The sequence below is a fragment of the Moschus berezovskii genome, chromosome 25, assembly GCF_049115385.1.
Source record: "Moschus berezovskii isolate FMDL1 chromosome 25, NW_MosBer_1.0, whole genome shotgun sequence".
In the NCBI taxonomy this organism is placed as follows: domain Eukaryota; kingdom Metazoa; phylum Chordata; class Mammalia; order Artiodactyla; family Moschidae; genus Moschus; species Moschus berezovskii.
In genome coordinates this window covers 9641830-9775758 of record NC_142484.1, presented here as the reverse complement: position 1 = coordinate 9775758, position 133929 = coordinate 9641830, and the positions used below count along the sequence as shown (strand labels likewise).

Genomic DNA, 133929 nt, shown 5'->3' with positions numbered 1-133929 from the left:
GTTTTTATAGTTACTGAGTCGCTTCTGACTCTTTGCAACCCCATGAAGTATAGTCCGCCAGACTCCTCAGTCCTTGGGATTTTCCAAGCAAGAATACTGGAATGGGTTGTCGTTTCCTTCTCCAAGGTATCTTCCTGACTCAGGAATCCAGCATGTATTTCCTGTTTTGGCAGGCAGATTATTTACCGCTGAGCCACGAGGGAAGCCGGCCACCGACACTGGTAACTCCACAGTGCCCTTCATCCACTGTTCACCCCTTAACCTGCCACACCTAGCATCTCCACTTTATTCTGCAGCCAAGCACACGAATCAGATCTAAGTAGAATTAGGGACAGTTCATCTTTCTACTTTCCATCATTATACTAGAGATATATGCAGGCGACACTGCCCTCAGCTTGAGAGCTCACTTCTTCCACATATTCTTCCAAGCTATACAATATTTATTGTTCAGTTCAGTCACTCAGTCGTGTCCAACTCTTTGCAACCCCAGCACTCCAGGCCTCCCTGTACATCACCAACTCCTGGAGTTTACCCAAACTCATGTTCATGGAGTCGGTGATGTCACCCAACCATCTCATTCTCTGTTGTCCCCATCTCCTCCTACTTTCAACCTTTTCCAGCATCAGGGTCTTTTCAAATGAGTCAGTTCGCATCAGGTGGTCAAAGTACTGGAGTTTCAGCTTCAACATCAGTCCTTCCAATGAATAGTCAGATCTGATCTCTTTTAGGATGGACTGGTTGGATCTCCTTGTAGTCCGAGGAACTCTCAAGAGTCTTCTCCAACACCACAGTTCAAAAGCATCAATTCTTTGGCGCTCAGATTTCTTTATAGTCCAACCCTCAAATCCATAGATGACTATTGAAAAAAACCATAGCTTTGACTAGATGGACCTTTGTTGGCAAAGTAATGTCTCTGCTTTTTAATATGCTGTCTATTGCTGCTGCTGCTAAGTTGCTTCAGTCATGTTCGACTCTGTGCGACCCCATAGACGGAAGACCACCAGGCTCCCCTGTCCCTGGGATTCTCCATGAAAGAACGATGGAGTGGGTTGTCATTTCCTTCTCCAATGCATGAAAGTGAAAAGTGAAAGTAAAGTTGCTTACTCATGTCTGACTCTTAGCGACCCCATGGATTGCAGCCTACCAGGCTCCTCCATCCATGGGATTTTCCAGGCAAGAGTAATGGAGTGGGGTGCCATTGCCTTCTCCAAATATGCTGTCTAGGTTGATCATAACTTTCCTTCCAAGGAGTAAACTTCTTTTAAATTCATGGCTGCAGTCACCATCTGCAGTGATTTTGGAGCACCCCAAAAATAAAGTCACCCACTGTTTCCCCGTCTATTTGCCATGAAGTGATGGAACCAGATGTCATAATCTTAGTTTTCTGAATGTTGACTTTTAAGCCAAATTTTTTCACTCTTCTCTTTCACTTTCATCAAGAGGCTCTTTAGTTCTTCACTTTCTGACATAAGTGTGGTGTCATCTGCACATCTGAGGTTATTGATATTTCTCCCAATAATCTTGATTCCAACTTGTGCTTCATTCAGCCCAGCATTTCTTATGATATATTCTGCATGTAAGTTAAATAAGCAGGGTTACAATATACAGCCTTCAGTTCAGTTCAGTTCAGTCGCTCAGTCATGTCCAACTCCTTGCGACCCCATGAGTCACAGCATGCCAGGCCTCCCTGTCCATCACCAACTCCCGGAGTTCACTCAAACTCATGTCCACCGAGTCAGTGATACCATCCAGCCATCTCATTCTCTGTCGTCCCCTTCTCTTCCCACCCCCAATCCCTCCCAGCATCAGAGTCTTTTCCAGTGAGTCAACTCTTCGCATGAGGTGGCCAAAGTATTGGAGTTGCAGGTTTAGCATCAGTCCTTCCAATGAACACCCAGGATTGATCTCCTTTAGAATGGACTGCTTGGATCTCCTTGCAGTCCAAGGGACTCTCAAGAGTCTTCTCCAGCACCACAGTTCAAAAGCATCCATTGTTCGGTGATCAGCTTTCTTCACAGTCCAACTCTCACATCCATACATGACCACTGGAAAAACCATAGCCTTGACTAGATGGACCTTGGTTGGCAAAGTAATGTCTCTGCTTTTTAAATATGCTATCTAGGTTGGTCATAACTTTCCTTCCAAGGAGTAAGCGTCTTTTAATTTCATGGCTGCAATCAGCATCCGCAGTGATTTTGGAGCCCCCAAAAATAAAGTCTGACACTGTTTCCACTGTTTCCCCATCTATTTCCCATGAAGTGATGGGACCAGATGCCATGATCTTAGTTTTCTGAATGTTGAGCTTTAAGCCAACCTTTTCACTAGCCTCTTTCACTTTCATCAAGAGGCTTTTTAGTTCCTCTTCACTTTCTGCCATAAGGATGGTGTCATCTGCATATCTGAGGTCATTGATATTTCTCCTGTCAATCTTGATTCCAGCTTATGCTTCTTCCAGCCCAGCGTTCCTCATGATGTACTCTGCATATAAGTTAAATAAGCAGGGTGACAGTATACAGCCTTGATGTACCCTTTTCCTGTTTGGAACCAGTCTGTTGTTCCATGTCCAGTTCTAACTGTTGCTTCCTGACCTGCATACAGATTTCTCAAGAGGCAGGTCAGGTGGTCTGGTATTCCCATCTCTTTCAGAATTTTCCACAGTTTGTTGTGATCCACACAGTCAAAGGCTTTGGCATAGTCAATAAAGCAGAAATAGATGTTTTTCTGGAATTGCTTTTTCAATGATCCAACAGATGTTGGCAATTTGATCTTTGGTTCCTCTGCCTTATCTAAAACCAGCTTGAACATCTGGAAGTTCACAGTTCACGTATTGCTGAAGCCTGGCTTGGAGAATTTTGAGCATTACTTTGCTGGCGTGTGAGATGCGTGCAGTTGCCCAGTAGTTTGAGCATTTTTTGGCATTGCCTTTCTTTGGGATTTGAATGAAAACTGACTTTTTCCAGTCCCATGGCCACTGCTGAGTTTTCCAAATTTGCTGGCATATTGAGTGCAGCACTTTCACAGCATCATCTTTTAGGATTTGAAATAGCTCAACTGGAATTCCATCACCTCTGCTAGCTTTGTTCGTTGTGATGCTTTCTAAGGCCCACTTGACTTCACATTCCAGGATGTCTGGCTCTAGGTGAGTGATCACACCATCGTGATTATCTGGGTTGTGAAGATCTTTTTTATACAGTTCTTCTGTGTATTCTTGCCATCTCTTCTTAATATCTTCTGCTTCTGTTAGGTCCATACCATTCCTGTCCTTTATCGAGCCCATCTTTGCATGAAATGTTCCCTTGCTGTCTCTAATTTTCTTGAAGAGGTCTCTAGTCTTTCCCATTCTATTATTTTCCTCTATTTCTCTATTTTCTTCTATTTCTTTGCACTGCTCCCCGAGGAAGGCTTTCTTATCTCTCCTTACTATTCTTTGGAACTCTGCATTCAAATGGTTATATCTTTCCTTTCCTCCTTTGCTTTTCGCTGCTCTTTTCACAGCTATTTATAAGGCCTCCTCAGACAGCCATTTTGCTTTCTTACATTTCTTTTTCTTGGGGATGGTCTTTATCACTGCCTCCTGTACAATGTCACGAACCTCTTAGTTCATCAGGCACTCTGTCTATCAGATCTAATCCCTTGAATCTATTTCTCACTTCCACTGTATAATCGTAAGGGATTTGATTTAGGTCATATCTGAATGGTCTAGTGGTTTTCCCTACTTTCTTCAATTTAAGTCTGAATATGGCAATAAGGAGTTCATGATCTGAGCCTCAGTCAGCTCCCAGTCTTGTTTTGCCTGACTCTATAGAGCTTCTCCAACTTTGGCTGCAAAGAATATAATCAATCTGATTTTGGTATTGACCATCTGGTGATGTCCATGTGTAGAGTCTTCTCTTGTGTTGTTGGAAGAGGGTGTTTGCTATGACCAGTGCATTCTCTTGACAAAACTCGGTTAGCCTTTGCCCTGCTTCATTCTGTACTCCAAGGCCAAATTTGCCTGTTACTCCAGGTATTTCTTGACTTCCTACTTTTGCATTCCAGTCCCCTATAATGAAAAGGACATCTTTTCTGGGTGTTAGTTCTAGAAGGTCTTATCGGTCTGTATAGAACCTTTCAACTTCAGCATCTTCAGCATTACTGGCCAGGGCATAGACTTGGATTACCATGATATTGAATGGTTTGCCTTGGAAATGAACAGAGATCATTCTGTCATTTTTGAGATCGCATCCAAGTACTGCATTTCGGACTCTTTGGTTAACTATGATGGTTACTCCATTTCTTCTAAGTGATTCTTGCCCACAGTAGTAGATATAATGGTCATCTGAGTTAAATTCACCCATTCCAGTCCATTTTAGTTCGCTGATTCCTAAAATGTCCATGTTCACTCTTGCCATCTCCTGTTTGACCACCTCCAATTTGCCTTGATTCATGGACCTAACATTCCAGGTTCCTATGCAATATTGCTCTTTACAGCATTGGACTTTACTTCCATCACGAGTCACATCCAGAACTGGGAGTTGTTTTTGCTTTGGCTCCATCTCTTCATTCTTTCTGGAGTTAGTTCTCCACTGATCTCCGGTAGCATATTAGGCACCTACCGACCTGGGGAATTCATCTTCAGTGTCCTTTCTTTTTGCCTTTTCATACTGTTCTTGGGGTTCTCAAGGCAAGAATACTGAAGTGGTTTGCCATTCCTTTCTCCAGTGAACTATGTTTTGTCAGAACTCTCGACCATGACCTGTCTGTCTTGGTTTGCCCTACACAGCCTGGCTCATAGTTTCACTGATTTAGACAAGGCCGTGGTCCATGTGATCAGATTGGTTAGTTTTCTGTGATTGTGGTTTTCAGTCTGTCTGCCCTCTGCTGGAGAAGGATAAGAGGCTTATGGAAGCTTCCTGATGGGAGAGACTGACTGAGGGGGAAACTGGGTCTTGTTCTGATGGGCGGGGCCGTGCTCAGTAAAGCTTTAATCCAATTTTCTGTTCAAGGGTGGGGTTGTGTCTCCTCCCTGTTGTTTGCCCTGAGGCCAAACTATGGTGGAGGTGATGAAGGCAATGGCGACCTCCTTCAAAAGGTCCCATGATGCACTGCTACACTCAGTGCCCCCAACCCTGCAGCAGGGCACCATCGACCCACACCTCTGCCAGAGACTCAGGGGCAAGTCTGGGTCAGTCTCTTGTGGGGTCGCTGCTCCTTTCTCCTGGGTCCTGGTGCACAAGGTCCCGAATGTGCCCTCCCAGAGTCTGTTTCCCCAGTCCTGTGTAAGTTCTGGAGGCTCCATGGTGGGTTAATGGCGACCTCCTCCAAGAGGGCTTAGGCCTCACCCAGGTCTGCTGCACCCAAGCTCCGCCCTGGCGGCGGGCTGCTGCTGCCCGCAGCTGCACAGGAGATGCCCTCGCAGCCTGGCTCGGGCTCGGGGGCTCCCAGTCCTGGTGTGCACAGGGTGTGTCTGAGCCTCTGAGCATCTCCAGAGGGTAAGGGGTTGGATTCCAAATGCAAACTCACCTCTCCTACCATCTTGCTGGGGCTTCTCCTTTGCCCTTGAATGTGGGGTATCTCCTCGCAGCCGCGGCCCCAGCGCCACGCAGCCACCGCTCCCACAAGCTGTGAAAGTGCTGCACTCAATATGCCAGCAAATTTGGAAAACTTGGCAGTGGCCACAGGACTGGAAAAGGTCAGTTTTCATTCCAATCCCAAAGAAAGGCAATGCCAAAGAATGCTCAAGCTACCGGGCAACTGCACTCATCTCACATGCTAGTAAAGAGAAGTCACTCAGTCATGTCCAACTCTTTGCGAGCCTATGGACTGTAGCCTACCAGGCTCCTCTGTCCATGGGATTTTCCAGGCAAGAGTACTGGAGTGGGTTGCCATTTCCTTCTCCAGGGGATCTTCCCGACCCAGGGATCGAACTCGTGTCTCCTGCATTGTTGGCAGACGCTTTACTGTCTGAGCCACCAGGGAAGTGACAGTGTAATGCTCAAAATTCTCCAAACCAGGCTTCAACAGTACATGAACCATGAACATCCAGATGTTCAAGCTGGATTTAAAAAAGGCAGAAGAACCAAAAATCAAATTGCCAACATCCGTTGGATCATTGAAAAAGCAATCAGTTCAGTTCAGTCGCTCAGTCATGTCCAACTCTTTGCAACCCCATGAAACACAGCACGCCAGGCCTCCCTGTCCATCACCAACTCCTGGAGTTCACTCAAACTCATCTCCATCGAGTCAGTGATGCCATCCAACCATTTCATTCTCTGTCGTCCCCTTCTCCTCCTGCCCCCAATCCTTCCCAGCATCAGAGTCTTTTCCAGTGAGTCAACTCTTCGCATGAGGTGGCCAAAGTATTGGAGTTTCAGCTTTAGCATCAGTCCTTCCAATGAACACCCAGGACTGATCTCCTTTAGAATGGACTGGTTGGATCTCCTTGCAGTCCAAGGGACTCTCAAACGTCTTCTCCAACACCACAGTTCAAAAGCATCAATTCTTCGGCGATCAGCTTTCTTCACAGTCCAACTCTCATATCCATACAGGACCACTGGAAAAACCATAGCCTTGACTAGACGGACCTTGGTTGGCAAAGTAATGTCTCTGCTTTTTAAATATGCTATCTAGGTTGGTCGTAACTTTCCTTCCAAGGAGTAAGTGTCTTTTAATTTCATGGCTGCAATCAGCATCCGCATCTATTTCTGTTTTATTGACTATACCAAAGACTTTGACTGTGTGGATCACAACAAACTGTGGAAAATTCTGAAAGAGATGGGAATACCAGACCACCTGACCTGCTTTTTGAGAAATCTTCACTCAGGTCAGGAAGCAACAGTTAGAACTGGACATGGAACAACACTGGTTCCAAATCGGGAAAGGAGTACGTCAAGGCTGTATATTGTCACCCTGCTTATTTAACTTACATGCAGAGTACATCATGAGAAATGCTGGGCTGGAAGAAGCACAAGCTGGAATCAAGATTGTTGGGAGAAATATCAATAACCTCAGATATGCTGGTAACACCACACTTATGGCAGAAAGTGAAGAACTAAAGAGCCTCTTGATGAAAGTGAAAGAGAAGAGTGGAAAAGTTGGCTTAAAAGTCAACATTCAGAAAACTAAGATCATGGCATCTGGTCCCATCACTTCACGGCAAATAGATGGGGAAACAGTGGGTGACTTTATTTTTGGGGTGCTCCAAAATCACTGCAGATGGTGACTGCAGCCATGAAATTAAAAGACTCTTGCTCCTTGGAGGAGCAGTTATGACCAAGCTAGACAGCATATTAAAAAGCAGAGACATTACTTTGCCATCAAAGGTCTATCTAGTCAAAGCTATGGTTTTTCCAGTAGTTATGTATATATGTGAGAGTTGGACTATAAAGAAAGCTGAGTGCCAAGGAATTGATGCTTTTGAACTGTGGTGTTGGAGAAGACTCTTGAGAGTCCCTTGGACTGCAAGGAGACCCAATCAGTCCACACCAAAGGAAATCAGTCCTGAGTATTCATTGGAAGGACTGATGTTAAAGCTGAAACTCCAATACTTTGGCCCTCTGATGGGAGAAACTGACTCATTTGAAATAAGACCCTGATGTGGGGAAAGACTGAAGGCAGGAGGAGAAGGGGATGACAGAAGATGAGCTGGTTGGATGGCATCCCAGACTCAATGGACATGAATTTGAGTAAACTCCAGGAGTTGGTGATGGACAGGTAGGCCTGATGTGCTGCAGTCCATGGGGTCGCAAAGAGTTGGACATGACTGAGCAACTGAACTGAATACTGATGTTCTCTAATTCTATAACAGCCTTTCTTATCTCTGCCACTACTTTCTTATCCTCAGACTGGAGACTGAGGTTCTTCTGAGATTTGCACAAGTAAATATGGGAATATCCCTTGGAGAAGGGAAAGGCTACCCACTCCAGTATTCTAGCCTGGAGAATTCCATAGACTGTATAGTCCATGGCGTCGCAAAGAGTCGGATATGACTGATCGACTTTCACTTTCACTTATGTAGCTCCTGCTGCTGCTGCTGCTAAGTTGCTTCAGTCGTGTCCGACTCAGTGCAACCCCATAGACAGCAGCCCACCAGGCTTCCCCGTCCCTGGGTTGCCATTTCCTTCTCCAGTGCATGAAAGTGGAAAGTGAAAGTGAAATCACTCAGTCATGTCTGACTCTTAGCGACCCCATGGACTGCAGCCCACCAGGCTCCTCGCAGTATGCTAATTAGAGAAAGGAAATGTCTCAAAACTCAGACTGACACCAGGCCCCTCACTCATATCATGCATTTTGAGATAACATTGGCACAAGGGAAGTTGTCCCGGGCCGTAAAATGATTGACATGAATCTTGAAGAAAGTCAGGTTTCCAAGCAAATACAGTTTCATGAACATAATTTAAGAGAATATTTGGATGGTTTGTCGAGAGTCAGCTGTGTCTTAGGCAGAACCGACTTGAAGGCAGAGTCTAGGGTAAATTCATAGTTCATTAACATAGCTTAAGACAAACATTTCCATAAGAAAAATGCATTGGTTAGCTCAAGGTTGGGGAAAAGTTAAGTTCAGGTGCAGCCAGGTGTCATGGCAACGCAGAATTTTAAGAGAAACCTTTTTTAAAATTTGTATAGAGAAAGGGAAAGAATCTTAACACTTGTAGTTAGTTTCCTCCTGCCACTTTGCTGCTGCTAAGTCACTTTAGTCGTGTCCGACTCTGTGTGACCACATAGACGGAAGCCCACCGGGCTCCCCTGTCCCTGGGATTCTCCAGGCAAGAACACTGGAGTGGGTTGCCATTTCCTTCTCCAATGTGTAAAAGTGGAAAGTGAAAAGTGAAAGTGAAGTCGCTCAGTCGTGTCCGACCCTCAGCGATCCCACGGACTGCAGCCTACCAGGCTCCTCCATCCATGGGATTTTCTAGGCAAGAGTACTGGAGTGGCTCGCCATTGCCTTCTCCGCCTGCCACTTTAGAGAGAGATAAAAAACGTCTGACACTTGCAGCCTATTTCCTCCATTTGGAGACCCCTGGTCTTCCTGCCTGTTACCCTCTCATTTCCCCCTTTTATTTTAGGAGAATTATGTTGCCAAGGGAAAGAGGCATTTTTCTTGTTCTGTTACTGCTTCCAAGCTGATAAGGCATGTTGTCCCTAAATTGGTGAGGCAACATATTTTCCTAACCCTCATATTGAGTATCTCTTGATCCAGGGGCCCCAGGTAGTAGTTGGGGGAAGCTGCTGTAGTCGCAGGAGTTTGAACAACCATTTGGAACTTAAAAACCTTCATGCAACTAGAAACAAATCTAGCTATACAGTTACAGATGTAGGGAGCAAACAGCAAAAACAGAACAATCAGCAAAGTTAAAAGTCCCATTATGTCCATATTTAAGGTACAGAGTGTTGCACCAGGCCATTTTAGGATTGTTAAATGTCATCAGATTAAGAAGAGGCATCAGTGTGATGGCTGTTGTCGAAAGTAGTCACAAACTTGGAGAAAGTCCTTTCCTCGAAGTGGAGATGTCCACCAAGGGAAGCCTTCTATTGATGAAGAGGGGAGTGCTCTTCAGACCCAGCAGTTAGACTGATAGTGGAATGCAGTGTAGGAGCGAGCTCAGGACAGGAAGGCATTGTCTTGAGGATCAAATGGCAGACTCAGGATTTTTAAGAGTCAGCAGAAGCAGGCTCACGTAGATTATCAGGCCCAGCTGAAAAGTACAAAGTCAGAGTATAGAAAGTAAAGACATAAAATGACGTCACTTAGTTCTGGTCAGGGTACCACCTCTTAACTTGAGTGTGGTGCACCCAGAATCAATTCCTGGCACCTTGACAGTTGTGGGAGAAGGCCCTTATTCTTGTAAGGGCCTTCCCAGAGGGGCTCGAGGGATTGGCCCCCAGATCCTTATGTTTTTATCAGGACCTTGGTTCCTAGCTGAAATAGATGCTTGCTTGACTCAATGGCTGGGTCAGGAGTCACCTCCCCGAGTTCCATTCATGCCTGTTGAAAAGCTGAGAGTTAAGTTAGATAATTAGCTAATTCCAAGGCTTTAGGAAAACTTTTCCGTTGAGCATTTTCGGGAATTATTAATCGTCCATCCTCGAACTGTAACCAACCTTTATCAGTAATCCTTGCTCCTCTTTTCTAGTATCTTTCTAATTCTTCCTCAGTACACTGTGGTTTTTCCTGTTCCACAGGACCTGTCCAGATCAAAGGCATCTGCAGTGAAGGGGTTTCCTAAAGTGCTGCTTTTCTGGCTTGACAGTCAACCAGGTGATTACCTTCAGCTACTTAGCTCTGTCCCTGCTGTGCCCTTTGTAATGCACAACAGCTACTTTTTTAGGACAATATATAGCAGTTAAAAGTCTCTTGATCTCTCTGAAATGCTTACTAGGTTCTCCTGTTGCCATTTTAAACTGTCTTTCTTTCCACATTGCAGCATGAGCTTGTTAAGTCAAATAAGCATACTTAGAATCAGTATAGATATTTACTTGCTGTCTTTTGCTTAACTCTAAGAGCTCCGGTCAGCTAACAGCACTCGTTCCCTGGGGGAGAGATTTTGCTTCTAAAATCTGTTCAACCGTCACCAGGGTGTAACTTGCTTTATGCTTCCCATCACAAACTGAAGTACTGCCATCTGTAAATATTTCCACGTCAGGATTGTCTAATGGGGTATCCATCAGATCTTCCTGAGCTGCACAGTTTAAAGTTAGAAATTGGGAGCAATCATGATCAGGTGTTTCATCTTCCTTTTCAGGAATAAAGTGGCAGGATTTAAGTTTCCACCAACTTTAAGCTTAGTTATTGGTCCTTCTAACAACAATGACTGGTATTTAAGAAGCCTACTATCTATCATCCAAATATTAACCTTAGAGTTTAAGATTCCACTCCTATAGGCTGCTGGTGAGGCCCTCTGGCTTGTGTCAAAACTCCCAAGGCCGTACCTTTTCTTTCAGTGACAAATTAAATTCTGACCCTGTTGGTAAACTCAAAGTGGGAGCTTGCGGGAGAGCAGTCTGAAGAGTCTTAAAAGCCTTTGAGAATCTGGAGACCAAACCAGTTTGTTGGTTTTGGGATGCAAATGCAGCAGTAGCCTGTGATTCCTAAAAATCCTCTCAATTGTCTTAAAGTCACAGGTAGGGGATGATTTGGTATAGGTTTAATTCTCTCAGGGCCTATGGCCCTAGTCCCTTCTGCTATGATTAGGCTGCGTTATTTAACAGATTGTTGACAAAGCTGAGCCTTTTCACTTGAAGCCTTATAAGCACAGCCTGCTAGAAAGTTTAAGAAATCTTCTGAGGCTTGTGAGAAAGCTTCCTCTGTCTCAGCACAGAGCAGAATATTGTCTACATATTGTAGCACCACTGCTTCAGAGCTATTAAAGTTTTGTAGATCCCGTGACAAACTTTGCCCATATAGGCGGGGGCTGTCATGAAATCCCTGGGGCAAAACTGTCCAGGTTAACTGAGAAGCTGGCTGTGTAGGGTCTTCAAAGGCAATTAAAAATTGACTTTCCTCTGCCAAAGGCACAGAATAGGAGGTATCTTTTAAATCAATTACTGAGAAATATTTGGCTTGTTCAGGAATTTCAGACAAGAGCGTATAAGGATTAGGCACCAGGGGTCTAAAGGAACTACAGCCTCATTTATTATTCGTAAATCTTGAACTAGTCTCATTTATCATTTGATTTCTTTATATCCAAAATAGAAGTGTTGCATGGACTGTTACAGGGAATTACTAGCCCTCACTCCTTTAAATTCTCAATGATGGGTTTTAACCTTCCTCAACCTCAGGTTTCAGTGGATACTGCTTTTTATGTGGAAATAAATTCAGGTCTTTGAGCTTGACAACTATAGGAAAGCATTTTGTGCTTGACCCATAGATTTTCCATCAGCCCACCCTATAGGATTTACATTTTGTTCAATTAATGGGAGAGAAAGGGAGGGCTCCATATTCTTGAAAATAGAGGCATGGACCTTGCTCAGTATATCCCTCACCAAAAGGGGTGAGGGGGACTGGCAAGATCAGAAACTTGTGTGAAAATAGCGCAGAGTCCCAGTTGCAGCTTAAACACAACTGAAATAATACCGTTTTGCTAGTCCAGACAGTCCCATTATGGAAGTGGATGGGGAAGAAAGTGGGCCAGCGGCTTAAGTAAGCAGTGTATAAAAGGAAATCGAGGGATTAGCCCCCTCACAGTTATTAATACCCAGGGTTCCTCAGGTGTAATTAGGACGGGAGTTTGTGTGGGCACCCCTGGGCACCTTCAGCCCTGATTGTCTTGAGAGTCCAACCCCTGAAACCTATGCCTCTGGGGGCAGTCTCTCCTCTAGTGTGGTCCCTTGCAGACTGGACATGGAGCCGGGGGCGGCTTAGATGCTTGAGGGCAATCCTGCTTGAGGTGCCCTCCTTTCCACAGTAATAGCAAGCCCATCCCTTTGCACCTGGGTCCCTCTGGGCATTTTTCTCAGGCTGTTTAAGAATGGTTCTGACAGCCATTACAATGGCTCCCACCTGTTCCTTTGTCTTTCTCTGCCTTTCTTTCTTTCCCTCATATTCCCTGCTGTAATAGACGGTCTGAGCCAGTTGTAACAGATTATCTAAAGACTGATTTGCTCCATATGCCTGTTTTAATAGCTTACGATGGATATCTGGAGTGGACCGAGTGAGAAATCTATCTTTTAAGATCACTGTTCCTTCTTCACTTTTGGGATCAATCTCAGTGAATCTGCAAAGGGCTTCTCTCAGTCTATCGAGGAATTTACCAGGAGCTTCCTTCTCTTCCTCTTCTATGTTTGCCAATTTGGCATAGTTTAAAATCTTAGCACCCGCTTGCCTGAGTCCTTCAAGAACACATCTGACAAAATGACTCTGATCCCACCTTCCTTTAGCGGTGTTATAGTCCCAGTCTGGTTCTATAGTTGGGACTGCCTGATTCCCAGTGGGCAGCTGTCTTGTCCTCCCTCTTCCCTACTGATTCGTTAGCAAGCCATTCATCTCCAAAGGCAACCGCTTTCCCCAAAATTCGAGTTTTTGAGTCGGCACTTAGTGTTGTCCCAGGATTTACATCCCATCTTTCCAAGTAAGGTCATAAAGCAGAGTCACACCTTTAAAAGTTCTAATATATTTTTCTGGGTCCTCTAAGTAGTCTCCCAGATCCTCCTTGATTCTTTGTATTTCTTGATAAGAGAATGGCATATTAACTCTCATAGACTGATTATTTCTCCTGGTGGGTGCTTCATGAAGGGGCAACAGCTTGTGTGGCTGTTTCTGTCTCTCTGGCTGCTCTGCGCACATGGTCCCAGGGATAGATTGGAGAAACCTGCTCTCTTTATCTCTTCGCCTCCTGTGCTCCATCTCATCCTGTATTTCACCCTTAGTTTTTGCTGTCTGAGCTTCTCTTACTTCGATTGTCTGAGTTTCTATTGAAACCAGAGTAGTCTGAGGTCGTACTGAGATGAGTTGTTTGGACCTCTACTTGGGCAGTTTGAATCTCAGTTTAGGTTTTTACTGAGACCAAGGCAACCCTTCCTGTGGGTGTTCTCTGACTTTCAGTTTGCTCAGGTTGGAGCCCTGGGTACAGAGGCAAAGTAGGAGGACAAGAGGGGGCTGAAGGTTTCACACCCAAATCTATACCCTTAGGACATAAGTCTAGCATGTCTCTCAGAGAGAAAAAGGGCAACACATATGCTACTTCTACCCATTTCCCTTGTTTTCTACAGAACCTGTCTAATTGTAAAACAGTATTATAATTAAGAGACCCTCCAACCGGCCACCATTCACCATCCTCCAATGGATACCATGGCCATGCAGTATCACATAGGAAGACCAGGCATGTCTTCTTTAAGCTCTGAGGATCAAATCTATCCCAGTTTTTCAGGATACAGTTCAAAGGAGTGAGGCTGGAATTGTTAGCTCCAATCTGTAAGAGAGAAAAAAGTGACCAGCACCACCTTTCTACCAGAGGCATCCCTCCCTGTTTTAGATGGGGGTGTAGACAGACTTTTCACCAAAGCTTTCCTTCCCTGGCATCATACTCATCCCTCCTGGCTCTACCACCGAGGCAGGGTAGAGATGCCCCGGGGTAGACCTGATGGCATCCCAGACTAGTGACCAGTTCCTCATCATTAGAACCTTGCTTGCCTCTCATGCCACTCGGGGTGCAATCGGAGTAACCTTCTGGAATGCCTCCCCAGCTAAGACCACTAAGGGAAACATTCGTCACCTGAGTGCCTGTGTACAACCCTCAGTATACTCCTGACCACAATAAGACCGGTACAAATATAAAATTGATATGTTCCTTCCCAGTGTCACCACACCAGTATAAGCGATACCCAAAGAGATGGTTAAGGGCTGGCCAGTGAGGAAAAAGTGATTTTTGTCCTTGAGTTATTAGGCCAGTCCTTCCAGTTCATTCCCACAATTTCACAGAAAGAATATCTAAAGAGTTGGGACAAAAGCCACTGCAGAGCCTCCTCTGGTCCACTAAGAGCTAGTGTTACCAAAGGAAGAAGCCTGCTGTACTTCCTGTCTAAGTGACCTTTAACCTGAGAGATGCTCTTGGAGCTAGAGCTCCATCCAGCTTCCGAACTTTCAACTCCTAGTGAGATTAGGTGCTTCCTGAATATCAACCTAAGTTTGGGACCTAAGTAACAGTACACAGTAACGACACAGATCACAAGTCCCTTGAAAGGCTATGATCCGACAGATTAGGTTAGTAGTTCTAATTCCCAAGAAGTTATGAAATGCTCAAAGAGACCAGAAAGTCTGACCGAGAAAGGAGAGTTTGGTCTATCTGCTTTGCCCATTTCTGGCCCATCCCTAAAGGAGTATTGTGTGCCTCTTGGCATTGTCAGGTCTGTAGAAAACCAGAGAGGGTTTCTGCCATAAGCCCTATGAAGTCACTGCAGAACCGCAGAGCAGGGCTCCTCACTTGCTTTGTGCAGGGTATGTCATTCATTCACACAAACACACCGTAAAGTTAGTAAAGTACAGCAGAAAACGTGTTTACTAGGAGAACAAAGAACTTGAGCTCCAAGCATCCTTACCTTATCCTTAAGAATCCTGGATGAGCCCCCAAGATGAAAGGTTGTTGCTGAACCATGAAAGATGCGGGGATTCATGGCATCCAGAGGAGAAGAATTCAATCCGTGGCTGGAGACAAGGCTTGATCACTCAAAGTTTTTGTGTAACAAAGGTTTATTAAAGTATAAAAGAGAGAAAGCTTCTGACATGGACATCATTCACAAAAGGGCAGAAAGAGTGCTCCCTGCTAGTTTTTAGCCGGATTTTATATAGCTCCTAGCAGTCTAATTAGAGAAAGGAAATGTCTCAAACTCAGAGAATGGCACCAGGCCCCTCGTCCACATCATGCATTTTGAGATAACATTGGCACAGGGGGAGTTGTCCTGGGCCATGAAATGACTGACATGAATCTTGAAGAAAGGCAGGTTTTCAAGCAAATACAGTCTCATGAACATAGCTTAAGAGCACATTTGCATGAGTGAAACATACTGGTTTGTTAAGTCACTTTTGAGTCTTAAGCGGAACTGATTTGAAGATAGTTCAGTTCAGTTGCTCAGTTGTATCCAACTCTGTGACCCCATGGACTGCAGCACTCCAGGCTTCCCTATCCATCACCAACTCCTGGAGCTTACTCAAGGTCACGTCCATTGAGTTGGTGATGCCATCCAACCATCTCATCCTCTGTCATCCCCTTCTCCTCCCACCTGCAATCTTTCCCAGCATCAGGGGCTTTTCAAATGAGTCAGTTCTTCCTATCAGGGGCCAAAGTATTGGAGTTTCAGCTTCAGCATCAGTCCTTCCAATGAATATTCGGGACTGATTTCCTTTAGGATGGACTGGTTGGATCTCCTTGCTGTCCAAGGGATTCTCAAGAGTTTTCTCTAGCACCACAGTTCAAAAGCATCAATTCTTTGGCCCTCAGCTTTCCTTATAGTCCAACTCTCACATCCATACATGACTACTGGAAAAAACAGCCTTGAGACAGACCTTTGTTGGCAAAGTAATGTCTCTGCTTTTTAGTATGCTGTCTAGGTTGGTCATAACTTTTCTTCCAAGTTGAAGACGTTTGAAGACGGAGTCTAGGATAAATACATAGTCTAGGGTAAATACATGGTTCATTAACATAGCTTAAGACAAACATTTCCATAAGAAAACCACATTGGTTAGCTCAAGGTTGGAGAAAAGTTAAGTTCAGGTGGAGCTAGGTGTCCTCATGGCATCACAGAATTTTAAGAGAAATCTCTTTTTAAATTTATATAGAGAAGGGGAAATAAATCTTAACACTTGTAGTTTGTTTCCTCCTGCCACTTGAGAGAGAGAGAAAAAATGTCTGACACTTGCAGCCTATTTCCTGCGTTTGGAGACCTCTGGCCTTCCTGCCTGTTACCCTCTCTACTGAGGAGCCTAGAACCAGGGCGAGGGGCAGTGGGGCTGGATGGTCCTCGCTCAGAGATTGCCCTCCAGGGGCTGGACCTGCTACTTGTATATATAGCTTTGGGAGACAGCAGGTGGCAGACATCATCACAAGGGCTCCTCTCTACTATGTAGGTTGGCAAGATCTATTCTTGCCCCAGATTGTGTTCTCCAGGGTGGCCTTAACAAGATCTTCCCTCCCACATGCTCCTTTTACAGTTTGACACTGATGCTCCTTGCTATAAGATCTCTCACCTTGAGCTTGGGCGGTGTAACGCTATGTGATGTGACCTCAGAGAGATGTGATGCTATGTGATTTACAAAGCTAAGTCACAAGAAGAGATAGACCTTCCGCCTTGTCCTCTTGGGGTACTTGCACTTAGAACTCAGCCACCATTCTGTGAAGAACCAGGCCACATGAAGAGGGTACCTGTAAGTATTTCAGCCATAGCCACAACCAGGCTCCTGGCTGACAGCCAGCTTTAACTTGCCAGCCCTGTGACTGAGCCACCTTGGAAGTGGATCCTCCAGTCCCCAACTGAACTGCCCCAGCTGATGTTGCCTGGAACAGGAGTATGCCTTCCCCACTGAGTGTTGCTTAAATTGTAGATTTATGAGATAAATAAATTACTGTGGTTGTTTTAAGCCACTAAGCTTTTGGGTTGTTTGTTGTGTACCAAAAGCTAAATGAAACACTCTGTCAGCAGACTTTCTTTGTGTTCCGAATGTCAATACAGCTGATTGTTCTCCACTGCTATTTCCTTTCTGTTCTAGCTTGTCTCAGAATTCTGAAGCTTTGGATGCAAAGATATCAGGGCTAGGGGAGAATTTATACGGCCATGCAAAGCCTAAGGAGCTTGAAGAGATAATAATAGATTCAATACAAGAATGAGGTTCAGTCCACCCACATTTGTTAAACTCCATTATTAACCAAGCCCACTGTTAAGGCTTCCCTGGTTGCTCAGCTGGTAAAGAATCCACCAGCAAAGGAGGAGACCTGGGTTCAATCCCTGGGTTAGGAAGATCCCCTGGAGAAGGGAATGGCTAACCACTCCAGTAGTCTGGCCTGGAGAATTCCAAGGACTGTATAGTTCATGGGGTCACAAAGAGTTGGACACGACTGAGTGATTTTCACTTTCATTATTTGCCAAGCACACTGTTAGGTGCTAGAGATTCACTTACTGATGCAAATACATCCCGAGCATCCTGGCACACAACAGGGGCTCTTCTAGGCTTTGGAGATATAGAGGAACACAAGAGCAAGAATCCCTGCCCATCTTGAGGGGAAACAGGCAGTATACACATGTATAAACTAATAAGATGATGCTGGGGCTTCCCTGGTGGTCCAGTGGTTAAGAATCTGCCTTGCACTGCAAGGGACACTGGTTTGATCCCTAGTCTAGGAAGATACCACATGCCTTGGGACAACTGAGCCTGTGTGTCACAACTACTGAGCCCACATGCCCTAGAGCCTTTGCTTTGCCAGAAGAAAAGCCACTGCAATGAGAAGCCTGCACACTGCAACGAAGAGTAGCCCCCGCTTGCTGCAACTAGAGAAAGCCTGCATGCAGCAACAAAGACTAAGAACAGCCAAAAAAAAAAAATGTTCTCAAATACAGCCAAGTTCTATGACGAAATAAAGCAATACAATAGAGGACTGTGACTGCGGTTTGTCTACTTAAGTCAGGGTAGTCATGGAAGCCCTCTCGGAAGTGGTGACACTGAGCTTACACCTGAAAAATGAGAAGAAGCTCCCACATCCCCATCAGGTGAAAATCAGAGCCAACATTTTAGGCAGAGGAAACAACAAGTTCTCCTGAGGTGGGAGAGGAGACCATTGTGGCCGGAGTGGAGAAAGCAAAAGGAAGAGAGGCTGAAAATAGAGTTGACTGAATCTGGCCCCTGCTGGGTAGGTCAAAGTGATGGTTTTATTCTGGTGCCTTGGGAAACCATTGGGTTCTCAGCATGGGATTGACATGATTTGACTTAAGTTTTGAAAATACCACTTTTGGCAAATAAGCACATGGAAAGATGTTCAACAACCTTAGTCATTAGGGAACTGAAAATTACAACCACAATTACAACCACAGTTATTAGGGTAGCAAACATAAACAAACAAACTGTGCTGACAATACCAAGTGCTGGTGAGGATGTCAGAGCAACTGAAACTCTTATACCTATAATTGCATATACAGTTATATATAACATTTACACCACACAGACACAATGGGTATAAATAACCTGAAGAGCATTTGTAATAGAAAACTATATTAAACAGGAAGTGAGAGTTTTAAGACTATGACTCTAATTACAATGTATGTTTTTTTTTCTCCCATACTTCTAAGAAAATCACAAACACCAGAGAAGTGTCCTACAATTTAACTCAATTCTAACACCATCAGCACAAAGATAACACAGGTTTCCACATGTTAAGAGCTCAGCCCTACAAGACCACCCTCCCCTTCCAATGGCAATTGGAAGTCGGGCTGTCACCTGTGCTTCTGACTGGGAAAAGGGTATGGAGCTCCCATACTCTGTCTGAGCGCACCACTCTTCCCAGTTCTCCTGGTCTTCACCGCCCCTAGACTCTCTGAACCACATCCACTTGGTTTTATGGAGATTTTCATTACATTGGCAGGGTTGATTAATTCATTAGCCAGGTCAGGGAGTTGAGACTGGAAGTTCCAACCCTCCAGTCAGTTGGTTATTTCCCCTGGCTTAGGTGCTTTCCAAAATTCACTTCATTGATATAAACTCAGGTGTGGTTGAAAGAGGTTTGTTATGTATATCGAGATATCTTTGTCATTTTATCACTTAGGCAATTCCAAGGGTTTTAGGAGTTCTGTGACAGAAATGGGGAAGAAGACCAAGTATATATGTGTTGGTGTTTTTATTGTAAATATCACAGTTACTTTTATCTTGTTTCAAACTTTTTATTATGAACAAATTTCAGACACAGAAAAGTAGAAGGAAGAAAGTGTAAGAAACCACCATTATCCATCATCTGTCTTCAACAATTATCAGTATATTGCTAAACTTGTTTCATCTACGTCTTTGCCTTCTTTAGTATAATTAATTTAATCGTAAGTGAAGACAACTAAATTTTTCATAATGGCTGTGTTTAACAACTGGCTTGCAAAGTGCCTGAAATATTAACAGTTGGCTTTTGTAAGGGTCTCCAGCACACCACACCATTGCTCTTGTGGGGAGGCTGGTTTCGAAAGAGGGAAGGAGGGAGTTGAGGCTGTTGAGGCCCTGCCCTCTGATCTGCTGTCTGCTTCCTTGTGTGGTCTCAGGTGGAGGGGATCCCCATGAAGTCTGAACAGCTGACCAATGACCTCAATCATTCTAGGAAATGGGCAGCAACAATGGAAACCGGTGTGTGACAGCTCTAAGGAAATCAGGCTTCCTTGCTTACAATATACAAAAACTTAGGCAAGGCAACAGGCAGGTTTGTTCAAGATTGCAGGGACTGTTGGAGCTTTGGAACCAGTTGCCTTTGCTGAGCCTTTGTCATAGGGGCGGGGCTCATGGTGTTTCTGTCTCTCTTCGCATGGCCCTTTCATCAGTCCGAGACTCAGCAGCCCACAGCCTACATGCTCATTCTCGTTGTGCTGAGTTTAATAAAGGTACTATCTGCAAAAGTGGGGGTAGAGTTGAAGGAACAGGCAAGGCTTGCTTACCAGTGCTACAGGCCCTTGTGTGTAAGGGGGCTGGGGAGGGTGGTTAGAGGAGAGCAGTGACTTGAGATTCTTTTCACACCGGGAGGGGGCGCTGCCTTCTAGGCCGGTTTCAACTCCAAACTACTAGAGCCCGGTAATAAAAGCCTGAATATGCAAGAGCCTTGGAGTCAGGCATCTTGAATTTGAATCCTGACCCTAAGTGACTTCACCCTTCTGAGCCTGGGACCTTATTTGTAAATGGAAGTAATAACAAAGCCTGCCGGGTAGGGTTGCTGTATAGATTAATTGAGATAAGGATAACTTCTTACCATGCTTACTATGTGAAAGCAGTCTTCAACTCTTTGCAGAATGAATAGACTAATGCAAAAAAGCAAAATGGCTGTCTGAGGAGGCCTTACAAATAGCTGTGAAAAGAAGAGAAGCGAAAAGCAAAGGAGAAAAGGAAAGATATAAGCATCTGAATGCAGAGTTCCAAAGAATAGCAAGGAGAGATAAGAAAGCCTTCCTCAGTGATCAATGCAAAGAAATATAGGAAAACAACAGAATAGGAAAGACTAGAGATCTCTTCAAGAAAATTAGAGATTCCAAGGGAACATTTCATGCAAAGATGGGCTCAATAAAGGACAGAAATGGTATGGACCTAATAGAAGCAGAAGATATTAAGAAGAGGTGGCAAGAATACACAGAAGAACTGTACAATAAAGATCTTCAAGACCAAGATAATCACGATGGCGTGATCACTGACCTAGAGCCAGACATCTTGGAATGTGAAGTCAAGTGGGCCTTAGAAAGCATCACTACGAACAAAGCTAGTGGAGGTGATAGAATTCCAGTTGAGCTATTTCAAAACTTGAAAGATGATGCTGTGAAAGTGCTGCACTCAATATGCCAGCAAATTTGGAAAACTCAGCAGTGGCCACAGGACTGGAAAAGGTCAGTCTTCATTCCAATCCCAAAGAAAGGCAATGCCAAAGAATGCTCAAACTATTGCACAATTGCACTCATCTCACACGCTAGTAAAGTCATGCTCAAAATTCTCCAAGCCAGGCTTCAGCAATACGTGAACCGTGAACTTCCAGATGTTCAAGCAGGTTTTAGAAAAAGCAGAGGCACCAGAGATCAAATTGCCAACATCTGCTGGATCATGGAGAAAGCAAGAGAGTTCCAGAAAAATATCTATTTCTGCTTCATTGACTACACCAAAGCCTTTGACTGTGTGGATCACAATAAACTGTGGAAAATTCTGAAAGAGTTGGAAATACCAGACCACCTGACCTGCCTCTTGAGAAACCTGTATGCAGGTCAGGAAGCAACAGTCAGAACTGTGCATGGAACAACAGGCTGGTTCCAAGTTGGAAAAGGAGTACATCAAGGCTGTATATTGTCACCCTGCTTATTTAACTTATATGCAGAGTACATCATGAGGAACGCTGGGCTGGAAGAAGCACAAGCTGGAATCAAGATTGCTGGAAGAAATATTGATAACCTCAGATATGCAGATGACACCACCCTTATGGCAGAAAGTGAAGAGGAACTCAAAAGCCTCTTGATGAAAGTGAAAGAGGAGAGTGAAAAGGTTGGCTTGAAGCTCAACATTCAGAAAACGAAGATCATGGCATCTGATCCCATCACTTCATGGGAAATAGATGGGGAAGCAGTGGAAACAGTGTCAGACTTTATTTTGGGGGGCTCCAAAATCACTGCGGATGCTGATTGCAGCCATGAAATTAAAAGACGCTTCCTCCTTGGAAGGAAAGTTATGACCAACCTAGACAGTATATTAAAAAGCAGATACATTACTTTGCCAACAAAGGTCCGTCTAGTCAAGGCTATGGTTTTTCCAGTGGTCGTGTATGGTTGTGAGAGTTGGACTGTGAAGAAAGCTGATCGCCGAAGAATTGATGTTTTTGAACTGTGGTGCTGGAGAAGACTCTTGAGAGTCCCTTGGACAGCAAGGATATCCAACCAGTCCATCCTAAAGGAAATCAGTCCTGAATATTCATTGGAAGGACTGATGCTGAAGCTGAAACTCCAATACTTTGGCTGAACTGAACTGAAAGGGCTTCATTTATGCTATCTCTCATTAATTAATTCCACTTAAAGGTAGTTCAGTTCAGTCGCTCAGTCGTGTCCGACTCTTTGCCACCCCATGAATCACAGTACGCCAGGCCTCCCCGTCCCTAACCAACTTCTGGAGTTCACTCAAACTCACCTCCATCGAGTCGGTGATGCCATCCAACCATTTCATTCTCTGTCGTCCCCTTCTCCTCCTGCCCCCAATCCCTCCCAGCATCAGACTCTTTTCCAGTGAGTCAACTCGTCGCATGAGGTGGCCAAAGTATTGCAGTTTCAGCTTTAGCATCAGTCCTGCCAATGAACACCCAGGATTGATCTCCTTTAGAATGGACTGCTTGGATCTCCTTGCAGTCCAAGGGACTCTCAAGAGTCTTCTCCAGCACCACAGTTCAAAAGCATCAATTCTTCGGCGATCAGCTTTCTTCACAGTCCAACTCTCACATCCATACATGACCACGGGAAAAACCATAGCCTTGACTAGACGGACCTTGGTTGGCAAAGTAATGTCTCTGCTTTTTAAATATGCTATCTAGGTTGATCATAACTTTCCTTCCAAGGAATAAGCGTCTTTTAATTTCATGGCTGCAATCAGCATCCGCAGAGATTTTGGAGCCCCCAAAAATAAAGTCTGACACTGTTTCCACTGCTTCCCCATCTATTTCCCATGAAGTGATACTAAGCATCTAATCTATGCGAGATACTGTTTTATTTAAGGGAGTTGGGGGCTTTGACTGCTGGACGGAGGGGAGGGGCCTCACGGGTTTCCCCGCCCACGACAGCGAAGCCCAATGGGGACCCGCGGACGCTCTGAGTCCCGCCCACTTTTCGGGGCAAGCCCGGAAACGGGGTTGGGGAAGTTGCTGTATTTCCGGTCGGTGTGTAGGCTCGGTTGCTCGTGCAGCCGTAGACCCGGCTCCTGTCCAGCCTCCTCTGAGAAGATGTTTTACCACGTGAGCAGGGCACGGGGCGGCAGCGAGGGCAGGGTCAAGAGGAGGAGCGAAGCGGAAGACCCGGACTAGGGGCGGCTTCTTGCCTCATATTCCTCCTGCTCCTTGCCCGACTCAATTCCACTTTCCCCACAGATCTCCCTGGAGCACGAGATTCTGCTGCACCCGCGGTACTTCGGCCCTAACCTGCTCAACACGGTGAAACAAAAGCTCTTCACCGAGGTGGAGGGGACCTGCACCGGCAAGTGAGTGTCGCACCCTCCCTGCCGCCTAAGCACTGCATACACGGCTTTCTATGCCTGCACCCCCTTCCCAGCTCCTATGCATCGTGAAAGCTTCTGCTACCTTTCCTGGCAAGCCCTCTCACTCTCCCAGGCAGTTAGCTGCTTCCTGCTTTGGGTTCCCACAGTGCCCTCTGCGAAGCTCCATAACAGAACTTCTTTTGTTCAGCCAACATTTGTCATTAATTCTGCAAACATTTCTGAAGCTCCAGCTGTGTGCCAGGGCCCTGTACTGGGCCCTGGGAACAATGCCGTGAAAAAGACAAAATGAGGTCAGCCCTTGTGGAGCTGGTTTTTCTTTATCCCCCATACCCAGGGACCTGGCATGTTACATCTTGGGCCTCACTAAAAGTTTGTTGAATGAATGGGCAGGATAAGGCAGATTGAGAGTTAGCGGGGGGAAGGAAGAGGACTGAGATTTGACCATCTCTGGGCTCTGCACAGAGGAGCTCCGCACATGGTGAAGTAAATGAGTGGGGAGGAGCAGGGCTATAGAGTACTCAGGTATCCAGAATCAGAGTAAGCTGAAGTGTTCTTTGAACATACAGGTTTATGAGCACCATCTCATCCCTACTGGGGACCAGCCGGGGAACAGGCATTTTAATAAGTTTCTCCCAGGTGATTCTGAGACATCGCCAAGATTGAGATTAAGGACTGCAGCCCTTTTGGACCCTGACTGTGAAATTATGAGAGCAGAGTTTGGCGTTATAGCTGTGCTGATTGTTCTGTCTTCTCTCTTGATCATTAAGCTCTCCTGGGGCCAGGGGTCAACTCCTCCCCCTTTGTGCTCCCCCTTTACCTCCAGGATCAGTGACTCTTGCAGTAGATGCTTTTGTGTATTTTTTTTCTCTGGTTGCGCTGGGCCTTTGTTGCTGCACTGGCTTTCTGTAGTTGCAGCAAGCGGGACCCAGTTGCAGTGTGTGGGCTTCTCATTGTGGTCGCTTTTCTTGTTGAGGCACATGGGCTCTATGGCTTGGGCTTAGTAGTTGCAGCGCACAGGCTTAGCTGTCCTGTGGCATGTGGAATCTTCCCGGACCAGGAATTGAGCTTGTGTCCCCTGAATTGGCAGGGGAATTCTTAACCATTGGACCAGCAGGGAAGCGCTCCTGTGGCAGATGGTTTCAGAGGCTCTTCCACACACAGTGCCTTTCACTTTCTCTGCCTCGTTGCAGGTATGGCTTTGTAATTGCCGTCACTACCATCGACAATATCGGTGCTGGTGTGATCCAGCCAGGCCGAGGCTTTGTCCTTTATCCAGTTAAGTACAAGGCCATTGTTTTCCGGCCCTTTAAAGGGGAGGTTGTGGATGCGGTGGTCACTCAGGTCAACAAGGTAAGACCATCCACAGGGGAGGTGGTGGGAAGGTCCGTCTCTTAGGAGATCTGGGATGGGTCCCAGTTTGGTCAAATTCTGTGTCTTTGGTCAAATCACTTCTCTGTGCTTCAGGTTTTCTCACCTGTCAAATAGTATGGTAATCTTTCCTGCTTCACTCAGGGGCAGGTGAGTCAATAGTGAGTCAGAACAATAGTAGCCTCCATGGTGGGCCAGGTAGTGTGCAGAGCCTGTGAATGACTCTGAAATGAGTGCTTTTATCTCCACGCTGAAGCTTGGAGAAATTGAGTCTGCAGGCCACGGTCATGTGTCCAACAAGTGTTCAAAGCCCAGAATGACAAGTTCTAGGTCTCAGCTGTTTACCACTACACTTCCTTAACTTAAAATGAAAGCTTGGGGGAAAAAAAAAACAAATGACAAACTTCAGAGTGGTTTCAAAACATGAAGAATATTGTTAGGAACCAGATAAAGATGGGAAGATTAGGAGACTTTGAGGGACAAAAGAAAAAGCAAGGTCTCTCTTTACCCTTCTAGGTTGGACTCTTCACAGAAATCGGGCCCATGTCCTGCTTCATCTCTCGACACGTAAGTCTAGGCACGCTGGGTGGGTCTAAGGAGGAGACCCGTACTCATGAGAATCTACAGAAGCATCCTTTTGAAGTGCTCTTACCCAGTTTGACCTTCCTTTCAGTCCATCCCATCAGAGATGGAATTTGATCCTAATTCCAACCCACCGTGTTACAAAACGATGGATGAGGTGAGTGGGCAGAAGAAGTTAGTGAGAGGGCCAAGGGAATGAGCCAGTCCGAGGGAGGGTATTGGCCTGGGGGTGTCTGAGTATACTGTTCCCTCCTCCCCAGGACATTGTGATTCAGCAGGACGATGAGATCCGCTTGAAGATTGTGGGGACCCGTGTGGACAAGAATGACATCGTGAGTCTTCTGACTGCCTCCCTGCTCATACCAGGCCGAGCTGTTGCGTTCTTCCTACTCAGAGTTCCTGGGGGTTTTGTGTTCTTCTGCCAGAAAGAAGAGATGGGTGGGCAGAAGGCCTGGAGCTGAGGGTTGGAGGAGAGCTCTCTGCTTGCTTTGGCTTCATTTCCATTTTCCCTTTCCTCCTGCAGTTTGCTATCGGCTCCCTGATGGATGATTACTTGGGTGAGTGCCAGGGTTGTTGTCTAGAGGAGGGGTGTGTGGGCATAAGGGGTGAATATGGAATTTAATGCGTGAGCCACTGATGAAAGAAACTCTCATGTTGTCTGCTTGGAAGACCAAGGACACTTCCCCCCTGGAATGAGAAGTGCATGGTTAGGGCTGTCCTAAGCTCTGGGTCTAACCACTGTGCTTTTTCTGTTCTCGGCAGGGCTTGTGAGCTGAGCACCATGACCTACCTTGTTTGGTCCCTAAATAGGAGGTGTGACTGTCACACTTCCCATGTTGTCCAGAGGCCCAGTCTGGCTGCTGTCAGGGAGGCAAGGAGGGTTCCTTGCTCTCAGAAGACACTTGGCTCTTCTTGTGGCTTAGCAGCCACTCCCAGATTTTAGACTGTGTGTTCTAACCATAAAACGTCCTTGATTTTCATGGAAGTGTCATCTCCTTTCTTTGGTAAGAATAACTCATTCTGTAAAAAGGCTGGAGGGCTGGTGGCTTGCTCGCCCCTCTTTTCTTGGCCTGATGTCTTAACTAGCCTCAGCCACCAGGGGATCTGACTGACCCTCTTGCCAAGGTCTCAAGTTGACCTCACTGAAGGTAAGGCTGTAGTGTTGAGTCGTTGTTGTACAGTCGCTTAGACATGGCCAACTCTTTGCAACCCCGTGGACTGCTGCTCGCTAAGCTTCCCTGTCCTTCATTGTCTCCCAGAGTTTGTTGGGTCTTTGGCTCTTAGCAAATGGTTGTATCGTTACCACTCTAGTCTAGGGCCCTGGTCTAGTTTCAGAGAATTTGCCCTCTTCTCAGCCTTTAAAATAACCAAGATTATAGCTGGGGAGGGGGAAGAGGAGACAGCAGGGTTGGGGGAGGTGAATAATAGAACAGTAATGAAACGGATTGTGGCGTCCCAGTCCTTCTTAGGATGGGCATATAAACAGTAGCTTTTGTTTGCTAATCAATTCATATACTAACTGAACATATGAAAGGGCTCATAATCTCATTGGGGTAACACAACAAAAATAGACAAAAGAAGAAGATTGAACAAACACACCATCCTCCCTCGATGCTATGTCTTGGCAATACTATTTGCCTAACTTGGAATGCCTTTTCCCAACCTATCTGCTTGTTTCCTAGTAATCTATCAAATCTCATTCATTTTTTGTTTTCTTAAGCTTTCCTTGACTTTCTTAAGAAGCAGAGTTGTAGTAGAAAACACAGTATTTGGGTTGATACAGAACTGGGTTTTAGTCCTAGCTGGGTGACCTTATGTTTCCTTATGGTCATACAACCCTCTTTGGATAGTATGTCAGAGCTTTGCTGCTCTGTGTCAGAGATCGTATGAGCAAGTGGCTGGCTTCCCCAACCAGAGGTTTAACCTGAGCTGTCAGCAATGAAAGTGTGGCCTGGTATCTTTAAAAAAAAAATGTAGTTGGCTGCACTGGGTCTTAATTGCGCCATGTGGGATCTAGTTCCCTGACCAGGGATCGAACCTGGACCCACTGCATAGGGAGTGCAGAGTCTTAGCCAGTGGACCACCAGGGAAATCCCCAAGTGTGGAATCTTAACCACTGGATCACCAGGGAATTCTCAGGAAGTTACAGCCTCTTAAAGAGATCACAGGCTTAATAGTGACAGGAGTATGTGCCTGATAATATGTTCAATCCTTTACATACATTATTGAATTTTCTCAACAGTTCAGTGTAATGTTTTGTCATCCCACTTGACAGATGATAAAATAGATGAATTAACATGCTTAAGGTCACAAAGCTAGTGAGTAGTGGAGCTGTATTATAATTACTTTTTTTAATAATGTAAAACCATCATAACTTCTCGCCAGGCATTGGGTGGCTGGGGAGTGAGAGGGAGCCACCTTTCTCCCAGCTGTGGCCAGGGGATTTACTCCTTTCCCTGGCCTCTGCCTTGACTCATTCTGGAGGCAAATCAGCCCCAGATAGCTTGGATGGCGCTTCACTGCATCGTCCAGGCCTCCAGGCCTTCCTCTCTTCATTGTCTCATGCTGCCAAGGTTACCAAAGGCTGTCCCTACCAATAACACCTTTGCAAGGAGGCCTGCCAACAGCCAGGAGATCTGATCTCAGACTCAGAACTTCGGAGGAACCCCCTCTTCCTTTCATGCGTGAGTGGGCAGACACTCCACTCCAGGGACCAAGTGCAGTCCTGAGATTACATCACATGTCATTCTGAGTATGACTGGAGGAGTCTCAGCAGGGTGTCAGTCTCCTTAGGTAGTGTTGCTATGGCAACCCCAGTCACATCCACCTGGCTTTCTCAGCTCCGGTCTCAGGATCTTCCTTTCTAGAGGCAGAAGCATCTAACTGAGGGGGAGAAAGGGTGAGGTTGTGTACATTCGTGCTACCCTGCAGAAAGTTCCTTTAATAAATAGCTCATTGCAAATGGATCTTGGATGGACATAAAAGGATTAATTCACTGTCTGCCTCGTGATGTGTGAGTGAAAGTTCACTACCAAAGCTCAATCTACATTGTCTCTTTTAATCTACAATAACCTTGTGAGATGGGTATTCTTACTCCATTTTGTAGATTCATAAATGTAGTTAGGTAATTTGCCCAGAAGCAGTATCAGAGTTTGAACTCCTTTTTCTGTGACTTCAAATATCCTTTACTCTCTAAGCTCACTGCTTTTCAACTGAGAACTGCCCAAGTTCAGGGAAGTGTGTCAGTGTAAAATGGTCAAGGAAGTCTGTGAGGTAGGTGAGGGCTTACAGGACAGGAAGGGGGAGGATACAAGGTAGGGTTCCCGAATCGGCAGAGCCCTGGGGTGTGTTTGGCCCAGTCAGAAGACCCTTCTGCCAGTAGAGAATGCCTACTGAGATTCCGGTTCAACCTTGGGGAAGGGGAAGTGGCAGGTGATGTTGGAGAGTTAAGTTGAGCCCCACCAAGCAGGCAGCAAAACTAAGGCAGACGCCAAAGTCTAAAGCGTCAATTCATTCGCGTAAATGCAAGTGCTCGGAAACTCAGGAGTAGACAAAGGAATGGGGATGGTTTCCTCGATAACACGTCTATTAAAACATAGATCGAACCACAAAACGCCGAACAACTGTGGCTTTAACAGGAGCGAGTCTTCAACATCACGTGACCCCTGACGTCCCGTGCCTTCCACAGCGCCATCACGGTGGCCAATCGGGTAGTGGGAAGCTTCTTTGTGGGCAGGAACTCCTGAAGGCGCTCGCCGATTGGCTGTGTTCGTGGAGGGCGGGGCCTGATCACCGAGAGAGGGAATTAGTACGAGCAGGGTGAGTAGGGGTCATTGCCGCCGCTGCCGCCGCCGCAGTCATCGCCACCGCCGTCTCGGTAGCCGCCTTCGCCGTCCCGGAGCCCTCAGGTGAGCAAGCTCTCACAGAGCCGTCCCGCTGCAGGTCGCGAGCTAACCGGCCTGGGCGCCCGCTCCGCTGGGGGCCCGCCCCCTTCGCCGACCACGTGACCCAAGTTCGGTAACCTCTGACCTCCTCCTCCCTGCACCCCCATCTCTCGAGCTGGGATGAAGCGCGGCCGGCTGGGAGGATGCGCTTCACGGAGGCCGGCAGAGGTCAGTTCCCACGCCACCGGTCAGTTCCTCACCGGTGTGGCTCGTGGCTGAGGATATGGAGATGAGGAGGTTGAGGAACTGGAGACCTTGGTCAGAGCCGGACTTTGTGGGGTGTAATGTGGGCACGTAATAGGGAAACTTCCTTGGCGCCTTCCGCGGGTAGGACTTGCTGCTCCTACTTTGCAGGTGGAGAAAGAAGGTTAACAGCCATTGGCGGATCTCCAACGCCAAGTCTCTGGACTGGGAATCCAGGCCTTGTTCCCCACACAGTCCGCCGCTCCTCATGATTAGAATGAGAGTTGAGTTCTTGCTCCCTTACCTAGGTAGTGCTGGCCAGATGATCTTGGGAAAATCATTTTAACATTTAACCACTCAGCTCTGATTTCCTTGGCTGTGAAATAGATACAGTGTTTCCTTAATACCTCTCTCATTGTTAATCCAGACGAAATGAGCTGTAAACCATAGAAAGCATTTAGCGCAAAGCTTCAGGCATAGTATATGCTGAGAAAAATAGCGATTGTGTGCTCATTTTTTCAGCAGCTGTTTACTGAGGGTGTGTTATGTGCAGACACCGTGCCTGACGCTGGGGATGCAAAGGTGAGCAAAAAAGGCATGATCCCTGCCAGCATGGAGCTTACAGTCTACTGGGGAGATACATGTTAATCAAAAAGTTACATAGGTATATAATTACAAACTGATAACTGCTTTGGAAGATAAAGTCCTGGCACATGGTGAGGGTCGGAAAAGACTTTGAACAAGTGACTTAAAAAAAATTTTTTTTAATCATTTGTGCTGGGTCTTCCTTGCTGCGTGGGCTTTTCTTTATTTGCGGAAGCAGGGGCTACTCTCTAGTTGGGGTGCATCGGCATGTCATTATGGTGGCTTCTCTTGTGGCAGAGCACAGGCTTTAGGGCTTACGGGCTTCGGGAGCTGCGGCTTGTGGGCCCCAGGTCTCAGGCTCTGTAATTGCGGTGCACCGGCTTAGTTGCTTTGCAGCATGTAGTCTTCCCGGACCACAGATCGGACCCATGTCTCCCGCTTTGGCAGGCGGGTTTTTTACCACTGACTAACTGGGGAAGCCCCCAGCAAGTGACATTTGAGACTGAGATCTGAAGGAAGGCCTAGGAGTTCACTGGACAAAGGGGTTTGGGGTAGAGGAGAGCGTTCTAAGTCCAGAAAACTGTGTGAACATCCTGAAATAAGGTGTTTTTGAGGAAACAGAGGCTACAGGAATGCAGAACATAAGCAAGAGTGGAAAGAGATGTTTGGAGATGTAGGCACACATGCGGGGGCCTTGGAGCCATGGCAGGGTACCCACTGGATTTAGGGACCTGGAGGTCACTGGTGACCCACTGGGCCTTGTCAGAGAGGAGTGCTGGGGCAGAACCTGGGCGGGTCACTGGAACTGGGACCTTGCTGCTGTGGTGGTATTGTCTCACTTTGACCTGTGTGGGCCAGTCTTCTAAGCGTGGCGTGTGTTGTTGGAGTCAGTCACCAGCTGCTGTTTTTCTTGGGATCTTATTCTGCCATATCCTGTGAACGGAAGAGCAGGTTCCTGCTCTAAGCCTCTCAGCCACACTGGGGAAGACCAGACATGGGCAGAAAGCCCAACTACTGAAAGCCTGACAGTCCCAGATGGCATAGGGGCAGGAAGACCTCCAAGGACAGACTGGGTCTGCCTTAGGAAAGAGGAGGGCATGGGGGCTTGGGATAGGAGGAAGGAGGGCCAGCCTGAGCACCAGCGGTGAGGTACAAGGCAGGCTGGAAGCCACGAGGTGGCTGGATAAGCTCGATGAGCCCTGCGGATTCAGGACCAATCCCAGTATGTTGAGCCAGGGAGTTGGGACTTACTTTTATGAGTCCTGGAAAACTATTGAAGACTTCTGAGCCAGGAACCGTCAGGGTAAAAGTAGTCATTTCATCATTGTTTAGTACTGGTGGCTGTTGCACGGATCCAGAAGAAGACAAAAGTTTTTGTTTATAATTAACAATTGTAATGTCTTTTATTTGAGTAGTGTTCTGGCCCTTGAGTTTCTCTTACATCATCTCATCTCATCCTCATAGCAGCCCTGTGCGTTAGGGAGAGCAGGGGTTATTGCCACTATTTTACCAGACCTCAGAGTGAGGAAGGTCTCAGCCTGGTTCCCATTGAAACTGGTGGAGTGGGGCTGGGACCCAGTTCTGTTCATCCCAAGGCCAGGCACCTTCTCAGACATCGCTGCTGTCTGCCATCACTGCCGTCAGCCCTCTGACCCAGCTCAAGTCTGTTTCTTGCTCTGAGCCTTAGTTTCCTCACCTGGACACTCAGATGAGGCTCCTGGTTCAAGGATTCTGGAACAAGAGCAGCAAGATTGGTTTGGAGGGCCTTCAGTCAGGCTCCAGAGCTCAGAGGGAGACTGGGCTGCCCTTTCCCACCTCCCTTCCCACCCCCAGCTCCATCGGGGCCATGTCGGAGCGCGAAGAGCGGCGGTTCGTGGAGATCCCGCGGGAGTCCGTCCGGCTCATGGCGGAGAGCACGGGCCTGGAGCTGAGCGATGAGGTGGCGGCCCTGCTCGCAGAGGATGTGTGCTACCGACTCAGAGAGGCCACCCAGGTACACTCCCCCTCCCTGCCTCTCCCTGCGACTGCCCTCTCCCCCAGGGGTTTATTCAGCTAGTATCTGTTAGGCCCCTCCTTCGTGCTCTGAATACAGCGGGGGCAGTCGAGGCAGTCCCCGTCCTCTCCAGGGCCGCCTCCTAGGCAGCTGGGCTTCCAGCGAGCCAGGCGCCTGCTGAGCATCCTCTGATGTGCTCCTCACCACACCCCGCTGGGCAGGCCAGGCGGGTTCATCGTCACATCCCCCATGTGAGAAACTGAGTCACAGAGAGGGCATGTGACATTGGGAGTTGTTTGCCCGCCCCCTGTCCCCTGACTCTGTTCCTCCCCTCGCAGAATAGCTCTCAGTTCATGAAACACACTAAACGGCGGAAACTGACCGTCGAGGATTTCAACAGAGCTCTCCGATGGAGCAGTGTGGAGGTGAGTGGAGCACAGGCTGCAGAGGGCTCAGCTGGCACGAGCCTGCCTACGTGCCTGACTCAGGGCTGGCCACACAGTAAGACGTGAAGGCCCAATGCACACATGAAGGAAGGTCACAGCCACTGCAGCACAGGTGTCACGCCCAGTCCCCCAGGGCCAGGCGTTCTGAGAGGCAGAGGTGGCCATGGAGGCCCGGAGGCTAGGGAAGGCTTCTTGGAAGAGCTGGCACTTGAGCTGAACCTGCAAAGGAGGTGGGGATTAGACTCAGTTGCAAGGAAAAGAGGCCGTTATGGGTGAGGGAGCAGCCTGAGCATGGACGTGGGTGTCAGAACATCCTGTATGGTTGTTCTTGGGCAGGGGGTCCAGGGAAGAAGATCACATTTAAAAGAGAGGAGCATTTTCAGAGCGGGTCTAAGTGAGAAGGAGGATCAGCAGCCTGAGGGTGGGGTTCAGGGTCCCTGCAGCTCCATGAGGAGGGACCATGTTCTACTCCTTGACTGAGTGAGCACCGGTGCTGCAGCCAAGTTCCCAGTGAAGGGCTTGGAGTCCCAGGCATCCCCTTCTGCTTAGGGCCTCTGGACTCCCTGCAAACATAGGCTCTGGGCCCTGGCCAGTAGCGCCCCACTTACCTCCCCAGATTCAGCCTGCTCCCCAAACCTCTCTTCACTCAGGCCGTGTGCGGTTATGGATCTCAGGAGGCGCTGCCCCTGCGCCCTGCCAGGGAGGGTGAGCTCTACTTCCCCGAGGACCGAGAGGTGAACCTGGTGGAGCTGGCCCTGGCCACCAACATCCCCAAAGGCTGTGCTGAGACAGCTGTGAGAGGTGACCGCTGGTATCCTCCGTGGGGTGGGGACAGGAGCTGGGTTGTCGGAGGAGTGGTGATGGGCTGGTGGGTAGATGGGGCAAAATTCAGAAGGGTGGGTAGTGTTAAAAGGGGCAAAACCCCGGGCTGACCCATCTCTCTGCTCTGGTTCTAGTTCATGTCTCCTACCTAGACGGCAAAGGGAACCTGGCCCCTCAAGGATCAGGTAACGGTAGTACAGGGAATGGGCCCTCTGCTTGGACTTTCCTCCCTGAGGACTGAGGGTGGTGCCGCTACCCCTCTGAGTCCTCATCTGACAAGTATTTTCCGGTACCTGCCTGGTGCCCGTCCTGAGTGGGCACTAATCTCTGCCCAGAGGCCTCAGAGTTGGAGATGGGATCCCAGACCTGTAACCAATCATGACGCCGTGTTGGATGTTAATGCAGAAGTCTGAGCAGTTTACTGGGGTCCCTGAAGTGTCACACTTCCAGGGTCTGCTGAATGGAGCTTACAGAGCCTGAGGCTTATGAACTTGGACCTTGGGGACTAAGCAGGAGTCTGCTGGGCAGAGCACAGGTGGGAGGCAGCATGCAGAGCTGGGCTGTGGAGAGCTTGCAAGGTCAGGGTGAGCAGGCTGCTGAGAGGCTGGTGGCTCTGTGTTCCGAGAGTCCTCCTGTCTGAACGGGCTCCTTGTGGGGATGTGGGTTGCGGGGGGTGGGGAGCAGGCAGGGAGGCGGGGAGAGGGTTGGGCTGCACCCTGACCACCTTCTGCCCGCCCTCTCACAGTGCCTAGTGCTGTGTCTTCCCTGACCGATGACCTTCTCAAGTACTACCAGCAAGTGACTCGGGCTGTGCTGGGGGATGATCCACAGCTGATGAAAGTGAGCAAGCGGGCCTGAATTGAGGCATACAGTCCAACCCTCAAATCCCCATGGAATTCCTTCAGAGGCCTGCTTCCTGTTCTCTGCAGGCTGGCTGATCTGGGTGGAAGCTCTTCTTGGTGGGGGGCGTGGTGCTCTGCAGCTGGCCCTTCTCCAGCACTGCTCCCCTTCCTGCCCCAGTAGGAACCCTGTTCCTTAGGGAATGGGCAGCTCTGCAGGGTCCTGTGGAGGGTGGGGACGGCACAGGTGGTCAATCCCCCCACACCTTAGTCCAAAGCCCATTCTTTGGGGTGTCTGTTGACCTGGAGCCACGTGGGGCATCCACCTTGCACCTTTCATCTGCCTGGACTTGAGAGGAAGTAGAGGCAGCCTGGTGAGGCTGCCAGCCAGACATCATACCAGCCCTCTAGGGCTCCATAGGGCCCCACTGGACACTGCCCATGCCAGGCCTCTTCCGCCAGAGGCAGAAGAGGGCTGGTTTGGTGGTCTGCTTGACCACGTGGCCTCTCTGTTTGAGGGGTTTACATCTTCCACGTCTGGCTGCTGCTGCTATTTCCCTTGCAAAGTTAGGACTGTTGTTACTGTACTCCCCTGCCTTAGAAAGTCTGCTGCTTGTCCCCAGACACAGTGCATGTGGGGGGGCCTGGGGCCTGGGCTCCTTCCTCTTGTGTTGTTGCCTGCTTTCACAGTGCCTGAACTTAAGGTCTTGATCCAGAGGAGCTGGGAGGGCACAGGTGGTGGAGGTTCAGGCTAAGATGGTCTTACTCATTGACTATTTTTTTCTGCTTATAAAAGTAATACCAGCATATGTTTATTACAGAAGTACTATAAAACATACAAAGTAGAAATTGTGTAGAACCACCCACTCACATTTTTTTTCTATGTATAAACTATCATAGTCTACTGTCAGTCGAAGTGGTATTAAACTAAACATCTGGTTTTAGAATAACTGCTTTATTCAGTTGAAAATATGTTGGACATTTAGGTTATACTCAGTTCAGTTCATTCATTCAGTCGTGTCCAACTCTTTGTGACCCCGTGGACTGCATGGCGTCCATGGACTGCATGGACGCCAGGCTTAGGTTATATTCAGCTTTTTATTATTATAGACCGTGTTATGTGTGGATATGTATGTGTGTGAGTGGGTTTTGTTTATAGTGGGTTAAGTTTGTAGAAGTGGCATTGCTGAGTCAAAGTATGAACACTTAAAATGTTGATGCATAGGTGCCAAGTTTTCCCTTAAAGAGGCATCAGTCTCTGCTCGGGCCGGGTGGACCAGGGCAGCGCGGCCCCTTCTGTTTCAGGTTGCTCTCCAGGACCTGCAGACCAACTCCAAGATTGCAGCCCTCCTGCCACACTTTGTTTACGTGGTCAGCGGGGTGAGTGACCAGGCAGCGGCAGGGGAGGATCTATGGGGAGGGGATGATGCAGCGGGCAGGAGGGCTCACGGCAGGCGCCACCAGACGAGCAGGCTCTCCTGCACCCTTATGTACCCCTAAGCACCCTTCTTCTCCCAACAGGTGAAATCTGTAAGCCACGACCTGGAGCAGCTGCACCGGCTCTTGCAAGTGGCGCGGAGCCTGGTTCGGAACCCACACCTCTGCCTGGGGCCCTATGTCCGCTCCCTGGTGGGCAGCGTCCTCTACTGTGTCCTGGAGCCGCTGGCTGCCTCCATCAACCCGCTGAATGACCACTGGACGTTGCGGGATGGCGCTGCCCTCCTCCTGAGCCACATCTTCTGGTAGCCACGTGGGCCTGGTGCTGATCAAGTGTGGGACTGTGGCAGAGCTGAGTGGCTTGGGGTGGGAGGTGGGGTGAAACTTCTGGCTTTAAGGCCACAGGTTGAGAGGTTGGGAGTGTCTTCCCTCTGATCTTCCAAGTTGTGCCTGGGATTTTATAAACGGGAGACAGAGATGCCAGGGGTTTGGGCCGTCAGCCCTCAGGCCCTGGGCCCAGCTGCCTCGTTCATGTACCGTGAGCCATACGCGTGCTGCGTCCTCTGCCTCGTTCCCCTGACTGAATGTTGCTCCCACAGGACGCATGGGGACCTTGTAAATGGCCTCTATCAGCAGATCCTGCTGTCCCTGCAGAAAGTCTTGGCGGATCCTGTGAGGCCTCTGTGCTCTCACTACGGGGCTGTGGTGGGGCTGCATGCTCTTGGCTGGAAGGTGAGGACCCTGGCTTTTCTCACAGAACCATAAGAGCTCCTGTTTATAGTTAGAAGAAGAATCTTTCTTGTCCATGAACGTGTCCTCTTTCTCCATTTTTTAGGGTTTTCACTCTCAGGATTCTTCTGTAATTTTCCCTGAAGAGAACCTCAGAAAAACTTGTTTACTCCTAGATTCTTGCTGTTCTTTGATACTGCTATGATGTCTTTTCATGGTATTTCTTATTGGTGTATAGAAACACAACTGATTTGTGTATTGATTCAGCTACTTCATTAAACTATCATTTTTTTTTTAACTATCATTTTTAACTGTAGATTATTTTGGGCTTTTAAGGTAAATCATACCTTGTACAAATAATGATAGCTTTGTCTTTTTTAAACCTACCGCCTTATTTTTTTAGAATTCCTTTTCCTTTTTTGGCCATCCCACATGGCTTGTGGGATCTTAGTTCCCCAGTCAGGGTTGGAACCTGAGCCCTTGGCTGTGAAAGTGCAGGGTCCTAACCACTGGACTACCAGAGAATTCCCAAACCTAGTAATTTTTTATTTTATTGCTAGGATCACTAATATCATTTTATATATGTTGATATTGGGCATCCTTGTCTCATTTCCAATTTAAAAAAAAGTACTAACAATAACCTGTCCTGTTTAGGCTGACGTTTACTTCATGTGTTTGTAGATACCTTTCTGAGGGGAATTATATTCTTAATTATTAATTTATGTTAATTTTATCAAATGCACTTTTGTATCTTTTTGATTCTAAGGTTTTCCTGTTTTATTTGTTAATGTTGTTAATTGTATATGTAGGTTTTCTTTTTTGTGGCTGTGTCACAGAGCTTGTGGGATCTTAATTCCCAACCAGGGATTGAACCCCTGCCCCAGCAGTGATAGTGCTGAGTCCTAAGCACTGGACCACCAGGAATTCCCCGTACAGATTTTCTAATAGTAAACTATCTTTACATTTCTAGGATAAACTCACTTTAGTAATGGTATAGTCTTTAAAAACAATGCAAAACTTTTATTAGACTATATTTTTTATATACAGTTGGATTTAAATGGTTTATCTGTATTTATGAATGAAATCAGTCATGTACTCTTCTTGTATGGTTTTAATATCAGGGTTATAGTGGTTTTATAGAATAAGGTGGAGAGGGAGTATTTTTTATACTTTATATTTTTAAGTTGAATTATGTTTTATTGAGACACTGTTCCTTGAATGTCTGTAGGCTGACTGCAAATTCTGGCATGCTGTTTTGTGGTTATATTTTTAACTAATAGTTACAGAATTATTTGAGTTTTCATATTTCTTGAAGTCAATATTAAGTTATATTTTTCTAGGAACTTGAAGTCTTACTTGCTTTCCCCGAAATTAATCACAGGATCTAAAATTACATAATCAGAGTCCAGGTCCCTGAGCTGTTGTTTGTTTTTGTGCAAGTGGTTTGAATTGAGTTCCAGTTTACATGTAAGCCAGGATGGTACTTGGATGTAGCAGTTGGGAGCTGAATTTCTCAGGTAGCAAAGGGCATTAGATACACCTTCAGCCTTCAACACATACGTTAGTGATAGTGGGGTCACTTTACATTGTTTGTCTGTCTTTGTACCTGATTTTTATTCCCATTCTTTAATTAAGGCTTGGGCATTCAGGAGGTTCCAAATAAATGCTGGCTAAATATGCCAAGCAGGGAATTTAGGATTCAGCCCTGTCCAGAACCAGAGATAAAAGTAGATCTTTCAGAGGAAATGGTACTTGATAAGCAATGAGCAAAGAGGCACTCACTGCGTTCTTCTCTCCCATCCAGGCAGTAGAGAGAGTCCTGTACCCACACCTGTCCACTTACTGGACAAATCTGCAGGCTGTGCTCGACGATTATTCAGTATCGAATGCCCAGGTTAAAGCAGACGGGCACAAAGTCTATGGAGCCATTCTGGTGAGTGCCAGCCCTTTCCAGCCTCTCCTTCCTGCATCAGCTCAGCTGGCTTTAGAACACTAGGCCCAGGTTCCTTGTATCCTAGTCCCTCTGCTCTTACAGGTGGCCGTAGAGCGACTGCTGAAGATGAAGGCCCAGGCAGCAGAGCCCAACAAGGGTGGGCCAGGCAGCAGGGGGTGCCGGCGCTCTGACGACCTGCCCTGGGACAGCCTTCTCCTGCAGGAGTCTCCCTCCGGGGGCAGCTCAGAGCCAGGGTTTGGATCTGGTCTCCCAATGGCTCCTGGAGGCGCGGGGCTAGAGGATCCTTCCCCTTCGGTGACCCTGGCGGACATCTACCGGGAGCTCTACGCCTTCTTCGGTGACAGCTTGGCCACTCGCTTTGGCACGGGCCAGCCCGCCCCCACGGCCCCGCGGCCGCCCGGGGACAAGAAGGAGCCGGCGGCCGCCCCGGACTCGGTGCGGAAGATGCCGCAGCTGACAGCCAACGCCATGGTCAGCCCACAGGGCGACGAGAGCCCCCGGGGCGGCGGCGCCCCGTCAGCCTCTGCGCCCGCTGCCTCTGAGAGCAGGCCGCTGCCGCGCGTGCACCGGGCGCGGGGAGCACCCCGGCAGCAGGGCCCAGGCACCGGCACCCGCGACGTCTTCCAGAAGAGCCGTTTCGCCCTGCGCGGGGCCCCTTACTTCCGTTTCATCATCGCTGGGCGGCAGGCAGGGAGGCGGTGCCGCGGGCGCCTCTTCCAGACTGCCTTCCCCGCGCCGTACGGGCCCAGCCCGGCCTCCCGTTACGTGCAGAAGCTGCCCATGATCGGCCGCACCGGCCGCCCGGCCCGCCGCTGGGCGCTCTCGGACTACTCGCTGTACCTGCCGCTCTGAGGCGGCGCGCGCCTGCGCCTCTGTAAATAAACCCGCGCCCGGAAATGACGCTCCCGCGCTGGTGGGTGGGGCCGGATATCCCGCGCGGCGCTTCCTGGTGTTGGGGGAGTCATGGCGCTGCCCTGGTTGCAGCGCGTCGAACTCGCGTTCTTCGCTGCCGCCTTCTTATGCGGAGCCGTGGCGGCCGCGGCGCTGACCCGGACCCAGGTGCGGTTGCGGGACGGGGCCGGCCGTCAGGTTGGGTAAGCGGGGCGGAGGCACAGCCTGAAGCAGAGAGGCCAGTGCTGTCCGGCCCGGCTGGGTTCTGGCGCGCAGCTCCTCGGAGCTAGTCGCCCAGGTGAGGCCGGTCGCTGGCGGAGATGCATCGGCGCTAATCACGCTCTGTGGATACATCTGTCCAGGTCGTACTTCGAAATTATTACCTCGCAAAAGGAACGAGTCCTACGGAGTGTCTAACAGCAGATATAGCCCGGCCGGGTAATTCCTGCTACATAACCTCACCCTGGCTGTAAAACAAGTTGGACCAGGCCCCTTTAAATCAGACACTATAGTGCTGAACCACTCAAAGAAAGCATAGTGTAGTAGAAATGAGCAAACTACCAAATGGTTGCAACGCAGTGTGTCATATGGCAAACCAGTGATGTAGCAGAAGCCAATAGTTTAGCTGAGTGTTTACCCCAGCCAGGCAATCATGTTAATAAACAGGCTCGTTTGACCCCTGTAAGTAGGCACTATTTTATTTTATAGATTAGAAAACATTGGAGATGGTTACCTAAGTTTTGGTTCTACTCTAGAATTTATGTTTGAGAGGAGACCAGAACTTGTGAAGCATCTCTGAAGCTCATTGTATTTTATAACCACTGCTGATTTCCTCATCCTTCTGGCCACTGCAGATTTGATTTCCCCACCAGACCCACTCATCTGCTGGCTCAGAAACAGGAACTGACAGTAATACACAAATAACTCCCTAGGGTGGCCCTTGTCTAGATTGTCCCCAGCGCCCGCCATGACCTTGCATTCAGAGTACTAGCCTGTGATCTAGGACTCAGCAGCTTCTTTCCACAGGCTTCCTTCAGTGGCAGCTGTCCTCTGTATGGTGCGGCCGCCCTGAATGGCTCCTCTCTGGTCTTGTCCCGACCCTCGGCCCCATCCCTCTGCTACTTTGTGGCTGGGGCCTCGGGCCTACTGGCCCTCTACTGTCTGCTGCTTCTGCTCTTCTGGGTCTACACCAGCTGCATCGAGGACTCCCACAGGTGACTGCCTGCTCGGAGGGTCAGGGGTTGAGGTGGGAGGTGTCCCACTTCAACCACAAAGTTTATTCTCTCCCTCCTCCTAGAGGCCCTAAGGGGCTCCGCTTTGCACTGGCCACCTCAGCTATAGCCATCTTCATGGTCTTAGTGTGTGCCTGTATCCTTCGATTTGGCACCAGTTCTCTGTGCAAATCCATCATCTCCCTGAACATAACTAGGTAATGGGAAAGGGAGGGAGTCTGGCTGGGGCTGTCTACCTTCCCTCTGCAGAGTACCCCATACTCCGCTTTTTATATCTCTGTCAGCTCTCATCTCAGAAGGGCACTGGAGTGAAAGGCTATTTAGGGTATATCTCCCCTTTCTCACGACTGTCTCTTTGACCTCACAGCTGCTCTGATGCCCAGAAAACTCCATGGATGCCCCCTGGAACCGCTGTGCAGTTTTACTCCAACCTACATAATGCTGAAGTGAGGTCCTGGGATATGAAAGGCTGGGTGGAGATTGAGGGATACCGATTCGTGTAACGAATCATATGATACCATCTATAGTTTTAAGGAGCTAAAGGCTTGACAGCCTGACAGTGAACAGCTGAGTGGTGTGTGGGTGGAACTGGATTCAGGATGGGCCCAGTCTTCACATTCCTGTTCCTGTCTCCCACAGACTTCTTCTTGGGTGAATCTGGTATTGTGGTGTGTGATCTTGGTGATCCAGGTTATGCAGTGGAAGTCTGAAGCCACCCCATACCGGCCTCTGCAAAGGGGGGACCCTGAGTGGAGCTCTGAGACAGATGCTCTCGTTGGGCCACGCCTTTCCCATTCCTGAAGACTAACCAAAGAGTGCTTCTGCAGCCAGACTCCATGCTCAAGTGCCTGTAATCCTCTTGTCCCCACATGGCTCTGATTATGTGGGGAGCCTTAGTTTTCCCTCCAGGAGGGAAACATGATGACACCTCTCTTCCTACAGCTGTTTTTGTACCAGTATTATATTACTTTTCTTTCCTCATCTCAGTACTGAGTTCTTGGTGTAAAGCACTGTACATAGGGTGGATAGGAGTAAGGAGTGAAGGCTAAACAGATATGGGTCAAAAAACTCAAAGAGGTACGGGCAGATAGCTGCCCTTGGGATGTCTGCACTTTTATTTGCTGTTAATGAATTCTGGGCCCCCTGTGTAACCCTGGTTGTCACCCCATCCCTAAGGTTCAGGTTTTATTCTGATCCTTAGTGACCTGAGGTTGCTTCTTCACAAGCTACGGTAGGCACCCACAGTGTTGTCAAAAAGTTTTGTGTTGGGGAAATGTCCAGCTTTGTCCAAGAGGAAGTAGAAGCGTCGGCCTTTGACTTTCAGAGGCAACATGGCAGGGACTTCTCCCCGGTGGGCCATGCAAGACACCTGGTTTAAGGGAACCGTAAAATGGGCACCCCAACCAAAGGGGGCATGAGTGGTGAGGGTCACTTGCTTCCCTCCAGCCCGCAGCATCACTGAACGTACCGAGCGGAGGGAAAAGAGAAGACCAGCGCCGAGTACCAGGGAACCTGTAGGAAAAGCAAAGATTTGGGTTTTCACTGGAAAGCTAAGCAGCAACCCTTTCAGTGCCCCCTGAGTAAAAATGTGATAATAACAGTTACTGTGTTCCTCTTCTACCCCAGTCATATGTTAGTCATTCCTCCCATCAGCCTTAATAGCTACCCATCCCCATTTTAAAACAGGATCCAGAGTAAGGGTACTAACTTGCTCAAGGTCACAAAATAATGAGACAGACGCATAGCTTGAACCTGTACAAGGGCTTGGCGCTCAGGGACTTCCAACCCTAGTGTACCGCACTCCTACCCACTCCTGCTCATGCGGGAGGGTCGGGAGCCCCTTACTCTTCTTGCCCGAACAGAGAGGATTGTGCCCACTCTCTTTGACCAAGCTGGGAAGCTAGCCCACACCTTACCGATGGCGCCGCAGCCGACGGCAAGGCCGTAGCGCCAGAGTGTAGTGCGCAGGTCCAAGCGGCCGTGGTCTGGGGACTTGGCGTCTGTTGGACGAACCGGGGTTGGGGGCCGAGCCAAGGAGGCAATGGCCAGGGAAGCCCAGAAGACGCCCTGGCCAGCGCAGAACAGCCCGAGGACGGCAAAGAAGCGGCCCCGTTCATGCTCGAAGAGCAGCACATCCCGTGGCGGAGCCGTGTCATGCAGGGCCCGGCGCGCGGGCAGTGACTTCAGCATTCGGAACAGCAACACAGGCCACCTCCGCCCGGGCGCCGCCATGGCGCTGTGCGGAGCCACTTCCGGGGCGGGACTTCCTGCCAGCTGGCCCCGCCCCACCCCGGAGTCCTTCAGCCCGAGGCGAGGCGAGGCGAGGCGAGGCGGGCGCGGCCCATCCCTCGGTCCCGCCCACGCTTGTGAAGGGTAAGGCTAAAGTAACTCAGCTGGACACCAAATACAATACCATTCTTTATCTTAAAAAGTAGGGAGGATCCTGGGGTTAAGTACACAAAGCACCTAAGTCCTTCGGGTATTTTAGTGTCAGTTCTACAAAGTAAGCTTTGGCTTCCTGGCACCAGGGAGGCTCAATCTTCTGGAGGCTTCCAGAAGGCAGGTGAGGAGAAGGATCCAGCAGCCCTCCCTCCTCGGTCACAGTCACAGGGCGGCCTCGGGCCGGAGAGGAGACATCAGTACATCCAGGGCCTATTTACAGGGGTCTTCTGGGGAACAACTGTGGATCACTTCATGAATGCCACTTCTGGGATCTCGCCCTTGGCCTTAAAGAAACATAAAAACGTCAGTAGAGCCAGGTGGTCTGAGCCGTGCCCCGAGCCTGCCTGACCCTTTGGAACGCCTGGAGCTCTCTTTGCCACCTGTTTTCAAATCTCACCTTGAGATGAGTAAAGGCCTGGGCAGATCTGGTGTAGTCCCAGTTGTTGTCCTGAAGGCACCTGGAGTAGGGGAAGAACAGGCACCTCCATTAGAACTACAAGTTTTGGCTTTAAACATTCTAGAGGCACTTATTTTTCACCATCAGCACTACCTCAGTTTATCCCATTTCCTACACATGCTCAGTACTCACTTCTGGGACCACTCGAGGTTCATGCCAGACTGGGTAGAGAATGCCTGCAGCATTTCCTGCTGCTCTGGGGAGAGGGTGGGCACTGGGCTGGAGGAAGGTGTGGGTGCAGGCATGGCAAAGGCTCTCTGTATCTCATCAGCACTGGCATTCCGCACAAACAGCTCATCATTGACGATGCACAACCTGGGAGACAAAAAGCACCTTAGACAGCTGGGCAGACAGAAGATAACCTCATCATCCCAACATCATTCCTATTCTCACTTGACACTCAGAGTCTTTCAGTACCCACAAGGTTCCTTTATCATTCACCCCCTTTCCCATCGACTGCACATATGGGAGTATCAACAGACTGGAATTATGGATTCTTCCCCAACCCTCATTTACCTTCACAACAGACTTAGGAAGTGAATACTGTTAAAGCACTTTTCCACAGTGGCAGCCATGCACTGGGACTGGAACCCAACACGGTAAGTCAGACACTCACCCTGAATTGCTGGCAGGAACAGCGACGAACGTCCGGGTAAAGGCTCGCAAGGAGTCCCGAGACTTTCCATCCACTGCAATGATAACAATGGTGATGACCCGTCAGAGTCATTCATGCTTTTTCAGATAGCTTCTCAAAAATCATAATCTGATTTGATACAGAGAACGCTATGCAGGCCAAACAGGGGTGATTATGTGTGCACAGAGGAGCAGAGCAGGGAGGAGTGTCAGAGATCAGAGAGGACAACAGTGACACTTTCATCCCACTAGTGATTTATTTGCATCTGTGGGCCAGGCCCTGTTTCGAGCACTTTATAACTCACTTCACTGACTCCTCAAATACGTAATGAGATGCCTATTACGAACCCCTCTGTTTTACAGTCAGGTTCAGAGGTCACAGAAATTGCTCACAGACACGGAGGGCGAAGGCTGGGGATGGAAGCTCAGAACCGTCTGCCTCCAAAGTCTGTGTCCTCTAATCCTCTGATCCTCTGTTCCCACAGCCCAGACAGGAAAGACAGGTGAGGACAGGCTTGGGGACAGAAAGGGAGGAGGTGGCCAGGGAAGAAGAAAAGAGAAGGGAGCTGGGGAGCTGAGAGTGCTCAGAATGACTAGCTGGGACAGGGACCACTCCACAAGCTCAGGACTCCAAAGATACTAACCTTCTTTGAAGACTCCGTTGACAGAGAAACACAGCAATGTGCTCTGAAAGAGAAGCAGCAACATCAGGTACCATCTAGGCTCCCAGCAGAGCCCAAGTCCCTCCTTGCCTCTTCAGGACGGCCCCTTCCCCACATCCACGCTCTGTCAAGGGAGAAATAGGTGCTTACTGTCTGTGCACTTATGTCCACCACGAAGGAGCTGATGTCATGCAGAGTTTTGGGCAACTCGTTGAGGAAGGCCACCACGTTGAGACGCGTGTGCTTCAGCAGTCGGAATCGCAAGGCTGTGGGAGGAGAAGCCGAGGTTAGCAGCTGCCACATGCTGAGCCCAGACTGACGCCTTCCCACGCCCTTCTCTCAACCTGTTTGGCTCACATCACACACTTACTAGGGTCTTTAAGCTTCTTCACATTCCTGCTATCCTTGAAGTACTCGGCCAAGTTGCTTCTGGGGGAATAAGAAGAAAAAGAGGCAGTGGTCAGAGCAGTGGTGATGCTGCACGTGCTGGCCAGTGTCTGCTGAGCAACTCTGGTCCTGGGCAGGTTCTGGGATGTGCTACTCACCGAGCAGGGTTCTGGGGGGTGAAAGGAATGCTCAGGGAGCAGCAGGCTCCATCATGGTAGGCATCCAGGAGCCGCTGCCGGTCTCCCGAGTCATAAACCGCATAGTACCTGTGGGGCAAACGAAAGGGGAGGGTTGAGCTCCACAAGCTGGATCCACAAAGGGGCTGACAGCTCACAAGACTGAGTTGTGCTTGGGCTAGCCCACCGCTTCCCAGCCTCAGGACGCCCAAGATACTTACTGCTGCAAGAAGTGCAGGACCAGATTCTTCAGGGTCTCTGTTCCAAAGTAGCTTCCCTGGAATCAAACAGACTCCAATCAAACAGGACCATGGTACCAGGACTCTCCTCCCAACATGAGTTCTAGGCCTGTGCCCCTCAGATGCCACCCCACCACCTACCTTGCAAGGCGGTAACGTTGTGGGGGCTTCAACGTCAAAGGCAATTGGTGGGGGTAACTCATGGCCATCCTGCAGAAAGGAAGTGAAAGACGACGATGTAAACCAGTGAAAGAAGGCTAGATGAGGGACTTCCCTGGCAGTCCAGGGCTAAGGCTCTCCACTCCCAATGCAGGGGGGCTTGGGTTCAATCCCTGGTCAGGGAACTAGATCACACATGCTGTAACTAAGAGTTGGTGGGCCACAACTAAGACCCAACGGAGTCAAATACTTTTTTTTTTTTAAAGGCTGGATGAGTAATTAGATGGGAGAACTAAGAGTAAAAGGGTCAGAGGTGAAGTAAGAGAAAGAAATGGAAAGGCGTCTATGAATCCTGACAGACGCAACTATCATCTACAGGCATTTTTCTGGGAAGAAGAATTATAACCTTTGTTTATATATATATAAAATCTTTGCTAGATTATCAAAGGGCTCCATATCCCCAAATAAGTGACCACATAAAGGCACGTTAGGCAAGACACTGAGGGTGGGAGGTGCTGTGCTCCTCAGAAGAGGATGAAAAAGATGAGGTACTCACCAGTCGCAGTAGTTTCGGAAATCGCTCTCGAACGGCGCTGTCAAGAATGGGACATAGTGAGTAATGTTTCAGAGCCACTGTGCCTCCTGGGCTGCTCTAGGAGCAAAAACACCCATGCCCGAGGGACAGCCCATCCCATCCTTCTTGTGCTCTCACTCTTCCCCAGCCTCTCAGCTCCAGGAAAAATAACCCCACTCCCCACCTCATCTGGGGCATCCAAAAATCACTGCCTTGAAGGACGACACTCTCTGCCCGACTCCGAGCACTGCAGGGGCAGCGCTCCTGGCCCAGGCGTTAAGCCAGGACTTCTTCTCCGTCCTCGTCCCCCTTACCTTCCACCTACTCACCTGCGCAGCCCCGGGAGGAGGGAATGGGGTGGGAGCCCAAGGGCTCCGCTGCCTCAACAGGTGTCCATCACTTCTGCCAGGTCTGGCCGTGGCCAAGACCAGAACACACCACAGAAATGGCACAGGATGTTGGGGCAGGGAGACGAGCAAGGCTCAGGGAGAGGAGAGGCCAAGGAGGAAGAGAGGGGAGAGGAGAGGGAAAAGGAAGGAGAGGAGCGGGCAAAGAAGAGATGGGGAGACTCAGGCGAGGAAAGAGGAAGCAGAGACAAAGCGACAGCACTGCATGGCGAAGAGCCATTTAGAAAGACCAGGGGGAGCAAAGGGGAAGAGGCACCTGACACAGCCCTCTCTTTCCGCTCCCTTCTCCCGTGGTCCAAGGAGGAAATGAGAAACACATCTTTGCTGCGGTGAGAGGGCAGCTGCTATTGGCCAGGTGTCTGTCTGCTACCTGGGTCCCGAGCTGAGCTGGGCGTGGGAAGCAAAGCAGCCATGGGGGCAGGAGATCTCCCTCCGAAGGGGTGAGGGTCCAGGCCCCTGCAAAGTTGGGGGGTGAGGGTCTGCGCCCCGCCAGTGTTGGCCCCCAAGTCCTCTCCTGATGGCCCCTCTGCGGCTGTGCCTGTCTTAGGTTGTTCCTTCCCTGAGGAATCTTACCCGTCTCTGGCTAACCAGCCATCCTCCGGGGCCAAGCAGGGTGATGTGAGGTGTGCGAGTGAGGGAGGGGCGGCGCCCCCAGAGAGGGCCAGTTCTCTGTCTCCTGGATAGCCTATGCCCCCGTGGCCTCCACGCCCAGCACCTGCCTTGGGATTCCCTCGCCTGCTGGCGGGGCCCCGGCTCTGGTCACGTGTCTTAGGGAACCCAGGTTTCTCCTCCAGGGAGGGCCCAGCTCACAGCTTTGGGCAAGAGCGACAGAGTGCATGGCACCAGCCACCAGAAGGCCTCAACCTCAGCATGGGCAGGAAAACCCAGGCAGTAGCCTTGGGCAAAGCGATTGTGAGAACTGAGCCCCTCTTGGCAACAGGGCAAGAGGGGCTGTCACCGGACAGAGGAGGGAAGGCCCATCAGCAGGAAGTCCCAGGGAGGGAGGGCTTTCCCTGCCCAGGGGTTACCAGGCTCTTGGCTCAAAGCAACTCCACGTATGGGGGTGTAATATGCAAGACACTCCCCGGTCATGGTAGAGAAAGGGAGATGCTCTTCTTGAAACAAAAGGGGTGGGAGAGTCTAGAGAAGGCTGTGTTTAGGATGGAAGGAGAAAGGCCACAGAACGAGCAAACAGGCAGTCAGGTGAGAAGAAAGGAAAGGAGGCCTGGGGCAAAGCTAGGGGTCATGGGCAGACAAAATGGGAGGGACACGCGATCCTCCCCAAGGACAGGTGATTCCAGCTGAGGGCTGCACATCTCCTGCAGACGGGCAGTGGTCAGGGTGCATCTGCTCAGCCTCCCAGGGGGTGAAGGTCCCCAGGAGGGGAGATAAAGCTTATAACTGACCTGATGTAGGTGGACTGGTCTCGGAAGGTGTCACAAAGGGTGTTTCCGTCAAGCCAGAGCTCTTCCAGCTTCAACCCTTTGATCTTGTCCAACTCCCGCTCAGACTTTAGCTGCACAGGATGGGGAGGAAAGGCGGGAAAGACACGTTGGTAAAGAGAGCCAGCTAGATTCCCCTCACCCCCATCCGCATCTCTTAAATGCCCTCTCTGCCTCTTGCTGCCATGAGGCAAGCTCTCTCCACTTTTGCCCACCCTATCCAAACACAGCTGGGCTCTCAAACTCACCTCATTTCCAGAGAGATTTAGGGTCTTTAGATTGGGTGCTTTCTGCACAATGCTGGACAAGTCATCCAGCCGGTAGAGCTTGTTGTTGCTCAAGTTCAAGGACAATAGCTGTGGGGAGAGGAGAATTTAGAGGAGGCACCACTGGCCAGGGGATGAGAAACAAACCTGCTTCCCGACCCCATCCCGTACCCAACCCTGTTTTCGCCCACCTAGTGGGAGGAAGGCCTCACCTCAGGGATGTTCTCTTCGATGATTCGCAGAGTGGCCGCCATGCAGCTTCTACGGTTCAGGACAACGTCAATGTTCTGGGCCACTAAATCTGCAGGAAGCAAAGGGAAGTCTGAGAGGGCCTGCCCAGGCCAGTGTGCCCACCACAGCACCCTCAGATTTTCCCTGCTGACAGATCCCCCTCTGTCTCCACCAATCTAAGAATGGGTGAGGCAGAATCAACCTGTATCCGACCTGTACCTGGGTCTGAACGGAGGCCCTTGAGGTCAAGTGCTTGCTGGGAGCCATCGTATCGTTTGCTCATGATCAGCTGCAGAGGAAGACAGAGGGTGCAGTGGTCACTGGAGTTGTTGAGCGGGGAGGGTGGGGGGAGAGGGAAACCGCTAAGACTCAGGTGCCAGTCTCACCTTTAGCTGCTCTACTTGTTCTGGCTTCAGTTCATTCTGCACAGAATGGGGTGGAGAAGAGGAGTTGATGATGATAGATATCTGCAGGGGAGACACAGGCAGGGTGAGCTCTGGGAAGGCCTGAGCCCCAGGACCGAGACCCAGGCTACATCCTGAGCGCCAGGCCCCACCCCCACCAAACCAGCCCTTCACACACACCCTGCGGTTCTCCCGATCCACAATCTTATAGTTAACAGCCTTCAGTGCAGAGGCTGTACTGGCATCCTCCACAAAAAACTGGGCCCGGGTGTTTTCATAATGAAACTGCAAGAAGAGGGAACAAGCGCATTAGACCTGGAGCCCAGAGCCCCCAGCCCAGCTGGTACCTCCACCCTTTAGGGTGTGCAGTCAGCCTCTCAGGCCCTCTCTTACCTCAATGGGAGTAAAAGGGACACTGCACTTGCTCTGAATCACATTCAGGAGCCATGACTTGTCATATTTCCTGCCGTAAGGGATCTAGATGAGAGAAGAAGAGACAGGAACATGTCATTAAATGAACAGCAGACCCCTCCAGTGCTCCTTTCAGCTCATCTGCCAAGCTCTAAAAGACTTTCTGGAGAAACGGTCAATTTAAAAGTTTTCTGGGAATTCCCTGCTGCTCCAGTGGTTAGGACTCCGAGCTTCCACTGCTGGGAATTCAATCCCTGGTTGGAGAACTAAGACCCCACAGGTTGCACACTGAGGCCAAACAAATAAAGAGTATTCTACTCAAGCCAAACAGGAACCCTTAACCCTGTTTCTGTCCATTTATACTTATTATTCCTCAAAGAACGCAAATGTTTGAATCTACAAGTTCTAAGACATCTTTTATAACCTACCTGCCCTTCAGAGAACTCAAGGGCCCTCCACTCCACACTCAGCTCCTCATATCTGGAGGAGCTCTCCCACCCGCCAACCACAATTATCACACTTCCCTTTCATGGCCTTCCCATCCTGCTGCCCCCCTTCTTTTCTGAAGCTGCTCATAGATGTTCTAAGATATTGATTCTTAGCAGCAAGAATGGTTCCCTGAGTGTGGAGTAAACAGCTGATTTTGTAATGTGAGAGGTAAACACCTTAACTGTGAGCCCAGCCCCCTGGCTCCCCTGCCCCATGGGCCTCTCAAGATACTCACTGTAATCTTAAACCAGTTCTTGGACGTCCCATCCTGGCTGGTGCCAGCCCCTCCCCTCTCTGCAGCAGCCCGATCTCTGCGCAGAGGCAGGGTAACATGAATTCGAGTCCGCTCGTTCCAGTTATCACCCCGACGGTTGGGTCGTGCAGCATAGGGGGTGCTGTGGGGAAGGAGAGAAGAAAACACTCACAAAGGTTAGGAATGTCTTCTCAAAGATCTTCCTGCACAGTTATCAGGACCACAACTATCTACCAGTAAGCTGGTCCTGGCATGTCTCTCCCTTCCAGGTGGAAGAGCAATGACATGGGCAGTGAGAGGGCCACATAAATGAGGGGGCCGCTAAATTCAAACCAGACCAACTGGCTACTTACTATCGTACTCGGGGAGCATCCTGGACATCGCTCATCGCCACATCTCTGTCGTCGTCCTCCAGGCGGGAGGACCGAATGCTGGAGCCCCCTCTTCCGGACCTCCGGTTCCCCTCGCCAGACTTCCACCGGAAAGGGCCCCGGCCTTTCTTTCTTCTTTGAGGGAAACTAACTCGATCATCGTGCTCTGGGTTTGGAAACAGAACAAAAATTAGAAAATACATCACTGGAGGGACTTCACTGGTGGTCCAGTGGCTAAGACTCCCCACTCCCAATGCAGAGGGCCCCGAGTCTGACCCGTAGTCAGGGAACTGGATTCCACATGCCTTGACTAAGAGTTCTCATGCCACAATGAAAAAAAAGACCCTGTGTGCCGCAACTAAGACCTGGCGCAGCCAAATAAATATTTGAATATTTAAAAAAGAAGAGAAGAAAGTGCACCACTGGTTCAGCTACCTTGCTTGGCAATCACACTATCCAGCACCCTGCACGATCAGATGAGATACACAGTCACCACAGAGGCCACCTTGTGCAAACTCCTCTACCTGTCCAGGGAAAGAACCCTCTCTGTGGGGTGGCAACATCAGTGACTGGAAAAACGTGTGAAGTCTTTTTAGAAAAGTGAAGCAGAAACTGGAACTAGAGAAAGGAGAAGCAGAATGTGGAAGTGAGTGTCTCAAGTGCAAATGGACACAACTCAGACTCCGGAGAGTCACCTGAGGTCTGCTTTTCCCAGCCTCCCAAATCTACTTAACTCCACTCAAAAAAATCTTTTTAACTTTTTCTTTTACATTGGAGCATAGCTGATTAATAATGTTGTGTTAGTTTCAGGTGTACAAAAAGTGATTCAGTTATACCTATACACGGATCTATTCTTTTTCAGATTCTTTTCCCAAATAGATTAACAGAATACTGAGCAGCGTCCCCTGTGCTATACAGTAGGTCCTTGTTGGTTATTCATTTTAAATATAGCAGTGTGTACATGTCCATCCCAAACTCCCAATCTGTCTTTTCCCTACCCATCTCTCCCTGGTAACCATAAGTTCATTCTCTAAGACTGCTGCTGCTGCTAAGTCACTTCAGTCGTGTCCGACTCTGTGTGACCCCATAGACAGAAGCCCACCAGGCTCCCCCGTCCCTGGGACTCTCCAGGCAAGAACACTGGAGTGGGTTGCCATTTCCTTCTCGACTACCCCTATACAAAATTTGGTCACATCTTGAAAAGTCAATCACAACGATTACATCAGCTTTCAGTAAACAATACTTCTTTTGCCTATAAAGCACAAATGTCAGTTACAAATACGACCAATTTAAAGGCTTCTTTTAAGTCTTGTTCTCCTCTCAAAAAACTGAAACTAGAACTACCATATGATCCTGCAAATCCACTCCAATTATATGTCCAGAAAAAAAAAGTACTAATCTAAAAAGATACATGCATAAATGAGAAAGTTAGGATTAACATCTACACACTACTATATCTGAAACAGATAATCAACAAGGACCCACTGTATAGCACAGGGAACTCTACCCAGCACTCTGTAATAACCTCCATGAGAAAAGAATCTGAAAAACAATAGATATAACTGAATCAGTTTGCTCTACACCTGAAAGTAACACAACACTGTAAATCAACTATTCTCCAATATAAAGATTTTTTTTACAAAGCATCAAAACTAAGAAAAAGGGAAGAACACATATGAGCTTTGCTTGTTTTCAGGTCAATAAAAAGAAGATACCTGCATCTCATTGTCCATAGCAACACTGTTTACAGTGGGAAAGATATGGAAGCAATCCAAATGTCCATCAAGGGACTAATGGATAAAGAAGATGTGGTGTATACACACACACACACAGCCATAAAAAAGAATGAAATCTTGCCACTGCAACAACATGAATGGACTTGGAGGTTATTGTACTTAGTAAAATAAGTCAGACAGAAAAAGACAAATACTGCATGACATCACATATGTAGAAACTAAAATGAATATATTTAGCAAAACAGAAACAGACTCAGATATAGATAACAAACTCGTGGTTCTCAGTGGGGAGAGGGAAAGCAGGAGGGGCAAGATAAGGTTATGGGATTAAGAGATACCAACTACTAAGTATAAAATGGATAGGCAACAATGATATATTATTGCATGGGAGTGAAAGCCATTATTTTGTAATAACTTTTAATGGAGTATAATCTATCATAATACTGAATCACCATGTTCACTTCCATGTCATTCCTGAAAACTAACATAATGTTGTAAATCAACCATATTAAAAATATGCCACGTTGAAGTGAGTGACCCAAGTGTAACTGGATACAACTCACTCTCCGAAAAGTCACCTGAAATCTGCTGTCTGCCCACTTAACCCCAAGTGACCTCTCTCATACTCAGGTAAACCAATCATGATGATTACATTAACTTCCAGTAATCAATACTCCTTTTGCCTACAGAGTACAAACATCAACTACAAATATGATCAATCTAATGGTTTCTTTTATAAATCTTATTCTCAAACTCTGAAGTTCAGGGAGTGACCTCTTAGTTTCCTTAGTCAGCGATGCCTCTTAATTAAGGAGTCAACTCCTGAATTCAGGTTCTAGTGGCAGTTAGGGTGCTTCACCAAGGGTCCTTGAATGTTCTCCAGGAATATGTTCCTTTCAACTGTGGTGTGTAGAAATGGTTTCTTAAAAAGAGACTATGATTCCTCCCAAAGGTCTGTCTAATGCATAGTACTCCGCAAACAATGAATCTCCTGAAATGACCGTAGGAAAAAAATAAACGACTAGAAAGTGCAGTTAACATTTATTGAGGTTTATCCGATGTCAGGCGCTCGACACACACGATCTCGTTTTAATACACACACACGGAGACAAGCTCAGGAGACAGATACTGGGGGTGGAAAATCAGGCCTGAGTGTTTAACTCACACAAGATCGGTATGGCCAACTCAGAATTGAAACCCTGGCTGTCGTGAGCTCCTAACCATTACTCTGGACCTACACCCAATGTAGTGTTCTGGCTAGAACACTGAGTTAATATTAATATTAAAGCAAAAGCTGCGGACGGTGGGGGAGGGGGCAAGACCGACTGGACGCGCGGTAGAAAATAGGGCACCGGCAGCCCAAGAACAGGGCACTGACTCACATTAGTATAGCCGCCAAACTGAACTGACAGGCATCCACCACCCACAAAGTTCAAAGGAATCCAGTCACCCCACCGCCGAGGCACCCGCTCCGAGCCGCAGGTGCTCACAACGCCAGGATTCTGGGGTCAACGAGCCGGGCACCCACCCTCGAGTTCAGCCAGGTCCCGGACTGCCTCGCCCCGGGCCCGCGTCACTCACCGCCGTTCCCCGCGGACACCCGTTCCCCGCGGACACCCGGCCCCTCGCGGCCTCCCGCCCCGGCGCTGCGGCCTAGGCCTGCGCTGCCCAGCGGGGCTCCAGATCGCCCCTCTCCCCGGCTCAAGGACCAGCACTTACCGTTGTATGACTTTCCCTCGTCCGCCATGGCACAGCTAGAAGCAGGGTCGGGCTGCGTAGCGGGCCGCTACCTAGCCAAACGTTCGAATGCCAAGGCGCTCCAGGCCGAAGTGCTCCTACGCCGGCTACCACCGCATTTATAAGGAGACCGCGTCGCGCGCTGCCGACGTCCCACGATGATAGGCGGAGCCACCGGGAGACGCGCGTGCGCATGCGGCCAGCAGCGACACCGGGGCGCGGCTTGGGGCCGACGCTCCGCCCAGTACTGATTAGTTTACTGATCCCCCTGATTAGTACTCGCACCTGTCCCCGGCTTTTATCATCAGCCGGCAGGCAGCACCTCCAAGGTTGGCGCTGAAGCAGAGATGGCCATTGCACTCTAGGGTTCAAACAGAAAAAGGGAAGGAGGGCCACAAGAAGGGCTTCTGAGGAATGGGAGAGAAGTGTCTTGGAATGACCGCTTCAAGACCCCTAGGAGGATCCAGCCTGGGCTTAAGTCTCAGCTCAGCCCTTTGCCTTCTACAGATCTATGCCTTGCTTTCCTCGCCTATAAAATGAAATAGAAAACTAGAAGGTAAGCTCCAAGAGAGCAAGAAGTTGACCAATTCATGGCTTTTTTTTTTTATCCAGCACCTGGCTCAGTACCATACCTAGCACGTACCAGGAACTCAGCAAATATTATGAAATAAATTTCCAATCTATGCAACACCCCCCCAATAGTTGCGGAGTCAAATGAGAAAAACTGCATTTGTCAGGCTTTGATCATCTTCACAGATCGCCCCACCCACCATCGATGTGCTGTGCTTAAACCCATATCTTGTGTCAACTAAACAGTTAAGATGCAAGCAAGAGCACCCCCTGAACACAGGTCAAACAGAGAGGGAATACTAAAATGCCAGGGCTAAGAAAGGCCAGGGCTCTCCTAGATAACTACTGCCCCGCCCCCAAGGTACTACAGCCAGCCCAATGTGTGATTGTTGTCACTACAGCTTGAGCTTCCTTTGGGGTGTATGAAATGGGGGTACTCCAGTGACCTCAGAATGATGTGGCTGTGGGTCCTGGTTAGGACTGACAAGCATATTGACCTTCCTGGAGGATAGGTATTCCAGGCAGATCTCTACTTCATTCTCCTGTGACTGGCTTGGATTTGGTGAGGGCCTTCAAGGGGACCAAGAGCCTCAGCTGGAGCTGGGAACAAATTCTTCACCTTTCACTCCTGGCAGCAGGCAGAACTCCTGCTTCATCCAGCCCAAGGAAAATGGTAGGACTGGAGGATGCAGATGAAACAGGTCCAAATACTTCTGGAGATGGTCCTGGAAGTTACCACTAATCAGAGACCCACTGTGGGATCGTGTACCCTGCTTTGAAGGGAATTTTCCATAATTAAGTGCTGCTGCACTCGGTTATGCCTGCTGGAAGCAGCTGTGTACATGGAGCCCAAAGCCTGGCCCCTCAGGGTTATTAGTCCAGCCCTTTCAGTTGTAATACTGGGCAGCAGGCTCCCTCCATTTCTGCCTAGCCCTTCTTCGGCGCTCCCACCCAGAAATGACGACATGGCTAGTGAGGTTGACAGTCTTGCTGTAATTGGGAGAACACGGGCTGCAGCAAGTTTGGCAGATTCAGAGTCACCTGCAGCCAAAGCTGGGGTTGTGCCGGCCGCCGAGGGGCTCAGGGCTCCCGAGGAAGAAGAGGTCAAATTCTAACCCAGATGGGAAAGTTGGTCCCTGGGGCAGTTTCACTTCCTCTCCTCGCTCTCAGGAAGGTGGGGAAAGGCATCATCTCCCCTTGCTGCCAAAGTTCCCTTTGCGACAGGCTGGGGAGGGTTTATAAAAATCTCCTGGTGGAGACAATCTCCCCCGACGAGCCCCTCAGTTGGCCTCTGCTCCTTTCCAGCCACTTCACAGCAGAGTCCAAATCCAGAACCGTATGTGTTTCAAGGGCTGGAGGGTAGTGAGGGGAGGGCTGGGTGGCCAGAGGCAAGGAGTGGGGGACCGAGGGCAGTGGTCATTCTTAGCAGTTCCAAGGAAACAGGGCCCTTCTCCCAAGCACCCTGCACAGGCTCAGTGGCAGCTCTGGCCACCTGCCCTCCCAGAAGGGTTCCAAACCCCCACGGAGTGCCTCAGAGTGGAGAGGGTTCAGGCAAGGAAGACCACAAAGATGATGAAGAAGACAATGAGGATGAGGAAGATTTTGACCATGAGCCACCGGTTGGAGGTGACCGACTGGAAGTACTTGAGGATCTCTGAGTGGGCGGCCTCCACGTCCAGCTGGGCTCCCAGCACATTCTCGTCAATCCTGAGGATAGGTTTCGGGAGGAGAGGAAAGAGAAGGATGTCGGATTAAAAAGAATGCTGTTGAACTGTATTTTTTATGTATGTATATATTTTTGCCTAAAAAGTCCCTTGGATAGAGGAGCATGGCGGGCTATAGTCCATGGATGGATCCCACAGAGTCAGACACAACTGAAGTAATTCAGCATGAACACATAGAGGAAAAAGCTCTGGAAGAGTAATATAAACAATCTTGGCTCTGCAACTTATTAGCTAATGAACCTAAGCCACTCATTTAACCTCAAGTCTCATTTTCCTCAACTGCAAAGGAAGAAAAAACGAGGGTAACACAAATCCTAGGTTTCTTGTCAGGCTTAAATGAGTTATATAAAGTGCCCAACCCATATTAGGAGAATCCAAAATGTCTATATAATTTTTTGCTCATTGGTATTTACTAATTTTTGTCTAATTAACAGTGTGTGCTCAGTTGTGTCCAACTCTTTGCAACCCCATGGACTGAAGTCAGTCAGGCTCCTCTGTCCAAGGGATTTTCCAGGCAGCAATACTCGAGCCAGGTGCCATCTCCTTCTCCACGGCATCTCCCCAACCCAGGGCTTCAACCTGTGTCTCTTGCATCTCCTGCATGGGCAGGCCTCTAGGGCCACCTGGGAAGCCTCTAATAAACAGCACTGATTTGTAGTAAGGGGGGAAAGGTCACAGAAAATCATGGTCAGGAAACCCTCATTCTAAGTGAGAAAGGAAGAACCTGATGATATGGACAGCAAGTCAAGGGAAGAGAAAAGTCCTGAATTAGAACATGTCTCTCAGGGTATAGAGAAGTCCTCAGAAGAATGGCAATCTCTTGAGACATTGCTGAGGAAAATCAAACATTTCCCAGCTAATCTGCATATACAATCCTAAAAACCAAATATAAACCCTGGTCTTTGCAAAGGGAGTCGCTGGGAGCAGGGACCTTTGGGAGCTGTGAGGTCAGAAAAGTTGGTGGAGCCTGGTAATCAAGGAAGAAAGTGAGAGGAAAGGCTGGGCCAGTGGCTGCAAGCCCAAGGTCCTGGTAAGGTGGTCAGGAGTATGACAACCTACTCTCTGTCTAAATACAGAAGCCTGGATTCTACATGACTCCCTATTAATGTCAGAGAGGCTAAAGTATCAGGTTCCCTAGTTTTTGGTATAATTACATTTCTCAGTGTGGATGCACTTGTCATCTCATACCCAATAAAGCTCATTCATATTGACAATTATAATGGGCTTCACTTAACAAAAATGGAAGAACAATGAATGCAGTCTGGCATATAAAAGATATTAAATGGGAGTCCGTGAATGAAAACTAGTACAAGGGAAGAAGTTACTATCACTCAAAAGTAATTTTAAAAAGAGGAAGTTCCTTCTTTATGGAAGAATTTAAGCTTATTAACGTAGAAGGAATGAGCAAATTAGAAAATGACCATTTTGCACACACATGCTCTCAAACGAATCAGGCAAGGATCACCAGTGGGCCAATAAAGAGATAACCTCATCAAGTGCCTTCTGATGTGATCACCTACACAGCCGGCCAAAAGTACTGAACTTAATCATAGGGACAGACAGTGCACAGGGGACTCAAAGTGTCACTCCACTGATGACTTAAGTCTGAGTGTCACCACCTTGAACAAGAGACCAAATAGGGTATCACCAATAAAGAGATAACCTCATCAAGTGTCTACTGATATGACTGCCTACAGGGATGGCAGAAACTACTGAACTTAATCAGAGGGACAAACATCGGACAAAAATATGTGTATGACTTTGTATAAAAGGCACTGGTCTCTTAAAAAAAAAAACAGTAAATTATCACACACACTAAAAAAGGCAGACTAAAGAGACACAGAAATTGAATGTATGAATGTTGTCTAACTCTTAAATTGAAAGGAAAAGGCTAAATTTTTTTTCGAAGAGTTGGGGAAATTTGAGTATGGATTGATTATTGGGTTGTGTTGGAGAAGTGTTCAATTTCTTAGGTTTGATAATGGTATTGTGGCTGTTCAGGAGAAATACGTATTCTTGGCAGATGCTTGCTGAAGTATCTGGGGATAACACATGATGTTTGAAAAAACTATCATGATGTTTGCACCTACTTTTTTTTTTTTTACATGCGCACAGCCTTCTTTATTTATTTATTGTTCTTTATTTATTTTTAAATATTTACTTGGCTGCACCAGGTCTTAGTGGCAGCATGTGGGATCTAGATCCCCGACGAGGGATTGAACCCAGGCCCCCTGCTCTGGGAGTGCAGAGTCTTAGCCACTGGGCCACCAGGGAAGTCCCTATTTATTTTTAATTGGAGGCTAATTACAGTGTTGTGGTGATTTCTGCTGTATATCAACATGAATCAACCAAAGATATACATATGTCCCCTCGTTCTTGAACTTCCCTCTGGTCCCTGACCCTGCATCTACTTTTAAATGATTCAGGGAAAAAAAAAATGGTGAGAGGAAGTAAATGTGATAAAAAGTCAATAGTTGGTGAATCCAGGTGAATCATTACAGATGTCCCTTCTGCTATCCTCCCAACTTTTCTACTGTTTGAAAATTTTTAATCTACAAGTTGGAGGGAAAAGGAAAATGACCGAGTGACACAAGGAATTCTAGATCAGTGGTGGTTTTTATACCTTAGAAAAAATAAGAATCACCTATTAAGCATCTCAAAAATGCAAGTTCTTTTTTTTTTGCCGTGCAGAGTAGCTTTTGCAATCTTAGTTTCCCATGCAGGGATCTAACTCAGGTCCACAGCAGTGAAAGCACTGAGTCTTAATCACTGGACCACCAGGAAATTCCTCAAAAATGCAAATTTTGGAAATTCCCTGGTAGTCCAGTGGTTAGGACTCAAGGGCTTTCACTGCTGAGGTTGGATCTCTGGTCAGGGAACTAAAATCCAAGAACCTGAGCAACAAAGCTGGGGGCGGGGTGGGGTGGGTAGGCAAATTCTTAGGTCTCACATTCTAGGGTGGGGCCCAGGAGACTACAGGTGGAGAAGGTGAAAGTCAGCTGTGTCCAACTCTTCTCGACTCCATGGACTATACAGTCCATGGAATTCTCCAGGCCAGAATACTGCAGTGGGTATCCTTGCCCTTCTCCAGGGGATCTTCCCAACCCAAGGATCGAACCCAGAACTCCCACATTGCGGGCAGATTCTTTACTAGCTGAGCCACAAGGGAAGCCCAAGAATACTGGCGTGGGTAGCCTATCCCTTCTCCAGCTGATCTTCCCTACCGAGGAATCAAACCGGGTCTCCTGCAAGAAATCTGGAATAAATCAGTGGTTTCTCAGGAGAGTGCTAAAATCCAGATCCTCTGGCATTTGCAGGAAGCAAACACAAGAGTATCTGTGTCTATTGTAAAAATATTATCCTTTCAGAATTTCAATTTCTTGTTCATATCGTTGTACACAAATTTTCTCTCCCTTGTTATTTTCCTTTTATGTTTCAATCTACTGCTGGATTGCTTCTGAGCCACTCAACTGAACCTGCGGGCACTGATCCAGTTAATCCAAGTCCCCTGATGCAAGTAACACCTGAGGATCCTTAATTCACATTTCTTTCTCAGGGGCACCAAGAAATAACCACTCCTTCCTCCCTAAAATTCTTTCCACCTCAGCTTCTAAGGACACATTTCTTTGCTTTTTTCTCTCATCTCCCTAAAACATCAGTCTCTTGGACAGATTCTTTCCTTCACCAGGTACATCTGGAATCCATGGGGATCTATTCGGGCCTTGTTCTCACTTTGCCCATTGTCCCTGGGTGGTCTCATTGACCTCCATGGTTTCACCAAGAAGCTGCTGACTCCTATGTCCTTTATCTCTAGCTTAGCCCTCTCTTTCCCGAGCATCAAACCATGCCTCTCGGCTGTCCCTTGAAGTGTGAGCTCGTCAGAGATGTCCGCGGTAAATCTCATTCTCTGCACCCAGCACCGGTTCACCGCCTCCTGTGTTCTCTCCCCACCCCAGATCCAGGAGGACTGGCTCAAAGCAGCAACAACCAATGTTTGCTAAACCAATGAACCAGAGAAGGCAATGGCACCCCACTCCAGTACTCTTGCCTGGAAAATCCCATGGACAAAGGAGCCTGGTGGGCTGCAGTCCATGGGGTCGCTAAGAGTCAGACACGACTGAGCGACTTCACTTTCACTTTTCACTTTCATGCATTGAAGAAGGAAATGGCAACCCACTCCAGTGTTCTTGCCTGGAGAATTCCAGGGATGGGGGAGCCTGGTGGACTGACGTCTGTGGGGTTGCACAGAGTTGGACACGACTGAAGCGACTTGGCAGCAGCAGCAAACCAATGAACAAATAAGTACTAACAAGGAAAAATACTTATGACACCCTTTCAAAGAAGATTAGTTGTCAAGTTGTATATATACTGTAATTCTGTTTTTCTGTTTGTTTATAAAAGGCTTTCAGGGACTTCCCTAGGGGTCCAGTGACCCATCTTCCAGGGGATTCCCTGATGGTCCAGTGGTTAGAACTCTGTGTTGTCAGTGCCAAGGACTCTGGTTCTGTCACTGGTCGGAAAACTAAAGAATCCCACATGCTCTGGGCTGGAGACCTGGATTTAGTCCCTGGGACAGGAAGAGCCCCTGGAGGAGGGAATGGCAACCCACTCCAGTATTCTGCCTGGAGAATACTGGAGAATTCCATGGACAGAGGAGCCTGGTGGGCTACAGTCCATGGGAGTCACAAAGAGTTGGAGATGACTGAGCGACTAGCACTATCATTTTCACTTCGTGGGTGACTAAGCCAGCACATCTGTACTGAGCCCCCGAATCTAAATGAAAGATCCTGTCTGCTGCAATGAAGACCCAAAGCATCCAATAATAAATAAATATTTAAAAAAAAGGCTTTCAGGTTTCTGTTTTTTTTTGCCAAGTTTCTCCAATGGCTCATCGGTAAAGAATCTGCCCAATATGCAGGCAGGAGATGCAGGAGATGCTGGTTGGATTCCTGGGTTGGGAAGATGCCCTGGAGGAGGAAATGGCAACCCACTCCAGTATTCTTGCCCAGGAAATCCCATGGACAGAGGAGCCTGGTGGGCTACAATCCAAAAGGTCAAAAGGAGTCAGACATGACTGAGAGCGTGCACACACACACAGACACACACGGGGGACGGACATGGACACACACCCACACATACCCATGGAGGATCTTAGTACAAACACACACACCCACACACAACCATGGAGGATCTTTGGTCCCAAACCAGGGACCAAATCCAATGGGAAGTTTGGAGTCCTAGCCACTGAAGCGCCAGGGAAGTCCCTAACTCTAACAGTTTTAAACATATACACTGGGGAAAGAATACAAACATCTTTTACAAATCTGATTTTTTGAATCTATAATATTTTAATAGTCAAAATACATTGTCACCTGAAGAGCTCTAGTGTTTATGGTTTAACTCACCTAGGGATTCCCTCGGAGAAGGCAACGGCAAGCCACTCCAGTACTCTTGCCTAGAAAATCCCATGGACGGAGGAGCCTGGTAGGCTGCAGTCCATGCGGTCGCTACGAGTCAGACATGACTGAGCGACTTCACTTTCCCTTTTCACTTTCACACATTGGAGAAGGAAATGGCAACCCACTCCAGTGTTCTTGCCTGGAGAATCCCAGGGACGGGGGAGCCTGATGGGCTGCCGTCTATGGGGTCACACAGAGTCGGACACGACTGAAGTGACTTAGCAGCAGCAGCAGCAGCAGGGATTCCCTAGATCTCAGGTGAACCAGGTAAGACTCAGTCAATCTTCCTGATTCTAGGACCAAGAGAGCTGTCTTCACAGTGCTTTTAAATTGCCCAATTGAATACGTAAGGTTGCTTGATGGATCAGTGTTGGGAAATCCGCTTTACACAATGGAGGTGTTCACCCAGTTTCACTGGATCAACAACCACCAGTCCAAGCACTCTGCTGGTGCTTTGGGACAGCAAAGAACCACCAGGACCGGGCGCTGCCCAAGGGCCGCAGAGCAAGTGGGCGGGCGTGTGTCAACCTGCGGACTACTCAGAACTCCCACAACTTCCCTTCTTGAGGTCCTCTGCCAAAAGCCTTTCTTCTTGCCAAACTGAGAACACTGAAGTAGCCTGAAGAACTGGCCAAGGTGAAAAAACAGGTTCCTGGCCTCACACTTGGAGATTCTGACTCCACAGATGTGGGTGCAGTGGACTTCCAGGAACCATCATATTTTTTTTTAAGAGGAAAAAATACACATTTATAATTAGGTATAGCTGATTTAAGGTATTACATTAGTTTCAGGTGTTAAACAAAATTATTATAGGTTATACTGCATTTAAAGTTATTATAGGAACTTCCCTGGTGGTTAGGACTTTGCGTTCCAACACAGGGACTGTGGGTTTGATCCCTGGTCAGAGAGCTAGGATCCCACGTGCTTAGTGGCCAAAAAACCAAAACAGAAGACAAAAGCAATATTGTAAGAAATTCAGTAGAGTTAAAAAAATTTATAAAAAAGTTATTGTAAAATGTTGGCTATATTCCCAGTGCTGTAAAATACATTCTTATCTCTTATTTTATATATAATTTTTCTCTTAAACCCCTCCCCCTATTCTGCCCTTCTCCTTTCCCTCTCCCCATCAGTAACCACTAGTTTGTCCTCTATATAAAATTGATGCTGATTTAAAATATTATATGTTTGAGATGTACCACACAGTGAGTCACAATTTTTAAAGGTTATACTCCATTTACCGATATTATAAAATATCGGTTATATTCCCTGAACTGTACAATATATCCTAGTAGCTTATTTATTTTATACAGAGTCGCCTGTGCCTCTTAATCCTCCACCCCCATGGTGCCCCTCCCCACTGTTAACCACTAAATTGTTCCTTATATCTGAGTCAGTTTCTTTTTTGTCATATTCATTAATTTGTCTTATTTTTCAGATTCCACATTTAGTGATCATCATATAGAATCTGTCTTCCTCTGACTTATTTCACTAAGCCTGCTGCTGGAGAAGGCAATGGCAGCCCACTCCAGTACTCTTGCCTGAAAAATCCCATGGACGGCGGAGCCTGCTGGGCTGCCATCTTGCGACCCCATAGATTGCACTTCAAATCTATTCACTGTTGCAACAGTTGTTGCAAATGGCAACATTTTTTTTCATGGTTGAGAGTATTCCATTGTACACACCTACCGCATTTCCTTATCCATTCATCAGTTGATGGATACTTAGACTGCGTCTGTATCTTGGCTATTCTAAATAGTGCTGCTGTGAACACTGGGGTGAATGTATCTATCAAACTAGTGTTTTCATTTTCTCTGGATATATACCCAGGAGTGGAATTGCTGGACAATAGGGTTGTTCTATGTTTACTTTTTTGAGGAACCTCCCTGTTCTCCACACTGGCTGCACCAGCTTACATTCCCACCAATGGTGCACAAGGGTTCCCTTTCCTTCATTACCCTTGCTACAGTTTATTTGTGGTCTTTTTGATGACAGCCACTCTGACAGGTATGAGGTGATGTCTTATTGTAGTTCTGATTTGCATGTCTCTAATGATTAATGATGTTAAGCATCTTTTCGGGTGCCTGCTGGCCACCTGTATGTTTTCTTTGGAAACATATCCATTTAAGTCGTCTGCTCTTTTTCTTTTTGGCCGCCCTATGCGGCATGCGGGATCCCAGTTCCCCAACCAGGGATCGAACTGTACCTTATGCCTTGGAGTGTGGAGTCTTAACCACTTGACTGCCAAGGAAGTCCCTCTGCTCCTTTTTTTAATCAGGTTGCTTGATTTTTTGATGTTGAGGTGCATGAGCTATTTATACATTTTGTATGTTAACCCATCAGTTGTATTATTGGCAAATATATTCTCCCAGTCAGTAGGCTATCTTTTTGTTTTGTCAATGGTTTTCTGTGCTGTGCAAAACTTTGATTAGATCCCATTTGTTTACTTTCGGTTTTGTTTGCTTTAGGATATGGATGCAAAAAACTATTGCTTTGGTTTATGTCAAAGAGTATTCTGCCTGTGTTTTCTTCTAGGAATTTTTATGGTTTCTGGCCTTACATTTAGGTCTTTAATCCACTTTGGGTTTACTTTTTTTGTTGACACATCTTGTGGCTTCCAGGACCTTAGTTCCTTGACCAGGATCAAACCCCAGCCCCTGGCAATGTAAGTGCAGAGTCCTAACTGCTAGACCACCAGGGAGTTCCCACACTTGGAGTTTACTTTATGGTATGAGAAAATGCTCTAATTTCATTCCGTTACATGCAGCTATCCAGTTTCCTCAGCACTACTCATTAAAGAGACTGTCTCTTTACCTGTATATTCATACTTCCTTTGTCATTGATTAACTGACCATAAGTATGTGCGTTTATTTCTGGGCTCTCATTCTGTTTCATTCACGTCTGTTTTGTTTCACAGGGTGTGTTCAGTTGCATTCGACTCTTTGTGACCTTATGGACTGTAGCCCGACAGGCTCCTCTGTCCAGGGGATTTTCCAGGCAAGAATACTGGAGTGGGTTGCCATTTCCACCTTCAGGGGGTCTTCCCAACCCAGGGGTCCAACCAGCATTTCATTTGCCTCCTGCCTTGTAGGTGGATTCTTTACCACTGAGGCACTGGGGAAGCCCATTTTTGTTTCAGTACCATACCATACTGTTCTAATAGTAATCAAAGTTACAGCAGTAGCTTTGTAGTGCAATCTGAGGACGGGGAGCATGACAGCTCAAGCTCTGTTCTTTCTCAAGACTGTTTTGGATACTGTGAGTCTTCTGTGTTTCCATACAAATTTTAAAATGACTTGCTCTAGTCTATGAAAGATGCCATTAGTATTTTGATAGGGATTGCACTGAATCTGTAGATTGCCTTGAGCAGTACAGTCATTTTAATGATACTAATTCTTCCAATCAAGAACATGGTATATCATTTCTATTTGTGTCCTCCTCAGTTTCTTTCATGAGTGTCTTACAGTTTTCCAAGTACTCTTCTTTTACTGCCTTGAAATTTATTCCTTAGTACTCTCTTTGACGTGACTGTAAATGAGTTTCTTTCATTTCTCTTAATAGTTTGTTACTAGTAGATAAAATGAAACAGATTTCTCTGAATTACTTTTGTATCCTTCAACTTTACTGAATTTATTGATGAGCGCTAGTAGGTTTTTGGATTTTCTATGTATGGAATCGTGTCATCTGCAAACAGTGACAGTTTTACTTCTTCCTTTACAATCTGGATTCATTTCTTTTTCTTCTTCTGATTGCTGTGGCTGGAACTTCCAATACTATGTTGGGTAATATAATGTTGAGAATGAGCATTCTTGTAGCTGATTTCAAGGAAATGCTTTCAGCTTTTCACCACTGAGTATGGTGTTAACTGTGGGCTTATCATATATGGCCTTTGTTATGCTGAGGTATATTCCTTCTATGCCCACTTTGTGTAGAGTTTTTTTTTTATCATAAATGGATGTTGCATTTTGTCAAAATCTTTTATTTGCCTCTACTGCAATGATCATATATTTTTTCTTCAATTTATTTAATGTAGTATATCACATTGATGGGTTTGTAGATACTGAAAATCCCTGCATCACTGGAATAAATATTCCCACTTGATCATGATATGTGTTTTTAATACATTGTTGGATTCAGTCTGCTGATATTATGTTGAGGATTTTTGCATCTACATTTTATCAGTGATACTGGCCTGTAAATTTTTTTTTTTTGTGATATCTTTGGTTTGGTGTCAGGGTGATGCTGGGTTTGTAGAATCAGTTTAGAATCATTTCCTCCTCTGCAGTTCTCTGAAATAATTTGAAAAGGATAGGTATTAACTCTTCTCTAAACATTTGGTAGAATTCACCTGTGAAGCCATCTGGTCCTGGACTTTTGTTGGAAGTTTTTAAAAATTACTGATTCAGGACTTCCCTGATGGTCCAGTGGAAAGAATCTACCTGCCAATGCAGGGGACATGGGTTCAATCCCTGGTCTGGGAAAATTTCACATGCTGCAGGGCAACTAAGCCAGTGTACCACAACTATTGAAGCTTGCAGCCTCTAGAGCCCATGCTCTGCAACAAGAAAAATCATTGCAGTGAGAAGCCTTCACACTGCAGAGAGAAAGTAGCCCTTGCTCGCCACAACTAGAGAAAGCCCACCCACAGCAATGATGACCCAGCATAGCCAAAGCTAAGCAAATAAAAATTTTTTAAATTACTGATTCAATTTCATTACTGATAATTCATCTGTTCATATCTTCTATTTCTTCCTAGTTCATCTTGGGAGATTAAACATATCTAGGAATTTGTCCATTGCTTCTGGGTTGTCCATGTTATTCACATATAGTTTTCCATAGTAATCTCTTTTGATTCTTTGTATTTCTGTAGTATTCTTGCCTGGAGAATCCCAGGGACGGGGGAGCCTGGTGGGCTGCCGTCTGTGGGGTCGCACAGAGTCGGACACGACTGAAGCGACTTAGCAGCAGCAGCAGTATCAGTTATAATTTTTCCTTTTTCGTTTCTGATTTTTATTGTCTTAGGCCCTCTCTTTTTTCTTCTTGATAAGTCTGGCTAAAGGTTTATCACTCTTGTCTATCTCTTCTTAGTTTCATTGATCTTTTCTATATTTCACTTATTTCTGCTCTAATTTTTATTACTTCTTTTCTATACTAACTTTGGATTTGTTCTTTTCCTAGTTCCTTCGGGTGTAAGGGTAGGTTGTTCAGTTGAGGTTTTTATTTCCTGAAGCAGGCTTCTATGCTATAAACATCCTTCTTAGAACTGCTGTTGCAGGGAAGTCCCACATATTTTGGATTGTTTTCATTTTCATTTGTCTCCAAGTAATTTTTATTTCTCCTTTCATTTCTTCAGTGATCCACTGTTTGTTTAGCAACATATTTTTTAGCCTCCACTTGTTTGTGTTTTTTGCAGTTTTCTTCTTATAGTTGATTTCCACTCTTACAGCACTGTGGCTGGAAAAGATGCTTGCTATGATTTCAATTTTCTTAAATTTACTGAGACTTGTTTTGTGTCCTATCACAACCCATTCCAGTATTCTTGCCTGGAGACTCCATGGACAGAGGAGCATGGCAGGCTTCAGTCCATAGGGTCACAAAGAGTCAGACGTGACTGAAGTGACTTAGTACACATGCACATTTTGTGGCCTAGCATGTAGTATGTCCTGGAAAATGTCCCATATGCACTTGAAAAGAATTTGTATTCTGCTGCTTTTGGAGAATTGTTCTCTATATAAGACCATTTAGTCTAGTGTGTCATTTAGGGCCAGTGCCTAAATGACACATTATTGACTTCTTGTCTGATGTGTCCATTAATATAAATGGAATATTAAAGTCTCCTACTAATCAATTCTTCCCTTTATGTCAATTTCTCTCTTTATGCCTCTTAATATTTCCTTTACACATTCAGGTGTTCTTATCTTTCGAGCCACTGAACTACCAGGGAAGTCTCCCCTTGCAGTTTTTAATATTCTCTCTGTGTCTTTAATTTTTGCCGTTTTAATTACAATGTGTCTTGTTGTGGTCCTCTCTGAAGTTGATCCTATTTGGGACTCTCTGGGCTTCCTGGACTTGGATGTCTATTCCTTTTACCAGGTCAGGAAAGCTTTCAGCAATTATATCTCTAAATATGGTCTCTGTCTCTTTTTCCCTTCTCTGGAAGCCCTATAATGCAGACGTTAGCACACTTGAAGCCCTAGAAATCTCTTAAACTGTGCTCACTTTTTTCTTTCTTTTTAGTTTCAGTGATTTCTACTACTCTATCTTCCAACTCACTGATCCATTCCTCTATGTCATTTAATCTACTGTTGATTTCTTCTAGTGTATTTTTCATTTCAGTTATGTTCATCTGTTTGGTTTTTCGTTGTATCTTCTAACTCTTTGTTAAACTTCTCACTGTGTTCATCCATTTTTCTTTGGAGTTCTTTCATCTTTATGATCATTACCTTCAACTCTATCAGGGAGTTCACCAATCTCCACTTCACTTAGTTTTTCTTCTGGGGTCTTGTCCCTTTGATTGGAACAAGCTCCTCTGTAACCTCACTTCGTCCAATTTGCTGTTTCTATTTCCATGTATCTGGCAGGTTGGTTGTTTCTTGACCTTAGAGAAATGGCCTTTTGTAGGAGTTGTCCTTGCATCCCATCCCTTGATTACCAGAGCTGTATGCTCCAGGGCTCCCCCATGTTGTGTGGGCCCCTCTGTTGTGATGGGGATGACTAGGCATAGGTGGTCCAGTAGGCGTGGCTGGCCCCTGGTCTGGTTAGTTGCCAGGCCCTGCCTTATGCAGATGCTGCCAGTCACTGGCTGGTAAGATACTCATTTTTTATAAGCTCTATAGGGGGTTCCTATGAACATTCAGCCTTGGCAAACAATGGTTAAAAGGACGTTTATTTATTCAACTAGTAGGTGTTGAGCACCAGCCATTGATACAGTGCTGAGTTCCGTTATCTTGGTCCCTCCCTTCAGGGGGGAGCAGAAAACGTCCGCTTTCCCAGCTATCACTGCTGTTGCTGCTGCCAAGTCGCTTCAGTCATGTCCGACTCTATGCAACCCCGTAGATGGCAGCCCACCAGGCTCCCCCATACCTGGGATTCTCCAGGCAAGAACACTGGAGTGGGGTGCCATTGCCTTCTCTGCCCGGCTATTACCAGCTCATCTTAAATTCAAGTCTTCTACTCATGCACTGGCTCCCACTTCTTCTCACCTGCTCCAGGACATAAACTTTAAGAATTTTTCCCCCTTCCTGTTATAATATCAATTTTTATTTCTCTGTTGGATCATTCCCAATACAATACAAACATACATTTATTTTCTCCCATTCTTTAAAAAAAAAAAACAAAACAAAAACCTCTTGTCTTTCACTGGACAAATAGGGAACAATCTGAACACTGAAAATAGTCATTATCCTAACTAATTGTAACACAAAACATAAATAAAAACCTTAAGGCCATAATGATAATCAAAAAGAAGGAAGAATTAAAACAAGAATTAAAGCCTCCTTAGTCTCTATGTTGGCACCTGCTCCACAAACTACCTACTCTGAAAATACAGGAAAATAATTAAGGTTTTATCCAGTCTGATTAAGATGAACTTCAGCTCATGCAGTTAATAAAGAAAAGCTTTTGTTTACAGAAAGAAAATGCACCTGAATTAGATAAATTGATTCAGACCAGATAAGCATCATAACTGGCTCCTAAAAACAGGTTAAAGGGGCTTGGGGAACAGGATATGCAAAAAATCATTTGCTGACTACAAAGAAGAAATATACTCTTAAACAGAGATGACTTATTACCACCTTAATCAAATGATCAACTTTGTCCTTGATAATGTAGGGACAGCTGACATTAAATGTATCTTAATAAGATGAAATTTGTTGAGATATATATATGTACATATATCTCAACAAAATAAATATATAGTTACAGTGGATTTTTTGGGGAGCCACTTCGCACTGCTTGTGGGATTTTAGTTCTTCCACCAGGGATCAAGCCCAGGCCTTCAACAGTGAAAGCACAGAGTCCTAACCAATGAACCACCAAGAAATTCCTACAGTTGATTGTACATATGTATACATATATATTCCTGGAAGAAGACAGAGAAAGAGGTAGAAAAAATTTCGAAAGAAATAATGGTGAAATATTTCCTAAACTTTGTGAAAGACATAAATTTACAGATTCAGGAAGCTCAGAGAACCCCAAGCAGCATAAATTCAAAGGAAACCACATCTAGGTACATAAGTGATCAACTGCTTAAAAACCACACAAAAGAAAAAAAAAAATTGAAAAGCAGAAGCAGCCAGAGATTACATACAAAAGTTAGAATTACCACTGACTTCTCATTAGGAACGAGAGGCCAAGAGACAGTAGAATGATATATTTAAAGCACTTTAAGAAGAGAAACTATTCTTCAAAAATATGGGTGAAATTTTAGATAAAAGAATTTGTCATTAGTAGATATGCACTATAAAAAGTACTAAAGAAGACTTCTTTAGTGGTCTAGGGGTTAAGAATCCATACTGCCTGCTTATGATTTGATTGTTCGATCCCTGGTCCAGGAAGATTCCCCATGCCTTGGGGCAACTAAGCCTGTGCTTGCAACTACTAAGCCCACAGGCTCTAAAGCCCGTGAGCCCCAACTACTGAGCACAAGCACCCTAGAGCCCCAGGCTCTGCAACAAGAGCCTGAGCGCCACAGCTAGAGAGCAGCTCCCACTCAGTACAATCAGAGAAAGTCTACACTCAGCAACAAAGACCCAGCACAACCAAAAATAAAAATAAATTTTAAAAAAAGGTACTAAAGAAAATTCTCCAGGTTTAAGGGAAGTGATGCCAGATGGACACTGGGCATTCAGGAAGAAATGAAGAATAATGCAAAGAGTAAATATATGAGTAACACAAAATACTACCTTTTCCTCTAATTTCTTTAAGATAAAAATTATACTATGGTATTGTGGGATTTATAAAGTTATGTAGATACAACAAATGTGACAACTAGAGCATAAAAGATGAAGGAGGGGGGTTGAAAAGTTCTCACATTTTGTATGAAGCAGACTGGGAAGAGTTAATGAAGCGTATTATAATCTGCTATTATATTATAATCCCTATAGCAACCACTAAAATAAAAAAAAACCAATTATATATAGCTAAAATACCAACAAATTTATATGGAATTTAAAAAAATTTTTTTTTGCAACTGTTCAATACAGGAAAGGAGGAGGAACAAAAAAAAAAAGAGAGAAGGGAAAAACAAAAGAACAGTAAAATGGTAGACCTAAATCCAACCTTAGCAAATATTACACTAAATATTAATGAACTAAACAGGCTAATTAAATTCTCAGCTCTCAGCAAAATCTGTCACAACTGATCACTCTTTCCCTGACTTACTTTCTTCTCCTGACTCCCAGGACATCATCTCCATTTATTTTTCTTCCTATCTCACAAGCTGTGCTCCTGTTCAGTGCCCTCTCCTGGGACTGAGACTTGATTCCAGAAATAGCCTTTGAGACTCAGTGCTTGATCCTCCTCTTTCTTAGAATTCCCTTGGCCTAGTTTCAAAGTTCAATTCTGCCCATTTTTGGCCCACACCTGTCTTTTCAACTCCTTACATCTATCAGCCTGTTCACTATTTCCACTTAGATGTCTAACAGACAACTGTCCACTTCTTGTTGGACAACACGTCCAACACAACTTATTTTGCCCCAAATCTGCTCTGTCTTGAATAACTAGCTTTGTTTATTTCAAGTAAAGGACATGAATCCCTTCGATCGCTCACATCAAAAACCTGGAGTTATCATAAACTCTTTTTCTCTCATACCTTGCATTCAGTTCATCAGGTAACTGATCCTGTTGGTTCTACCTCCAAAATATATCCAGAATGCAACTACTACTCATTCAACCTTGGCCCCAACTATCACTACCTCCTGCCTGGACTACTGCAAAGGCCTCTGAACTCATCTCCCTGTGTGTATAGGCCTTTACAATCTGTTCTGACTATGGCAATCAAATGATCCTTTTAAAATACAAGTAGGAGGGACTTCCCAGGGGAGGGAATCCCTTGGAAGTCCAGTAGTTAGGACTTGGCACTTCCATGCAGTGTCCCTCGTCAAGAAATTAAGATCCCACAAGCTATGCAGTGCAACCCAAAACATAAATAAAAAAAAATAAAATAGACGTCAGATAGTATAACCTTCCACCAAAACCCTACAATAGGACTTCCCTGGTGGTTCAATCCACCTGCCAAGGCAGCGGACACGGGTTCAATCCCTAGTCTGGGAAGATTCCACACACCACAGGGCAACTGAGCCCATGCGTCACAACTACTGAGCTTGCACGCCCTATAGCCACTGCTCCAAAACACAGAGAGAAGCTACCTGCTTGCCACAACTAGAGAAAGTCTGCTTGCAGCAATGAAAACCTAGCATGGCCAATCAATCAAATCAATCAATACCCTGCAATGGCTCCCCATTTGGGCTTCCCTGTGGCTCAATGGGTAAAGAATCCACTTGCAGTGTGGGAGACCTGGGTTCGATCCCTGGGTTGGGAAGATCCCCTGGAGAAGGGAAAGGTTACCCACTCCAGTATTCTGGCCTGGAGAATTCCAAGGACTGTATAGTCCATGGGGTCGCAAAGAGTCAGACATGACTGAGCAACTTTTACTTTTCACATTGGCTTTAAAAGGCCCCACCTGATCTGGTCTCCCATCTCCCCTCTAACCTCCTCTCCCTTGGCCCCAGATGCAGTGGCTTCCTTGCTATCCTTTAACTCAACAGACATATTCTTGCCTGAAGGCCTTGACATAGGTTCTTCCCTCTGCCTGGTACTCGTCTCCATCTATGCATACAGCAAACTCCCTCACCGTCCCCCAGTTTTGGGAGGATGTCATCTTATTAATAGGGCCTACCACAGCCATCCTATTTAAAATTACAGCTTGCTCCTCCAAACCTAGAACTCCTGATTAGTTTACCCTACTCTACTTTTATTTATGGATTTATCACTGGTCAAAAATATATACTGGACCATTCACTTATTACACATATTCTAAATTATCTGCCCTACTATGATGTACATTTCACGAGGGCAGGGATCTTTGTCTCTTTTGTCTTTGGCTGTATCTCTATGACTGACTGAATGCCAAGTGCTAAAGAACAGGAGCAGATAAAATCCCTTATGCAGTAGCAAGGGCACCAGGGGAGCAGAGAGGCCTTCCTGTGGGTTGGCTCTGCCTGCCTCCCTCCAGTCTCATCCTGCACTTCTCTCTTCCTGTTCACTGCTTTCCAGCTCCACTGGCCTTTTTGATTCTTTAATAAAGTAAGACTGTCCCATCGTATGGCCTCTGTTCTGGCTGTCCGCACTGCCTAGACTACTCTTACCCTTTCCTTTGCATGGTTGGATCCCTCTTGTCATTCATGTCTCTGCTTAAATAGGAAGCCTTCAGAACAGCCTGCCCTGCCACCCAATCTGATATTCCTCCTCCATCACTTCCTCAACACTGCATCCTAATTTTCAGTATTAGCCCTTGTCATCACCTGAAAGTTTATTCTCAATTCTTTTTAAAGTTGTCCTTACTCATGCTATCAAATTTCATACTACAAAGTAAGTTCCACAGAACAGACTTAACTTTTACTCATCAGCGTATCCCCAGCACCTATGACAGTGCCTGACATGGAACAGGTGCTCAATTAATACTTGTGGTGTGGATGGAGACAGGTGAACTGGACCTTATGTGTGGACAGGATTCACTCTTCTTTTCCAAAGGGCATTAAGCTGTCCCTGGGGACCCCTAGGATGCCAATCCACAGGGAAGACAAGGCTCCTGGTTTTGAAGTTAAAGAGAGAAAGTGTCTTACCTCTGAATGGTTTCTTCCTGTTCCTTAACCATGTGTGCCAGCTGCTGGAAGATGGAGCCCAGCTCAACAATTGTGGACTCAATGTTCTGCATGGTGTCTGCCCGGCTCTGGATATAAGAATCCTTCAGAGGAGAGAGAGCGTACATGAACACCAGGAGCTTCTGAGGGTGGGTCCTGCCTCTTCGGGACTTTCCAGTTTGCCATTCCACCCATGGCATATTCCAAACACTTGCTTGTGACCACACAAGAAAACAGGGGAGCAACCCCTCCCTGCCTCAGAGCGTGGGTACCTGCTCGTCAATGAGCTGCAGCTGCTGGCTGGTCCTAGAATCCATCATGTCAATGGCCACATCCCCAGAGGCTCGGGACTCCGCCCCCAAAACCACAGCACCGCCCCCTGGGGGGAAGAAAGAGGACATGGCACTTCTTAACAGTCAAAAGGTTCAAAGAACATATGGTCTGGATTTGAATCCCAGCTCTGGCACTTACTAGCCTTGTGACCCTGGACAAGTCATTTAACCTCTCTGAGCCTCAGTTTCCTCACCTGTAAAATGGGGGATAATGATAGTTGTTTTCTCAAAGGGTGGTTTTGAAAATGAAATGACAGACTGAATATGATGACCAAGTGGACCAAAAATACTAGAAAATTCATCCTTTTGAACATGACTGGATTCACCCTCAACAGGGAGAATGCTGGAGACTAGGTGCAGATCATAGATCCCAGGCATCAGGAGTGACCTCTGAGAAAGCCTAGCAACTTCCTTGACCCTCCGCTCTCCTACCCAATCCCTGCCTTAGGAAGATACCCTCAGACCCAGAGTCACTATGCCTTACCCCTCAGGGCTCCCTGAATTGCCTGTGACTTACCCAGGTGGTTGGGGGCAAGGGGCAGGGCTGATACAGGTGCCCGGGAGAACTGCTCCCGCCGGCTCCGCTGCTGCTTCAGGTTCTGGGTTTGGGGAAGAAATGCAAAGGTCCTGAGGCCTCTGGAAAGTGGGCACATTAGATTCCTCCTGGTGTCCGTGACCCTGTTGCCCTTGCCCTTCCCACGGCCCTCTGGGGCCCTCATGCCCAGATTCCTATCCCTCCTACACAGCTTCTTCTCACCTCTGTCCTCACTTCTAAAACTGACTTGAAGTCGTTGGACATGGAGGCCAGTTTCGACTGGAAGAGGAGGAGAGAGGGTCAGCCAGACAAGACAACACCTCCTCCCTTCTGCCGCCCCGTCTCCCTGGTCCCACCTGCAGGGAGACCACGATGGTGTTGGAATGGGTTTGCAGGTGCCGGCCGCTCTGGCTGCCCTTGGCCCTCACGAAGTCCTGAAGCTGGGCGATTTGTTTGTTGAGGCTATTGATGTCCTGGTGAAAAAGCCAACAGAAAAAATGAATATCAACCGGGGGTTCCTCAGCCAGTATCTCTCCCACATGGACATCTCTGGCAGGGATGACAGGATGAACATACTAGCAGGGGTGATGCTGTCTCAGTCAGACCAGAAAGGCCTGCGGGTACAGTCCAACCTCTGGAGGTTGCTCTGGCTCAGTCCCTGCAGAGTAGAGCCAGAAAGAGGTGAAATATGACCTCGTCCATTTGTAAAGAACTGAGTTGTTTACTCCCTCCAGCCTTCTGCCCTACCCACTACTGTGAGGCCCTGCTCATGATCACAGAACCCCTTAAAAGGCCAGAATCTCACTCAGACCCAGAGCATGCTGACCAACAAAACATCTGTGCTGTACTCAGGAGATGGGAGGAGTCCTAGAAACATCAATGAAAAGGTTTTTATATACACAATTCATTTTAAAAAATTACTACTGCAGGGACTTCCCTGAGGGTCCAGTGACTAAGACTCTGCATTCCCAGTGCAGGGGGCCCGGGTTCAATCCCTGGTCAGGGAACTAGATCCCACACACCACAAGTAAAGATCCCGTGTGTTGCAATGAAGACTGAAGAATGAATCTTGAACTGCAATGAATTTGCATGCTGCAACTAAGACCCAGTGCAGCCAAATAACATACATATGGGCCTCCCTGGTGGCTCAGACGGTAAGGATGCAAGACACCAAGGTTCAATCCCTGGGTCAGGAACATCTGGAGAAGGGAATAGCTACCACGCCAGTACTCTTGCCTGGAGGATTCCATGGACAGAGGAGCCTGGTAGACTTATACAGTCCATGGGGTTGCAAAGAATTGGACACGACTGAGCGACTCACATACACACACACATATATTTCAAATTAATATTTAAATAATTTTAATTAATATATTTTAAGTTACTATTGCAAAACAGTGAAAGGTGTGACTCGTCGAACTTTATAAATGAGTTAGTAGCACAGCCAGGCTTTCTACAAGAGACCAGTGGATCTTCTGCTTTCCCAATCCTGCCTGCTGAGGGCCTCATAAGATGAGGGAGATGAAGGCCTGACCGGGAGTGGCGGAGAAAGCTTGCCCCAGAGCAGCTAGGCCCAGGGCAGGACCAGAGGAGAGAGAGGAGCAGGAGGGGAAGGGGCCACAAACAGTTCAAAACATAGGCTAAAAAACACTAGATCAGGCAACTTCCAGAATCCCTCCAACAGTCCCCTGAATTAGTACCCAAGCCCCAAGGATTCTCGAGTCCCCTAGACAATTTCTGCTGCTGACAGCCATGTATCCAAAACTGTATTCCAGGGTTCCCCCCATAAAATCTCCTCTACCAGGAGCTCAGAAAATGCCACTACTTCCCACTTAGGTGGCCAAGCTAAAAGCTTTTAAGTCACATACTGACAACTCCTTAACGCAACCTACATGCCACAGCGCAATGACAACCTTCCTGAACGTTTACTATGTATTCAGACTTTGTGAACAGAACAGCAGCCCTGGGTTTGATTACCGTGCACCACACAACTCGCTAAGCAGCTTATGACTTTCTCTTCAACTTAACACAGAAAGCAACTCTTTATCCCCCACCTGCCCTGAAAAGCTATTCCACCTTCCTCTGTGCCATTTTGGTAAATGGCACTACCATTCACGAGCTGCTCAGACCAAAAACTTAGCAAGTCATCTTCAATTCCTCCCTTCCCTTAATCTACAAGGAACCCACAAAGAACCCAGCTGATTCCAACACACACTCTGAATATGTCCACTCGTTTTCTTCTCTAACAAAGCCACTCTAGTCCAAACTGTCCTCTCGAAAATCGCCCAGAGCCTCCTAAGTGACCTTCCTTTCAGAGTCTGCCCCCAGCAAGCCATTTTCCACACAACAACCAGAGTGATCCTCCAAATCCAAAACAGGGCATGTATGTCATCCCCACTCTTAAAATCTAAGAGCTTCCCACTAAATCTAGAAAAGAATCCACTTTCCTCACCGAGCTTACACAGCTAGACGGTCTTGGTCTGTCCACGCCTCTGGCCTTACCCCACCCCGGCCTCCTTCTCACTGGCTGTGCTGCAGCCACACTGGTCTCTTCCACAAATGTCAAATGTATCAAAGTCACTCAGGCCTCAAGGCCTCTCCCTTTGCTACTCCCACTTTCTAGAATGTGCCCCCTCCGATCTTTGGATGACCGATTTTTTCCTTACCATTCAGGTCTTCATGTCCCTTCCTCAGCTAGGCCATCCCAGATCACCCCATATAAAGTGGCCCATAACCTGAGGAGCTCACTCTCCTTACTTAATAGGATGTCCCATCACCTGAAATTGTATTTTCTGTTTACTTATATACTGTTTTGGAGAAGGCAATGGCACCCTACTCCAGTACTCTTGCCTGGAAAATCCCATGGACAGAAGAGCCTAGTAGGCTGCAGTCCATGGGGTCGCTAAGAGTCAGACACGACTGAGCGACTTCACTTTCACTTTTCACTTTCATGCATTGGAGAAGGAAATGGCAACCCACACTAGTGTTCTTGCCTGGAGAGTCCCAGGGACAGGGGAGCCTGGCTGCCGTCTACGGGGTCGCACAGAGTCAGACACGACTGAGGCAACTTAGCAGCAGCAGCAGCACATACTGTTTGGTTCACCCACTTGGAAAGGAAGTTCCCAAAGGCAGGGATCACATGGGTATTCTTTGTTGTTGTATCCCCAGAACCAGGCAGCCAAAAGTCACTCAGTAATGTGAGGGACTGAAAAAATAAACCAATGAAGCCTCACAACAACCCTTCAAGGTGGGTACTGTTATCATCGCCTTTTTCTTTAAAAGGGGTATAGCCTGCCAGGCTCCCCCATCCATGTGATTTTCCAGGCAAGAATACTGGAGTGGGTTGCCATTTGCTTCTCTAGGGGATCTTTCCGTTTCCTTCTCCAGGATAAGGTAGCTTACCCAACATCATATCATAAGTGGTGAGCCTGGGATTTGAGGTCTGTCTCAATCCATTCAGTGATTCAGTTCAGTTCAGTCGCTCAGTCGTGTCCGACTCTCCGCGACCCCATGAATTACAGCATGCCAGGCCTCCCTGTCTATCACCAACTCCTGGAGTACACTCAAACTCATGTCCACAGAGTCAGTGATGCCATCCAGCCATCTCATTCTTGGTCGTCCCCTTCTCCTCCCGCCCCCAACCTTTCCCAGAATCAGAGACTTTTCCAGTGAGTCAACTCGTCGCATGAGGTGGCCAAAGTATTGCAGTTTCAGCTTTAGCATCAGTCCCTCCAATGAACATCCAGGATTGATCTCCTTTAGAATGGACTGGTTGGATCTCCTTGCAGTATAAGGGACTCTCAAGAGTCTTCTCCAACCCATGCAATAATGCTCCAACAGGGACTTCCCTGGTGGTCCAGTGGTTAAGAATCTGCCTTGCAAAGCTGGGGACTTGGGTTCAATCCTCGGTAAACAAACTAAGATCCCAAATGGTCTGAAGCAACTAAATCAAGATGCCACAACTACTGAGCACACACGCCATAACTAGAGAATCAGTGCGCTGCAAGGAAAGATCCCCATGACGCAGTGAAGGTCCCATGTGACACAACGAAGAGCCAATGCAGCCAAACACATAAATATTTTAAAAAAAGAGTCATTAACACCCCAATAGTTAATGGAACCCTCTCCCATTCAGCACAGCATCTCTTCAATGTGTCTGCCCTTTGGCCTCTGCCATAATCATCTTCATACCGGACAACTGCACAAGCCTCTACCCTCGCCTCTCTGCCCATTCAGGCTCCAGGGTGTTTTTTTTCCTCCCACAGACATTCAATTTCTCATGTTATCCTTATTACATTATCCTGCGAAAGAAACAAATCATATCGTTAGAGGTGCTATACCAGTGTCTTGTAGACAGAACTGGAATTCAGGTTCTAATCATCTTTGCAGCCCACACATTCAGAGTGATTCTACACTCCTTTGCAAGCCCCACAATGGTCTTTACAACCAGCTGCTGCTGCTGCTGCTAAGTCACTTCAGTCATTCTCCAGGCAAGAACACTGGAGTGGGTTGCCATTTCCTTCTCCAATGTGGGAAAAGTGAAAGTGAAGTCGCTCAGTCGTGTCCGACCCTTAGTGACCCTACGGATTTTTCAGCCTCATCTGCTGCCAATCACTCATTTGATCAACAAGTATTGAGCAACGACTACATGCCAGGGGATTCCCAGGTGGCACAGTTGTAAAGAATCTGCCTACCAATGCAGGAGACACAAGAGACACAGGTTCGATCCCTGGGTTGGGAAGATCCACCAGAGTAGGAAATGGCAACCCATTTCCCAGTATTCTTGCCTGAAGAAATCCATGGACAGAGGAGCCTGGTGGGCTACAGTTCATGTGGTTGCAAGGAGACAGACACGACTGAACAATTGAGCACTACATACCAGATACTGTCACAGGTGTCTGGGATACATCCGAGAACAAAGAGAAAGAAAAATTTCTGCTCTTGTGGCATTCCCATTTGTTATTTTCTTTTTTCTTGATGTGGATGAGGTAAGTGGGAGGAAACAAACAATAGACACAAGCTTTATAGAGACTGTTAGAATGTATCAAGTGCTGCTGCTGCTGCTGCTAAGTCACTTCAGTCGTGTCCGACTCTGTGTGACCCCACAGACGGAAGCCCACCAGGCTCCGCCGTCCCTGGGATTCTCCAGGCAAGAACACTGGAGTGGGTTGCCATTTCCTTCTCCAATGTGTGAAAGTGAAAAGTGAAAGTGAAGTCGCTCAGTCGTGTCCGACCCATAGCGACCCCATGGACTGCAGCCTACCAGGCTCCTCCATCCATGGGATTTTCTAGGCAAGAGTACTGGAGTGGCTTGCCATGTATCAAGTGCTATAAACAAGAAAATAGAGCAAGGTAAGGGAGATCAGTGTGTGTCTCACTACGAACAAAGCTAGTGGAGGTGATAGAATTCCAGTTAAGCTATTTCAAACCTTGAAAGAGGATGCTGTGAAAGTGCTGCACTCAATATGCCAGCAAATTTGGAAAACTCAGCAGTGGCCACAGGACTGGAAAAGGTCAGTCTTCATTCCAATCCCAAAGAAAGGGAATGCCAAAGAATGCTCAAACTACCACACAGTTGCACTCATCTCACACGCTAGTAAAGTCACGATCAAAATTCTCCAAGCCAGGCTTCAGCAATATATGAGCCGTGACCTCCCAGATGTTCAAGCAGGTTTTAGAAAAGGCAGAGGCACCAGAGATCAAATTGCCAGCATCCGCTGGATCATGGAGAAAGCAAGAGAGTTCCAGAAAAACATCTATTTCTGCTTCATTGACTATGCCAAAGCCTTTGACTGTGTGGATCACAATAAACTGTGGAACATTCTGAAAGAGATGGGAATACCAGACCACCTGACCTGTCTCTTGAGAAACCTGTATGCAGGTCAGGAAGCAACAGTCAGAACTGTACATGGAACAACAGACTGGTTCCAAATAGGAAAAGGAGTATGTCAAGGCTGTATATTGTCACCTTGCTTATTTAACTTATATGCAGAGTACATCATGAGGAACGCTGGGCTGGAAGAAGCACAAGCTGGAATCAAGACTGCTGGGAGAAATATCAATAACCTCAGATATGCAGATGACACCACCCTTATGGCAGAAAGTGAAGAGGAATTCAAAAGCCTCTTGATGAAAGTGAAAGAGGAGAGTGAAAAGTTTGGCTTGAAGCTCAACATTCAGGAAACAAAGATCATGGCATCTGGTCCCATCACTTTATGGGAAATAGATGGGAAAACAGTGGAAACAGTGTCAGACTTTATTTTTTTGGGCTCCAAAATCACTGCAGATACTGATTGCAGCCATGAAATTAAAAGACGCTTAAAAAGGCTGGTATCTGCCTCATAATGCTTGTGTGTTAAGTGTCCAGCACAGTGCTTTGTACATAGTAGATGACCACTGACACAACAGAGGAGTAGGATGTTTGGAGTTGGCTAGAGAAACTTGCTCTGAGACTCTAGAGTAAGGGAAAAAGATGGAAGTGATGCAACTGGAATGCCCGACTCTCCTGATTGCTAGTCGCTCACCTGTTTGATGATATAAGTTAGCTCCTCAATTTCCACTGCCTTATCATCAAAGAGGGACTTGCGCTTTGCCACTGCAGAGACAAACAAGAAGCCACCACAGGTGAGGTCGGAGACCAGACTCAAGATAGAATGGTGTTGAGTCTGGTGTTGAGTATGGTGTTGAGCCCTCTGGTGTTCACTGTCCCAGCTCTGAAAGGTTCAGGAACACTCACAGATTGTCAGCTTCTCCAGCTTGGCAAATGTGTTGCTGAGGTCTTTCCCAATGCGCCTGCAAATGAGCACAAGTGAGAACACTGTGGAAGGGAAGGAGAGGGCCTTTCCCACCTTAGCACCAGCACAACCAATCCCAGTCCTTGCGACCAAGGTCACCACAGGCAAGACTACCTCTCCTCAGACACTGGCCAACCCACCATATAACTTCTCCCAACTCACTTGGCCATGAGGGTAAATTCACTGCGCTGCCGGACAGCACGCAGAGCCGGCTTGTTTGTCTGGATTCCATTCTGAAAGGCAACGTCAAAAAGTAAAACATTCTGTTTTTCCTTCCCATTGTCAGCTTTCACTATTCCCCAGGCATCCTCTAAACCCGCCCTCTAGCACTAGCGGCACCCTCTACTGGACAGGCCACACAAAACCTGATGCCGCCACTTACTAGAAGGGGGGCTGGGGACAAGTGACTTAAACCACTCTCAATCTGTTTCCTCTTGTGTACAATGGAGACAGTTCTACACATTTCATTTTGTTGTTGCTAAGATTAAAAAACATAGGGGCTATAAATTATTTTAGCCAAATACCAGATCCATGATAAGCACTAAATAAATGGTAACTAGTTTTACCATTCTATTCCTCCAACTGGGGAATTGAGAGGATAAACAGGAAGCTCTTGGAAATGATATAGAAGAGCAACTGCAAACAAGAACTGAGCAGTAAAAATATTTAAAATCACAGTAACTCAGTTTCCACTTGGATTCAGAAAATCTGGACCAAAACGAAGCAATCTAATTTTTTAAAAAAGCACTCCCAAGTGATTTTTATTAAAATTACTTTATTTGGAAAGTTTCTTTCATTTTACAGATATAAAAACTGAGGTCCAACTAGATTAACTTTCCTGTCGTCACAACGCAAACTTGGTAGAATTATACTGGAATGAGAATTTAAAGCGTTTGTCTCTGAGCTAAAAAAGGCTCTTTCTAGAACCTGTTCCTTATCCAAACCAAATATACTGTAAACATTTCTCACCCTGAGATATTCGTTCCAGAATAGCAACCCTAGATTCCTGATTAAATAAAACAACAACAAAGTCTGGATCCTTGCCTCTAGATTAGCTAGCCCACCTTTTCTCTGCTGCTTGTTAGATCCTACCATCCCAAGCTGGACCAGGTCTCCATCAGGCTCCCCCAAGAATTAGTTCAATCAACGGTGCTGGAGCAGCCCCTCTCCCAGGTTTGAGTAAGACTCACTCTGCCTCTTCCAGTCCAGGTCCTTACCTGACGGCTCTGCAGGGACTTGCAGGCTGACAGGAACTCCTGAGTCCGATCCCGGCAGGACATGGTGTCGGGAGGGGGAGGGACCAGGGCCACTGGGGGGGGCAGAGGGGCGATGTCGCTGCTGCTACTGCCAGCAGTTGCAGGGAACAGGACCTGTGTCTTTGAGAGACCCAGGTAGACACCCTGATCCGTGTTCTTAGATCCGTAGCGTTTCCGCGGGATCATTGAGACGCATAACCTCGGACTGTGGTGGAGGGGAGAGTGTCATTCCCCAGGCAGCCTCCTTCTCCACCAATCCCCCGCCCCAACCAGCAGTTCTTCGGGGCCCCTCTGCACTTGGCACGGAGTTTCGAGCTCGAAGCCACCCGCGGATCCCGGGACCGGCCCGCAGCTGACAGGATCCTGCTTCTTCTGCGGCCCAAGCCGTCACCCTCTTCAGACTCCTCTTCCAACTTGGTTCCGGCGGCCACAGCGCGGGCCGGGGCCCTGAAGTAGAGACAGGGCCAGAGCCAGGTCCTGTGGCCCTGAGGCTCCAGCCCGTCCCGTGCAACTGCCCCAGACCCTAACTGGGCCCTCGCGTATCCACGGGTTTCTCCTACTCCTCAGGGAGAAACGGTGACGGACCACCTCAGAGGGGGGGAAAATCTCTAGGTGTTTATTTGAAGCAGGAAGTCCCACCCTCGCCTCGCCCAAGTCCCACCTTCTGGAAGTCTGCAAACACTGATTAGCTAATACCGACGTCACTCTTAAGAGGGCTTTTCTGATTGGACGGCGAGGTATTCGCTCACTCCGAGCCGGGCCGGCAGGACTTGCCCGCTTGTCCCTGGTTCCCTTCCCCCCGCCCGGCGCCCTCCCCGGAAAGAGCAGCCCAGAGCAGGCACGGCAGTCAGACCCTACCGAGTCCTACCTCCTTTCTGCCGCCTGCCGCCGCCGCCACTGCTACAGTCTCCCAGATCGTCACCGCCTCCTCCCCATGGAGCCGAAGCCGCCGAAACCGGACCAAAGACTGGAAGCCGCCACGTCACCCACACGTAACCCCACCCCCGGTGACGGGAAGGCGGTGCCACGCCTCTTCGAGCCTGGCGACCCGAGAGACACGCCCCTCCACCAAAATGCAGGTGTTAATTCGCTCTCCCATTGGCTAGGCTACCTCCGTGGCCCCGCCCCCCAAGGAACTAGAGCCGGGGGCCCGGGGACTGGCCAGCCTCAGGGAAGGAGCCTTAAAGAGCCCGCGACCCTGGTGCTGCCCACGCTCTACGTGCCCAAAGCCGAGGCACAAGCGCTCAGGCAGGTACACGTTAGAAACTTTATTCTCTGAAGGCTGGGGAGGAGTGAGAACAGGGGTGAAGTCACCCCTTCTCCGGCTCCTCCTGGATCCTCTCCTGATCGCACTCTTGGATCCCAATCGCCGGCTTTAGATTCTGGACTGCCTGCCTCTTGGTTGACCGAGCAGAACCCCGACGGCTGAACATGGATAGCCGCCGCCACAGCACAGTAATCAGAAGACTTTCGTTCGACCTGCGATCCCGTTGCTCCACCGAGTCCGCATCAGTGCCTGCGAGGATGCGAGGCCGCTGAGTTCTACTCTCCCCAGTCCAACCTCCTGGTGGTCCAGTCCCCACTCCCTGCTCCTTGGGCCCCCTGGTGTGTCTCTGGTCCCACCTTCTGACCCAGCCTCCTTGGCCTGCTCATCCGAAGTCTGAAAGTCCTTATCTTGGCAGCAGCCCATGGCCCCGCTTGCGACCCTGCACTAGGTGCCACCCAAACCAGCCGGCAGGTTCCCGGCCCTGCTTTTGTGACGTCAGATACCCCCACCACCCCAGCTCAGGGAGCGGCCACCACTCACCACCACTCTCCCATCACAAAAGGCTCAAGGTCATGTTACGTTTTAAGCTGTTTATTTACAAAGTGAGCACAAGCTCTTCAGGAGCTGGTGGACCCGGGCCGTTTCTTCTTTCTCCGTCTGGCTTGGAGAACGCCTTGGGTCTGCTCCCAATCGGGGAGCTTCCGCTTAGCAGCTGCCTCCAAGGAGGCCCAAAGTTCATCTGTCTCTGTGTCTTCTGAGGGCACCTTGTTGGGCTCCTGAGGCTCTTGCGGTTCATCCTGGTAAGTGGGAAAACCCTTCAGGAATCAGAGTACAATAACAGACCCACAGGGAGGAGAATCATCCCTCCAGGCACCACCCCTTGTTTCCTGCTCCTAAAAACCATGCCCATCCACGCTCCTGGACTTCCCTGGTGGCTCAGCTGGTCAAGAATCTGCCTGCAATGCGGGAGACCTGGGTTCAATCCCTAGGTTAGGAAGATCCCCTGGAAAAGGAAATGGCTTTTTCCACTCCAGTATTCTGGCTTGGAGAATTCCATGGAGAGGGGAGCCTGGTAGGCTACAGTCCATGGGGTCACAAAGAGTCACACATGAATGAATGTCTTTCACTTCACTTCATCCATGCTCCTGTTACCCTTGGCAATGACCCTGTCAGGACTATACCCAGCAGGTGGATGGACAGTCTCAGGTCTAAGTTCCAGCTGCTTCCTTTTCCTCTTCACAGAGAGATCCTCACACCTATACCCTTAGCTCCCATATTCCCAGACGCAAGAGCTTACCTCCCAGTTATCCCTGCCTGACAGGAGGAGGCAGTTTAATTGAGATTTGAGATAAACCTGCAAGAGATGAGGGACCTTAAGGGGCCAAGTCTGCTGAAACAGAAACAAGAATGGGGGAGGGAGGAGGACCCAAGAGGCAGGAATGAGTGGTTTCTCACCTTATGCTCCAGGCCCCGTGGATTCCGGATCCTGTGTATCCTCAAGACTCTGTCCAAACCACAGGAGGCTAGTAGGGGCTTTGAAGGGTGGCACTGCAACCCTCGGACGCTGCCTGCCAGTCCCTTTAGACAGCCCAACAGGCGCCCTGGAAAAAGGGGGCAGTTATCAGTGCTCTAATTGGTTCGCCAACAATCATTTATTGAGTGTTTTCTGTTCAGATCACTGTCTTTCAACATTTAATCCTCATTTAACATAATGCTGACACGGCAGTTACCATTAACATCTCCATTTTTCAGGTGAAGAAATTAAGGCACAGGGAACTGACAAAGTAATTTGTCCAAGGTCACAGAGCTTTTGGCAGAACCGGGATTGAACCTGGTTCTGGCACCTGAAAGAGGGCTCAGCAGCTCCACCACCCCTTGTCAGAGGGGAATCCTGCCCTTCCTCCCCACCCCTGCCCCTCTGCAAGGCTCCCTGGTCTACTCACCTTGCCGAAGGTCAATTTCTGCCAGCTGCCCATGAGTATTCCCCACAATCACTGAACTGAGGGGGAGACCGGAGAGACACACGTGGGGTTGGTCAGCAGGAGGCCCCTGGAGCCCTCCCCAACCCCCCTTTGCCCTCGACACACTCACTTGCCCTCAGGAGTGAGGGTCATGGCTGTCAGCGGGTACTCTCCGTAGGTGGCCTCAAGGACTGGCCTGCGCTGAGGGGAGGCTGGATCATAGACACGGACCTGGAAGAAGACAGGCATCATAACAGCGCCTTCACTCTGCACGGCCCCTCCGGCTCTACGTCTTCACTTCCCCTCATTTGTGTTGTCGTTTAGTTGCTAAGCTGTTTCCAGCTCTTCCGTGACCCCATGGACTGTAGCCCACCAGGTTTCTCAGTCTATGGGATTTCCCAGGCAAGAATACTGGAATGGGTTCCCATTTCCTTCTTCAAGGGATCTTCCCAAACCAGGGACTGAACCTGAACTTCCTGCCTTGGCAGGCAGATTCTTTACTGCTGAGCCACCAGGGAAGCCCCCCTACCCCATACACTGCTTTTACAATCCACTCTTTCAGAGAAACTTTCTCATTTGAAACACGCTTCTTCTCTGAGTGTTGAGGAGTAGAGGAGAGTTGCTGAGGAACATGAACATATAGAGCTGAGAACAGAGGTTCCCCCAGGCTAGGAGCAGCAGCATCCCCATGGTCTGCATGTGTGAGCATTCCATCTATACTTCCCTCTCATGCTGGAAGAGCAAACTGGCCGAACTGTCAGAGTTGCTGAACTCAAACAGAGAAAAAAGTTTAGTCTGGACAGGAAGGAGAGAGGAAGCCCTCATATGTGTGCTGAGCAGAAGTGTATTACCAAGAGCTGACTTCAGTATGCAGAGCAGAGGAAGCAGGGCAAATGTAGCCCCACCCAGTCCGGCCTGGGTCTTAGAATTTCAAATTCCCTGGTGGTCCAATGGTTAGGACTCCGAGCTTCCCCTTCAGATTCGATCCCTGATCAGGGAAGTATGATTGCCACGCAGCATGGTCAAAGAAAAAAGGCCCAGCTGAAAGGATCCCCAGTTGGGCCTTTCCTATACAGCTGAAGAGTGGAGACCAAATATTTCAGATACTAGAGGGTTATGGCTGGGTCCCAAAGCAAATTAGAGACTGCCATCAGGACCAGAATCCAGTTCTCTTGATACCCAATCCATGTCTTCTCATAACACAGGCCCCATGTGATTCTACCATGAAGGGGACACTCCCTTGTCTCTTCCAGGTGGGAAGAAAAGGAAGAATCACAGTTCAGGCAACTCCTTCCTAGAATGTAGTAAGCGAAGGTCACTGGCTTCGCCACTAGGCTGGAACAGATGGGGGAAGTGGTCCTTCTGGGAGCTCAGGGATGACAGAAGGATGGCGAGAAGAGTGGCTGTGCCAAATGGTGGGAACCGAGCCTGCAAAGAGCAAGCCTCCTGTTTCTCCAGGAAGCTGTGTGAGCCCAGAAAAAGTTAGGGGTGAGATGTGTGCCTTACCTGGTGGTACCCTGTACAGGTGACGAGCTTCTGTGACTCCGGGAGGAACTGTATGTCCTGGTCCCATATGGGAACCCGCAGGTCGAGCCAATCATTCCGTACCTGGCGGTGTCGGTAGATGAGGGACAGAGCTGGGAGGGGCTCAGTGCATCCCTTCCTCTGCCTCTATCATCATCCCCTAAAACCCAGCCAGCCTCCAGTTCATAATCAGTGGCCTTGACTCCTGGGAATTCAGACCCAGTTCCTCTCCACCCGCCATCACTCACGTTCTTGGCCCTGAACAAAGGCTCCTCAGACCCCTGCAGGTCCCACACCTTCAGAGCATTCTCCTTCCCACCTGTGGCAACTATGTGGGGGCGTGCTGGGTCTTGGCGCATCCTACAGACCCCAGGGCCCACCCTCAGTTCCAGGAGCTGAAAAGAATGAGAGAGGGGAGATGAGAGTCACTTCCAGATCCTTAATCCTCCTCCCCCAAAGCCTTCATTGGCTCTACCCTGGGCCCCACCTTCCCCAACCATCAGGATCAGGATGGGGCGGGGGGCCTCACTGGGTCAGAGGATGCCTCCTTGTCCTTGTCATGCCAGACTCGAAGAATCCCAGAATCCACACACGTGATGAGGGTGCTGCAGGCAAAGGGAGGATAGAGTTAAAAGAGCAGGGGTAAATGGTGTTCTCTGTCTTCAGTCAACCCACCCCCAAATTCATATGAACTAGACTCCCTCCTACCAGCCCTGTTCCTAAGGAAGCCTCTAGGTAACTCAGGTCTGGGCGGGGCTTGGTGGCTGTTATTTAATTTCCTCATCAAGGTAATGGTTTACCGGTCTTATAAGTAAGGAAACTGAAGCTACGAAAAATTATAAGATTTGTCACTTAGTTATAAATGTCAGAATCAGAGCTGCAATCAAGACTGTGATACTGCAAAGCAGAGTCTTTACTATTCCACAGCTCCCCCTGGGGCACCTGGCCCTGCTGGTCTTTTTTGATGTGGTCACCAGGAGTCAGGAGGAAGAGCTCTGAAAGCACTGAAATGGGACTGCTCTGGATTTAGTGTTTGGTCAGAATCAAACACCGGCTTTCTCTCTCAAGTTCCCTGTTCTGGGTGTCAGACCAGACAAGCCAATCTCTCCCCAGGATCTATACAGCCCAAGCCCTCTGCTTTTTCTCATATCCGCCCACTCTCCCCAACAAGGTTCAGGCTCTGGGTTTTCCTGGCTGTGGCAATAGTCTCCCAACTGCCCCCTCTCCAATCCATCTCCACATTCCTGCAGGCTCACAGCTCTGACTACAGTGTTTCCTGCTCAGAAACCAATCATGCCTCACTACCTACAAAACTGCAGATCGCTCAACCTGACACTTAAGCACTTTATCTTAAATCCCAACTTACCTTGTTTATCTTATATTAAAATGCTTCCTCATAAATTTTTAAAAAGGGAAAAAAAAAAGTTTCCTGGGCTTCAACCCCCAGTTCAGTTCAGTCGCTCAGTTGTGTCCGACTTTTTGCGACCCCATGGACTGCAGCACTCCAGGTTTCCCTGACTATCACCAACTCCTGGAGCTTGCCCAAACTCCTGTCCACTGAATTGGTGACGCCATCCAACCATCTCATCATTTTCTTCTCCTTCAATCTTTTCCAGCAGTTCTTTGTATCAGGTGGCCAAAGTATTGAAGCTTCAGCATCCGTCCTTCCAAAGCATATTCAGGACTGATTTCCTTTAAGATTGACTGGTTTGATCTCCTTGCAGTCCAAGGGACTCTCAAGAGTCTTCTCTTCAACCCCCAAATGCTGTTTATCTTCCCTGTGATGTGCCTTATAGCCTCACACCAATCCTTGGCCTCTGCTCAGGCAGGAGCCTCTTTCTAGAAAGCCCTTACTCCTTTTTCCACCTGTCAAAATTCTACCCAACCTTCAAGGCCAAGTTCAAATATTCCTCCTCCCCCGTTCTAGCCTTCCAGACTCACCTGTCAGAATTAACCTCACCAAACCTACAGTCAGCTCATAGTCTCTCTCTTCACCTTCAGAAGAAAACTAAGCCGGCAACCCAGCATTTCCTATTCTTTACTTTAGGAGCTTTACCACTTTGTTGGTGGTTGTTAGCCCCCATTTAAAAACGTATTCTAAACTTCCCTAGTGTCTCAGTTGGTAAAGAATCTCCTGCAATGCAGGAGACCGCCTGCAGTGCAGGAGACCAGAGAAGATTCGCTGTAGAAGGAAATGGCAAATCGCTCCAGTATCCTTGCTTGGAAAATCCCGGACAGAGGAGTCCTGCGGGTTACTGTCCATAGGATTGCAAAGAGTCAGACACGACTGAGCGACTAACACTTTGACTTTCAAACTATTAAATAACGTCCTCAGGGTCATCCAAAAGGTTATTATGCCAAAAAAACAAAAACCAAAACTCTGGAAGAAGCAAACTCTATGATAGCAGATACTGTGTCTGATTTACCTAAGCCTTTGCATTTCTCCCAGTGCCTATAAACAACCGAGTAAGTGTTCCATAAATGTTTGTTATAGGAATGAACTGACGAAGGCAGGAAAAAGGCCCCTGTCACGCAGACCAGGCTCATGTCACCTCAAGGTGGATCGCCACTACGCGGTCGTCCAGCGGAAGCCTCAACGCTCTTGCTACGACCTGAGCGTTTCTGCAAGGGGTTTGGTCTTACCCGTCGACCTGGGCGAGGCCTCGGAACGTGCCCTCCCCTCCAGGACATTGCCTCTGGCCCTGGAACCTGCCTTCCTCGGTGCTGAAGTGCTTCACAGTCCCATCGGCACAGCCCACCAGGATCTGCGGGCAGAGGAGCACAGGATGGCGAGAAGAGCGAGACGGCCGCGCCCCAGCCTCCCAGCTCCGACTGTCAGCGGTCGCTCACCTGTGTCTCGCCGCCCGCACCCCAACACAGGGCGCTCACCGCCTCTTCGCGCCGCGCCTGTCCTGACGCCGTGAAGTTCGCCGCCTGTTTGCGCTGAAGGTTCACTCCTGCGGGACACGGACGTCAATCGCGTCAGCGTCGCGAAACGGCGACGCCCGCAGTTCCCGACGCCCGATCCCGCTACCCACCTTTCAGGATGCCAGTGTCGGTGCCAACCCACACATGGTTCCAGCGTGCAGCCGCAGGCGCCATAGCGGAGCTCGGGAACCCAAGGCTCACGCTTCCGGCGCAGCGCCTGCGTCACCAGCGTGCGCCTAGTCGGATCCGGAGGAACTCCATTTCTAGGCCTTTAAAGGACCGGAAGAGTAAAAATATTCTCCCCGCCAGCTGGTTTTGCTTTTTACAAAAATGAAACCTGGAGACTTGTTTGTGGAGATCTGAACAGTAACTTGACCATTTTACATTTGGAGTAAAAGGCATACTACCTCAACCACGATATCGGATCCAGGCAGCCCTAGTCTGTTCCTCTGCTCAAAAGCAATGTATGTTTTCTGTACAAGAGAAGAAAAAAGCTTATTTCAGGAACGATTCAAATCACTAACGAGGCGCATGGCTTCAACTTCAAGCGTAATAGGACAAAATGAACAAAGTTGGGGGATATGAAACCGACGAGCTCGGTTTTGGAAAGTGAGGGTAGGGGCGTTACTTTTATTTCCTCACACTGAGATTTCCTGATGGTATAAAACAGCACCATGGGCAATGAAGATCTACAAAATTAAGAGAAACAGTTCTTCCAAAGATAAGCTCCAACTTTAAAATCTCATAACGGCCCTCTTTGGATGACTTGTCTGAAATAAAAGTCTATCAGAAACTTTGCCATCTGAAATTATATCAGTAAGAATAAAGCATCCCACTCTTGCCTGGCAGATCTGCCCTCCACAGAGAAACAGTCTTGATTACCACTTCAGTTGGAGAACTGCCAATAAGTGTCAGAGCTTAACATTCTAGGCAAGCCGCGCGGTAGGTTAGTCCGCAGAAACACACCACAACCACCATTACCGCCCCCCACAGACCCTAAAGTAAATCTGAACGGTCTCTTTCTCTGAAATACTATGATTTCCCTTTATGAGACATTCAACCATTTCTCTGGTCCAAAGTCTTCCTCGTTGTAAGCCAGGTGCACACTTAGAGTTTTCAAGTTGAGGGAACTAGACCAGGAAACTTACACGTTATAAAGAGGAGTACTAAGCACTACTCAATATCTTCCCTACGGCAAATAACTTCTCTAATACGTGCACGTCACCATTCTTAAAATTGTAGTTGTTTAGTTGCTAAGTCAGACCCGACGGTTTTGACGACTCTATAGTCTTATATCCAACCAGGCTCGTCTGCCCAGTTGATTCTTCAGGCAGGAATACCGGTGAAAATCGAAAGTACTAGTCACTCAATCGAGTCTGAATCTTTGCGACCCCATGAACTGTAGTCCGCCAGGCTTCTCTGTGATTCTCCAGGCAGGAATATTGCAGTGGTAAAAACTATTCTCCTCCAGGTGATCTTTGCAGCTGCGGGGAATCGACCCCACGTTTTTTAGTTGACAGGGACTTGCTCTTGTTGAGCATCTTAAAAAGCCCCGAATATACGTAAAATCGCACCACAAACACCCAAACCACTACCATTATGTTACATGTACGAGAACCCTTACAGACTGTTAGTTCAAGCACATTACAAAATGTAAATTAAGCTGCTGTACTTAATAAAGCTTTAGAAACACTGAAAAAAAAAAAAGCCAACATGTTGGTCGTGATCCACCCGTTGCGACCCAAGCAGGTGCCCAGCTTTTGTAAAGGAAACACGTTTTTCGATTCTGATAGGAGTTAAATTGTGTGGACGAAAAGTACACAGTAAAAACCAGCACAGCGCTGAAATCGTATTTAGTGACCCTGTCCGCTTTAATAACTCTGCTACATAGTCTGTGTTACATTTTTCAAACAGAAAGGTTACGGATAGTTTTAGACGTTCAAGCAGGTTTTAGAAAAGGCAGAGGCACCAGAGATCAAATTGCCAACATCCGCTGGATCATGGAGAAAGCAAGAGAGTTCCAGAAAAACATCTATTTCTGCTTCATTGACTATGCCAAAGCCTTTGACTGTGTGGATCACAATAAACTGTGGAACATTCTGAAAGAGATGGGAATATCAGACCACCTGACCTGCCTCTTGAGAAACCTGTATGCAGATCAGGAAGCAACAGTTAGAACCGGACATGGAACAACAGACTGGTTCCAAATAGGAAAAGGAGTATGTCAAGGCTGTATATTGTCACCCTGCTTATTTATATGCAGAGTACATCATGAGGAACGCTGGGCTGGAAGAAGCACAAGCTGGAATCAAGATTGCCGGGAGAAATATCAGTAACCTCAGATATGCAGATGACACCACCCTTATGGCAGAAAGTGAAGAGGAACTCAAAGGTGTACTTGATGAAAGTGAAAGAGGAGAGTGAAAAGTTTGGCTTGAAGCTCAACATTCAGAAAACGAAGATCTGGTCTCATCACTTCATGAGAAATAGATGGGGAAACAGTGTCAGACTTTATTTTTTTGGGCTCCAAAATCACTGCAGATGCTGATTGCAGCCATGGAATTAAAAGACGCTTACTCCTTGGAAGGAAAGTTACGACCAACCTAGATAGCATATTCAAAAGCAGAGACGTTACTTGCCAACCAAGGTCCCGTCTAGTCAAGGCTATGGTTTTTCCCGTGGTCAATTGTATGGATGTGAGCAGTTGGACTGTGAAAAAAGCTGATCGCCGAAGAATTGACGCTTTTGAACTGTGGTGCTGGAAAAAACTCTTGCGAGTCCCGTGGACTGCAAGGAGATCCAACCAGTCCATTCTAAAGGAGACCAGTCCTGGGTGTTCATTGGAAGGACTGAAGCTGAGGCTGAAACTGCAATACTTTGGCCACCTCATGCGACGAGTTGACTCACTGGAAAAGACTCTGATGCTAAAAAAAAATTGGAGGTGGAAGAAAATGGGGACGACAGAGAATGAGAGAGCTTATCAACGACTCGATTGACGTGAGTTTAAGTGAACTCCGGGAATTGGTAATGGACAGGAAAACCTGGTGTACTGTGACTCATGGGGTTTTTAAAAGGGTTGAGTCTAGCATGAACTGAGTCTAACCCTAACTTATTGAGAAGTTACACGTTAAGTTAATATAAAATCTTTTTTTGACACAGTGTTTATTCCCCCCGAAGGGGGTGCACCGTTCCTGGAAGTACTGCAATACCAGGTCGATGCGTGGAGTGGACGGAGCAAGCTCCTATTCCAACTCCTAATTCCAAAAATCCATTTAATATATTGTCCTCGGATAGAGGACGTATCAGATATTAAACTGATAAGAACAGATACTACACTTGATCTTAGCCAAAAGGCCGAGAAGCGATAACAGCGTTCCTCCCTCCGGGTCAGCCTTACTCTTAGTGTACCTTTTACGGTTGTGGTGACTTTTGTGGCCTACTCATTGGATTTTCCTCAACTTTCAATCTTGCTTAAAATCAATTTTTCATCATTTATGATTCATATTAATAACTAAAATTTGGAAATAGACCTTAAATTGTGTCCTTTACTGCTTCCCCTTCCGGCTAACTCCTTGTGTGTTTTGCATAAACCCGCCCCGCCGCTCTTTCGCTTTCTGGGATTGGTCCCCATGCTAGACGTGATTTCTATGGCCGCCTGGTGTTTTACCCTCTGAGACTGGCGATCTCTCCCCGCCTGAAGGGGCAGCAGAGCTGTGGTGGTCGTTAGTCTGTCGAAGCGGATGCAGGGCAACGCCCCTCTTCCGGACATTTACTTGGAAAGGCCCGCGGTTTCTGAGCGCTGACTTTGGTATCCAAAGAACCGAGTTGGGACCCCTGTCCGCCAGTTCCTGATTTGAGGCCACGATGCATGTTGCTTGCACTTCCCAGGTGGCACTAGTGGTAAAGAATCCCGCTGCCAAAGCAGGAGATAAGAAAGGCAGGTTCGATCCCTGAGTCGGGAAGATCCCCTGGAGGAGGGCAACACCGCCTCCAATATTCTCACCTGGAGAATCTCATGGACAGAGGAGCCTGGTGGGTTGCGTTCGCAGAGTCGAACACCACTGATGGGACTTAGCATGCACGGCACGCACGCAAAGCTTGTTGCTTAGGCTCCTGTCTTCTCTGAATAGCCTCCCGCGCTTAGGGGGTGCTTGTGAGAACAGAGGACGTGCTGCTCTCGGTCCAGAGGTGACAGTGGAAGTTGGCCTTTAGGACTGTGTTCCCCTCGCATTACGGGGCTCCAGGCTGGCGTCTGCCCCTCCCCGCTCCCTCCCCACTTACATCTTGCCGTTTGTACCATCCACTACCCACCGTTGGCCCCACAGCGGGGGAAAAAGCGGCCTGAGAAAAACGTTTCGGAGCCTCCTGATTTCTAAACCCAGGAACCAGCGGTGGGAGAGAGGGTGAGGCAATGCAGGTCAAATTTAAGAGAAGCGGTACTTTAGAGGCTCAGAGCAAAGCCCAGCTGTACGAAAGGTATTAATGTCAGGCTCTTGCTGAGAAGGGACTTGAAGTCCTGTTTCCTTGGAAACCATGTTAGTGTGAACGCAGAACGTTCTATTGGAAACCTCCTTAACTGAGCTCTACATCTGGGTTGGTATTGTAGGAGGCCGTGTCTCTGGAGCCTGGCGGGCTACGAATCGTGGGTTGCGAAGAGACAAAGGGTCTCGGACACAACTGAGCACACAGACACAAAGACAGACGCACAAACACACACCGTGCTGGGTTGCGATCCTTCCAGCAAGAGTAGGACGTTCTATTTTCACTGATATGATTACAACTAGCAAAGTGTGATCATCTATGACTTTAGAGACTGTGGTTTCTCACACTCTGTACCTGTTAATAAACAGAAGCAATTTCCCCAGGCTTCACCGATAAACCCAGAGCCTCTAGGGAGAAGCCAAATTAAGGGACTGTGGTAGACAGAATAATGCCTCTACATGCCCATGTCCTAATTCTTAGAACCTCTCATTATGTCACTTTACACGGCAGACAAAAGGTAATTCACATATATGATTAAAGTAATAGTTTTGAGGAGAGATCATTCTGGACTGGGCTTCCCAGGTGGCAATAGTAGTAAAGAACCTGCCTGTCAGTGCAGGAGTCATAAGAGATGAGGGTTCAATCCCCCTGGTAGGGAAGATCCCCTGGACCCACTCCAATACTCTTGCCTAGAGAATCCCATGGACAGAGGAACCTGGTCGCTAAAAAATCTGACAGGACTGAACAACTTAGTTCTGCATCTTCGTTCTGGATTATCTGATGGGCTCCATGTACATAATTACAAAGATCACAAAGGGAGACAGGAGACTCTATGTCAGATTGATGAAGCATCAGAAAGATTTGCTAAACCATCACTGGCTTTGAAGATGGAAGAGGGTTGTCAGTAAAGGAATGGGGGTGGCCTCTAGAATCTAGCCAAGGCAGAAAACAGATTCTCCTTCGGAGCCTACAGAAAGACATGAGCCCTGTTAGCATTCCTTGATCTTAGCCCATTGAGACCCATTTCAGATTTCTGACCTCCAAAACTGTAAGATAGTATATTTGCTTCGTTTTAAGCAACCAAGTTTGTGGTAACTTGTTGTTCAGTCACGGAGTCACATCTGACTCTGCGACCCCATGGACTGCAGCATGCCAGGATCTCCTTTCCTTCACTATCTCCTGGAGTTTGCTCAGATTCATGTTCATTGAGCCAGTGATGCTATCTAACCATCTCACCCTCTGCACCCCATTATGCTTTTGCCTTCAGTCTTCCCAAGTATCAGGGTCTTTTCCAATGAGTCAGCTCTTCGCATCTGGTGGCCAAAGTATTGGAGCTTCACTTCACCATCATTCTTTCCAATGAATATTCAGGGTTGATTTCCCTTAGGATTGACTGGTTTGATCTTCTTCCAGTCCAAGGGACTCTCGAGAGTCTTCTCCAGCAACAAAATTCAAAAGCATCAATTTTTCAGCGTTTAGCCTTCTGTGTGATCCAACTCTCACTACTGGGAAAACCATAGCTTTGACTATATAGACCTTTGCCAGCCAAGTGATGTCTCTGATTTTTAATATGCTATCTAGGTTTGTCAGGGGCTTCCCTAATGGCTCAGATGGTAAAGAATCTGCCTGCAGTTCAGGAGACCCAGGTTTGATCCTTGGGTCAGGAATATGCCCTGGAGAAGGGAATGGCTCCTCACTCCAATATCCTTGCCTGGAGAATCCCATGGACAGAGGAGCCTGGCAGTCTAGTCAATGGGGTCACAAAGAGTCAGACACAACTAAGCAACTAGCACTTTCTAGATTTGTCATAGCTTTCCTTCCAAGGAACAAATGTCTTATAATTTCATGACTGCAAGTCACCATCTACAGTGATTTTGGAGCTCAATAAAATAAAATCCGTCATTGTTTCTACATTTTCCCCTTCTATTTGCCATGAAGTGATGGGACTGGATGCCATGATCTTAGTTTCTTTATTGTTGAATTTCAGGACAGTTTTTTCACTCTCCTCCACCCTCATCAAGAGGCTCTTTAATTCGTTTTCACTTTCTGCCATTTGAGTGGCAACTTATTACAATAGCCAAAAAACAAAAATAAACAAAAAAACAAAAACCAACTAATACAAAGGCAAAAGCAAAATTCAGTTTCTTTGGGTACTTACCTGGTAGTCTAGTGGCTAAGACTCGGCTCCTGATGCAGGGGGCCCGGGTTCAATCGCCGTGCAGGGAACTAGATTCCACATGCTGAAACTAAGAGTCCAGGAGCTGCAACTGAGACCTGGTTCAGCCAAAGAAGTATTTAGAAAAAAAAAATCAGTTTAATATTTATTTGGCTGTGCTGGGTTTTAGTTGTGGCATGTAAACTCTTAGTTGCAGCATGTGGTATCTAGTTTCTTGACCAGGGATCGAATCGAAGGCTCCAGCATTGGGAGCTCGTAGTTTTTGCCACTGGACCCCCCAAGGAAGCCCCTTGTTTCTTTCAACCCCAACCTTCTCTAAATTCTGCAAGACTCAACCTGGCTCAGACCATAGCTCCCTAGCCAAATAAGCTTCAGTCCGTCCATGCAGGCTGCAGTCAAGCATCCCAAGCACAGATCTCTGGGGGCTTTTCCCTGGCAGGTCTCAGCTGTCAGGTTGGCAGTAGCCCTGTTCCTCCTCTAAATAAGGTTGAGAGGGAATAGCTGTGTCACTCGCATCTATTGACTCCTGCCTGTTGCTTCGTGGGTACTGGGGGCTGATAGTGAGGGCCCCACCTGAACCTGGAAACCTGTGCTCCCTGGGAGACCATTTGTCCATTTGTTTATGCTCTTGAGCAGATACCCTACAATGATGAGCAAAATGACATGGACTCTGCCTTCATTAAGTTTAAGGTCTACAGGGAAAAGGAAGATAAGTCTCCTGTGATCCTCCAGGCAAGAAATGAATGTGGCTTAGGGGTGGGGGTGGGTAGCTGTGGTGGATGGAGAGAAGTGGAAGAGGTCATGGAAAGGGAAGGGAGAGGCAAGGCCAAGGGAATTTTCTTTCCATGTGGGTACACTTCACTTTTGTAATTTAATGTTTTATTTTCATGAAACTGATATAACAATGCCCCTCAATTTACATCCCCCTTTTGTTTCTTGCTACACCATGCAGCATGTGGGATCTTAATTCCCCAACCAGGGATCAAACCCATGCATCCTGCAGTAGGAAGTGTGGATTCTTTTTTTAATTGAAGGATAATTGCTTTATATTGTGTTGGTTTCTGTGTACACCAATGTGAATCAGCTCTAAGTATACATATATCCCCTCCTTCTTGAGCCCACCAGGTTCCTGTCCATGGGATTGTTGACAATACTGGAGTGGGTTGCCATTCCCTTCCCCAGGGTATCTTCCCGACCCAGGGATTGAACCCGGGTCTCTTGCATTGAAGACAGATTCTTTACCATCTCAGTCAATCCGTTCCGTTCCGTCGCTCAGTCGTGTCTGACTCTTCGTGACCCTACCAGGCTTCTCCATCCATGGGATTCTCCAGGCAAGAATACTGGAGTGGGTTACCATTTCCTTCTCCAGGGGATCTTCCCGACCCAGGGATCGAACCCGGGTCTCCCACATCGGGGGCAGATGCTTTAACCTTTGAGCCACCAGGGAAGCCCAGTCAATAGGGAAGCCTATTAGGTTCTTCCACCTCACAACTGACTCAACTCAATTTTGTTGTTTTATGGCTAATATTGGGCTTCCCTGGTGGCTCAGAGGTTAAAGCATCTGCCTCTGATGCGGGAGACCCAGGTTCAAGGGTGAAGGGAATGGCAAACCACCTCAGTATTCTTGCCTTGGGAACCCCATGAACAGTATGAAAATGGAAAAAAAGACCACCAGAGAAGTCCCTAAATTGCCTACTTTAGCAGTGCTGACACAACCATATTATAAACATGTGAAAACAGATGAGCATTCTAGTTCATCCATTTTCTCCTTCTATTGAGAAATATAAAGGTGGTCATTATCTGAGACATCAGACTCAATAGACCTAAGCTCTGGGAGATCCAGGACAGAGAAGCATGGCAAGCTGCAGTCCCTGTGGTCGCAGAGTGGGACATAACTGAGCAAGCAGCATGTACATTCTTGCCAGAATTCTGTGGACAGAGAAGCATGGTGGGATACAGCCTATGGGGTCACAAAGGGTTGTACAAGGACTGAAGTGAAATAACGTATCCCAAGTGGGTACTAATGCAGTTCCTTTCTGAAGTTCTGGTTGTAGGCCCAGGGCTGTTAAACTCCACAGAAATTTAGAGATTCATGTGAAGGATAGGGGCAACCAGACACCAAAAGTTGATAGCCAATTTTTCTATTAACTGATGACCCACTGTCTCCTAGTATCCAAAGTCTTAAGGTTTTAAACACAGTTAAAGGGGTCACTCAAACTCAGTAAACTTTCATGCAGAACTCCTCACCCAAATGCAGATTGGAAAGATCCAAGGAGGCTCCCTGAATGATACTTCCCTGGGTTAGATGATTTCAGCAGTAGGCAAAGTGTCAAGCTAAATGGGGAAAGTCATTTAACAATCTTTCTGGGATTATTTCTGTCCAGTCAGACCCACTCAAACACAGGAATCAGTGAAGGTTTAAAAAATTTTTAATTTAGAAAGGCTGAAACGATTGCATGCTAATTTGAACAGTCAATCTGTGCAAGGATTTTTCAGTTTTGATACCTTCCACACTGGATTCCTATAGAGAAAAAGAAAAATGAGTTTTTTCTTACTGGATTTTCATAAGTACATACTTAATGGGTTTCAAAGAGTTATCCTTTAAACATGGTTAGTGTATTTAATGCAAGTACATGAACAGATACTTACCACTATGTGTGCTTTGTTCTTTCTTCAGATCTAGGGGGGGAGGAAAAATCTGCTTTTCAACCAGTCATTTATTCCCCTCTTTGCCTTGTTTAGAAATTCTCATGATCCCTCAGACAGTTCCCTCTGGAACAAGCTTTCCTCTTCTCCCCCAGCCAGCCCCAGTGGGTTCACCTTTACAGGCTCTGGGACTAGGACAGGAAGTAAGACTTGCGAATATTTCTTCACTGGGAAATTTTAACTTGACATACCTTGTGTTTAAGTTTACTCACCTCTCAACTTCAGATTGGAGCTGAGCAGATATATGGTTTACTCCTTTCCCCTGCAAAAGATTGTTTGGGAACTAAGTCAACTGTCTCTAGGACAGGCCCATCTATAAAAGCTATGTAGGTTTCACTGGACATTTTACAGAAATCACCAGCTAGTCCAAAACGCTTCATGTTGGCTATAAGGCCACTCAGCTTCCCGCTGCAGTCACTTTTTACTCCAAGGGACACTCACAGCTCAGAAATACCTTTCAGTCATAGTGATCAGACTGGGGCGGTATTGAACTCATCACCGATGAGTGGCAATGTCACGGGTGGCTCACTAATGGCTGAAGACAAACTTTGGATTTAGCAAGTAACGTCTACAGTTATTCAAAGCACCAAACAAAACTGGTGAATTGGTAATAGACTTACTTAAAATCATTCTCAGGCACCAGACAAGGAGTTGCACCTAAAACACAAAGACAGCTAAGTCAGTAATGCTTGCTTCTTGCATTATAAGCTGTCTCTGTCTAAGCTACCATTCCTAGAAAATCAGCTTTCCGAGTCTCAACAGCAAATCATCAGCCGAACGAGATTCCATGTAAGTCATCACAGATGCCTAAAAAGGCATTTTTCTCCCACTCAATACATTGTATGCACAAACACATATGGAGATCACTCACCTCTGAGCATCAGTAACTCGCAATGGTACCTACGGAAGGACAAAGCTATGAGTGATACAAGTTCCTTACACACAGTACCCCAATGTTGTCTTTTCCAGTTTCTCAGGTGTTCATGTCTTTTCACTGTTTAAGTCATAGTGAGCTAGTTTGATTCATCATAGAAACTGCCTATTTGGTGGCGTATGCCATACACACATTAATCAACTAACCTTTTAACTCTGGAGGCTTTCCAGGAGTGTATAGCAACAAGCTGCTCCTGAATGAGAAGATCATGTAATTAGCAAAATATCTAAAACAACCAAAATTATTCTAACTAGGGTTAATGAATAACCCAAACCAAGCAAATGCTGTTCATTTGCTGTACCTCAGACAATTCCTTATGGAATGAATTTTCATCCTTTCTCCCAGTTAGCCCCAGTGGGTTCACCATTACTGGCTCTGGGGCTAGAACAGGGATAAGACAGGATGCCTGCTTTCCTCATTGGCACTGGAGATAAGCAACAACAATCAAGGTTACAAGTACTCACCTCCTAACTCTTTGCAGGAGCCATCCTAAGCAGATCAGGAGGCATCTAGGAAATAATAAAGATAAAATAAGATATCAAGAAACAGCAGTATCAGAAACAAGAGAAACCCTTCCATTTCCCACAATACTGAGAGAAGTAACTTACTGTAAGACAGATGACTGTATTAACGCTGTGACAACCTACAAAAGGAGAGAAAATGGTTACTCCAAAATACTGGGATGAAATAAAACTTCTTCATTAACAGGAACTGCCATCAGAACTCTAACATGCTATTAACTGTGGTACCTCACAGAGGATCAGCATTATCAATTCAAATCATCTGACAGTAATGTGTGGGTGAGGGAAGAGCACACCCTCACAAGGAACTGTGATGCTTGCTGGGTTGCTGACTCCCTCCCCAGGAAAATCATTCCAAGAGGAACAAGCTGGAAGGAGCAAAAACACAACACTGCTCCACCGACCATTTGCTCTCCTGGCTGTTGCAAACACCAGAGACCACAACCAAACCTCCCATTTGGACACTTACGTGCATTCACCCTGGGAGACAGTTGGATTCCTCAGGACTGGTGAGGAGATGCTGAAGAGAGAGAAAAATAAGGCATTCTTTTTTAGTACTTGAGAACTACCATTAAAAGACCCTGGAGCATTTCGGGCCCACTTCTCAGTAGTAAGATGACATCACTTTTGAGTTCAGGCATATGCTTGTCATTTTACATTCATCATGAAGTGGCCAGTGCGATTTCAACCAGCAAGTCCCATCCCGATACTGTGCTTCTACCCCGCATCTGCATAAAGCATCAGGTACCCACCTGCAGCATCACCACATTTGATCCACACAGGGAAAAGTCTTGTCTCATCCTCCAATCTGTAAGCTCCTTTGAATTAAACCACATCTGGGAAAAAAACAACACCCTTTCTTACTTTTATATCTCATAGTTTAACTGTCCCACGTTACTCCCTTAACAACGCAGAGCTAAAAGCCCAAACATTTGCTACGGATGGTGCTACTCAGAGTTTTTATGCTTTCTCCACTAATCCATCAGAAAGAGAGAGTTCAATTTTTGAAATCATCCCCGTAGCACATCCCATCAGACTCCCGCATATTCAACAAGTAAGGATAAAAAGACAGTAGAGGGAGGCCAGAAGCACTTACCCCAATGAGACCTATTTACGATCCTTCAGCGTTTGGCGCGCGTCCGAACCCTGCAGACAAAAGGACATTGGGTCAGCACTATGTTTCACAAACGCTTTGTTTTCCTGAGCTAAGACTGCGTTGCCGTGCAAGGCCGGCCTCCTCAGAGTTTCTTATCCTCACGGAGCTCAGTACAGGTCTGTGAAAAGGGTTTCATCACAGAGAGGCCCGTTGGCACTGCCCGCCATCGCCATCTTGTCCTTCACAAAGCCCCTGTTCCTTAAAGGCCTCAACACTAAGGTCACGTTTTCTCTCCTCCCCCACGAACGCAATAGGTACCACAAAAAGAGGCCAAGGCGCGGGCACGTTTCCACGGCCGTAAACGTGCAACAAAATTCAACAAACCAGTGTACCTACCGAGAGCTGCGGCTAAATGAGGCCGAAGGCCTACCGCGAGCCACATAAATACCATCTCGCAGAGGCCCACGGGATTTGGGGGCGGGACTATGGCGGGCGCAAGCGCAGAGGGAAATGGGTAGATTGTAGGTAGAGATTTCTAGGGGAAGTACGAGAGGCTGTGCGCCTCCTGAAGCGGTGGCGCGAAAAAGGTGCGCATGCGCCTTAGGGAGTGCGCAGGCGCGACGGACGTGCTGCCGCGGATTCTTTACTGCGGCCTTTCTTGTCGCTGAGACGACGAGTTCCTGGCTTCGCGCAGATCCTGGACTGACGTCCCGTGTCGGTCACAGCTGACTGCCCCACAGCCTTCCCTGAGCATTCCCTTGCTTGCACACACTCTATATCCACGTGCAGGGTCCTACTCCATGGACCGCGAGCCTCACGACCCCTCCGCTGGCGTCATCTCGGTTCCAAGCCAGCCGCCCAGCGAGCCTTCTGGGCCTGGTCCTCAGGGGCCCAGCGCGGGGGGCGACTCAGGTATTACTGGGCCCCGGGCCGATATCGACTGGAGGGCTCTTGCATGGAACCGTTTTGGGAAAGTGAATCAGGTTGTAGGTGCTCTTGAAATATTGTAACAGTTTTAGGATATTTTCTGTAACCGGCCACCATTGTCCTGCCTGGTCTGATTTTGCTAGGAGCTTGTAGTGGGGCTACGATAGCTGACATTTAAAGCGCCGTTTTAAGCACATTGCGTGTGTGTGTGTGTGTGTGTTCAGTCGTGTTCGACTCTGCGATCCCATGGACTGTAGCCGGCCAGGTTCCTCTGTCCATGGAATTTTCCAGGCAAGAATACTGGAGGCCATTTCCTACTCCAGGGGCTCCTCCCTACTCCAAGGGATCTTCCCAACCCTGGAATGGAACTCGCGTCTCTTGCCTTGGCGGGAGTCGTCTTTACCAACTGCGCCACCTGTGAAGCCCCTTAACGCAGATTCCCTGGAGGGAATCTATGTATAAAAAGCTTTTGCAGAGCCGCGTACAACTCCTGCCTAATTGACAGGGTGGTTCCAGTCATCTATACCCTTGTTACTGAGGCCAACCAGTTTTAGTGTAATCATTTGTAGTGCACACCTAGGGTACACGGCCGTTTTAAAAGTGTATTATATGTACATTTTATAACCATTTATTAAGCTCTTACTGTGTGGTCTCCTGGATGACCTCATTTACTACTGCAACTCTAGGAGGAGGCCATAAAGTAATGTTAGGGATGAGGAGCCTGAGATCTGGAGGGGTTAAATACCTTGCTCAGAGTTACCCAGCTAAGAAATAACAGCCCAGGCGCAAATCCAGGCAGTCTTGATGACAGAGCCTGCACTTCTGATCACTCTGCTTTACTGCTCTCATCACACACTTCTCTGGGTATTTGGGGGCAAAAAGTACACAGGAAACAAATGGCGTGATCCCTGGATACTGTTTCTCATTTTTTTTTTCTTGTCTTCCTCTCTCCAGGAGCCTTTAAAAAGCGTTTCCCCTCTAATCCCTGCCATGAAATTTTGATAACACTTATATATATAACTGTGTATTTGCTTATATACTGTGGCCCTTCAGAGGGCCAGAAAGCTTCTGTTTAATATCTATACTTTTCTGCCCTCTTCCTGCTCCGAAAGAACCAATTTTCACTCCTTTAGTGGCAGCGTTGTCCCCATGCATGTCCCAGCAAAACATAAGTGACAAAACAAATACCAAAAGAATTGCAATTTGAAAAATGTTATTATAGCGAGAATAAATTCATGTGTTCAATAATGTTAGATGCTTGTCCAAGTGGGTGATTGAAAGCTTGTAACCAAATGTGTAGAAAATGAAACAGATAAGTTATGGAAAATTCAGAAGGTCCAGAGCCGGCAAGGAGGTTGTGTGTGGGCATGGTATTGGGAGAATGTTTGTGGCGTGCCTGGGCCTTGAAGGGTAGACAAACAGAGCCAGGAAGGAAATTCAAGTTAGAGAAATAATTTGAGTGACACGATTGAAGCTGGAAAAGTGTATGCATATAGTTCATGAAAGATCGGTTGAAGGAAAATCATAGAATATAAAGTTGGGAAAGATTTCCTAGGGAAGGCCAAGTGAGAAGGGCTTGAAATGCAAAGCTAAATAATTTGAGTTATAGGTAGAATAATCTATAAATCAGGATTTAACCTGGTGGTCCCATGGTTAAGACTCTGCATCCACTGCATGGAGCATGGATTTGATTCCTGGTTGGGAAACTAAGATCCCACACACTACACAGGGCAAGGCCGAAAACAAAAAGGGGTAAGTTGAGACAGGACATTAATTAGATTGTCACAGTAATTTAGGCAACAGGTAAGTGGATTCAAGCATAATGAAAGGGAAATAGAGATGATGTATATTACATCAGAAGTCCTCAACTCACGCCTGCAGGAATATAAGTAATGCAGGTAAGTCATAGGATGCGGCTTACAGCATCTTGATGTGCTTGCCTTTGCTCCTGCTGATTGTGCCTGGCTAAAATATTGTCTGTGAAAAATCCGATCGGGAGAATCCAGAAATCCAAAATTGTTGATTAATTTGCTCCTTAAAAATGTTGGCATTTAACTTAAAAATTTTAAGCATTTTCTCTGAGCCAATCAGAATATGCCTGTATACCCAAGGTGGCCCATGACTGAGTTTGCAGCAACTTCTGTAGTAATATAGAATCCACTTTAGAAAGGGGGAATGTTAAAGATTGGATAGTCTTTTGGAAGCTGTAAACAGGTTGAGTAACTTAAACATCAAAAAAAAGAGAGCCAGTGTTATTGGCAGTTGGAGATCATGGTCATGACCTTCGCTTAACATTTCTTCTACCAACACTGTTTATCTGTTGGGCATCTGCTGGGTACAGGAGATACACCAAGGAACAAAGCAGACAGTCCCCTTATGCTCCCTTGGAGCTTATATTCTGGTAGAAAACACAGAGATAGACGAATAATAGGTCAAGTGTAGTTAAATGCTGTGGTGAAAATTTGACTTTGCTGGTGATACAATGGTTAAGACTGAGCTTTCACCACAGGGGGCACGGTTTTGATCCCTGGGCAATCCATGCAGGATGGCCACACACAAAATTAAATGAAATGTGTGTGTGTGCGTGTGTAAATATATTTGCTAAAGTGGTGCAAAAAGGCTGGACTGTTACATAATGGGAAATGAGAACAAGATGAGAGAGTTGGTGGAGGGTGCTGAATGTTAACATGTGTGACGTGCTTTCTGTGGTACCTTCCTGGCGCTGTGCTGAATGCTTTACGTATGTTGCCTAAATTCAAAAAGTAGTTTTTGTGGTTACCATCCTCATTTTACAAGTAAGAAAACTGAATTTTATATCAAATTACTTACTCAAGGACACATAACTAGTGTGGCAGAGCTGTTGTTCAAATCTACTCTCTAGTTTTGACCCTGTTAAGAAAAATTATCCAAACTTGGAAATAGGCAAAAGTTATTCCTTGGTGTCCTTTTGATAAAGGTGAAGCAGGCCTACCTAACTTGGGGATTACCTGGTTTTCCAGTCGGGTGTGTACCTTCGTTCGATGTTCTTTTTATTGTTGCTCTAGGTATTGTAATCTGATAAGATTACCTTCTAAGACATTGGCTGGTTTTGTATCTATGTATTAGAATACAAATTCATATCGTTCTTATCTGGACTTTTAGCTGATGATCCTCCTTTCCTCGAGTTCTCTTTTGAACCAGTTTTAAATTTTATTTATTCTCTTATTAATAGGTTGAATAAAATCTTTGATGTGTTTATATTGTTATGAGTCATATTTTCAGTTTTTAAGATTATACTTTAACAACCCCTGGGGTACATTGCCGTTTGTTGGCCCATTTATTTATTCATTTAGAAAATATTTGTTGAGAGTCAGGATTTAAACTCAAGAAGTCTGACTCCGGAAGCTTTAGACAGTGTGCCAGTGCGAGTCTAATACCGTGCCACCCTCTGGCTAACATCTTATCTTGCTCATTCCAGCAAATGTCTTTTACTTTAAAGATCTGTCTACACCTGCATCACTTGGGTGTCTGTTAGAAATACTGAATCTCAGATCTCTTCACAGACCAAATGGATTTGCATTTATTCAAGATCCCCAGGTGGTCTGTATGCACACTAAAGTTGAAGAAGCACTGGATTTATACAATACTGCTCACTTCTTTCTCAGGACACTTTTCTGTCATCCTACTTGATCTTTTAGTAGCACCTTTTTATCCTGTCGACCCATTTCCTTTTTTTTTAATTTGGTTTTTCTGTGCCATTACAGAAACACATGGTAACACCCTTTAACCTACCATGTCCAGTGACCCCATTTCCTGTTTCTTAAAACACTTTCCACAGTGCTTGGGACACTGCCCTCTTCTAGTGTTCCTCTTATGTTTTTGCTGTTAGTAACTTCTTCATGACCCTTTGAGGTATATCTTCTGTCCCAGTGTTCAAACATTAATGTTCCTCCAGTTACATGTTGTTCAGCCACTAAGTTGTGTCCACCCCTTTGGGACCCCATGGACTGCAGCATGCCAGGGTCCTCTGCCCTCCACTATTCTGGAGTTTGCTCAGATTCATGTCCGTTGAGTCAGTGATGCTAACCATCTTATCCTCTGTCATCACCTTCTCTTGCCTTCAATCTTTCTTAGCAGTGGGGTCTTTTCCAGTGAGTTGGCTCTTTGTATCACATGACCAAAGTATTGGAGCTTCAGCAACAGTCCTTCCAATGAATATTCAAGGTTGATTTCATTTAGGATTGACTGGTTTGATCTTGCAGTCCAAGGGACTCGAAGAGTCTTCTCCAGCATCACAATTCGAAAGTGTCAATTTTTCGGTGCTTAGCTTTCTTTATGGTCCAACTCTCATATCCTTCCATGACTACTGGAAAAACCATAGCTTTGACTATATGGACCTCTGTTGACTTCTTAATATGCTTTTTTAATATGCTGTCTAGGCTTGTCATAGCTTTCCTTCCAAGGAGCAAGCATCTTTTAATTTCATGGCTGCAGTCAACCTCTGCAGTGATTTTGGAGCCCAAGAAAATAAAATCTGTCACTCCTTCCACTTTTCCCCCTTCTACTTGCCATGAAGTGATGGAACCAGATGCCATAATCTTAGTGTTTTGAATGTTATGTTTTAAGCCAGCTTTTTCACTCTCTTTCGCCCTCATCAAGAGGCTGTGTGTTAGGCCTAGCTTTTTACTTAGGCTGCTTGGGCCACTTTATCCATTTCCATGATTTTAATGGCCGCCATTATCAGGGAAGCCTGGCAGGCTGCAGTCCATGGGGTCACAAAGAGTGGGACTCGACTTAGTAACTGAACAACAACAGTGCCTATAGCTCCAACCCAGGATCTTTTTCATGAGCTTCAGAGCTATGCATCCAATTACCTTCTGGATGAACAGGATTTCTTGGATGGTTCACAGAGTCTTTTGGTGAATCTGTGAACCCACTCCTCCTATTTTACTCAACTGTCCAAGCTACCCCACTGCCACTACCCTAATTCAGGTCAGTGACCTCGAGGTTTTTGCAACAGATGTAACCTGGCTCCCTGGCCCTGGTTTGCTGTCTCTAATCCATTCTTCAACTTGAAGCTGGAGTGATCTTTCTAAATAAGAAATTTGGTCCAGTCTCATGCCTCAGCATGATTCTTCAGTACCGCTCCACAGTCTTTAGGTTACTGTCCAGATCATCGACATAGCCACTGAGACCCCTTCATCACTTTCCTCACCACCACTCCCTCCCCAAGACAAATCCACTCTGCCTGCCCACCGTAAACTTCCAAAGTTTGGGCATCAGGTCTGTGTAAGTTATAAACTGTTTCCCTGTGACCTAGCAGAGTTCAGGACACAAAGTAGGACTCAATATATGTTAATTTATCTCTGTACATTTTCAGTTGATCTTTACCCAGTCATCAGATGAGCTGCTGAGAGAGGTCTGGTGATTTTTCTGAGAGAGCAACCCTGCCCCCACCTGGCAGCAAGAGGCACTGCTTCACTAAATGGAATTCAGTTCAGTTCAGCCGCTCAGTCGTGTCCAACTCTGACCCCATGGACTGCAGCACGCCAGGCTTTCCTGTCCATTACTAACTCCCAGAGCTTGTTCAAACTCATGTTCATGGAGTCGGTGATGCCATCCAACCATCTCAACCTCTGTCGTCCCCTTCTCCTCCTGCCTTCAATCTTTCCCAGCATCAGGGTCTTTTCCAGTGAGTCAGTTCTTTGCATCAGGTGACCAAAGTATTGGAGTTTCAGCTTCAGCATCACTGCTTCCAATGAATATTCAGGACTGATTTCCTTCAGGATGGACTGGTTTGATCTCCTTGCAGTCCAAGGGACTCTTAAGAGTCTTCTCCAACACCACAGTTCAAAAGCATCAATTCTTCAGTGCTCAGCTTTCTTTATAGTTCAACTCTCACATCCATACATGACTATTGGAAAAACCATAGCTTTGACGAGATAGACCTTTGTTGGGAAAGTAATGTTTCTGCTTTTTAATATGTTGCCTCGGTTGGTCATAGATTTATAGAACTTTGTCAGCAGAGTAATGTCTCTGCTTTTTAATATGCCATCTACGTTTGTCATAGCTTTTCTTCCAAGGAGCAAGTGTCTTTTAATTTCATGGCTGCACTCACTGTCAACAGTGATTTTGGAGCCCCCCGAAATAAAATCTGTCACTGTTTTCATTGTTTACCCATCCATTTACCATGAAGTGATGGGACCAGATGTCATGATCTTATTTTTTTGAATGTTGAGTTTTAAGCCAGCTTTTTCACTCTCTTCTTTCACCTTCATATTCCACTGGTTTCTGGCACAAGGAGATAAAATAGGAGCTTGTTTTGTCAGCTCTGTGCATCACCTTGACAGTGCAGTACTTGTAGGAGTAGTGTGTCCCTTTGGGAAAATGTAGTTGTTAAACAAGATTTGTTAGCTATAACTTTGGTGGAATTATCTCTCCCTTAGGAAAAAATAAGCATTATAAATTATGGCTTCATTAGTAAAGAATTTGGTTTTGGACTTGTAAGAGGTACTATAAACCATATGAAGGAATCTAGAACTAGGCTAACAAGCGCATCTGTTAATTCAACAACTAGTAGTTATGTAACGGCAGAATAGAGCAGAGGTCACCAAACTTTTTGATTGTTTCTTTCTTATAAGTTAAGAGAAAAACTACTTTCGCTGCTGATGGCTTGGGTTCAGTCTCTGGTTGGCGAACTAGGATACCAAAAGCCGTGTGGCACAGGGAAAAAAAAACAAAACCCCAAGCAAAAAAGCTGATACACCCTACGATATAAAGACTTTTAGGGTAAATTATATTTTAGGTCCATTATCAATTATTTGAAAAGGTAGAAAAATTTTCAAAGGATGAGATATAAATAGAAGTTTACACATTTTTTCCCCCATTTTATTTATTAGGCTGAGCCAGGTTAGTGGTAGCACATGGGCTCTTTTTAGTTATGGCATGTAGGATTTAGTTCGCTGACCACAGAGAAATCAAACCCAGACCTTCTGCACTGGAAAGTACAGAGTCTTAGCCACTGTACCACCAGGGAAGTCCCTACATGTTTTCTTTATAAGTCACTGTGTTGGCTAAGAGAATGCCTGGGTTTGAATCCTGGCATGCTTTCTGTTGAAGGCCAAGTCATTTGGTGGTTTCTTTCTTTCGTGGTAGATTTTTTTTTGGTAGGCACTATTGTGTTATGCAGAAATCTTTGGCTTTGTACACTCTCCCATATGTCCATCACCATTCTGTATCCCAGCCCTCACACCCTTTGATCTTCTAGTCCTTTTCCTTCCAGTCCTCTCATCAGCTGGCCAGACCATTGGCCACTGACCTAGAGTGTGTATATAGTCTCACCTTGGGCCATTTCTCCTTCTGTACAAGGTGGATCGTCAGGTGGATAGCTGGCAGATTTTCTATCTCCACTGTCTTTCAAGGCGTCTTCTGAATGTGGCCGTCATCATTTTCAGTTGGCACTCGTAAGTTGACCCATCCATAAATCATGCTTGAGCTTTTACTTCCTCCTTTAGCAGGTTATACAGGACATTCCTGATGACTGCGAGTTATTTTGCACGAGGGGTGGGGATGCTTTTACAAACACGGGGATATCGATAGGTCTGGGCTACCAACTTATGCAGTTTGTCTGTATCGCCTGGTTCTGCTTAGTCTTGATTCTGGAGGTACCATTTCCATTTTTTGAAAGATTGCTGCTGGTCTGGTCTGACTTTTTGACTTCATAGGTCAAACTTATAATGGCAGCATGGCTGATATAACTCATAATGGGGCCGTTCTTGGTTACTTAGTGTTTCATAATGAAGTATTTAAATAATATGCCAAGAGCTGTTTCTCAAAAGGCATGTATTTCTCTGTTGTGAAAAGCTTGGCCTTGTTCTAGAATTTCAGCCACCTGCTTTGCCCATTGGGGCCTGCCATAGGCTCCATAGTGCGTATTTTTCCAACCCCATAGGTCTCTTGAATGTTATGGTTCAAGTGGCAGGGCTTCAGGCATTGTAACTTGGACCTGCAATGCACTTTTGTATTCTTGAGTCGCACACAAAGTTGGCAACTTACCATGTCACCTGGTGTATAGATTGGGAGTTTTAGTTCTATGAGTGGCTGTGATAAGCATCACCGTCCACGTATCCTGGCTGTCTTTAATGGTGGCTCTAATCTCTGTCCCTCTCTGCTTACTCCCTGCTGCTGCTGCTGCTAAGTCGCTTCAGTTGTGTCTGACTCTGGGCGACCCCATAGACGGCAGCCCACCAGGCTCCGCCATCCCTGGGATTCTCCAGGCAAGAACACTGGAGTGGGTTGCCATTTCCTTCTCCAATGCATGAAAGTGAAAAGTGAAAGTGAAGTTGCTCAGTCATATCCGACTTCGCGACCCCATGGACTGCAGCCTATCAGGCTCCTCCGCCCATGGGATTTTCCAGGCAAGAGTACTGGAGTGGGGTGCCATTACCTTCGGACCGTTACTCCCTAGGATATGGTAATTTATTTTTACTTACTATCATGGCTGAAGAGCGGGGGAGTTTCAGAGATTTTTACTCTGCCTTTCCCACTGTGATAGCCTTTCTCTTGTAGGCCAAGGTCCCAATGTAGAGGTTACTCCTGAGTAGATCAGTTTCACTAAACACTTGAGGACTGCAGAAATTACCTCTTCTAATGGGAATAATGATGATGCTTTGGGCCTCAAGGCATCCGTGTCAGTTCAGGTCCTGTGTCTAAAATCCTCAAAATGTTTGCATATTCTCCTTTTCCAAATGTATAGTTCTTTTAGTAGATGATGAGTTCCTTTTTGGGAAGAACTGGGAGAATCATAGTTTCATGCTCCTTGCCCTAGGGACTTGGTTACCTCTTCAGTAACTGAGTTTGGGATGTGAAAGTCGGCTCAGACCCAGGAACTAAGACAGAGATTTTGACTATTTCTTGTGGTGACCGTCCTTAGCCTTGTGCTCCTTTCTTCTTTCTCCCTTCAGGTTGGAGATATTCAGCAGCAGCCTCATTGGCTTCCCCCTAGGATACCACTGTTTATTGTATCTACAGTTGTCTCTGACAGGTTCCAGGCCTATGGGTAACCCTCCAATCTTGCCACCCTTATGATAATTACAGCTTTCTGACTTCTGGCAGTTAAGCAGTGCCTTTGTAATTCCTCTCCTATATTTCTTGATGGGCCTTCCCTGATAACTCAGTTGGTAAAGAATCCACCTGCAATGCAGAAGACTCCAATTCAATTCCTGGGTCAGGAAGATCCTCTGGAGAAGGGATAGGCTACTCATTCCAGTATTCTTGGGCTTCTCTTATGGCTCAGTTGGTAAAGAATCCGCCTGCAATGTGGGAGACATGGGTTCGATCACTGGGTTGGGAAGATCCCCTGGCGAAGGGAAAGGCTGCCCACTCCAGTATTCTGGCCTGGAGAATTCCATGGACTATACAGTCCATGGGGTTGCAAAGAGTCGGAAACTGAGTGACTTTCACTTCACTATCACTTGGTGGGGGTGAGCGGGAAGTAAGGCTGTCAGCTCCGTGACTTCCTCTCCCGGGCTGTAGAGGAGAACTGCCACTGAACTTCCAGGTGATGCTGGTGCCCCTGTCAGTCGTGCCTTCCTGATGGCCTTGGTGAATGTCGTGTCCTCTGGGCCCTTTCTGGGAACACAATTCTCTGATGGGTCTCCTAGCCTCACATAGCCATTCCAGCATGTCGGCTTTCTTCAGCCTCTTTATTGCTTCCTCTGTCATCTATTAGGGCCACTCAAGCATATCTGTTTCACTCAGCATAGGCCATTGCTTTCTCAGAGCTTCTATAAGCCACCGAAACAGTGATTTTTGCCCCACCCACTGGAATCCTTGCCAGGGGTTAAGTCCTGCATCCCAGGACATTTCCCTGAAGTCCTTGGATTCTTGTCTGGTGATCATATCCCTGGTCCCCAAGTGCTTACTGGGATTGATAAGAGTTGAGTAACCCCCCACGTTGAGTCTTTATTTATTTACTTAGGCTGCGTCACGTCTTGGTTGCATCACAGAATCGTCATGCGGGACTTTTCGTGGCAGCACAGGGATTCTCTCGTTGTGGTGCGTGGGCTTAGTTGCTGGACCACCAGGGAAGTCCCCATATTGAGCCTTTGGTCTGGAAAAGACAAAGTAGGAATCTCTGAAACTGTTCTGTCCCCACTCCATTGACTTCCTTACCTCCCATTCTCTGTAATCCATCGCACTCGGGGTTCTGTTCTGGATCCACTTGTCTCACTCTGCCTTGAACAATTTATCTGTTACCATGACTTCATTTGCTATATATCCTGTTGTTGTTGAATCACTCAGTCGTGTCTGACTCTTTGAGACCCCGTGGACTGCAGCACGCCAGGCTTTCCCATCCTTCAGTATCTCCCGGAGTTTGCTCAGATTCAAGTCCATTGAGTCAGTGATGCTATCTAACTATCTCATCCTCTGTCACCCCCTTCTCCTCCTGCCCTCGATCTTTCTCAGCATGTCACTATAACTCAGTGTTTACTTGCCCTATGTTATAAAGCTCCTGAAGAGGTTGTTAGAAGAAATAGTTTAGAGCTGTAAACCAGCTTCCTCCAACAGGAATCTTTCTGAGGATTTCTGAGGCAGCAGCTCCTGGAATAGCTCTGCCCTCTCCTGGCAGCAAGAGGCACTGCATCTATTAGTCCGGGAGTAGGAATATGCAAACGCACAGTGCCCTGCAATGAGCTTGGAGTAGGATGTTGACCTGTAGGGCAGATTCAATCTGGGAACAGAATTTCCTTATTTCCTGAACCCCGGGGAGGAATATGCCAATTGGAAGCTCTCCCAAGAAGGATTAGACTGGGTTTTGGAAGAGCCAAATTTGTGAAATTTTAAAAGGAACATCTTTAAGATTGTGTTTGTGACCTTGAATGGAAGTTTGGGAAGCAAAGCCTGATGAGAATCTTTTTTTTTTCTTTTCAATTGAAGTATAGTTGATTTATAGTGTTGTGTTAGTTTTAAGTATATAGCACAGTGATTCAACTACAACCACACATACATGTATATAAATATGTATATTCTTTCCAGATTCTTTTCCCTTGCTGCTGTTAAGGCACTTCAGTCGTGTCCAACTCTGTGCGACCCCATAGACGGCAGCCCACCAGGCTCCCCCGCCCTTGGGATTCTCCAGGCAAGAACACTGGAGTGGGTTGCCATTTCCTTCTCCAATGCATGAAAGTGAAAAGTGAAAGTGAAGTCGCTCAGTCGTGTCTCTTAGCGACCCCATAGACGGCAGCCGGCAGCCTACCAGGTTCCTCCGTCCATGGGATTTTCCAGGCAAGAGTACTGGAGTGGAATGCCATTGCCTTCTCCTCTTTTCCCTCATAGGTTTTTATAAAATATTGAGTATAGTTGCTATACATTGGTCCTTGTTGGTTAGGGAATCTTAATTATAGGTTGTTTCTTTGGGTCTTGGCCAAAGATCATTATCTGTTCATATCATTTAACGTGTCAGGAATCCTCTCCCTGAGGTTGCTTTTATTGAGTGGAGTTTTGGAACAGGGAGATGAACTCGAGGCTTGCTCCATCCGTTCCCTGTATCCACCAGACACCGTGGTCCCTCCATGAGTGGTGCGGTTCTTCCTTTGGAGTCAGTTCAGTTCAGTTCCGTTCAGTCACGCAGTCGTGTCTGACTCTGAGGACCTCATCAAAAAGGAGCCCGTTGGCGCTCTTGTATCATGTAGGTTTTGGAAAAAATTTTAAGGTGAATCTACTATTTCTCCCTTTTTTTTAACATTATATTTTTGATACACTTTGCCTGTCTTTTTTTGCCCTAGCTTTTTAAAATTCAGTTTTTTATATACTCTAGACATGTTCTACAAATTACTTTGTCCCCTCGTGATAAACCCTTTGACAGGTTTCTAAGTTTTTACTATTGTAACCAATGCTGCAGTGAAATCCCTTATATGTTGCTTTCTGCAAGTTTATGAGAGTTTCTCTGGGTTATGAATCCAGGAGTGACATTGATAGGTAATACCTAATGGCAACCCACTCCAGTGTTCTTGCCTGGAGAATCCCAGGGACGGGGGACCCTGGTGGGCTTCTGTCTATGGGGTCACACAGAGTCAGACACGACTGAAGCAGCAGCAGCAAGAGTATTTTCAGTTCTACAGACTTTTGTACTTTGCACACCTAGAGTGACTATACCAGTTAATTTTGCCACTTAGGCAGTTTCGTGTCCTTGTCATCACTTGGCTCAATCAGTTGTCTTGCCAATCTGATAGACATAAGATTGTATTTTTTTGTCATTGTAATTTGCATTTTATTGATTACTAATAGGTAACCTGTCAGGAGTTCACTGGCATTTTTTTGTGTCTCCAGTTTTGTGAACTTACTGTTCCTAGTCTGTAAATTGTTTTCCCTGCTGAATTGTTGCCGCTTTCCTTACTGGTTTTCAGTGAAACTTTCTAGGTTTTATCCAGCACTCTGTTGTCTTGTTAGTTTCAGATACTGTGTCTTCTCCCTTTTGTGGCTTGTCTTTCCAGTTTGTTATGGTCTCTTGTGATGCACAGATTTTTCTCGTAGAATTTATTAGTTCTTTTCTTAATGGTTTGTGCTTTTTTGTCTTGTTAAAGAGCTCCTTCCTTACCTTGAAAATCAGAAAGATACTCTCATTTTTTTCTAAAAATTTAAAATATTTACTTTTCATATTTAGGTCTTTTAACCACTTGGAATATATTATTGTGTTTACTTTTAAGTAGTCACCTAATTTTATTTTTTTCAGTGCCATTTGGTGAATAGCTGTTCTTTCCTCTAGTGGTCGTGATATTATCTTTGCATATATTAAGGTTTCAAATATGCATGAGTTTCTTTCAGGTGTCATATTGTGTTCTGTTGGTCCATTTGTCCATCCCTTTGGCTATTTCATGTTATGATTATTACTTTAGCATGCTACTGTTATTACTTAGGAATATAACATGCTTGATATATGGTAGGATCTGTCTTCAAAAGTATTACTTAAAAAATATCTTTACTGTTTTTGGCCCTTTTCTCTTATATGTGTGTTAAAGAATCATAAAGTTCCCAAGAACGGATATTAAGATTTGTATTGGAATTGCAGTGGATTGATAGACCGTCTGGGGACGTTGATGAAAAAAATTAATCAGTAGTCAATCTAAGAAAGAACTGGAAAATTTTCTTTGAGCCAACTGGAGGATTATAACCCAGGAGACGATCTTTCTGAAAGCTCTGAGGACCGTTCCCCTGGTAGAGGTCAAAGCAGAGTTATAGAAATTTTCGAGACAAAGGGTCATATATCAAAGTAACATAGTCTAGCAAGGGGAATTTTGAGTTATTGTGACCCCTTACAGAATTGAGAAAGGAATGTTATTTTCTAAGGAGTTACCTTCCTGGTGCCAAGAGGAAGTTGCTTTTGTTTGTTTTTGCAAGTAGGCATTGCTGTGTCTTCTAAGGGGATCTGGTTAATGCAGATGCACAGTGCACACTAAAGGGGAGAGGGCAGTGGCTAAAACGCCTGGGGAAAATTGAACTTTTTTTATCCTGCCTTAAAATTTTGTTTCATCAGAGAGCGTTAATTTCTTTATGACATCAAATCTTTCTGTTTACAAATATGAGACCTTTTGGTCTTTACACTTGCTATTCCCTCACCTAGAAAACTTTCTTTTAGAAAGCTCTTTTACCTTTAGATAGCTTGTTCCTTTACCTCTTTGTGTCTTTGCTCAAATATCACCTCATCAGAGATGCCTTCCCTGAATCAGGTAATCTTCTCATAGTACACTTCCTTTTCACAGCATTTGTAATCATTTGACATGTTATGTGTGTTTGAGTATTCTTTAATTTTCTTTCTTTCACTTAGTGAAATTAAACTTCATGAAAGCAGGGTCTCTTTCCTTGCTACCACCCAGCTCATAGAAAAGTGCCTGGCATATACTGCTGCTGCTGCTGCTAAGTCACTTCAGTCGTGTCCGACTCTGTGCGACCCCACAGACGGAAGCCCACCAGGGTCCCCCGTCCCTGGGATTCTCCAGGCAAGAACACTGGAGTGGGTTGCCATTTCTAGGTTCTCATTATTTTTTGTTTGAATGTGTTTCTGTAGGATATTATCTTTTCCTTCATAAAGAAGTCATCTATTCACTGTTAGATTTAATCTTAGGTCTCTTAGTTTTCATTGCTAGTGTATACGGCAACTTAAACAAAAGAGACATTTTTTGAAGATGGAAATGGCAACCCACTTCAGTATTTTTGCTTGGGAAATCCCATGGACAGAGTAGCCTGGCAGGCTACACAGTCCATGGGGTCACAAAAAAGTCAGACATGACTGAGCGACTTTTACCTTACACAGGCGTGATCATTGGCTATTGGTGATTAATCAGGCTTCAGCTCCTCTATCCTCTCTGGAGAGTGAGGGGTGAGGCTGACAGTTCCACTCTATTCTAGAGATTCCAAAGATTTTAGAAGCTCTGTGCCAGGAAAGAGGACTGAAGACCAAATATGTGTTTGGTCCACACAGCATGTGGGATCTTAATTCCCTGATCAGGGAGGGATTGAACCTGTGCCCCCTGCCCTCCTGCGGTGGAAGCTTGGAGTCTTAACCAGTGGACCGCCAGAGAAGTCCCAAATGTGTATTTCAGTATCACAGCCTGGTATTGCAGTACCTCTGGGAACATGTCATTGGGGACTTAACAGTGGTTAAGAAACTGAAAATCAGGCTGTGGTAATCAGGTGACTGTAGCTGTTAATTCTTTAGTTCCTATCCTAGGAGTATGTGTTTCTTCAAGGAAAAAGTTTATTTCCTTTCTCAGATTGGTTACATTCTAGCTAGCATTTCATTAGTGCAACAGTTTCTATTTTAATTAGAGGGTTTCCCTTCTTAGTGATGTGTTTTACTTTTTTTAGTTTGTTTTTAATTTCTCTGTAGTTCAAATTATTTTACAGAGTGTTGTTGAAATTAACCAATTTAGTTGCAATGTAAGGAGCTGGTTTAAATTCAGGTTTCTATTATTTCATACTTGTCCCTAAATGTCTACTTCTCAACATTATATACCCCCTTTTCACTTTATTAAATATAAAATTTAGTTAGGCACCTGTTTCCCTCTATGGAGCCCTAAGATTTTTCCTGTAATGGACCCAAAAATGAGCATAGGTAGGAGCAGGGGCAGATGTGGGCAGAACTATTCAAATACTGAGTTACTTGCTTTGAGGGAATGAAGGAAGAGTATGTTCGGGAAGTGAATATTGAAATCAAAGATCCCAACGCCTCATTATGTGTCTTTAGGATTGTATTGCTGGAAAGCTCTGGTAACATTTAGCCATGTTGAATGTCTGTGAAAATCAAAAGTGCTTGAGAGTTTGGTTTATTTATTAATACATTTATTAATATTGCTTATGTAAATATATTTGTATAAATACATTTATAAGACATTTGAAATACTGAATGCAGGATCAAGAACTGGCTTATTTTAAGTCTGGATGGAGACTTGGAACCATTTCCAATTTGTTTAGAGAGTTTTATGATAGCATGCAGCAGAAGCTTGTGTGTGTGTGTGTTTTTCCCTAAGTGGAGATATTGTACCTATATTAATCAGGCTACAGAGTTTATACTAGCATCTAACTGGACAGGGAGGATAGGAAGATATAAAAGCTAAGAAATTGCCCATGTGCTTCTGGCCTAGAAAACTGGAAGAATAGCTGTGTCACTCACTGAACTGTGATACTGAGCAGGGGGATTGAGGAGGAAAGGCTCTAGGGGGTTGTGGGAATCACAGGATCAGATTAATTTTGGATAATTAGAAATACAGAATTAACTAAAGATTAGTGGGTCATAATATTTGACAAAGATTTTGGGGGTCAGTTAGTTGATTTAAGAGTAAATGGATTTCTTGAGGGACTGAGTCAGGTACAACATTTTACTTACTATTCCCAGTTTAATATGAAGGCTACAACTCGGGAACAGATAAATGGAAGAAGTCTAGGTGCAAGGAGTGGGGGTGTGGGTGCCATGCTGCCAGCATCTTGATGCGTTCACCAACTCGGAAACTGTAGGTGTGATCATCATTAGATATTGTTATGTAGGTACGGTTGATTAAATCTTTGCCATTGATATTAATCCAGTCTCTAGCCCCTCTCCCCTTCCTAGAGGTTGGGGAGTGGGACTGAAAGTTTCATCACTCCAGTCATGCCTTTCTGGTAACCAGCCCCGATCCTGAAGGTATCTAGGAGCCCATCAAGAGTGGCCTCATTAGAACAAAAGGCATTCCTATCACCCAGGGGATTCTAAGGGAGTTAGGAGCTCCGTGTCAGTAACTGGGGACAGACCAGTACATATATGTATGTATGTATGTTTGGCTGCACTGGGTCTTCATTGCTTTGCTTGGGCTTTCTTTAGTTGCTGTGAGCAGGCTCAGTAGTTGCTTACGGGCTTAGTAGTTGTGGCACACAGGGTCAGTTGCCCCAAGGCATGTGGAATCCTTCTGGCCCAGGGATCAAACCCATGACCCCTGCATTGGCAGGTGGATTCCTATCCACTGTACCACCAGGGTAGTGCTATGGATGTATTTTCATTGCATTATAGTTATCCATCTGGAAAAAATATGAGATTAGTTCACTACCTTATGCCATAAGTGAACATCAATTAAAGATGAACTGAGGATTGAAATGTCAAAGATAAAGCCTTTTTTTTCTGTAGAAAGTATAGATGTATATCTTTCAGGGCTTGAAGTAAGGACAGATTTTAAAAATAGGACACCAGCCACCCCAAAAAAAGTGGAGCATACAAGAAAAAAACATATATATATATATATATATATATATATATAATTATTTATTTGGCCATGCCATGTGGCTTGTGGGATCTTAGTTTCTGACCAGGGATTGAACTCACTCCCTCAGCAGTGAAAGCAAGGAGTCCTGACCACTGAACTGCCAGGGAATTCCAAGACATATTTTTGATGGGTAACTTTTGTTCCTCAAAGGTTGCCTGAGTGCCCATATCTTGACTTCTAATACTATTCTCCAATAAAAGGGACTGTGGCTCCTTGGAGAAATGCTATTTCTAGGGCTGGGGCCCTAGAGAATATACAAGATGAACCTGAAACATCTTATAGTGCTAGAAAGTAAAATGCTCAAAAAAAAAGAAAAGAAAAGGGGAAGGGGCATGTATTAAAAGGACACAGTGGCCAAGGTGAGAGAGCTCACAGTGGCAAAAGCTGGAATAAGTGGAGCAAGAAAGCAGTACGGTGTTAGATTCTAACCCAAAGTATAAAATAAGTATCCAAGAATCCATACTGATATAAATAAATGAATAGATAAATAAGTATATGAGAAGAGAGAAATCTTCTGTACAGAAAAATCCCAAATAATTTATGAAGGTACGCCTCCCTCTGGGAGGCCGAATGTAACTTCATACCTCTTGCGTGTGGCTGCACTTCATGACTTCCTTTCAAAGAATGTGATGATAGATAGTTTTGAAGAGCACAGGAGATGGGGAAACTGACAGTAGCCGCCCGTATTGTGTGACCAGGACTGCAGAAGGAGCTGATGTTGGAGTACTTCAATGTTCATTTAAGGAATCATTTCATCTCTTATTACCAGTTAGCCTTTTGATGAGATCAGTATTCTCTCTCTGATCAGTTGAATATCTGATGTCATCTATCCAAGAGTAATAACTTCTCTTTCTCGTCCATAAATTGATCTGCTGAATCTCTGGTGTTTCTCTTTTAGTATTTGGTTGCATCAGAGAGAACGACTTGCTTCAGTGTTGTTCAGTTTATTTGGTTATGAGACACTGTGCAGATGGTGCATTCATTTCTCTTCTGCCACGAGAAGGCTTTGGTTGTTTTTCCGTTACTCTCTGGCTTTTATCCCCACTCACATTCCTCACCCTTTAGTGAAGACAACTCTGACAGTTCTCTTCACCAGCCAGTGTCCCACCTGCAGGATTTGTAATAACAGATAATATTCCAGCACCGCTTCTACAGCTGCCAAGTGGGCCCCTTTGGTTGGGCTCACGTTCCTTCTCTGCTTTCATCTCGGCGACACTTTGACTTCCAAGTGCTCAGTTCCTTAACTTTAGCCATCATCCAGTTTTCAAATGGCTAAATTCCTCAAGGTTGATGGGTAGTTTAGAGACAGAGCCTGGATGCTTTTTTTCTGGGTCTTTGGAATTATATCTTCAGCTTTGGCAGTGTTGCAGAGTCTGTTGGACAGTCTCCTGAGTGTCTGACTATCTTCCTATCTTTGCTCTGTTTTTGGAAATCTTTTTTTTTAACACGCTGAGGTGGGGGGGAAGCTTCCATCTTTGGCTAAGATCAAGTAATCCTCGCCTGTTGGGAAACACGGGACATGAATTTTTGCAATAGGGGATTAGAAAGGAACTTTCTCTATGGACTTGGCCCTCTGAACTTCAGGGCCCCAACCGCCCCGCCGCGCCACCCCCCTCCCCCATTTGCTTGAATGAGTGTAAAGTCCTAAAGACTTTAATGACATCATTAATCTGTCCTTATTGGCTCTGGACTCTCGAACTACTTTTTTCCTTGCTTCTCTTGAAGGCTAAATTCTTGAACAAATTATATACTTTGAATTCTGTAGTAAATATTAAGTTCTGTATTTGGTGAAATACACTAGGATCCGAGGATCTCTAGCCCCTTCAGCCCTCTTTCTCTGCTGTCTTGCTCTGTTGCTTTTTTGTCCTCCCCTTCAACCAGATTTATTACTTTGTTTTATTTGGTTGAACAGTTACAAGTCTTGGTTTCTTTTCCTCCATAAGCAGTTTCCTCTTGATGCCACACAATGTTGTTTAAATTCCTTTTCACCTTATCCCTTTATCTTCACATACTCCTTTTTTTCCTGCATTTTTTTAATTAAGAAATTTAAAATATAATTTTAAATGTTACTTTCCATTTACAGTTATTACCAAATATTGGCTATATTCCCCATGTTATATACATCCTTGAGCCTATTTTATATCCAGTAGTTTGTACCTCCTGGTCTCTCACCCCTATAGAGTACCTGCCCACACACACACTGGTAACCACTAGTTTGTTCTCTGTATCCGAGTCTGCTTCTTTTTTGTTATATCTGCTAGTTTGTTGTATTTTTTTAGACTCCACATATAAGTGATATCATACAGCATTTGCCTTTCTCTGTCTGACTTATTTCACTTAGCATAATGCCCTCAAAGTCCATCTATGTTGCTGCAAATGGCAGAAGTTCCTTCTTGTGGCTAAGTGGTATTCCATATAGATACTGTATCTTCTTTTATCCGTTGGTCTGTTGAAGGACACCTTCCATGTCTTTACAGTTATAAGTGCTGCTGTGAACACTGAGGTGCACTTTTCTTTTCAAATACATGCTGCTTTTGTTGAGTTGCTTCTAAGAAGGGAAATACTGCGTTCTAATTATAATAGATCCACTATTTACTGCACACTTACAAAGTGGCTGCGTCTGAGCAGGCAGGTTCATCAACAAGTAGCACAAGGCTCTGCCACTTGTCTTGAAGTGCCGACACTCAGACAAGGAAGAGTAATAAATAGGATGTGAACTGTAGAAGAGATAGGTGCACAGCGGATGGAAAGTAATTCTTCCAGGGGATTTGAGAGAAGCTATCATTTGAGCTAGGTCTGGAATGAATTGGAGATTATAAAGCAGAAAAGGAAGGTCAAAACACATAGGGGATGACGTGCACAAAGATGCAGAGGCCTGACATAGCTGGTTATGTGGCAGGACTAACAGGTGTTTGAAGGCTGATGTTGCTGGAGGGTGGTCCCTGTGTCGGGTGTGGTGGGTGATAAACTTGGGGAGGCAAGTTGTTAGCTTCTGTACCGAATGCTGGGGGAATTGGTTTCATCTTCCTGGAGCTGTTGGGGACTGTGAGTCAGATACTGTGTGTATGTATGAGAGTGTTACGTTGAAACATCTCAAAGAGAGTGTCTGACCCCACAGTTCTTGACTTTGAGCTTTCATGATGGCGACAGTCTGTTCAGTCTGGTTGGCACTTTTTGGCATATGGCCAGGGCCCCTTGGCCTTGCTGTCATCATTGAGCACAGGTCTGAAGTCCAGCCTCTACCTGCTTGCTCGGGGCGGGGGATGGGGATGAGTCTGGTATGAAGAGGGGAGAGGAATGACGGGGAAGGGCAGAGGGCGAGTCTTTTCATGGCCTTGGCTCTCCTTTGGTACCTCTTCTATTTCTTCAGATCTTGGTTTCTGTTTTCTTCCAAATAACACAGCTGTCTTGGCTTCCAGCCCAGGTGGGAGAGGGAGAAAGAAGTTAACTTCCTTCAGGTCCTCTCTGAAAATAACCCCGCTGGCGCTGCTTAGGAACAAGAAGTTCCTGGGAGTGTTGACACCTCATGGTGTTGACATCTGGCTGAACCTTGTCTCACTCTCAATCCAGGGTCCTCTGTGGGGAGAAGTTGGGTGGTCTTCAAGGTCTTTGCAATAGTTGGGCCACCTGATGCGAAGATCTGACTCACTGGAAAACTCTGATGCTGGGAAAGATTGAAGGCAGGCGGAGAAGGGGAGACAGAGGATGAGATGGTTGGGTGGCATCACTGACTCAATGGACATGAGTTTGAGCTAAAGGTAGTGAAGGATAGGGGAGCCTGGCGTGCTGCAGTCCATGGGGTCTTAAAGAGTCAGATGACTGAGTGACTGAACAACACCACTCAAGTCCAAGGTGCCCTGGCCATATGCCAACAAGGCCTCGGCAGTACCAGCTGCCTCCAAGGCCTAGCACAGCGAAGGGACAGGGAGGTAAGGGAACTCTGGCACCTGGAGTGGGCGGCACTGGACTAATCTGCAGGAGGCCCTGCAAAGTGGGGAGCAGTCTGGCCGTGGCACCTTCTTATCTGTAGTGAGAAGATGGATGCCTCCAACAGAGAGGCCCAGCCTCCGCTGCATGTTGTCAGTCCCGAGATTATCCATCAGTCTCTTCTGGATGTTGGATTCCTAGCTGCCCGACATCCTGGCGCCAGAAATTGGGGGCGGGGTAGGGTAAAATGGGGACTGTCAGCAATTCTTCTGTCCAAACAGATTCATCATAAAATATCATGAAGAACACTAGATTAGGGTTAATTCACTAAAGTTAATCAAGCACACTATTGTATGGGCACTCAGTAAATATTTGCTGCATGATGAATTAATTGAACTACACTCAAGATATCTTGAAAGAGTGGGAGTAAGCCCTGTGGTAAAGCGGGGGTCCAGTGCCAAGACCCAGAGGCCTGAGAAGAAGACAAGGCCCGGTGGGGGAAGGGGCTGAGTTGAGTTTCGTTGACTCTGAGTTCAAGTGGCCTGGGCAAATGGAAGATGGTGTCGCGGGAAGTCACAAACCTTCCGAGTGGGCGAAGAAACCCCGCAGTTCTGGATATCCCCTTTAGCCCGCTTAGGCGGCGGCGGGAGGGACCAGCGGGGACCGGGGGCAGGACAGATTACAGACTCCGCCCATCTAAAGGTGGCTCCTTGCTCAGCCTTCTGAATGTCCGAACGTTAGGGCTAGGCGGTTCCAGATGAGGAAATAGACCAGGGGAATTGAACCACGCAGCCATCGGAGTTGAGTTACTCCCTCGGCCGCCGCCCATCCTTTCAGTCCCTGAAAGAGCAACCCAGGAGGTTCCACTTTAAGGGACAAGCGGGGGCGGGCCGGGGCGGGGCTCCCCTACTCAGGCCCAGAGGCCGCGCCCGCCGCGCCGCAGACTTGGTCGGGGAACCTAAGCGGAGCCAGGGAAGCCTGGGAGTCTGTTCTGGGGCCAGGAGATCCGGGCAGGTGTCCAGCCCCTAGCTGACCGCCGACTGCGTCGTGTCTCCGTTTCTGCAGGCACCATGAGCCAGGACACCGAGGTGGACATGAAGGAAGTGGAACTGAACGAGCTGGAACCCGAGAAGCAGCCGATGAACGCGGCGTCTGGGGCGGCGATGGCCGTGGTCGTGGCGGGCGGCACCGAGAAGAATGGTCTGGTGAAGATCAAGGTGGCCGACGACGAAGCGGACGCGGCGGCCGAGGCCAAGTTCACGGGCCTGTCTAAAGAGGAGCTGCTGAAGGTGGCGGGCAGCCCTGCCTGGGTACGCACCCGCTGGGCGCTGCTGCTGCTCTTCTGGCTCGGCTGGCTGGGTATGCTGGCCGGCGCCGTGGTCATCATCGTGCAGGCCCCACGCTGCCGCGAGCTGCCAGAGCAGAGATGGTGGCACAAGGGCGCCCTCTACCGCATTGGAGACCTTCGGGCCTTCCTGGGCCACGATGCTGGCAACCTGGCGGGTGAGTCCAGGCGCCTCCATCTCCCTCCCTGCGCGACCCCACCTCCCACCCCATGGGCCCTTGGTTTAAATGGTCGCCAACTTAAACTCTTTTCCTAGATTGACTCAGACGGTTCTCTACCCTACTCCGTACTAGCGACCGCTCCCCGAGACGTAGCCCCTCCTTGCTTTCTTTGAAGGAAGCTGCCCCCCGCTTGCTCTTTCCTGAGGGTGGCTGACTCAGCATGCTCCCCTCCCGCTCCCGGCGCCCGTAGCCTGTCACAGCGTGTTTCTGAAGCAACTTGCTAGCCGCCTTACATCAGCATCTCAGTCTGGTGATCCAGCCTCATAGGGGCGATCAGGGGCCTAGGCGAGGCCTCACTGCAACTTTGCTTTTCTATTTCAGGCCTAAAGGAGCGGCTCGATTACTTAAGCACCCTGAAAGTGAAGGGTTTTGTGTTGGGCCCAATTCATAAGAACCAGGAGGATGACCTCACAGAGACCAACTTGGAACAGATCGACCCCAGTTTTGGCTCCAAGGAAGATTTTGAGAGTCTCCTGCACTCGGCCAAGAAGAAGAGTGGGTGTCCTAGAACCGGCAAAGTGGCAGCTAGAGAGGACTTGGGCTTCTGGCCAGGGGAAAGGCCGGAGAGGAGTTTTCTCTGGTTTCTTGCTGACTGGCTCACAGTTTTCCTAGGGCAGGTCCAGGGGAGGTTTGTTAGGCTTCAACTTAAAGTGGATTTGTCAGGTGGTTCAGAGACTTCGTATGCTTGGATGTACAGTTATCTAGCTTCTGGGCTTCAGTGCCCTTATTTGCAGAATGTAGGCTTTTGCTAAATCAGTGGTTTTAAAACTTAAGAGTAGGTCCTTTGGAGGAAAAAAAATTCAAGTAAAATCTTGTCTTACTTTAAGTTCACTTTGGGAATGAGGGGGCCAGGGCTATTCATAGCTTAGCCTTCTCTGTTACACTACTCCCTCCCGACACCTCCCCCTCAGCCCCCATACTTGCTCATATCATTGTTTCACCAGGGTTCAAATCTAAGCTTTTGTACCAATACATAGGGAGTATTCTACCCTCTTGTATTTGTTGATTTCTTCCTTTTCCCTTCTCTCGAAGTCTTTCTATCAACCACCTCTTCCTCCTTTGTTCTAGGCATCCGGGTCATCCTGGACCTCACTCCCAACTACAAGGGCCAGAACCCTTGGTTTCAGTCCATTCACGCTGACACTGTGGCCACCAAAATGAAGGTGAGTGTGTTGGTGCTGATGGCATGTGGGAGCCGGATGCTGGGGATGTTTGGCCCTTTCCTAGTGAGTTCTATAAATGTAGCCTTTCACCACGCGAGGGGCCGCTGGCTCCTTGTAGCCCAGCAGGCACTCTCTTCCCATGGGTAGAAGGATAGGCAAGCAGAGCATCCCTCTTGTTGTTTATTCCTTTTCTGACCACTTGTTTCCCTGACTCTGAGGGTGACAGTGCCAGGATGGAATTTTTCAGATGTGAATTTTCTTCCTTTTGGCAGAGGAAGCCCTTTCTTTGTGGGAATCCTGTCCTGTCTGGTTTCCCATTTCTTATTTGATGTGTTTTGGAAGGCAGCCCAGTCTGAAATTGTAAGCATTGGGGTCTTCCTATGTGTCTGGGAGTATGCCGAGTATTTTTATATACTTTCTTTAATCCTCTGTAACCAAACAAGGTTCCTACCCATATCCCAAGTCTGTAAGTGAGGAAGCTAAGGTTCAGAGGGGCTTTAATGTGCCCTGGGATTGAAGGTCCCAACTAATCTTAAATCTCAAATCTGCCTTCTCTGAAGGAATAAGGCTCAAACTCTTTACCCTGTAGACTGGGAGTGGGGGTTGAAAGTCATCCCAGCTCCTAATGCCTGGGTTCTAGGGCACTGACCAGTTCAGAAGGGATAGAACAAAAATGGAGGCAGACTCTGACCCTCTGCTAGCAGCCAGGATTCTGAGGTAGAATTCTGTACTCCTAGGATTTCACTTGACCTTTGGGGTCATTTGGTTCATTCCTTGCCACTTGCTAGAAGACCCTTTAAAAGTTACTGAGAAAAGAACGTTTTTAGATGTTAAGGCGTGAAGTGTGGTAGCCTCAGATGAAGATGGAGACCAGAAGAGAGAACACAGGGAGCAGAGAGAGAACCCAGAGAGAGGGCAGGGGGAGTAGGGGCCTGTGTCACGTGGTGCACGAATGCCAGGGCTTCAAGCCTGGGCCTATTCTGCAGAGCTGGCTTCTCTTTTCAAATCGCTGGGTAAACTGCCCTGGGGCTGTGCTTTGAATTTCAGGCTTTTATCCTGAGTCTTGCTCTGAATGGCTCTTTTATTTAGACCCTCCCCAGGCTCCAAGAAACTGGGAGAGGAGTAAGTATACTCATCTTGGGATCTTGGTTAGCATTTTAGGTCCCTTCACTGTTGCTCCCTGATTGTGGCCTTGGGCATGCCTCCTTGCTTCTCTGACATTGTTTCCTTATCTGTAAAATGAGTGTATCAACATTCTACATATGCTAAGTGTTGAAGAAAGTTAATATTTAGCGTATAGGCCTTTTCTGTAGGTGTTAAAGGTAAAGCTTTGCGATTTACCATGGGGAGGAGTAGAGAAGAGCACTGTATCACTAAGGATTAGTGGTGGGGTGGAATGAAGGGGAACTGAAGGCTAAAGCTTTATAGTAGAGGCAAGAAAGCGAGACTGTTCAAGGCAAGTGCCTCTCCTGAGGTCATGGGGAAGTATAGGGTAGGCAAGATTTAGTGTGGGCTGGAGTCTTCTGAGCCTTTGTGTCAGCAGTGATAGCTTTCCTCTGTACGTCTGCCTTCCTCCCGATAGGAGGCTCTGAAGTTTTGGCTGCAGACCGGTGTGGACGGGTTTCAGGTCCGGGACGTGCAGAATCTGACAGTGAGTACCCTTTCCAAGTGAGAACAGAAGCCTTGCCAGGACCCGATAGCCTTCCCTTCCTCACAACTCTGTTCTTTTCCTTTTAGGATCCGTCTTCATTCTTAGCTGAGTGGCAGAACATCACTAAGAACTTCAGTGAGGATCGGTGGGTGCCAGACCCCAGCTTCCCCAATTCAGCTCCACTCTGGGAACCCCCTAGTGGAGCAGGAGCCCCAGGAAAGGGGGGGAGTTCCTAGCCCAGAGAATCTTCTTCGCCTCCATTCTCCTTTCTTGTCCAGTACTAACCTCGACTCCCACTCTGTTCTGTGCAGGCTCTTGATTGCAGGCACAGACTCCTCCGACCTTCAGCAGATCCTGAGCCTGCTCGAACCCACCAAGGACCTGTTGTTAACTAGCTCTTACCTGTCACACTCCAACTTAACTGGGAATCATACAAATGTCCGGGTCACCCGGTATCTGGACGCCTTTGGCAGCCGCTGGTGCAGCTGGAGTGTGAGTACCACAGTGGTGGGAGAGCGGGCAGGAGGCCTTTTGGAAGAAAGGGTACTGGAGGCGGAGGCAGAAGTGGGCTCTGGGGCTCAGAGTGTGTCCGTTCCTTCAGGTGTCTCAGGCAGGGCTGCTGACTTCCTTTGTGTCGCCCCAACTCCTCCGACTGTACCAGCTGCTGCTCTTCACCCTGCCGGGGACCCCAGTGTTCAACTATGGAGACGAGATTGGCCTGGAGGGAGCTAGCCCTCCTGGACAGGTAACGCTTGCTGCCTGCCCAGCACAATGGGAGAGGTTGTGTTCATCCATCACAGTGGTTCTGTGGCTGGCGGCGGACAGACCATGAACCTTGGGAAGGAAAGCTTGTTTGCTAGTCAGCCCCCTGGTCAGTCACTGTGTGGCCTTGGCAAGTTATTTTCTCTCTCTGACTCTGAATCATGTTTTCTGCGATAATTGCATTCCTTATAGAGTAGTATGGAGAAGGAAATGGCAACCTACTCCAGGATTCTTAACTGGAGAATCTCATGGACAGAGGAGCCTGGTGGGCTATAGTTCATGGGGTCACAAAGAGCGACACGACTGAGCGACTAACACACGCAGAGAGTAGTTATGACTGAAACAAGACATATTTAAAATGCAGTGCCTGCTCCCTGGTGGAGTTCAGTACGGTAGCCGTTACTTAGTAATTTGTTCATTCACTGGACAGTGGCTACTCTTGGTTAGGCTCTGTGCTGTCCAGGAACTCAGAGCTTTGTAGGGGACCAGATACACACAGTGAGAGCCGAGGTGGGATAAGACCATGAAGGTGCCCACTTGGCTTTAGCCACAAGGTTGGAGGTTGACATTGAGCTGATATTTATAAAACCTGTGTATGCGTGTGCTAAGTTGCTTCAGTCGTGTCTGACTCTACAACCCTGTGTACTGTAGCTCGCCAGCCTCCTCTGTCCATAGCGATTCTCCAGGCAAGAATACTGGAGTGGGTTGCCGTGCCCTCCTCCAGGGGATCTTCCCAACCCAGGAATCGAACCTGCATCTCTTATGTCTCCTGCATTGTCAGGCGGGTTCTTTACCACTAGTGCCACCTGGGAAGCCCATTTATAAAACCCTTTAGTCACTTAATCCACAAAACTGATGGAGTAATTCCTATGTGCTATGCATGAAGGATACAGCAGTATACAAAGGAGCTGGTGGTGCTGAAATCAGATGGTAAGCACCTGTAATAAGGATGCCAGATGCTGACATGTGCTTGGCAAAAGAAAGCAGAGCACAGGGCTTTGAGAGTAGGGGATGCAGTTGATTTTATATCACGTGGCCTCAGAAAACCTGAGGGAGGTCCCTGAGCAGGGATCAGAGCGCAGTGAGGGACTAGCCTGTGGCTGTCTGGGAGAAGCGCTCTCCAGGTGGAGGGGACAGAGTGCGAAGCCCTGAGGTAGAGGAGGTTATAAATCTGGAAATGAGGGGAGGAGTTGGAGAGCAGTTAGGTTTTTTTCCAAAGTCCTCTTTTGCCTGGTTTTCAGCCTGAGAAGGCCCCGGTCATGCTGTGGGATGAATCCAGCTTTCCCAACGCCTCAGCATCTATAAACATCAGCATGACTGTGAAGGTAAGTGTTTTCCATAGGCAGGGCCTGATTGGCAAGGGGTGGGGGCCGGCAGCTGGTAGGACTTCGCGCCCGGGGGAGCCCTTTGTCCCTGTCTGAAGTATCTTTATCACTTTATCACTGTTTGCAGGGCCAGAGTGAGGACCCTGACTCCCTCCTCTCCCTGTTCCGCTGGCTGAGTGATCAGCGGGGTAAGGAGCGCTCCTTGCTGCACGGAGACTTCTACAATCTCTCCTCGGGGCCCAACCTCTTCTCCTACATCCGCCAGTGGGACCAGAACGAGCGTTTCCTCGTAGTGCTCAACTTTGGGGATGTGGGCCAACAGGCCAGGCTGGGGACCTCCAGCCTGCCCACCGGCACCAGCCTGCCAGCCAGGGTGAATCTGCTGCTCAGCACCCAGCCAGGCCGTGAGAAGGGCACCTCTCTTGAGCTGGAGCACCTGAACCTACAACCTCATGAGGGGCTGCTGTTCCACTTCCCCTACGTGGCCTGACCTGGGCCCACTACCCTTCCCCTCCCCTCCCCAGGCTCTTGGGTTCTGATTTCTCTCTCTTCTTTTTTTTTTAACTGTTACAGATAAACCCCCAAATAGGGTGTTTTCTGGTTTCAAATAAAAGTCACTCCTGCCTGGTGAGGCCATGTCTTCTTTCCACCTGCTGTCAATGGCAGGAATTTCTCTCTTCTTCCCCTTTCCCCTGCTGGACCCCCTCACAGTGATCAGGACCAGAGCGGAAGGGGCCTGCTGAAGTCAGAACAGCCAGGAGGTGTCAGGCCGGACTAGCACCCTACCTCCTCCCCGAGCCTGGACAGGGTGCTCTCTCCTGGAGGTCTCGGCTCTTGCTGACTTTCTTTTTTTTTTTTAACATCCTTCAACAGTGGTCTCCAGCCAAGCATGGTCACTTTTCCTGTTTTGCAGACTTGGCCTTTCTGGGAGAAAAGGTGGGTGTGGGGTGGCCTGTTTTCTAAAAGTACTGCAGGTTCTTCATTAGACAAGGATTTATTGTGCACTCAACATGTGCCAGGAACTGTTTTAGGTCCTGGGGTTACAGGAGGAAACAGTGCAAAGATCCCTGTCTGCTCAGGGCTTGTCCTCTAGTGAGGAGACGGAGAAGAAATAAGATGCATTAAGTTTAGAGTTTGGTGGACGTGGTGATGGTTTTCAAAGAGGAAAAAGTAGAGCAGACAAAAAGGTATGTGGGCATGGAAGGAGTTTGGGGTGGGGGCTAGAAGAGGCCTCACCAGGGAGGTGACATTGAATCACCGGGAGGGAATTTACTTACAGATGTCTGGGAAGGAGAATTCCAGTGCCCGGGGTGGAATGAGAGATGAGGAGGGGGCAGGTGGAGAGGACCAGTGGTGAAGTCTGGTTGGCAAGGGGTGGGCAGATGATGAAGGTCATAGTAAGGCATGTAGTCGGGGGTGGGGGAGCAAGGAGTTGGCAAACTGCACCACCGGAAGGTGCGGTCCCCATAAGACTGCCCTCGTTTCAGACGTCAGCTGTGAGTTCTGAGTCCCTGTGACCATCCTTAGGGCGTTATTTGCTCGAAAGACAGACCAGAGAAGCACCAAGATTGCAGATTTACTCCAGAGAAAGGATACACATTAAAACACCAGGGACGCAAGTCCAAACATGAAGTGTCGTCTGGTGGTCCTTTCCCAGTTGAGTCCAGTGGAGCCCTGAACACAGACCTTCTGACCAACTCACACAGAGTGTGGCCATGCAGGAAAGCTCACCTGACCCTTCACTGTCCAGAGTTATTCTTGAGGCTTAATTATAGAGGCCCATGTGGCTAATGTTTGTTCTCCAGCCCCTCTTGGAGGTTCTGGCTAATACTTTTAGTCTCCAGCCCCTCCAGAGGCCCTGTTTCACAATGCCCTTGTCATGAGATCACATCTGAAGTCCCCAGACTAACAAAGATTCCTATCAGGACATTCCAGAGGCCTAGAGATCACCTCCCAGTAGCTGAGGGCAAAGGCTAGGCTTCAGAGATGATGGGCAGTGCTGGGATCCTGCAGGTAGGTCCACAGGACTTGGTGTTGTCATAGTGATCCTTAGGTTGGCCTCATCCTCGGGTTGAGCTTGGCCCTTCTGCTTTTCTTATGGAAAATGACACTGATAACTGTAGGATAGGGCCTGTGTGTCTTGAGTGTCTTGATGTAAGGGACGGATTGAAAGATTTGCTGTTTAGTTGCTAAGTTGTGTCCAACTCTGCAACCCCTGACTGAAGCCCACCAGGCTCCCCCGTCCATGGGATTTTCCAGGCAAGAAGTGGATTGCCATTTCCTTCTCTAGGGTATCTTCTGCACTGTCAGGCGGATTCTTTACCACTGAGTCAACCAGGGAAGCCTGATCAAAAGATTAGATGCCCCAAATTAAGGCCCAGTCCTTGCCTGCTGACCTTTGGCCTGGGGGCTGTGGAGGAAGGCGTGCACTAGGCACATACTCTGAGACTTCAATTCCTGAGAAGACACACCCTGCAGCCTGCCAGCTGTAACTCCCTTCTGCCCAGGATTTTCCTCCCCTCCAACAGGCCCTCCCCTTTCTGGCCCACATCTAAGCGGGGCCTCTTCTCTTCCTGAGGCTTCCCACCCTTCCCTTCTCGGTCCTTTCCTAGGGTCCCAGCTCCAGCCCTTCCTTTCCGTCTCCTCCTCGGACCCCTGGCCTCCCCCTGGCTCACAGTTTGTACCATCACGATTGTGTGCTTTGCAACTTACTGTTTACTTAACAGTTAAAATTGTGGTAAAATATACATAGCATAAAACTACCATTTTAGCCATTCTTAGGCAAACAGCTCAGTGGTCTCCAGTACATTCACAGCTCTGTGCACCCATCACCACCATCCATCTGCAGAACTTTTATCACGTCAAACAGGCTATCCATTAAGGAATAACTCCCTTGACATTCATTTTAATAATTTGCTTATTTATTTTTTAGTTTTGGTTGTGCTGGGTCTGCATTGCTGCACTTGGGCTGTCTCTAGTTGCGGTGCATGGTGCGGGCTTCTCATTTTGGTGGCTCTTGTTGTGGAGCATGGGCTCTAGGGCAGGTGGGTTTCAATAGTCATGTATGGATGTGAGAGTTGGACTGTGAAGAAAGCTGAGCGCCGAAGAATTGATGCTTTTGAACTGTGGTGTTGGAGAAGACTCTTGAGAGTCTCTTGGACTGTAAGGAGATCCAGCCAGTCCATTCTAAAGGAGATCAGTCCTGGGTGTTCATTGGAAGGAGTGATGTTAAAGCTCACTGGAAAAGACTTTGATGTTGGGAGGGATTGGAGGTGGGAGGAGAAGGGGACGACAGAGAATGAGATGGCTGGATGGCATCACCGACTCGATGGACATGAGTTTGAGTGAACTCCGGGAGTTGGTGATGGACAGGGAGGCCTGGCGTGCTGTGATTCATGGGGTCGCAAAGAGTCTGACACGACTGAGCGACTGAACTGAACTGAACACAGGCTTAGTTGCCCTGGGGCATGAGGAATTTCCCTGCACTAGGGAGCCAACCTGTGTTCCTGCGTTGACAGGTGGATTCTTTACCACTGGACCACCAGGGAGGTCCCCAACATTCATTTTTAAAACAAAATGAATAAACCAAAAGTTAAATAAAGACATTGGAATTTCCACTAGTGCATGTAATAATCCTGGTAATACTCTGACCTCTGTGCTGTGGAAAATAGATGGAAAAACAGTGGAAACAGTGTCAGATTTTATTTTTTTGGGCTCCAAAATCACTGCAGATGCTGATTGCAGCCATGAAATTAAAAGATGCTTACTCCTTGGAAGGAAAGTTATGACCAACCTTGATAATATATTGAAAAGCAGAGACATTACTTTGCCAACAAAGGTCTGTCTAGTCAAGGCTATGGTTTT

At 47.1% G+C, this 133929-nt stretch overlaps 9 protein-coding genes, 1 long non-coding RNA gene and 9 other non-coding genes across 30 annotated transcripts; 4 read left to right on the top strand and 15 right to left on the bottom strand.

Annotated features, from left to right (window-relative positions):
* Positions 1-23000: 23000 nt before the first annotated feature.
* POLR2G (RNA polymerase II subunit G) lies at positions 23001-26301 on the top strand. 2 transcript variants are annotated; one of them, XM_055415708.1, is made up of 8 exons: positions 23001-23111; positions 23244-23353; positions 24562-24721; positions 25256-25306; positions 25413-25478; positions 25582-25653; positions 25845-25878; positions 26084-26301. In XM_055415708.1, the coding sequence occupies exons 1-8, from the start codon at positions 23100-23102 to the stop codon at positions 26095-26097; spliced, it is 519 nt and encodes a 172-aa protein (XP_055271683.1). In that variant the 5' UTR covers positions 23001-23099; the 3' UTR covers positions 26098-26301. The 2 variants fall into 2 exon arrangements, with proteins under 2 accessions (XP_055271683.1, XP_088688365.1); XM_088832239.1 differs by lacking the exon at positions 24562-24721 and adding an exon at positions 24459-24561.
* A 138-nt stretch (positions 26302-26439) lies between these two features.
* On the top strand, positions 26440-39153 carry TAF6L (TATA-box binding protein associated factor 6 like). 6 transcript variants are annotated; one of them, XM_055415694.2, is made up of 13 exons: positions 26440-29140; positions 29264-29433; positions 29974-30030; positions 31867-32026; positions 32365-32451; positions 33123-33273; positions 33429-33479; positions 34040-34134; positions 35439-35513; positions 35655-35875; positions 36170-36302; positions 38104-38232; positions 38335-39153. In XM_055415694.2, exons 3-13 carry the CDS (start codon positions 30023-30025, stop codon positions 39103-39105), a joined length of 1881 nt encoding a protein of 626 aa, XP_055271669.1. In that variant the 5' UTR covers positions 26440-29140; positions 29264-29433; positions 29974-30022; the 3' UTR covers positions 39106-39153. The 6 variants fall into 6 exon arrangements, with proteins under 6 accessions (XP_055271669.1, XP_055271670.1, XP_088688362.1 ...); XM_055415695.2 differs by having other exon boundaries at positions 29971-30030; XM_088832236.1 differs by lacking the exon at positions 29974-30030.
* On the top strand, positions 39113-41357 carry TMEM179B (transmembrane protein 179B). 2 transcript variants are annotated; one of them, XM_055415707.2, is made up of 5 exons: positions 39113-39312; positions 40171-40358; positions 40442-40573; positions 40744-40822; positions 41016-41357. In XM_055415707.2, the coding sequence occupies exons 1-5, from the start codon at positions 39217-39219 to the stop codon at positions 41175-41177; spliced, it is 657 nt and encodes a 218-aa protein (XP_055271682.1). In that variant the 5' UTR covers positions 39113-39216; the 3' UTR covers positions 41178-41357. The 2 variants fall into 2 exon arrangements, with proteins under 2 accessions (XP_055271682.1, XP_088688364.1); XM_088832238.1 differs by lacking the exon at positions 40442-40573 and having other exon boundaries at positions 39182-39312.
* An 88-nt stretch (positions 41358-41445) lies between these two features.
* Positions 41446-42647, bottom strand: TMEM223 (transmembrane protein 223). The gene is made up of 2 exons (XM_055415706.2): positions 42293-42647; positions 41446-41888 (listed from the first exon to the last, which is right to left on the bottom strand). Exons 1-2 carry the CDS (start codon positions 42606-42608, stop codon positions 41596-41598), a joined length of 609 nt encoding a protein of 202 aa, XP_055271681.2. The 5' UTR covers positions 42609-42647; the 3' UTR covers positions 41446-41595.
* A 134-nt stretch (positions 42648-42781) lies between these two features.
* NXF1 (nuclear RNA export factor 1) lies at positions 42782-55250 on the bottom strand. Its single transcript, XM_055415700.2, has 21 exons — positions 53835-55250; positions 50362-50545; positions 49991-50150; positions 49249-49332; positions 49036-49140; positions 48838-48918; positions 48671-48740; positions 48433-48521; positions 48203-48310; positions 47919-48028; positions 46088-46124; positions 45514-45582; positions 45355-45410; positions 45116-45223; positions 44941-44999; positions 44721-44836; positions 44553-44595; positions 43892-43964; positions 43408-43590; positions 43216-43276; positions 42782-43102 (listed from the first exon to the last, which is right to left on the bottom strand). The coding sequence occupies exons 1-21, from the start codon at positions 53860-53862 to the stop codon at positions 43064-43066; spliced, it is 1863 nt and encodes a 620-aa protein (XP_055271675.1). The 5' UTR covers positions 53863-55250; the 3' UTR covers positions 42782-43063.
* A 145-nt stretch (positions 55251-55395) lies between these two features.
* Positions 55396-83384, bottom strand: STX5 (syntaxin 5). Of its 2 annotated transcripts, XM_055415704.2 has the most exons (11): positions 83249-83384; positions 82342-82585; positions 81287-81357; positions 81067-81122; positions 80855-80925; positions 74687-74803; positions 74553-74609; positions 74313-74394; positions 73736-73842; positions 73446-73567; positions 55396-56129 (listed from the first exon to the last, which is right to left on the bottom strand). In XM_055415704.2, the coding sequence occupies exons 2-11, from the start codon at positions 82564-82566 to the stop codon at positions 55970-55972; spliced, it is 1068 nt and encodes a 355-aa protein (XP_055271679.1). In that variant the 5' UTR covers positions 82567-82585; positions 83249-83384; the 3' UTR covers positions 55396-55969. The 2 variants fall into 2 exon arrangements, with proteins under 2 accessions (XP_055271679.1, XP_055271680.1); XM_055415705.2 differs by lacking the exon at positions 83249-83384 and having other exon boundaries at positions 82342-83240.
* Positions 83385-83527: 143 nt separating this feature from the next.
* Positions 83528-84070, bottom strand: TEX54 (testis expressed 54). Its single transcript, XM_088832240.1, has 2 exons — positions 84004-84070; positions 83528-83896 (listed from the first exon to the last, which is right to left on the bottom strand). The coding sequence occupies exons 1-2, from the start codon at positions 84068-84070 to the stop codon at positions 83691-83693; spliced, it is 273 nt and encodes a 90-aa protein (XP_088688366.1). The 3' UTR covers positions 83528-83690.
* A 137-nt stretch (positions 84071-84207) lies between these two features.
* Positions 84208-90326, bottom strand: WDR74 (WD repeat domain 74). Of its 2 annotated transcripts, none has more exons than XM_055415701.2 (11): positions 90171-90326; positions 89983-90089; positions 89776-89897; positions 87662-87737; positions 87381-87527; positions 87115-87216; positions 85739-85839; positions 85591-85646; positions 85103-85248; positions 84945-85019; positions 84208-84444 (listed from the first exon to the last, which is right to left on the bottom strand). In XM_055415701.2, the coding sequence occupies exons 1-11, from the start codon at positions 90232-90234 to the stop codon at positions 84265-84267; spliced, it is 1176 nt and encodes a 391-aa protein (XP_055271676.2). In that variant the 5' UTR covers positions 90235-90326; the 3' UTR covers positions 84208-84264. The 2 variants fall into 2 exon arrangements, with proteins under 2 accessions (XP_055271676.2, XP_055271677.2); XM_055415702.2 differs by having other exon boundaries at positions 84210-84444; positions 84945-85001; positions 90171-90325.
* Positions 90327-93235: 2909 nt separating this feature from the next.
* LOC129549104 (U2 spliceosomal RNA) lies at positions 93236-93426 on the bottom strand. The gene has a single exon (XR_008684468.2). It is a non-coding gene; the product is annotated as a U2 spliceosomal RNA (small nuclear RNA).
* Positions 93427-99129: 5703 nt separating this feature from the next.
* On the bottom strand, positions 99130-102443 carry LOC129548842 (uncharacterized). Of its 3 annotated transcripts, XR_008684408.1 has the most exons (12): positions 102372-102443; positions 101976-102025; positions 101632-101715; positions 101349-101399; positions 100967-101001; positions 100823-100867; positions 100505-100551; positions 100296-100324; positions 100045-100081; positions 99637-99686; positions 99368-99397; positions 99130-99239 (listed from the first exon to the last, which is right to left on the bottom strand). It is a non-coding gene; the product is annotated as an uncharacterized LOC129548842 (long non-coding RNA). The 3 variants fall into 3 exon arrangements; XR_008684407.1 differs by having other exon boundaries at positions 99637-100081; XR_008684406.1 differs by having other exon boundaries at positions 99130-100081.
* Positions 99472-99597, bottom strand: LOC129549130 (small nucleolar RNA SNORD22). The gene has a single exon (XR_008684491.1). It is a non-coding gene; the product is annotated as a small nucleolar RNA SNORD22 (small nucleolar RNA).
* LOC129549129 (small nucleolar RNA SNORD31) lies at positions 99863-99930 on the bottom strand. Its single transcript, XR_008684490.1, has one exon. It is a non-coding gene; the product is annotated as a small nucleolar RNA SNORD31 (small nucleolar RNA).
* Positions 100160-100229, bottom strand: LOC129549127 (small nucleolar RNA SNORD30). Its single transcript, XR_008684487.1, has one exon. It is a non-coding gene; the product is annotated as a small nucleolar RNA SNORD30 (small nucleolar RNA).
* LOC129549122 (small nucleolar RNA SNORD29) lies at positions 100393-100459 on the bottom strand. Its single transcript, XR_008684483.1, has one exon. It is a non-coding gene; the product is annotated as a small nucleolar RNA SNORD29 (small nucleolar RNA).
* Positions 100656-100782, bottom strand: LOC129549131 (small nucleolar RNA SNORD22). The gene has a single exon (XR_008684492.1). It is a non-coding gene; the product is annotated as a small nucleolar RNA SNORD22 (small nucleolar RNA).
* Positions 101071-101146, bottom strand: LOC129549123 (small nucleolar RNA SNORD28). The gene has a single exon (XR_008684484.1). It is a non-coding gene; the product is annotated as a small nucleolar RNA SNORD28 (small nucleolar RNA).
* On the bottom strand, positions 101479-101550 carry LOC129549125 (small nucleolar RNA SNORD27). Its single transcript, XR_008684485.1, has one exon. It is a non-coding gene; the product is annotated as a small nucleolar RNA SNORD27 (small nucleolar RNA).
* On the bottom strand, positions 101826-101901 carry LOC129549126 (small nucleolar RNA SNORD26). The gene has a single exon (XR_008684486.2). It is a non-coding gene; the product is annotated as a small nucleolar RNA SNORD26 (small nucleolar RNA).
* Positions 102444-102597: 154 nt separating the features above from the next.
* SLC3A2 (solute carrier family 3 member 2) lies at positions 102598-130694 on the top strand. Its single transcript, XM_055415693.2, has 10 exons — positions 102598-102887; positions 124664-125101; positions 125486-125659; positions 126233-126327; positions 127910-127978; positions 128065-128123; positions 128290-128470; positions 128580-128723; positions 129982-130065; positions 130193-130694. Exons 1-10 carry the CDS (start codon positions 102776-102778, stop codon positions 130553-130555), a joined length of 1719 nt encoding a protein of 572 aa, XP_055271668.2. The 5' UTR covers positions 102598-102775; the 3' UTR covers positions 130556-130694.
* The last annotated feature ends 3235 nt before the right edge of the window (positions 130695-133929 follow it).

Coding starts and splice junctions, on each gene's coding strand:
- TMEM179B (XM_055415707.2), top strand. CDS start 39,217: ATGGCGCTGCCCTGGTTGCAGCGCGTCGAACTCGCGTTCTTCGCTGCC. Junction 40,359..40,441: donor TGCATCGAGGACTCCCACAG/GTGACTGCCTGC, acceptor CCCTCCTCCTAG/AGGCCCTAAGGGGCTCCGCT. Junction 40,574..40,743: donor ATCTCCCTGAACATAACTAG/GTAATGGGAAAG, acceptor TTGACCTCACAG/CTGCTCTGATGCCCAGAAAA.
- TAF6L (XM_055415694.2), top strand. Junction 33,274..33,428: donor TGCTGAGACAGCTGTGAGAG/GTGACCGCTGGT, acceptor CTCTGGTTCTAG/TTCATGTCTCCTACCTAGAC. Junction 33,480..34,039: donor CCTGGCCCCTCAAGGATCAG/GTAACGGTAGTA, acceptor GCCCTCTCACAG/TGCCTAGTGCTGTGTCTTCC.
- WDR74 (XM_055415701.2), bottom strand. CDS start 90,234: ATGGCGCCTGCGGCTGCACGCTGGAACCATGTGTGGGTTGGCACCGAC. Junction 85,020..85,102: donor CACGGGGCCTGGAGCATAAG/GTGAGAAACCAC, acceptor TGGCCCCTTAAG/GTCCCTCATCTCTTGCAGGT. Junction 84,445..84,944: donor CAGGCAGGGATAACTGGGAG/GTAAGCTCTTGC, acceptor CCCACTTACCAG/GATGAACCGCAAGAGCCTCA.
- NXF1 (XM_055415700.2), bottom strand. CDS start 53,862: ATGGCGGACGAGGGAAAGTCATACAACG. Junction 50,151..50,361: donor GATGCTCCCCGAGTACGATA/GTAAGTAGCCAG, acceptor CCTTCCCCACAG/CACCCCCTATGCTGCACGAC. Junction 45,583..46,087: donor TTCCGAAACTACTGCGACTG/GTGAGTACCTCA, acceptor TCCTTTCTGCAG/GATGGCCATGAGTTACCCCC.
- POLR2G (XM_055415708.1), top strand. Junction 23,354..24,561: donor GAGGGGACCTGCACCGGCAA/GTGAGTGTCGCA, acceptor GCCTCGTTGCAG/GTATGGCTTTGTAATTGCCG. Junction 24,722..25,255: donor TGGTCACTCAGGTCAACAAG/GTAAGACCATCC, acceptor TTACCCTTCTAG/GTTGGACTCTTCACAGAAAT.
- TMEM223 (XM_055415706.2), bottom strand. CDS start 42,608: ATGGCGGCGCCCGGGCGGAGGTGGCCTGTGTTGCTGTTCCGAATGCTG. Junction 41,889..42,292: donor CGTCGGCTGCGGCGCCATCG/GTAAGGTGTGGG, acceptor CTTTTCCTACAG/GTTCCCTGGTACTCGGCGCT.
- TEX54 (XM_088832240.1), bottom strand. CDS start 84,070: ATGGGCTGCTGCCAAGATAAGGACTTTCAGACTTCGGATGAGCAGGCC. Junction 83,897..84,003: donor CAAGGAGGCTGGGTCAGAAG/GTGGGACCAGAG, acceptor GCATCCTCGCAG/GCACTGATGCGGACTCGGTG.
- SLC3A2 (XM_055415693.2), top strand. CDS start 102,776: ATGGACCGCGAGCCTCACGACCCCTCCGCTGGCGTCATCTCGGTTCCA. Junction 126,328..127,909: donor CTGTGGCCACCAAAATGAAG/GTGAGTGTGTTG, acceptor TCCTCCCGATAG/GAGGCTCTGAAGTTTTGGCT. Junction 130,066..130,192: donor ACATCAGCATGACTGTGAAG/GTAAGTGTTTTC, acceptor CACTGTTTGCAG/GGCCAGAGTGAGGACCCTGA.
- STX5 (XM_055415704.2), bottom strand. CDS start 82,566: ATGATCCCGCGGAAACGCTACGGATCTAAGAACACGGATCAGGGTGTC. Junction 81,358..82,341: donor AGTCCCTGCAGAGCCGTCAG/GTAAGGACCTGG, acceptor GTTGCCTTTCAG/AATGGAATCCAGACAAACAA. Junction 56,130..73,445: donor CAGGAAGAAACCATTCAGAG/GTAAGACACTTT, acceptor ACCTATCCTCAG/GATTGACGAGAATGTGCTGG.